The sequence below is a fragment of the Mercenaria mercenaria genome, chromosome 14 (genome assembly GCF_021730395.1).
Source record: "Mercenaria mercenaria strain notata chromosome 14, MADL_Memer_1, whole genome shotgun sequence".
Taxonomy (NCBI): domain Eukaryota; kingdom Metazoa; phylum Mollusca; class Bivalvia; order Venerida; family Veneridae; genus Mercenaria; species Mercenaria mercenaria.
In genome coordinates this window covers 9,080,188-9,224,366 of record NC_069374.1, presented here as the reverse complement: position 1 = coordinate 9,224,366, position 144,179 = coordinate 9,080,188, and the positions used below count along the sequence as shown (strand labels likewise).

The 144,179-nt window shown below is 34.0% G+C and overlaps 5 protein-coding genes across 5 annotated transcripts; 3 read left to right on the top strand and 2 right to left on the bottom strand.

Moving 5' to 3' along the window:
- The first annotated feature begins 11,127 nt into the window (after window positions 1-11,127).
- LOC128548358 (uncharacterized) lies at window positions 11,128-29,266 on the top strand. The gene is made up of 13 exons (XM_053522912.1): window positions 11,128-11,471; window positions 15,512-16,761; window positions 17,521-17,691; window positions 20,047-20,131; window positions 20,631-20,791; window positions 21,432-21,526; window positions 22,307-22,386; window positions 23,013-23,111; window positions 23,891-24,004; window positions 24,590-24,685; window positions 25,272-25,412; window positions 27,188-27,289; window positions 27,785-29,266. Exons 1-13 carry the CDS (start codon window positions 11,375-11,377, stop codon window positions 28,027-28,029), a joined length of 2,736 nt encoding a protein of 911 aa, XP_053378887.1. The 5' UTR covers window positions 11,128-11,374; the 3' UTR covers window positions 28,030-29,266.
- Window positions 29,267-42,194: 12,928 nt separating this feature from the next.
- Window positions 42,195-74,526, top strand: LOC123526325 (uncharacterized). The gene is made up of 13 exons (XM_045305421.2): window positions 42,195-42,532; window positions 46,198-47,237; window positions 47,976-48,146; window positions 50,519-50,603; window positions 51,102-51,262; window positions 51,902-51,996; window positions 68,858-68,937; window positions 69,518-69,616; window positions 70,152-70,265; window positions 70,936-71,031; window positions 71,601-71,741; window positions 72,514-72,615; window positions 73,819-74,526. Exons 1-13 carry the CDS (start codon window positions 42,436-42,438, stop codon window positions 74,061-74,063), a joined length of 2,526 nt encoding a protein of 841 aa, XP_045161356.2. The 5' UTR covers window positions 42,195-42,435; the 3' UTR covers window positions 74,064-74,526.
- A 145-nt stretch (window positions 74,527-74,671) lies between these two features.
- LOC123528190 (uncharacterized) lies at window positions 74,672-83,969 on the bottom strand. The gene is made up of 2 exons (XM_045307922.2): window positions 83,584-83,969; window positions 74,672-79,904 (listed from the first exon to the last, which is right to left on the bottom strand). Exons 1-2 carry the CDS (start codon window positions 83,907-83,909, stop codon window positions 78,545-78,547), a joined length of 1,686 nt encoding a protein of 561 aa, XP_045163857.2. The 5' UTR covers window positions 83,910-83,969; the 3' UTR covers window positions 74,672-78,544.
- Window positions 83,970-91,176: 7,207 nt separating this feature from the next.
- On the bottom strand, window positions 91,177-105,644 carry LOC128548357 (glutathione S-transferase kappa 1-like). The gene is made up of 8 exons (XM_053522911.1): window positions 105,545-105,644; window positions 101,338-101,419; window positions 100,488-100,588; window positions 99,591-99,719; window positions 98,680-98,715; window positions 95,265-95,381; window positions 92,050-92,140; window positions 91,177-91,738 (listed from the first exon to the last, which is right to left on the bottom strand). Exons 1-8 carry the CDS (start codon window positions 105,617-105,619, stop codon window positions 91,698-91,700), a joined length of 672 nt encoding a protein of 223 aa, XP_053378886.1. The 5' UTR covers window positions 105,620-105,644; the 3' UTR covers window positions 91,177-91,697.
- An 8,858-nt stretch (window positions 105,645-114,502) lies between these two features.
- Window positions 114,503-140,298, top strand: LOC128548356 (heat shock 70 kDa protein 12B-like). The gene is made up of 6 exons (XM_053522910.1): window positions 114,503-115,154; window positions 117,873-118,024; window positions 119,509-119,730; window positions 120,052-120,202; window positions 120,805-120,939; window positions 136,714-140,298. Exons 2-6 carry the CDS (start codon window positions 118,004-118,006, stop codon window positions 137,643-137,645), a joined length of 1,461 nt encoding a protein of 486 aa, XP_053378885.1. The 5' UTR covers window positions 114,503-115,154; window positions 117,873-118,003; the 3' UTR covers window positions 137,646-140,298.
- The last annotated feature ends 3,881 nt before the right edge of the window (window positions 140,299-144,179 follow it).

Genomic DNA, 144,179 nt, shown 5'->3' with positions numbered 1-144,179 from the left:
CGTCATTATTATACATACAGTCAAACCGGTGAGAATGACCTCTATCGGAGAAAGGCCAGCACTATAACACCGGCTTACGAAGGACACTCTTTTGTCTTTCCGTTTAATTATAAATAATGTAAATCAACCCCTAGTAGGGAGGCCATCTGTCAATAAAGACCATCGTGTTTTCATTGCCAAAGGGTTGTCTTTACAGACAGGTTTGACTGTATCGTTAAATGTATGTATAAAACACGAATACGTGCAGTTTTAATTTATTTACAGTCAAAATAGTTAATCATCTGGGAAAATAAAAGGATCTTAACTGCGTTGTTATTGTATCTATAAATCTATAAATTTTGTTTCGGGTCTCTTTACCAATGCGTTTTTTTTTTAAAAGGAAGAAGATTATATTTTCTGGTTTGTAGAAAACGTAGCGGTGCAGCGGAAAACTTTATGAAAAGTAAATAGATTTACTACTTGACATTATAGCAAATATTTGCACACGGTGCAGTGAATATTTTAAGCAAATCGCATTCTCGATAAAGGAAGTAAAAATATAAAAAGTGATACTTTAAAAGATGAAAAACATTTTCAGAAATTGTGTAATGTCTGTCTTTCTCAGCTTGATAGTGTGTTCTTGGAGCATGCGCGTGAAGCGAAGGGCGGGAGACCAGGCGCCCCCAGGACTGTGTTCCACGTATAAATGGGGCGGTTCAACTGGTCTACATTGGTATATTTGTTGCAACAATTGTAACCAGACTATTACAAGTTGTGATGGAAGAACCTATCAAAGTGCATCGAGTGGTGCCTATTGTGGCAAATGTGGTATAGATACAAAGGCGGGCGATGGGAAGAAACAAAAGACATACGCATGTGGCGGGTGTCCGGGCCAAGACAGAGTGCGTGAAAAATGTTTGGCAGACATCCGTTCTATATATGAAGTTCCCGGATTTTGTTGGGCTTTTGCGTGTTGTTTCAAAAGTAAGTGCCAGGCAGTCAGAACGAGACGCAGCACGACAGAAACCTGCTTCAATTTAATGTGTGAGCCAGGGGAAACAGTGGAAAATTGTCCGACAGACTGTTGTGGAACAACAAACAAAAAATGTGACTGGAATAATACTGCAGCAAACTTCTGTCCACCGGCCTGTTGCGGGGATTCTACATGTTGCAGCGATATTAGCGGAGTTGATGGACTTGTTGCAGGAAAGACAGAGTCACTTTTGAAATACTTTTTTACAAGTGTGATAGTCTTGATTGTGATGAAACCTTTTCCTTTTCATAGTTTGCAGTAAGGATTGTTATCTTTTTTTAAGACTTATCTCTGACATCCACACTCGGTTCTGAATACTCACCTTAAACGTTAGAAAAGTGTCATAGTAACAATATTAACCATCGAAAAAATACATGTACTAGAGAACTGAAGAACTTATCATTGACATTTGCATCTTTATGAAATAAAGCAAAGACCTGCAATAAAGAACACGGAGGTATGAATCACAAACATTTATGACTGGTATGCAATTGTTAAGAAATTCAGCAATGCCCGTGCAATTACTTCGGCATTCCTCGGCTGTTAGTTTATTTCTTAAAAGTACCTGCAAATCGCATACGGAAAATACGTAACTGAACGGAAATCACGTGTCCATTGTCTTAAAGTTGTTTGTATAATTTCAAGATTTATATCATCATGAACTTTGCTTATTAACATTTTTATCATGTATTTGTCTTTATAAAGTTGCTTAATGTAATAAATTCATTAATGTTTTCTGTTTCTTATTTGGTGAATCATACTAAATTGTCCATTGGTCCTTGCGTGAAAAAAAAATGAAATGTAGAGATACCTACCAGACCCTTAATGTCGATTTTATCATACGTATTTACCTTGTTCGCTCCGTGTTTGTTATGTATTTCTTTTATATATTCATTTGAACGGAATACTTACTTGGCCTTTTGAATATATGAACAAGAGCACAGTCGTGCTGAGCAACATATGCCATAAGCAATATCTACTAAGTTTGAGGACCATGATTAACGTGCTGTATGCACAAAAGGTCAATATGACTACGGACCTCAAAATCAGTTGGATTCATTCACTGATCACAAGCAATATGCTTGCCAAGCTTAAAAAGATAGTAGGTCAAGACGTTCTAAAAATATACCAGGCGAAAATGGTTTTAGTACTAACAGACTCAGTCACTGTGACATTGTTCTTAAAGACCTCATAATCAATAGAGGTTATTCATTGTACATCAGCTATGTGAAGGCAATGGTTGGAGATTGTACGTAAATACGAGAGTCTCGATTGGATTGTGTAAGGGTATTCTAGCTTTTGTTGTTTTCCTTTTTGAAATCAGCGTAATGTTTAATTTTCATGCATGACTTCTGCATCCGCATTTGGACAGGTTTTTTTATATAAATGCGTCTACCCATACATTGCGAATGTATCCGGTTTTATCAAATAACCATTGATATATATCTTTTTCACACGAAAGTAAACTTTTCCTAGAAAATTTAAACCACATCTAATTTTTGCAAAACGAAAATTTAAACTGCGTAAAGTAGTTTAGTATTTCGGTTTCCTGATCTAGATTGAATTGCACATCGATATTGACGTTATTATAGCTTTTTTCTTCTCCCTTTGCATGCTTGAATACCAATGTTTTACTTGGAGCCTGTATGACCGAGTGGTTAAGGTCGCTAACTTTGAATCACTTGCACCTCACCGATGTGGGTTCGGCCTCACTCGGGGCGTTGAATTCTTCATATAAAGAAACCATTCAGCTGGCTTACGGAAGGTCGTTGGTTCTACCCGGATGTCCGTCCTTGATGAAATAATGCAAGGAGGAGCACCTGGGGAAAAAACTAGGAACATATTTCATCAATAAAATTGTTTCTTTATATAATTTAGAATGAAGAAAAATATCGAAGTTGTTACCACTGCCAGTTCCTGGCGGTGCCAAAAGTGTTCTTTTTGTCATCACTGTCTGTTTCTGTGTGTGCGTGCATGTGTGCGTCTGTGTTTCTATTTAAGGCGGGCCTATTTGGCGATGTGTGGCTCTGGTTGTATTTGCCGTGCCTTGTGCTTGCAAAGCATATACAGATAATTACAGGAACAAATAAATCTATTTCAAAACACGAATTTGATAAATCTCATGCAGATGATATTGTTAAACGAAGAATTTGAAATAGCCGCCTAACTCCCTTAAGGCTTTACATTTTATTGCATTTTTTTCACACGTTTTCATTTCCCCGGTGTTAAATTTAATTGTACGCACAGGCGTATCGGCGTATGCCCAGGTACGCCCCTGGCGACTGTAGTGAAGACAGATGGACGGACGTACAGGGAGTGATGGACAGACAGACAGACAGACAGACAAACGACCAGCGCATATCACATAATACGTCCCTCTTGGTGTATTAAATTTACATTTTCCAAGAGACCCATGTACTTCCTGTTTTGATGTTGAATACGTAGAGTAAAATGCTTTTGTACTTTACATAATGTGTATTACAACATGTACAAGGATATCAGAAATACAATAGTGTAAAACAGCAAACAAGTATTGAGGTATTGATTAAACAGTGTATAATTTTGAAAACAGATTCCAGGTGGGATAGGCAAATAGACGGGCATTTTGTTAAAACGTGACTAATGTTATAAATGCAGGGGAATAAAAATCATAAAAGCAAACAGGTTCTGTTCACAAACTTTAAAACATTAGAGGGTTTATCCTTCCCAGTTGTCATACACAGATTAACAAAATGGGCAATATATATTGTTACAATATTTTCTTTATTTTTTTTTTTTGTGTCGTACTTTTTTCATCCGTCTACATTAGGCAGTTGAAGAAATATTCAGTGTTTTTCCCTCTGTTTTTTTTATATTTTATTTTAAGTTTACTTTTCTGCATTGTTTTGATCAATTCAACAGTGCATATCTTGTTGCAACCTGTCATAACAATAAATATCTAATTGTATGTACACAAAATGCTTAGGAAAAGGATTCAGATTAGTTACCTTGTAATTTTTTTCCTAATCCTAACTGTATTGTTACAATGCTGTTTATGTTATGTTTACTTTGAAATAAATACTAAAATGGGCATTATCTTCTTTGCATTTTCGTAACATTCAGATAAACGAAAATAAAGTATATCTGATAAAATGAAAATATGTTTTAGGTAATAAAAGAATAAAAATAAATAAAACTATACAGAAATATTTGATTAAAAAACAACAGAAGAAAAAAGGCCATGTGTGTTGATATTTTTCTGCCAAATAACCCTATTAAACACACCGAACACATAATGTACACTGCAATATTGGTAAATATGTATTTCAATTTAAACTTTCTTGACGATTTGACAAAACAATGAACATGTTAAAATAACATTTTACTGTCTTCATCACTGAAATGGTTTATTAAGAATTAAAAACTTAAAGAAAAAGGATAACCAAACCATGAATAGCAATTTACAAAGTTTAATGTTGGCTGTAGTCGTCACTAGGATTATATTTTTCTCGTGTGTGTTGAACGAAAGGTGGGACACCAATCACCTACTGTACAGACTGGTCGATACTTAAGTTTGTTGCAAAAGTTGTAACCAGACTAATGCTTCATGCGACAGGAAATGTATCAAACTGCTTCCTTTAGTGAATATTGTGGCAGATGTGGCATCGATACGAAAAAGAGCGACGGAAGAGAGCACTAGCGGTTGTGCGGGGCAAGCCTGTATACAGAAAGACTGTTCCGTATTTTGCTGTGTTTTAGCGTTGTGGTTTAAACGTAACGCGAAAAAGTTGCACCAAAAACCTGTTTCAACCTGAAATGCGAACAGGGGGAGACGGCGAAAAATTGACCAACAGCCTCTGACAACAGCCATTACTGGGAAGTTAATATGATTTTGACTGTAGCAAGTTTTTGCGTATATAAATCATTCTTTTTAAGCAATCGACGTTCAAAAGAATTGAACATTACCAACGTCTTTTTGTACGAAATGAACATGAATGATGATGAGTGGTACATTTATTCATAGGGAATCTTTAATACATCTTCCTTGACAGCTTCATAAGAATACCTAGATATTTTGGAATACCAGGTAATTTATATTGTAGAAACAATTTAAGGTCGTGAAATGCATAGTGAACTTGTATTTACCAGAAACTGTTGAATTGTACACATGTTTTTATGTAAATGGTAATAATAATTTTGAATAAAAGAGAAAGAGGGCGATGGGAGAGAGCATTGGTGGTTGTGCGGGGCAAGACCGTATACAGAACGAATGTTCCACAAGTCTCAGGCCTACCTACCAGATTCTTGGATTTTGCTGGGCTTTAACGTTGTGTTTCAAGCATTACGTACCTCTTCGTTTGTTAGACAGATGTCTATATTTTTCTAGAAGACCTATTTGAACAAAAGAATTTTAAAGGGATATTAACGGGTTTTGCAATTGATATCTTGATTTAGGAATTCATTCATTGTTTGTCAAAAGTCGAAATACAAACAACAACTGTTTCCATTTTGGAGAATTATACATTTGCGTATGTTGAAATGAGGTCCTCTAAATTGATGATGTATTTAGGGTTAAACATATTTCACAGCTTGTGTAATTTTTGCTCTTGTTTCTGGGTATATAATGCAAATACCTATTACAGTTTTCTGAATTTAAGACATGAGATCAAATATTTATACGATACATGCAGAAATGATTTGTGACACTCCATATTGACAAATGATGCAAGAGTTCTTCCTAGCAAAACTTGATACAACATTTCATCATTTAGCATCTGCATTTCGTATATCAAACCATGAATGTTGAGTCTGGTAATGCTATTATAAAACATTTGTCTTTCGAAGTAAAGTTTACTACACTGAGTCGTCTTATGAACATATATATCTTGAACATGCAGATTACATAAGTCACACTCACAAATATTTCTGTTTATCACTTTTGTCCATAGTCTAGCAATTTCACATGCTTCATGTGGCCGGAATAAATCGTCAATACAGTCATAAATAACTGCTGTTCTTGTTTCTACATGTATTTCTTTGAAGCGGTCAAAATCAGAGCATTTATTCATTCTGTCATGTAACGATGCTGAATGTTTCTGTCTCACAGATTTATTGACAATTGATTTCCATTCGTATTTTGTAGGAAACATTCCAGTTTGAGCATATTCTAGTAGATGTACATGCAAGTCGTATTTTACCATGCATTTGTAAATATCTGTTATTACACCGGTCTGATGCGGAGATATTCGTGTAAGAAAGTGGCACAGTCGGAAGTCAAATATCTTTTTTGTTAGTAATTAGTAATTAAAATTAGAAGCCGTAAAAGAAGAGAGGAAAAAATATGTATGTGAAATCAAAATACTAAGTGAAAATAAAGAATAACCGCTCTACCACTGGGGCAGACAAAAAAGAAGTTTAACAATTCACCATTTTCCAGCATATTCCAATCAAAACATTATTTTCAGTTGAATAAATTTTAAAACATTGAATATTAAGCAACACAGATTTTAATAATATAGGCAAGGGATGGTTGCGATTTGTGCCTTTCCACTTGTCCTCAATGTGTTTTATAATTATGAGCATCTCTTATACTGCACAAGTAATGCTCCATACAATTTTTAAACATCTAGGAAAACCGGTATATCTTTAAATACGTTGTCACTGCAAACACTCTCACTTACTTCTTTAAATGTTTGAAGCATCAAGTCAACCATTTTTACATAGCCTTCTAGTTATACTCAGTACGGTCTTTTATACTAAGGGGGTATATTTCAAAACTTGAGTCAGGTTCTTTAAAACTTCACTTCTTTCAAAGTAGGGGACAGTCTCTTACATAATTTTCAAATCGGTACCGGAAAACTTTCTACAACCTCCTTGCCCGAACATGTGGACAAGCTTTTACGAAAAGAATAAAAACGCGGTTCTTTCAATTAGACAGTTACACCTTCAACATACTATGCGCATACATTTTCAGGACATCATGACCTTTGACCTACACGTGTGATATTGATCTTTAAACTACGGGCCTGGGTCTTACGCCCGACACGTCAGATCAATGTGATGAACACTGAGAAAAGTTATTTTAAAATCCAGCCATAAATGACAAACATCTAGCAAGGAAACTGTGTCCCGTTTGTTCAATAATAAGCTGCTCAGGAATGCTTTTCTGGAACAGACATGTGCGCGTAGTAGATACGATTATATGGTGCTAATTGTACACCATACTTTCATTTCATTTATAAATAAACTTCAAAATCGACGAGGACGAGATTTGTGTGACCTTTGTCAAATTATATCAAGTTTTTTATGGACGCTTACAGTAAAAGGTTTTAAACAGTTTTGGCAATGTCTTTTGGTGTTTTGTCACAAAAATGTCCATAATTTGCTGTAATTTTTACTTTTCTGAGGTTTCATATTGTCTACCGATATGGAAGTACTGTTTTGGTCGGCAGGCGATAATTATCCAGCATAAACCTTCCAGGTAATATTTGATGGGGTAACATACCTTCCCGGCCTTACATGTACACTATTACCACTTCCTACACATGTATAAACTGAAGTACGAGAACAATTATCACGCCATAACTTCTACGAATAAACGTAAATTTCTAAAAGTAACATAAATTCCTTACATGTATGTATTCTGTGTCAGGAAAACCTTTTTGTCTTTAAGTTCATTATATCATCTGAGATCTAATGCCTGTGAAAGAATTTCGTCAGAATCGTAACCGCTGGGCATTTTGAGTTATGACGGTATGTAAGTCGGATATCGGCCTCGTACATCGGCCTTTCTCTGTAGGAAAGACCTCGTACTCGGTCGATATCCTATACTATTTGCGAAAACCTGTTTCAACCTGAAATGCGACCCGGGGGAGACTGGTAAATTGTCTAACAGACTGTCGTTGAACTTTTACAGAGAGATACCTGTGGAAAAATGATGCCAAATCTTGCCGCCCTGGGTGTTGTAAATACTGCTTCCGTTGCAATGGGACAGACGGACAATGCAAAACAGACAAAATTTCTCAACATTTGTGTCGCCCTATTCCTTGTTACACTTAAACTCTAGATAATTGTGTTTTCTGTTACTCGCAAGACATAGTGATATACCCTTAACGAATCTTCTAAAGGAAAACCTGATATTTGGCAGATTCTATAAATTTACGAACACTGCAGTTTTAATGTTTTGGCATATTTCAAGAACGATTGTTACCAAATATAAAATATCTAATCGGAATTTCATCAACATTGAACGATTCATTTCTACAATTTTATTTATTACTACCTTATCCCCGTTTTTATAATATATTACTCTAAACATGTACACGATTTTCAACAATCTGTGTTCAGCAATTTTCAAGATATTGTCAAAATATCAAGTTAGAATATTTTGTTAAATGTACATTGATATCTACATGTATTCCAGAAAGAATCTTTATATTACATGCAAACATTCACCGTCTGTTTTGCAACTCTGGCTTTAACATTCTTCAGAAAAATAACTCGAGGATATCACATTTTAAATACAATTGATAAATGCATTCGATTACGAAATCAAGCTTGACAGAATGTTTCATTATATTATCGTATGAAAATATGCAAGCAGACATCTTACCAAAGATAGATAAATTGTGACGTCCTCAGCATACAAAAATGGAGTTACATCCCTTAGTCAGAGAAGGGTGAAAAATAAATTAAAAAAAAATGAAGAAGTGACCTGTATGGGTGGGTGTCCCCGACCTTCGTCCATCTATTTCCAGGAAAAAAATGTCACGCACATCTGCAGTCTTTGGCTTTGTGGTGATGATGTGGTATACAACCGTTTTAAGTTTGACACAGATCCACTCAGAATCATTAGAGAGAACACAACATTAGTAAAAAGGGGGAGATAATGTATAAAATATTGAAGCTACAGTTATGCATCTTGTGTTATTTGACATGGGTGATGACATCGAATTAAATTAAATCCATTCAGTTATAATAGAGATAGTGTAAAAGTACATATAAAACTTGTACCTGAGTGTAAATGTACATAAAACTTTTACCTGAAACTGTAAGTAAAATGTTAAACACAATTTATGAAATATTGTCGCGGTACTTATGACCGCTGTGTCATATGATGTAGGTGATGATATAGGGCGGCTGTTTTAAATTTAAGTTAAATCTATCAAGTAATAAGACAGCATCGCCCTTTAGAAGTTAACAAATCTACCAAGTTTGTTTTTTTTTTTATAAAAAAATACTCAAAACGCGAAACCATGTCTTGAACGGAATTAAAAACACCATATAAGTACTAAGGGTCCTAACTCATGCATCCTTCAAACAATCAGTATGAAAAGTTCAGGTCAGCATTTTACTTAAGTAGCATAACATAATTTGTTGAAGTGATCTAAATCACATCGCATAATGTCTGGACGGAAGGAAAAATGTACTACGGGTCATAAGTCGTGTGCACGAGCTCGGCGATAAATTTTGATAAATGTTAAGTTTATGCCTTGGTAAATATAACGTAGTTGTGGTCGCTTGATTCGGCTATTAATGGTAATGGTAGCATTTATGACTAAATACTTTTACAAGCAATGTGAGAAGAGTGTCGATCAGAGCCATTAACAAACGAATTCCTGTCTTACACCTACTTATACACGGGCTTTCGGCAGGATAAAATAACACAATTTGGACATTACCTAACTAAAAGCAAAACACTGCTGTTTTAGGCCGACAAGTTAAATGTAGGTAATACTTTTCTATGTTTCTGATTGATAAAATTAGTAATGTTTCCTTTGAAAATAAATGAAAGCTACTCCATTTTGTAACTGATCCTTTCGCTCCTGTATTACCGATCGGTCGCCTTCTACCGCTAGTCCATCAAGCCGACCATAAACATGCCAAATGTCGTGAAATAGTAATGTTGTATTTTACCGGAAATGATACTAGAAACTCTTTTTCGAGCATATGGCATTGTTTACCTTCTACTTTCGTATGGTTTTCCAAATGAGTTTAATAACTGCCAAGTTACATTCTAACTTTACTCGTGGGCCTTTAAGGTATATATGTGATGCTTTCATCTAATTTTGCGGTATATTTAACTTCTTGTGCGATCATCTTAACTGATTTAACAGGCATAAAATGCCACATCAAAATCAGAAGACAGCAATAGCTTTCCGTGCGTATCACTCTAAACATTTATCGCCAAAATGTAAATAGATGTATTATCTGTTAGAATCAAATGTTTAAAACGAAAATGACAAACAAATTTGAAATATTTCTAGCCAAAAAAAAAACTGAACGATCTTTTAACTGACTTGGTTTCTTTAAAAAAAAAGTTGTTGAGACAAAAATGAGGCAGCAATACGGCGTTACCGTAACTAAAACCCGGATGTGAAAAACAAATCGAACTCCATGTTGTACTTTCAGAAAAAAAATGATAGTTTCGAATCCATTTAAGTCAGAAACAGGTCCCTTTTTTATACCTGCGTCAAATTATGACAGGATTTTACTTTGAAAACTAGGTAAGTCTCCGAACAATTCAAACACAGGAAGTGTATGGCTTGCTGATTCTCCTTTCATTACAAATGTGAAGCATGCAGAATGTAATAGACGACTGACAAAAACAAATGGGGTTTTCAAACTGCTCAATTTTTAGGGGGAAAAAAACATTTCAAAGGTGCCAAAAAAGGTTGTCTCTTTCTGCATAATACTGATATTACTCCTCATTTCAAACAAATAATGACAACTGACGGAATTTACAGACAAAGTGTTGAATCGAGTCCTGTCCGGTGTGATTGTGCGTTTTCCTTATTAAGCAAGCCCCACTCCCCTCCCCTCTCTCTCTCTCTCATTAAAAAATAACATTGTATGCGTGAAAACTCCGTACACTTTCATGCTGTCAAAATTGCACCTAAGTTGATAAATCGCAAACCAAACTAATAGTTGACAATAAATGTCCAAAACACAATAATGATTTTACGTTCTGATTACTATTAATAAGCCTGTCAACTCCGCATTAGAAATAAATGTATTAGGTGAGGCATACACTATATGCCGGACTATTTTCTTGTATAATTGATAATGATTGGATAATCATTAAAACGTCACATTTTATGAGCATGCGCTGTCAACTCATCCGATATTTTGTACAAGCGATGCAGTTATGAAATATAATAACAAAACTAAAGCGAATTGCACATTTGATGATGTTCAATCCAATGAGCTAATATTTGAACGTTTAATATTTAAATACTCATAAAAAACACAAGGACATTATTGAGGAATTCAGAAAGTACTGACGATGATATGTATACGATAAAACTGCATGTGTAAAATAGAAGCTACTGTTTGATCTGTTAATAGATTTCTGACATTTGGTTTGAAAGAAGCGGTTTTGAAATGTATTCATCAAAGATGAAATTCCTGATTTTTCTGTATAGTTTTGGAATAGTTTGTTCACAAAGGTCCCCATTTCGTCAGCTGCAAATGGCTAATAGTAAGTATATTATTACATTTTTAATGTAATGCTTATATCTCATTCTTAAAAGAAATAATATCTTATAAAACTGATTTTAAGAAAATACTTAAAACATGTACCATGTATGTTGAGGCTTTACTGAAAAGCGTTATGCTTTAAATACTGTTAAACACTTTAAATTCGCAAGGAACAATAGTTGCTCCGTATTTTCCTTATTCTAGTTATTCGCAACATGTTTAATTCACGACGTTATAAAACTGGAAACCCGAATGCCTTTGGATATTCAATGTATTATACGGATAAAAACTTTTCACGAGTGAGAGTTGAAACTCCGGATTTCTAGCGAAAATAATTTGCTCGCGAATGCTAAGTGTTTAACAGTAATTTTCGTTGGAACCCAGGCCCCGTGTTCACAAAACATTTTCAGTCTCAGCTGAGTTTGATAATGAAACTTAATTTCTCATTATATCTAAATAGCATGTTTAACCCAAACTTTTCAGTTAATAATTATTTTAAAGTGATTATTCGGTATTGATGGTCAGTCCCATTTGGAATTTAAGCTTGAAAGTTTCGTAAAACTGATATTAAAATTTCAAACTCAAACTCAGCTGAGATCGAAAAATGTTTTGTGAACACGGGGCCAGATCACAATTGGTTAATTCGGAAAAATACAACGGTTCAGTGTTTTGTTCTGTTCTATTCTGTTCTGTTCTACTATGTATGTTTGCTGTGCAGACTGATAACACAACTGATAAATCTTTAATTTTGTTTCCGTGGCTACGGGGTGGGGAATCAAACCGGGGCCTTTACGACGTATGTAACGATTGCGTCACCGCCACAACCCGTAAAACGTAGATCGCAAATGACGCTTGCATAAATATTAATTCAGACAGTCATTTCATTTTTTTTATTCTATGTCTCCCAACACGAAGTCATATCTTTATCTAGACCACTATGCTCACTGTATTTATAAAGAATATGTGTAATGATATTTTATCGTGAACGTATATAGTAGATGCTGTTGCATGATTTCAATTTTACCTAAATAACAAATATTCATACGTCACAAATATTTGTAACAGAATGCAATATTTTCCAAAAATAGCAAGGTCTACGAGGGTCGTACATAAGAACAAATAAGTAAAAATATATAAATAAAAAAGTACCAAGAACAGCATCAAAATCTACAAAGAACATCGCAATACTTCAAGACCTACATGACATTATACGAGAGAGTTTATTGTATAAAAAATACTTTGACAAAACTGGTACATCAACGACATCTACGCAGCTCATAACGGAGTGAAAATAGTTCACTGGCGGTGCAAAACATGATATGTTAGACATGCAAACCTTGTCGCCTCTTTGTGATAGCAAGTTCTAAATATTTCTTACCTGACTTAATACTGACCTTTACACGCGTTTTACGGCCCCTTTGACCATAAAAGCCATAAAACCGCAGTTTCCCCATGAAAACATGAGTTGACAGGTTTTCACATTACCTTATGTGTTTTCTGTAATGTTTATTTCTTTGATAATATTTTTTCTTACACGACTGTAAGTTTAAGCGGTGTTAAAATGTACAAAAATGTATTTGATACGGGACAGTAAAGTGACACAAAACGTACCACTAATAATTTATTGTTTAACTATTTTTGACCTTGATTCTGAAAGGTTTATTGCAAAACTTCGCGTTGAAATGCATTTTTCATTTGTTTGTGCAAATGTGAAAACCAGCTTGTCACGCAGTTGTCAAAACATGTCTTTTCTTAAAGTAAAGGTAAAATTAGACAATCAACCTGAGATGCTGTGACATTAAATGTTTTACAAAATACAGACGTTAGACGGTTTAAACGTGTACTCTAAGGAATAAATTTGTGGACCCTAAGTCATAGGCCTTGTATTTAACATGCTATGCGGTCTAGTGTTGAACTCTGCGCTGCTGTATAAGCATTTTTTTACGAGAAACACAGGGTTCGTCTTACATCTCAAACAACAATGATACTGGAGTTTCATAGCTTTGTATTAAATATAAGATGTAAAGAAACTGAGGAACCCTACAGTCCTATTCAGTAGGCATTGTCCATATGGTAAAACAAAATGATTGATATTCCAATATACAGAACCTTTTGATAAAATCTGTTCTGACGACAAAAGAGTTTCCGGAAAATAAATGGCTTTTAATCTTACGTAAAAAGGTATATATATGTGCAAACCGTTTTTTTTTCTTGGGCTTTGACTCACGTCGGCACAAAACTACGCCGTATGCTGACATTCATGCTTTTGTATTTGGAGAAAATCTCTAGGATGCCCCACTGGACGTTATGTCAGGGACGGGCGTGAAACCGAGTTGATTCAACAATCCTCCATCAGCCAGCTGGGTGGTGGATATTACACAAAAAGCGGTGTTTCGCGGGATTAACAGGAGCGTCCCATGCACACTTAATACAACAAGCTATGTATACAACGTGGGACAAAAGCGGTCCAGCTATTACGTATTGGTACAGATTATAGACAGTCTAAAATTAATGGAACCTTGGACTATTATACGTTCTGTTATAAACAATGCACTACTTAGATCAACTGAAGCTCTCGCCCAGTCCCAAGTGAGGAAATGTTATTCTCGTTATCTCTAAAATATGGGAAGGGTTGCATTATGATGAACTTGTTGTTATACGAGAACCGCCACTTAACATTGATCGAGACTTTAGAGAAAATATTAGCCAAAGTTATACGTCATCGACAACATCATTTATGAGCAGCTGAACATGTTCGATTAATCTGTTGTTATTTAGCAGATGACAGGTCTCAAGGTCGTGCTCAGTAACTGCTTTATCCAACTAACCATCCAATTAGCGATGCAATCCTCTATATACGTTGCAATTAGGTACTGGTGCCGATTTTAGTTCGTTCTGTCAAGAGTGTAACCTATAACGTTACAGAGACGAACGTGAACACAATTGTTAACCATGGCCTATTTACAATAATAACCCTTAACTTGTCCCAAGTGGGGGAAATGCTATCCTTGAAAACTCTTAAATAAATGGATATTAGCATTAAGATGAACTTGCTATTGTACGCGGAAGGCCAATTAGTATTGATTCGGATTCCGAGAACAATCAACCAGAACTTTAATCTGTAATAATTGATATGGCAACAGATTACAAGGTCGTGCATGTTTACTCAAAATTATATTTGTAGGATCTTATTACTATTCATGAATCAAAGTCTTTATCTAACGTTAGATAACAAGGTCGTGTCTTAATGAATCTCATTGTATATTAAACACTGTTTACCATGATTTTCAAATGAATGTTCGTGAAACCAGCGAAACCACTATATCAAATATCAACAGAATTTGAAAAGTCAAAGTGTGTTTCTTATAAGTAGATTGATTTGTTTATTATGTTTTATGAGGCGAAAATTTGGCCGCTGCTCTATTACCTTCCGACGCCTTTAAACGTTTAGTAAACAATTTTACTTCTGCAGTCTTTTTGTTACGTTATAACCTCACGCTGCTACAGACAGCACTTGATAATGTCGTAATATACCTATAAGTTAGAAGTTCGAATATTCGGCCAAAGTCACACTGATATACCCAGAGACAACCTTCAATACATTGCAATATTGTACACTTCTTGAATGCCTTGTCGGTCAATAGTCAAAACTATCGCCCGAGGTCCGGCTAGCCATTCAATAAGTGTTTTATAACATGACCTCAGAAATAAATTTTTAGCATCTTTTCCTTCAGATTTGTACTATTGACCGGTCAGTAATACCGACTATTCACCGTCGGATAATTTATACAAGGAGTCGTTCAATGAAATCTTCTGACACATATTTGTAATAAGTCTTGTAAACAGTGACATTAAGTTTAAATAGTCTGTCACAACATTTCGCCATGCGCCGATTACTTTTTTTTATACGTTACGTTACATCATTAGAGGGTTCGGCCAATGAAAAGCCCTTGATCACCTTGATTCAACTGTCAATAAGGTAAGGATTTTTTTAAGTACTTGGCTTAAAATCACCTTTTATACAAACAATTTCTATTCCAGTGCTTCAAACAAGAAACAGCCTCTTACAACAAGCTATGCTTCAAAATCTACGTAATCCAGCCGCTTCACAGGGTGCCACTCCGAGTGTTAGTCAGAGTGTCCGACTGGTCAACCAGTTAAACCGAATGACCCAGAATATGATGAATAATTTAAATGGTGGCACGCGCGCAGCAGCGCCGTCTTTAGGTGCAAATAATCTAATTCCAGTGGACGTGTTGCTACGGCAACAAAGAAACTTGCAAGCCCAGATGTTACAAAATCTGCAAAACACTCAAAATGTTAATTCGAATATACCAACCACTCAAAATACTGGATTAAATCAAAATCCGAATGTTAATACTCAAAGTACACAACAAACTACGGGTACTAATGACGTCACAGTAGTCGTAGTACCGCGAAATAACACCACTTTTCAAAACGTACCAACAGGCAACTCAAATATTCCTCAAACATCGGACGTAAATCCTTTTACTGCAAGCACTGGTAATACAACATTTGAAGACATATTTACCAATTTTGGAGGTTTCAGTTTTCCAAGTACATCAGCTGACTTCTGGACCGGAAGAACCGATGCAATAGGCAGTTCAACCGGAAGTAACAGACCGCCGACTGACGTTCCTTCCAGTATAGTCCCATCAACCGGCGGTTTTACAAACGTTCCTTCCAGTATAGTCCCATCTACTGGTGGTTTTACAAACGTTCCTTCCAGTATAGTCCCATCTACTGGTGGTTTTACAAACGTTCCTTCCAGTATAGTCCCATCTACTGGTGGTTTTACAAACGTTCCTTCCAGTATAGTCCCATCTACTGGTGGTTTTACAAACGTTCCTTCCAGTATAGTCCCATCTACTGGTGGATTTACAAACCTTAACAATAGACAGACTACAGGTCAACGAACTACTTTCGATCCAGCAACTGGAATTACATTTGGAAGCGGATTTACCGTTGACCAACAGACGAATTCAGGCACCGATTCAAACACAGGAGTAAATACTAGAAATGGTGGAACTACTTTTGGCAGAGGAACGATAAGTGAAATAGGATCGACTTTCGACACGAGTCAGTCGAGCAGCGGATCTACTATTGGTGGAGGAATTTCAACTGCACCGCAGACATTTGGAATAAATTTGCCAGGTGGATTTAGAAGCAACCAACCGACGACGGTCGGTGCTGGGACTTCGAGTGGTGCAACCACTATGAATACTGGCGGAACGACAGGAACCAGGCAACCTGCTATTGCTCCGGACGCAGTAAGTTTGTTTATGCTAATTTATTTTAGCACAGTTATAATGAAAGCTTCAATCTTATTTGAATCACTCTTCCTGGAAAACCAGTAGTGGTGTCTTATGAGGAAGCGTGGTCGTGCCCAAAGGTGGGCTCGAACACATGACCCTCGGACACCTTATAACTACTGGACCAGTGCTCCCCTGCCCAGTAAGTAAGCAGTAAGTAAAAGTTTTTTTTTCAGTGCATGAAAATAAATGCAATGAATATGTACATTTGTGCGTTTTATTACGATCTGTCAGAACGTTTATCGTGTAAAGTGATCGCACCAGCTTTAAACAATGGTTACAGGTAAAATAAATCTTTAGGAAGAAGTAAACTAAATTCTCGAAAAAAAATATTTACATTGATTGTGTACCACATTTTTAAATCAGGTATACAAATGCTGGGACTTAGAAATATTTGTACGTAGCCTGCACGTTAAATATGGATCAAGTTTATTTTCTTAAAAGCGTTTTAGTTAACGTTCTGTACGCAGATGTTTGATTGTAATATAGATTTGAAAATGTATAAAGCGGTCGAATATAAGCTTTTACAAAGTTTTCAATTTTTCTCCTTTTTTGTAACAACAACAACAATAATTAAAGTCAAAATGATAATGATAATAATAATTAAGATTGGAATTTCATACTTGATGTATTTCTACTTGCGATGAACGTCAGTATTTTTTATTATATTGACTGGAATACCTTATCAAAATAAACAACGTTTCAAATATTTACCAGCTGTCTTGTACAGAAGAGTACCAGAAGATTCCTGGACACACATTGTGTATGACCGATTCTTCACTGCTGACCAAAGCCGGTGTTAATATAGACGATAGATTGAGAATCACACAAATACACAACAGTCTCCGGGCCAGCGTCCAACCCCCAGCTGCCGACCTCGTTTCCTTGGTAAGTTGTTTTGTCAACATATTCCTACTTTATGGACAGATATAAAGCTATCGATTAAAAAGTACACTTCGCCTCGCTCATATTTCATGTTGGTATTGTACTTGCCATGTTTATATCATGAAATCTATATTGTAGGTATATTAAAGATATCCAATGCATGCCTTTCACTTAAATTTGTATCGTTAGATATTTTTACCACGTATGTGAAATAAGAATTTATCTTTGCTAGATATATCAATTAATCGTGTATGTACAGCTAGATTAATAATGAAATAACAATTTATTGTTAAAAAGACTTCCAGTTGTTCAAGCGGTTGTAATGGTATATACATGTACTATGTTTAACTATTATACATGTATACTATTATCTAAACCTAATGCGTAATATTGTTAATACACAACCTGTTAATTTTTACGGTTACATACAATTTTTGGAGTATTTGTTCATATATTCAAGTACGAAATTTTGCTTGGTACACCTTTAATTAGTTACTATTCAAATTACTTTCAAGACATGCACTACTATAAAGTTATCGTCCATTTTGATATTAACAGTTACTTGATTGTTTAACATGTACGAATACATGTACATGTGTCATAGTTTTAAGAGATTGAAAATAAAAATTATGAATAGTCTATAAAAAAAACTTGATTTCTCGAACAAAGTGTGTTTTTTTTTCTTCAAACACTATCAAAGTCAAATTTAATTTTTAAGTTGGTCCGTTTCAGCGAAACAATTAAAATTTGATTAACATCTAATTTACATGACTTTCTATTATTTTGACTGTACACAAATAACCGTGACTCATGATTTAATGAATATTTCAAGGATGTGACGCTTAAAGAAAAGTGTATATATCAATCAAATCGACAGACAGAGAAAGGCAATAACAGGTTTATTACACACGTTGACCACATATGTCATGTTACAGTTCGTCACAAGGTGCCCTGATTGATAATAACTGTGCCCATTCATACCGTAGTATAACCACATACTGATATGTCAGGGTAATGTGTCAAATGAGCACAATACAAGTACAAGTAAAGAAAAGTAAAGTGTGTTTATTATAGTGTCTCTCCTACATTTTCAAAACATTTCTTATTATGCCCAGTAGTGCTGCAGTTTTTCTCTTTTCAGTATTTTAATCGTCATTATTTTATGGCAGATCCTAAAGTATAGATTAGCAATGGTAATTTAATTTTTAAACATGTATAAATTAGTATATGTTACTGTTTCATACATCATATCACACTTTATCAGGGTTGCTATGTCAGGGTTTGTTATATATCTTAATCCTTAAATGTCTAAGATATTGATTATTCGTTCATGTATTATTTATTTATCAATTATTTAAATATTATTTATTTATTCATGTATTTATTAAAAACAACAGTAGATTTAAGTGCAGTATGCTTTGTTAATAAGCAATATCCATATTAATATAATACTAGTATTGCATACATGATTATCTGTAAATGTGGATGGAATATATTATTGGACTTTTGTAGATATGAATCAGATAGTAATATACTCAGTAACATTGAATAACAATTTTAATTAGTATTTTTAAGTCACATATAGCCTTCTATAAATCTATGATAGATTGGCCATGCTTTTTATTGAAGTATTTATTAAATGTTTTGTACTATGTATATATGCATGGATGAGACATAAATAAATTATTAAACAAAAGGATGAAAGCGACGTCTATATAATAATTAATTGATAATTGTATAGAACAAGTGTCAATAGTGTGAAACTATTACAATGACTGTACATTTAATGATATTTCTTTCGTAGAAAAACAGGATCAAAATACTAAGAAATTCAAGGGATCATTTTCATAACTTAAAATTTAAAAGCGTTCATTAAAAAAAGTTCATAAAGTTTAAATTTTTATAGCGGATGAGATACACAGTGTCACTTCAGTTATAACGCCTCTTAGTTTCAGTTGTGTCTTACCTATTATTGCGTAGTTAATTTATCTCAATTTAATAACAAATAATTGTTTCAAATAACCGAATCTGCAAAATTCCAGTTTCCATGGGTACTGATATGTTCTTAAAGTCATGAAAGAGATATCATCTGTGTTATGGAAATGCATGTTTACAACATTAGATATTTACAAAAACACATCAACACAATATATACAAACTTTCAAAGCTATAGATCTAACAATATTCAAGAATATTGGACTGGAGCAAAACTTAAATGTATGCACAAAAATGTCCATATTCCTGAAAAAATGGAAGTGAGAGTTATGATGTTAGGCATAATTACTAACCATATGATAATAAACAACTTTTTGGACAACTACAGAATTTACAACGAAAAATGTTATTCACTCTCTGTAGCAATGGGATGATCGCGTAGCCGCAGTAGCACAGAAATGGGCAAAACAGTGCAAACTGGCACATGATACAGAGAGAACTGTCTCAGGTAAGTTCAGCAAGTAACTTGGAGGTATATCACTACATGACATTATTAAGATTACATTTTTGTTCAAGGAGTTTTGTCAGTGGAAAGCATACAATGTGTCCACTTTTGCAGCTATTAAGACTTTAAGAGTATAGATTATCGGATTGTTCTATTAATAACAGTTTATGTTGTGCCATAGGAGTGTTTATTGTTTAAAACCTAAAATCCTCACAAAAGCAATGATCTTTCTACTAAATATGGTAATGTAGGAAAAAAGGTTGATGCTGATACAGAATTCAGGTATACTAGTTAGGTTAACTACCCGTCGTTACGTAACTGAAATACTGTTTATGAAACAGTGTTAATCCACAAACCAACGAACACGAAACAAAAGAAAGAAATGATTTAAGCGATTTGAATGTATAGTTTGACTAAGTCAAGAAAGCATTTAATCACTATATACACAACTTAAACGGCTTTGTTCTCTATAAAACAACAGTGTTTACCTGCTTTTTTGTAGAAATGGGAATGTCTTTTGGCCAGAATGTAGCTGTAGGGTTTGAAACGTGGCCAGAAGCTATACAAATGTGGTATGATGAAATTAGCGTGTACAGATATGGGCTCGAACCAGATTCATACCTGGGTAAAGATGGATGGAGACAAATAGCACACTTCACACAGGTACTATTTTTACTTTAACTTTTTAAAGAGACATACCGTGAGATATATACCTGCAACCCTGAAAACGACTTTAAATGTTTTCCATAGAAAATTGTAAAAATGACGAAGAGGTATCAGAAAATAATCAATGGTACGCATTTTCCAGTACATCAGACATTTAGTTTACTTCCAAGGACGTTTCCTACATCACCGTGCATTTGAAAGATGCTTCTGTTCCGGAAACTGTAACCAAAAAGCAATTGAGAATGAGGGAAAAAGTAATATTTTGCAGAAAGGCATAATTGTGTCAATTCCTTTGCTTTTTAAAAGCATAAAAAAAATTTACTTTGATGTTTTATTGAAAAAAAAAATCAATATCAACGAAAATATCTGCTAAACACACGCGTGCTGTGCTCCCAACCACATGTTTGTACATGACCTAGGCCCCTGCTATTCTAAGACTTCGTATACACATAATTATTTAAAAGAAATTTCCAAATGCATAACGTACACGTGTTTCGCGTGCTCGTCCACACAGTTGGTGCACAAATTCAAATATTTTCTCTACTTTCTGAAAGAAAACGTATGGTCATTAACAAGAACTCGATAAGTTTGTATGAATCTGTGTGCATAATTAAAATATATATTCTATTATCTATAGATAGTACAGAATGGTACGTATCTGATTGGGTGTGGTTACGCCGAGTGCCCGGAGACCCAGTACGTGCGATATTACGTATGTAACTACGCTGCAGGGTCAGTATGATTTTATCCTTTTAAGTAGGAGAATTAATCTCTGTAACTATGTTATACACACAGATAATCTATTTTGAATATCATATGTATGGTTTGCAACGCCTTTTCGACCAAAATGAGATTTGTGGGATGGGGGTTCAAGGTTTATGATTTCTAGTAAATGAATAACCCGCAAATGAATGATAATATAAAATTTTAGATATCAGGATTCTGTTTCTAAGGTAAGAAAACTGAAAGAAGGTACTATATATGTCCCGTTTAATAACATTATCCATGGGCATATGTTCTTGTCAGTAAAACAAGTTTTAAGAGGAACAAAGAGAAAAACAGGTAAATTATTTCAGTTATCATGTTTTAGTATATTATTTACAAACATATCCTTTCATAATTTTTTTGTTTGTTATGGGGTTAGCGTCATTTTCAACGATATTTCAGTTATTTAATGGCCGGGAGTTAACCTGACAAGTGTTTCTGGATTCTGTACCAGTACACACCTGTTCTCTGAAAGTAACTGCTAACTTTCCCACATGAATCAGAAGTGGAGGACGCATGATGTCAGATACAATGACTTTAATCCATTTTCATGGAGAACATACGTCTTACCCAGGGATCGAACTCACGAACCCGCGAGCCATAGATCTGCGCTCTCCTTGTTTTCATAATAGCCGTGTCACGGTGCAAAAAATTCCGAAAGGCACATGATAGTATACAGAGCCAGATATATTCACATGTATTAGAACACAGTGTGCATTTCAAAAACTCAAGTGCTCTTTTATTCAGGCAAACCGACCTAGCTTACCCATATACAGCCGGGTTAAGATGCGAGAGCTGCCCAAATAATTGCATCAACGGATTATGTGGTAAGCCATTTATAACTTTGATAACTATGTAAGCTCAATGACTGTATTCTTGAGTTCCGTACTAGGACGAACGTTTTAGGGACTTTTACTCGAACAAACTCCATAATCCGCGTGATTCTAACACTTGATTTGATCTGCCAATGTTCCCCTGCTCTATGTAACATTTGCTGCATGGTAATATTTGGCACAATGAATTCTTTATAAACTAACACTCAACACTCCGGCAGTTTCCAAACCCCCAAATCCAGATGTATATAATTTAATGAAAACTTCCCATGCCTTGTTACCAGTGTTGTATGCTGCCATTTGTATATGAGTTATCTAAATATGATTATCTTAATTTCTTTAGTCATATCACATTGTAAAGCAAATACAAAAAGCTGTCCTTAATACTGTGTGTATGAAAATAAGCATTTTTTCCCTAAAATAAATCGAATAAGATTAAGCTTCTAAAACTGTGTAAATAGACCGACCGTAAAACATTATATGGAGATAAATATACTAAAAAAAAGGGTTCAGTACATTCTATTTTCTTTCACTTCATTAAAATGCTAAAATATATTTATAGCATAAAATCATTGCTGTAACAATTTTACTAATATGTAACATAATGGTTGTGTACACAGATTGCGGAGGACTAGTGTGCTATAATGGCGGTACTTTAGATGAAAGCACGTGCAAATGTGAATGTCCTAAACCTTACACCGGCGAGAGGTGTGAAATAAGTAAGTACTGTTCATGTTTACTTTTAAAACTATTTCACATCTACATTCCTTCAAAATGTTGTAAAAAAAGAATCACTATATGAAAATTATATCTATTGTTATATATTATTATTATTATTATTATATCAGATTTCTATAGCTCCCTTTTCATGATAAAACCGTTCGAAGGGGCTTGACATATACTGCAGCCACACAGGGTGCGAAATTCATCCTCTGCTAGTACAGATACAGACACAGAGCGATCTGACCAGAGTGAGATAAAGCCCCTAGAACAGACAGAGAGAACTTTTCAGATACAGACGTGTCCGACTAACTTATATAGCCTAGCTCTTTTCGAATAGACAGTCTGGTTCTTTAACGTGCCCGGTGTATAGCACCGATACACGCGAAGCCGTCTTTCCTGGGGAGAACCAGTACATGCCTCTAGTTAGGTGGGAGACACTCAAGAGCATTGTATTGTATTGTATGATAAAAGTACGCTTTGCTTTCCACGGAAAAACGTAAAAGGTACTTAGATGCTATAAAGCATAAAGTAAAACAAGTTTAAGAAGAAATGTACGTCTGTCGCTAGCATATTCATATTTCTCACAGAGATACGTTGGTGTCCGACAGTGTCACGGGTCGAAAGCCAACTAATCGTCCGGAATTCTGCATTATATATAACCCGAAAAGACATGCATTACAATATAGTACATACATATAAAAAGAAGACTATTAAGAGAATAGGAATTTAAAAGATGTCCATGTTTCCATACAAAAAGACACTAACTCGATTTCAGTTGACTGCCCCGTTAGCGACAACTGGATCTGCGGCCGTGACTGGCCACCAAGCTATTGTGAAAGATTCTACAACGTACCCGAGGAATGTCCTTACATGTGTGGGATTTGTGGTGGTAAGTTTATATGCATGTCAATAATCAATTAAACATGTACTACAACGTGTCCGATGAATGTCCGTACATGTATGGGATGTGTCTGCAACGTAGCGGAGGAATGTCCCGGTTTCTGTAGTATATGTCACTGTAATGATCTAAAACTGCAATGTACCAAAGGTGTGAGGTATGAGATGGTACGTTTACAGGTATGTCAGAAACGTTTCACTACAACGTTAACGAGGATTGGATTTCTATGTGTAGAATATCTTGCATGTGGCATTAACCTTAATCTTCAACGCACATGAGGAATGACTCGTCGCCCCGTAAGATATGCAACGGTATGTGTACAAATGTGTCAAACATGCATAACGTACAAGTGGACTATCCTTACTTGTAGTGTATATGTACTCGTGAAACTATTGCACTGGTGTCCTACTGGTGGAGAATAATTTCTTGGTTTCAAATAGCAAATTAGAATTAATAACTGCCATGAAATATAGATAGACGCAGTATTCATGAAGACATCATAACTATTGATTTCAATCATCCAGTTATAACATACATGCAGATATACAGTATATAAAATCGTTCATTATTCTGCAGATGGAACAGGTACCACGAAAGTAGTCACCACGCCGAATATCACAACATTTACATCATCGTTCGGTTGCCGTTACACTGGGGTCCGTGACGACGAAGGTATGACACAATAATATCACAAGTTCGTGTGCCACAAAGAAACAGGCGTTTGTCAATCATTAAAAGTAATGTGATTTCAAAAAAGGTTTACGGAGAGTTTGTCTCTTGTGTTTAACAGTATCAGAACTAAGTAAAATGTTGTTTTATAATAATACCAACCGTTTATGAAAGAACCTTTGCTTTGTACTGTCTGAAACCTACATTCCGAATCCAATACTTAAATTATAAATGTCATTAGGCAATAAGTAACCATTCTTCAACAATATGTGAGCTAACTAACCGGATTACAACCTTTATCATTTAGTTCCAGAAGAGGAACCCTAACCGACAAGGCAACGTCGAACATTAAGCTATTGTTTCCCGTCATCGTGCGAGTTTTAGTGTAGATTTTCCCATTATATTAGGTATATGGAATTACGTGAAATAAGGATCTTTTATTTTTTTTTACCTTAAATGGCTTATAGTTTGGACTAAAACATTTATCAAGTTATTTGCATTCTAGAAAATTGTATGCATTTTATAAAAACGCAGACCATCTGAAAAAGAAGAACATGTAGCAAGTATAAGAACTATGTTTGCATTTTAGCATCTTGTAGAAACTACGGCGACAATGGAAACGATATGAGAATGTGTTCAAGTCAGGGAGGAACGGTGGGCTGCGGAGAATGTGACCGATACTTTAACATAAAGAGAGACTACTGCCCAGTCATGTGCGGCCTCTGTGATCGTATGTATGATTGTGTTAGTGGGGATGACGGGAGGTTGTAGAACGTATGAGTATGTTCGTATGGGGAGGAGAGGCGGATCGTTAGAGCATGTGTTTGTAGGGGAGGAGAAGGATGGCGGTCATATACACACCAAGAAATCTTTCGTTGTTCTTACTCTCTCATCTCCATTCTTGGGGGACAAGATATATATTTGAGTTTGTCATCTTTTCGCCCGTCCGTTCTCTTCCGTTACAGCATGGCGCGGTTCTATCTTTTCACGAATTTTCAGATAATTTGACACAAATGTTTATTTATACCATAACAATGACATTAACAAGAGCTGCCCGTAAGACAGCAAAGCTCGACTATTCGAAATATTGTCACAGAAGCAGGAAATTATTACCCAAAATGTTAAATATCAAAAGAGTTTTAAGTTCGAAAGGGGACATAATTTGACCAAAATACATATCAGAGTTATGGGACTTGATGTTATCGACTAGTTTTATAACCCCGAAGAAACATGTTAAGTTTCAATTCAATATCTGCATCAGTTTTGGGGATAGTAACTTTCATGTAAAACTTTAACCAGAATTTTCTAAGTCCAAAAGGGGGCATAATTTGCTCAAAATACATGTTATGAGTTATGGAACTTGACCCAGTGAGGTTGGTAATTGACCTAGAAAAAGAATAAATAAGTTTCAAAGCTATATGCCTTTTGGTAATAGCTGTATGTACTTGCACGCAAAACTTTAACCAGGATTTTCTAAGTCCAAAAGGGGGCATAATTTGCCCAAAATACATGTCAGAGTTATGGGACTTGGTGCTATCAACTAGTTTTATAACCCCGAAGACACATGTGAAGTTTCAATTTAATATCTATAGTAGTTTTGGAGATAGTTACTTGCATGTAAAACTTTAACCAGGATTTTCTAAGTCCAAAAGGGGGCATAATTTGCCCAAAATATATGTCAGAGTTATGGGACTTGACCCAGTGAGGTAGGTAATTGATCTAGAAATAGAAAAAATAAGTTTCAAATCTATATGCCTTTTAGTAATAGCTGTATGTACTTGCACGCAAAACTTTAACCAGAATTTTCTAAGTCCAAAAGGATGCATAATTTGGCCAAAATACATGTCAGAGTTGTGGGACTTGACCCTGTGAGGTAGGTAATTGATCTAGAAAAAGAAAAAATAAGTTTCAAATCTATATGCCTTTTAGTAATAGCTGTATGTACTTGCACGCAAAACTTTATCCAGAATTTTCTAAGTCCAAAAGGGGGCATAATTTGGCCAAAATGAAGGTCAGAGTTATGGGACTTGGTGCTATCAACTAGTTTTATAACCCCGAAGACACATGTGAAGTTTCAATTCAATACCTGCATTAGTTTTGGAGATAGTAACTTGCATGTAAAACTTTAACCAGAATTTTCTAAGTCCAAAAGGGGGCATAATTTGCTCAAAATACATGTTAGAGTTATGGGACTTGACCCAGTGAGGTTGGTAATTGACCTAGAAAAAGAATAAATAAGTTTCAAAGCTATATGCCTTTAAATGATAGCTGTATGTACTTGCATGCAAAAACTTAACCAAGGTGTGACGCCGACGCCGACGCCGACGCCAGGATGAGTAGAATAGCTAGACTATTCTTCGAATAGTCGAGCTAAAAATTGCTTCTTTAGCAAAGAATGGCGATTAATCGTGCCATGGCATGCACTTGATTATAACCATATTAATTCAGATTTTTGACATCTTGGAAATGTTTCAGTTGACAAGATGTTTTGTTCACTTTTTTCAGCTCCGTGCGCGGGCAAGAGATGTAGTAATGGAGGAACACTGGACACAAACACGTGCGCATGTAGCTGCAGAAAACCTTTCACTGGTGACACGTGTGAATTTGGTATGATCTTGTGTTAATTTGGGGCTTTTGGTTATAATATTATCAAAGTGATTCCATAGAAATATGTTTATCAACGAGTGAACGAAGAGTGCAATATTTTCACAAATGGAGTATCCACCAGTGAAAATGTAATTATGTGAAAATCGAAAAACGTTTGTAATCCTTTACTCGAGGTAAACTGCCTTAATACTAGTATTTTACGCATTATACACATATTACTCATTTTTAAGATAGCTTAGAAACATAAACTCATATTCTAATGTTCATGATATGGCCAAACTTCAGTTTTAAACAAAGATCATTTTAACCAAAATCTCGAGGTTAGTGTCTTTAACGCTGGTCAACCATTTGCTTGAAATTCCTGACAGTATATATGTTATGCAATACACCAATATTTTACGAAGACTTTCGGAGGTTTTAACGTTACTAGCTATTGGTACTCTTTGTCCCTAAAACTATTTGAAACGACCTAAGCATGACTCATTTGTTTTGCAGCTCAGTGCCCAATCAATGGCGACCCTGGGTTTTGTCGATTCTGGCCGCCCAGGTACTGTCAGATGTACTACAATGTACCCGAGGAATGTCCCTACATGTGTGGCATCTGTAAAATGGAAAATGCCCAAGTAAGCGTAATGGGAACGCCCGAACGTCGAGGACAGCCCCTGGACAACCCAGTTATTAATACCCGGGCAAGACCTAAACGTTTAACAGATGCTGCAGAAACACGTCGAAAGCGATGAAACAGTGATAAAAAACAACTCAAATCTGATTTGTGAACTGTTTTTGAACATACAGAGTGTAATTTATAAAACTTACAAAATATTTGATCATGTAAAATATATTTGTATTTAAGTTAATGTGGTCAAAACTTGTACGTAGTGTTAAAAAGTATTTGTTTACAGTTTAGGTGAAGAATTCCAATACATGTATCTGCTTTTGTTCTGGGTCCGTAACAGCTTTGGTTATTTCCGTATAAGTACGTATTACAACGTACAATGTATTATTCGTACGCTGTTTCGATTTGTGCGGCCGACATGGAGAGTCATATGAGCACTTGGCTCTCCGAGTCGACGAAACAGGTGAAAAACTCTAACGTAGATCTACGTAATCAAACGAAAATTACGGGTCCAGTACTATAAATGAATTACTGAGAAGTGCATGTAATCAGAATTGATAATCGGTAATAAAATGTACTAAATTATATACATAATGTTGTTTTGGTTCAACATTTCAAAAGTATTATAGCTTGAATATTTAAATATCACCAGTAAATATGAAAAAAAAAAAAAACAAATACAATGATTTGTATATATTATATACATGTGTGCAATTTGATAATAAACATGCGAAAAGTATTGAAACTGTATACAATTGTTAACAATTATAAATAATGTACACTGGACCTTATACAGAACACGGTGCTTGCTGTTGATGATGTAAAATTTAACAAGGATGCTGATAGAGTCAACTGAACTCCTTTTAATCGGAGAGACTTTGTAATTAATCTGCAGTTTAATCAGGATAAATTTAGTTTTCAGCCAAATGTCGTATGTTAAGATGTCAATTTTAATGGAATTCTTTGCAATACTTTCAAAGTTTTTCCACAGTAAGTGAAATCAATACATAAAGGAACATAAACTGGTATAACATATATTATTTTTTTTATCGCATTGCCTTTGAGTTATATCAAAGTCGCAGTTTCGGCAAAAGTGAAATATTTATGTACCAAAGAGAATATAAATAAACAACTAATTCCAGACTGAGGTACATTTCTTGGGCCATTAATACTTTTTCTCTTTTTCTATATGGCTGTGGTGATCAGTATACAACAGAAACTATTAAAGTGAGTACAAAACAACATATCATTATATCTGGATTCACATATGTTTCATTTGCAGTTTAAACAAATTTTCATTATTTCTCCTATATAACATTTAAAGATGTTTAATAGTCATCCTTCAATAGAATAAACTGAACAAAACACTCAGTTAACCTACCATTCGTTATTTTATCGATATATTAAAAAGTATACAGACGTACATTCTTAAAATTTTTTGCGTTAAAATTTTAAAAAAGGGATTTTTAAAAAGGGAACAAAAAATTTCAAAAAAAAACATCAATACCATAAAAAAAATTTTACTCTTTTTGGGCGATTTAAAAAAAAACCAAAAATTTTTTGAAAATTTTCAAAAGAAACAAAAATTTTTCAAAAATTTTAAACAAACCAGAGATTAAGCTTTTGAAATTTTAAGTGTTAAAGGCAATATTTTGGAAAAAAATAAAATTTTACGCCCGTTGGGGGATTTTAAATTGAAAAAGAAAAATTAAAATTTTTTGGTATGAAAATTTGACAATTTTCTAATAAATCAATAAAACCTATGCAGTAATTGTTCATATTTTGCGTATAATTTATATCTAACAACCTGCTTTAAATTTTTTAACTAAAACAGAAAATTGAACACACATTTGATTAATGATAAAAAGGCGATGAACCAAGTGCGGGGCAAAACAAATTTTTCCCCATAAACACCAAGCCGCCATTCGAAAAAAAGTCACAAACCCGGGAAAATTTTTAAACCCACAATTTAAAAAACAAAAGATTTTTTAAAGTTAAAAAGGGGGACATATCAGAGTTATGGGATTTGATCTATCAACTGGTTTTTTAAAAACCCCCCGAAAAAACCCTGTTTTAAGTTTTAAATTCAAAAATCTCCCATTATTTTTTGGGGATAGAAATTTGGGCATGTAAAACTTTAAACCAAAATTTTTATCAAGCCCAAAAAGGGGGGCAAAATTTTTTGCTAAAAAATAAATGTTAAGATTATGGAACTTGACCCAGTGAGGAAAGGTAATTGATCAAAGAAAAAGAATAAATTTTTCCAAATCTATACCTTTTAGAAATAGCGATGTACTGCACGAAAAATTTTTTAAACCAAAATTTTCTAAGCTAAACCGAGGGGCCCGGGGCCAGGGTGATTAAAATTAGCAAAAAACTTTTTCCTTTCGAAAAACGACAAAAAACCGTCACCCCTTCTTTGAATAATTTCCAAAAAACCTTTTTTTTTAAAAAATAAGGGGGGGGGGGGGGGGGGGGCAACTATTTGGTAAAAATTTTAAAAAGAAACCCCAACTATAAATAAAGGGTTAAGGAAATTTGAAATTCAGTAAACAAGAACACAGCTGTTTTTTAATATTTTTAAAGGGCTTGCCCCAAAAATTTTCTCCATTTTAAAATGGCAATAGCTCCATAAACGGGTAACAACAAACACAACTATTTAAAATTTTACGGGCACTTTGTGGGAATTTAAAAATATGCATTCCCAAAATTTTCATTTTTTTGAAAAAGCAAATACAAAAAAAAAAAATATTTTGTTTAAGTTTCGGCACGTAATTACACCGGCAATTCCATCCCGGGTTTTTAAAAAGGGTTTTTTTCCCCGAAAAGAATTGGTCTGTTGAGCAAAAACCCTTAATGTCAAAATACCCGCCCAAAATTTATAAAACGTTTATGCACGAAAAAGCTGAAATTCTTTTCGTCGAAGACATCAAAAACCGAAAGGAAAATTATTCATGGTTTTGGGGTGCCTGTCCCCAAAGCGTCCGTAACAGAAAAGCGAAAGCCCAACTAAAATCCCCGAGTATCCCCCCAAATGATTTTTGCCCCCAAAATTTGGGAAACGAAAAAATACCTTTTCCCCCAAAAATGAATCCTAAGGGTTTTCAGCTGGGTTCTCTAACAATTACCCCGATAACCCCATTTTTGGCTTTTTCACAAAAACTGAAAAAATTTAATGATTTTACTTCAAAAAAAAACCCCAGGTTACCTCTCTTGCAGCACATACACATCGGTTTGAATCAAGTTACCCTCAGTAAAAGTTGTTTCCCAAAATTTCCAAACGAATCAAACGTTATAAACCCTTTTATCCCCTGTCTACCAAAAAAAAATTTTGTCCCCAAATTTCGTACTGGGAACACCATTCGACATTCACTGAAAAAAGGATTCCCTGCGTTTCAGTATCTTTTTTAAATTTTAAGGGAAGAATGCCCGCTCATGCCCATAGTGTAGACGGAGATTTCCGATCCGTAAACAGTTTTCCGTCTTTAAAAGCAAGACTGAACCCAAAAGTCCCCTAGACGTAGCTTTTTGAAATTTTAAACCATTTTTTTTTCCCCAATTTGCCACAAACTAATGACTATTTTGTAAAGGGAAAACAGCAACTTTTGGTTCGGAAAATGTTTTCACATATACCCAAAGGGACTGTCTTTTATTTTCTACAAAATCCTGCCCAGAAAAAAGAAGAAAGACCACACTTTTTCAAAGTAATTTTGCCAAAATCGGGCAAGTAGCAATGACCCCATCATCAATAAAGCATGCCCCAAATATGTTACACTTGTTTAAATCATTTGGAGTCCGAACATACACTTCTTTTAACCCTTTTTTCCTCCGCAAAACGTTCTTTTGAAAAAAAAAAACTTTCCAAACTTGAAATATAAACGAAAATTTAAACTGGTATCAAATGAATGCCCCGACACGACCCTGTAAAAAAAATGTATCATTTAAAATTAAAATTTTAAAAAATCCGGGCAGTGCGTTTTGGGTATTTTTTTTGTAAAAAGCACTTTTAGTATACAATAAAAGTTTTCCATAGAAATTTTTCCTCGGGGAGTTTAGTTTTGGTAAAAGTACACACGTATCCCGAAAGGGAAGCAAAAGGAAATTCACCCCGGGAGTCCACATTTTGGGAAGCAGCAATAAACCCAAATCATCAATAAAGGGAAAGAAACAAAAACAACCCCGTTTTTTTGTTTTTTTACCCCATTTTTAACTTAAAAAAATCTACTTTAAAAAGGGGGAAAAAACTAAAAACCAAACCTATTAAATTTATACACACAAAAAAAATTTGCCCTGTTTTAAAAACCGAATAAACCTTATGTCTGAAAGTCTGTACATATCATTCATATGAGGAAAAAAAACAAAGGGTTTAGATGCAAAAAGAACAATCTGCTTTTCACACAAAAAACTTTTCACAACAAAGATTTGGGAAAAACATGCATCCCCTCCAATCCAGACCCCACCTCCACCCCCAGCCCCGAAAATTAAAGAAGGGCACTAAAATCCCTGGTCTAAAGGGTGGGAAGGAGCGCGAGGGTTTGGGTATTTGGATGCGGGATTTCAAATACAACAAGAGCTTCCGTTTACAGCGGCCCCGATTATTTGAAAAAGTGATTAAAAACTGCTTTTTTTTCAAATGGTCTATTAAAAAAAGTTTGGTAGAAAAGTTCGTACTCTTTTCCCCCACATGAGAAAATGATGGAAAACCCAAATGTTTTAAAGGTTTTAAAAACCATAATTAAAAAATTTAAGACAAAGTATTGAACCCGGGACGCAAAACTTAAAATAATTCAATGGGCAAAAAGGGCCATAAAAAAGCCAAAACTCCTTTTCCCCTTGTCCTATTATGAAATCCCTGCCTAACATATAGAAAATGTTTAAAGTAAATAAGTGATTAAAGTTTTTAAAACCTTAAGTCAAAAAAATTTTTAAAAAAAGTAAAGGACTGGGAAAAAATACTCCAATTTCCCCCAAAACCCGGAAAAAATTTAGCCAAATATCTTTTCTATATTTTCATACCCTTTACCTACCCATGGAGAAAAAAAGAAAAATGAAAACTATTCAAAGCTTCAAAGGCCATATGTCAAATAGTTTTGACAAAACGTGGAAAAAGTAAAAAAAACGAGCAGTTTCCCGTCCCCCCGGGCCATAAATTAGCTAAAATGTTTACCGAGAAAGTACCCCGGCGAAAAAGCCCCCCTTTTTGGGTTTTGTTCGGCCCCCTCCCCCCCCCCCCCCTCACGCACTTTACCCCCCTTTCCCACCCGATGAAACGAAAAAAATAACAGGAGTTCAAAGTTTCCCCAAAATACCAATAAATAATTAAAAAGAAACAGACTTTTAAAGAAAAAAACCCCCAACCCCGATTTTTCCCAAAAAAAAACTAATTGTAAAAAAAATTGGGACAAACTACTTGAAAAAATTTAAAAGAAAACCCTTCCCAAAAGATGGAGACATGTAGAAAAAAAAAAAGTGATAAAAAATTTCAAAAAACCCGTGTCAAAAAGTTTTAAACAAAATAGGAACGGTAAAGGAAACCTAACCAAAAATTTTTAATTTTTTAAAAAGATCATAATTCCCGGGCAAAAATCGACACAGAGTTTTTGTACCTTTTGCCCAAAACTGGACATATGATGAAAGTTTCAAAGCCCATATGTCCTGTTGGACACGAAGCCGGGAAGACCGCTTCTCCTTTGTTTTTAACTAGTCAGCTAAAATAACGTTTTAAAAATTTTTTGTTTTTTTGACCCAAAAATTAAAAAAACACAAAGGGGGGGTCTCACGATTAGAAAAATTGAGTAAAAGTGCCCCCAAACCCCAAACCAAAAAAAACTACATAAAAACTATCATCAAATTTCCCAAAAAAAGACATTTTGTAACAAACAAAAAATTGGACAAAGAAAAATCAAATTGCGAACAAATACATCCAATTGAACAAAGGGGGCCCAAAAAAGGGTTTTTTATAAATTAATTTTTTAAAATGGCCCGGGGACCCAAAAACTGCATGCAAAACTAAACCTTCCCCAATTTTTTTAAAACTAGAAGGGGAATATTTGAAAAAATTTCAGGTAGAGTTCTCTAACTTGAGAATGTAAGTATTTTTATCAGAAAAATGTCTTTTGGGGGAGTTTCATATGTCGCTGGAAAAGGGGTACAGGAAAACCCCTTTAAACTCTTTATGAGATGAACCTTTTACCCAATTTTTGTGAAATTCCTTCAGGGTTTTTGAAAATAAAGAGCCTAACCAAAAAGGAAGGCCAAAAAATTTTACCCAAAGTTGTTTAAACCCTTTAACTTGAGGGCCAAAATGGCGCACTCATGAGTTTTTCACATTTTTTTGAGAGAATGATCATTTTTACCCAAGTTTTTAAAAAAATCCTTCAAGGGGGTTTTAGAGATAAGGAAACGGACAATGAAAGGAAAGGGTCAAACCTTTTTAACCCCGGGGTTGTGAGCTTGAACCTGGCCCAAAAAGGCGACCCATAATTTTAACACCCCACCACTCGTTTCAAATTTGGGTTTTTATTGGCCTTGGAGGTGATCATTGTTAATGTGTGTGTGGTTTTGGTGTGGTGTGAAGGAGGGGGGCGATTGGAAATTCCCTTTTATGATGCCTAAAAATTTGAACTGATCGCAGATTTTAAATAGGGGATTGTGAACCTGTAGGGGAAAGGACAGGTTTTCCCTTTCCCAAGAATCCAAAGGGGGTCTCTCCCCAAACCCGGATTAAACCCAAGGCCCAATCCCTTACCTTAATAACCTAAAAATGCCCAAATTTTGGGTGTAAGCTAAACTACTGAAGACGGGTCAAAAAAATGGGTTTGGAAAAAACCGTTTAAAAGGGTTTAAACCCAATCGAAAAACTAGTCCCTTTTAATGACCCTTTGTTTTGGGGTCCCCCGTTTGTCGCACAAGAGCTTTGTACTCGTGTTGCATGGGTTTGAATTTTATAAATAAATTTTAAAAAACAAAAGCTTCCGAAAGGGCAGCGCGCCCCCCTTTTCTCAAAGCTTGACTCCGAATTAAAAGGGTTTGCCATAAATAATCCAATTAAAAAGGGGCCAAAAACCCTCAAAATTAAAAACATAGTTATGGGGAATTTTTGTCTCCTTGGGGGGAAAACTTTGATAGTAAATAACTGTTTTGAGTTTAAAAATCAAAAAACTTTTAAATAACAGAGAAATTTTTACTTTTTCAAAAATTTTTTCAAAAAAATTTTAATTAAAAAAAGGGAAAAATAAAACAATCAAAATTCAAACCCGAGTTATGGGATTGTTTTTTCCCCCCGTGGGAGACTTTTTTAAGGGAAAAAAAAGTATTTTAAGTTTCCAAAAATCCCAAAAACTTTGGATAGAAACAGGGTATTTTTGATTTTTCAAAAACTTGTTTACCAAAAAATTTGTCAAAAACCAAAAAAGAGGAAAAGGGGAAATTTTGTCTTCTGGTGTAGATTTTGATAGTAAAAAACTACTTTGGGGTTTCAAGTCCCAAAAACCCTTTTAAAAGTAACCCGATAAAACTGACTTTATAAAAAACTTTTAAAACCCAAAGGCGAAAAACCGACATCGGGGCGAGTACAACAATACAATACTCACTTTTTCTTCCCAAAAGTCGAACTAAAAAAAGTTAATAAAGCTCACCTTTACTTTTAAAAACCTTTTAAAAAATTTTAGATTTCCACCATCACCGCCATTTGGGGGGGGGGTTGGGGGGTTTAAAAAAGGGAAAAAAAAAGCAACCCAATTACCATTTTTTTTGAAGAAAAACAATTTATTATAGTTTTAAAGCTCAATTTTTGTAAAAATTTTTATGGCCACATAAAAACGTTAAAAGTTTTACAACCAAAAGAAAAAAGAAAAAGTTTTACCTATGGTTTAGAGCTGCACATGTTTTTACACAGTATCTCTTTGTGGTTGCTTTCAGTACATCTCTAACAAACCCCGCCCCTATGGAAGGGGCAAAAATTCTGTCGGAATGTTTTGCAAAGAAAACGGCAAGCCACTGTAGACTTGTCCAACAACCCGTGTCCCCCCTCAATTTAAAAAAAAACCCGGAAGTACAATGCCGAGTTCACTTGTCTTCACTCGCCTGGATGTGATATTCCCAGCGCAGAGCTTACGTCCCATGGTTGTGCCGTAAACCGCAAAGACGATGATTTTTGTTATCCTCTGAAGTCAGCTCAGGGATGCAATCACCTACCACCATAGGGAGCCAACACGGAATCAACGTATTCACGGTTTAAAGGGACTGAATTTAGAAGCTATGTTTTGTTTGTGCTACTTAAAGTTCGCAATTGAATTAAAGAACTGTGTCACGTCAGATTAGAATGGAATTTAAGAACTTTTGTATCTAGAGATACTGGACTTTCTTTTTTTTCTTTCTTATATTCAGTTTTTTTTTCTTTTCATATCTATTCATTGTTAATAATCATCTTTTGTAAATAAATTTGTAAATATTGTAAAGGGTGTTGATTTGTTCTGATGGTTACTGTCGCCGGTACGGCCTTTCCTGTCACATATATGGTGCTAATTGTACACCATACTTTAATTTTATTTATAAATAAACGTCAAAATCGACGAGGACGAGATTTGTGTGACCTTTGTCAAATTATACCAAGTTTTTCATGGACGCTTACAGTAAAATGTTTTAAACAATTTTTGCAATGTCTTTTGGTGTTTTGTCACAAAAATGTCCATAATTTGCTGTAATGTTTACTTTTCTGAGGTTTCATATTGTCCACCGATATGGAAGTACTGTTTTGTTCGGCAGGCAATAATTATCCAGCATAAACCTTTCAGGTAATATTTGATGGGGTAACATACCTTCCCGGCCTTACATGTACACTATTACCAGTTCCTACTCCTGTATAAACTAAAGTACGAGAACAATTATCACGCCATAACTTCTACGAATAAACGTAAATTTCTAAAAGTAACATACATTCCTTACATGTATTCTGTGTCAAGAAAACCTTTCTGTCTTTAAGTTCATTATATCATTTGAGATCTAATGCCTGTGAAAGAATTTCGTCAGAATCGAAACCGTTGGACATTTTGAGAAGGAATGACGGTACGTAAGTCGGATATCGACCTCGTACATCGGCCTTTCTCTGTAGGAAAGACTTGGTTCTCGGTCGATATCCTATACTGTTTGCGAAAACCTGTTTCAACCTGAAATGCGACCCGGGGGAGACTGGTAAATTGTCTAACAGACTGTCGTTGAACTTTTACAGAGAGATACCTGTGGAAAAATGATGCCAAACCTTGCGCCCTGTGTGTTGTAAATACTGCTTCCGTTGCAATGGGACAGACGGACACTGCAAAACAGACAATTTTTCTCAACATTTGTACCGCCCTATAATAACATTATTATTATTATATTATCGTATGAAAATATGCAAGCAGTCATCTTACCAAGGAAAGATAAATTGTGACGTCCTCAGCATACAAAAATGGAGTTACATCCCTTAGTCAGAGAAGGGCGAAAAATAAATTTTAAAAAATGAAGAATTGACCTGCATGGGTGGGTGTTCCCGACCTTCGACCATCCATTCCCAGGAAAAAAAATGTCACACACATCTGCAGTCTTTGGTTTGTGGTGATGATGTAGTATACAACCGTTAAGTTTGACTCAGATCCACTTAAAATCATTAGAGAGAACAAAACATTAGTAAAAAGGGGGCGATAATGTATAAAATATTGAAGCTACAGTTATGCATCTTGTGTTATTTGACATGGGTGATGACACCAGATTAAATTAAATCCATTCAGTTATAACAGAGATAGTGTAAAAGTACATATAAAACTTGTACCTGAGTGTAAATGTACATAAAACTTTTACAATGTACCCGAAACTGTAAGTTAAGTGTTAAACACAATTTATGAAATATTGTCGCAGTACTTATGACCGCTGTGTCATATGACGTAGGTGATGATATAGGGCGACTGTTTTAAATTTAAGTTATGACTAAACACTTTTACAAGCAATGTGATAAGAGTGTCGATCAGAGCCATTAACAAAGGAAATCCTGTCTTAGAAAAAGAGGAAAATAGCATGAAATTCATATTTAACATCAATATGAGGTTCAATGTTCTTTTCTTTTTAATAAAGTGCTGACAGATATTTGTATAAGGAGTATATTAATGCCTCCCTGTTTCATTTCTGATTTCAATTTTGTAATTAATGATGCTTATGTATAGAAGTATAGACATGTAGTTTGTGTACCTGGCCCCAATTTCACGAAAAAACAACAAAAAAAAAAAAAAAAAAAAACAAGCAATACCCATCCAAGTCTGTTATCTCAAATGTCTATGTTAGCTCTTTACGTGCCTTCAATGTCGACCCCTTCAGCTATAACAGAACCATATATGACCATTCCATAAATTAGAAGACAACAATTCTGAATTTTAAAGAAAACGAAGTATAAAAATAAGAAATATACCCAAGAAAACATTTAAGTTTGTTATATCGTGCTTAAGTAGAAACGTGATAATTGCTTGACTGAAATAAGTACTACAGACAAAAACTATTAACCATAGTATAATTTAGCTACAAATACATTGTTGTAGAAAAAATCAACATGAAATAACAATAAGTTAAACAGCAGCATAATTTTAACAGACCCAAACAAGCAACTACACAAGTTTCCTCGCGAAATTGGGGCCTGGTCTACCAAAGAAAGACAACCCTTGGAAAAATACATGAAATTCACATTCAACAACATCTATATGAAAGTTTTCTACACAGTACTGACAGACTCTTGCATCCCGAGGGATATTCGTATGTCTACCTGTTTCAGTTCTAAACTTATGGTTTGAACATCTAAATTTCGCATAAGCAATTTTTATTTTAAAGGTATATCAAGATGCAGGTATCGTTCAGTATTCAGTAGTGTTTTTTAAAGTGTTTATAATGTTCACAGCGCTTGAACTGTTTATATCATTATGCCAATTTTGTCTAAAACAATCTAATAAGCGTTGTTTGAACACTTGAATAAACATATTGACATCACTATATCTTGTACTATCCAGACATATCCAAAACCGTATGTATACAGCATGTTTTTTATTTTAGTAGCCCAACATATCCGCCCTGCTTCATCTAGTGATTTTAACATTTTGTAACAATTTTTTGGGTATCTGTTTTCTGCCATATGTAATAATAATTTACACCAATACCTGATACAATTGTAAAGTAGTTATACATAAGGGAGGCGACCGCATTCCCCTAGAGCAATACAATTATTAGTAGTAATATTTACACGAAGATGCTTCTTACAAAAGCTGTTATGCACAGCTTCAATAATATGAGAATACTGATACCCCAAATTTGAGACCCGTAGCATAAAATTGGTTTCACTACCGCATCAAAAATCTTAAACAATTCATGTGTAGGGAAATATCCAAATGGTTTTTGATAACGAATAATTGAAAATATGGATTTCTGAGCTTGAGCAGCCAACTTATCCTGTGCAGAACTCCAAGATAATTTGGGTGTGAACAATAATCCCATATACTTATAAACAGAGGTAATATTAATTACTTTCCCTCTGAAAAAACCATTTTTCATAATTCCTAAGTATGCCACCATTACGGAAGACAATAATTTCTGTCTTATCAAGATTTACCTCCATACCAGTACTCTGACAAAACATATCTACATAGTTTAACTGTTGCTGCAGTTTAACTGCCGTTTCAGCACAGTTTGCTACATCATCAGCAAATAATAGACATATAATATCAGGAATATCATTAGTAATAAAGATACCTGACCCACAATTTTCCCGCAAAAGGGTTGTTAACTCATCAATGAATAATGTAAAGATTGTTGAACTTGACTTATCCCCTTGTCTTGTTCCGATGTTACATGGAAAAAAGTCTGTAGTCCCACCATTAACTGTTTTAACACAAGATTGCAGATTACTATACATAACCTTTAGTAAATGAAGGAAATTACCATGTAGACCTTTCTTTTCTAGTGATTCAAATAACTTGCAGTGATTTATTTTGTCAAAGGCCTTACGGAAATCTACATATAAACAATAAGAACGACCACCCTTTTTGGAGAGGTATTTCTGTACCATTGCTTGTAATGAAAATATATTGTCTACCGCAGAATACCCATGCCGAAAACCAGCCTGAGATTCATCAATTTTACTGTTCATTTCAGCCCAGTCATAAAGTCGCTTATTCACAACACCTGAAAATATCTTATACATGACATTTGTTATAGAAATACCCCGATAATTTCCTGGATTACCAGTCGATCCAGATTTGTGTACAGGACAAATAATACTTCTACCCCAAGAATCTGGGAAACTACCTGTTTCTATAATTCTATTAAACAGAGAATGTAAATATGGTGCTATGAGAACCTTAGTATATTTAAAAAATTCTGACGGAATACCATCAATACCGCAGCTTTTACCATTTATCAACTTTGTAATGGAATACCTTATTTCATCAATTGAAAATGGCTCATTTAAACAATTAGCACTTTCATCCATATTAATATATGTTGGATCAAATTGAACTGGTTCACTCTGCTCATCATAAAGCAATGAACTAAAATAGTTATGCCATTCGCTTGTTGTTATACTAGGATCAGCAGCCTTATTTGTGCGTGACTGTTTGAGCAATTTCCACATTTTTGTAGGATTATCTCTAGTTTCTATAAGCGACTGTCTTTAACTACGTTGGAATTCGGCCATTTTCCTACTACATGCATTTTTAAAGTCATTTCGCCTATCCTTGTATATTCTCAAATCATCACTTGAACTAGACATACGAAACTTATGCAATGCGGAGTACTTAGCTGCTTTAAGGTTATCACATTCCACGTCCCACCATGGAGGCTGGGAACTGCGATAAGGTATACGACTAGAACGCATCTTACTTCCAGATTCATAATAAATAGAAGTGATAGTGTGTATAGCAGTATCAATATCTTGACTTATATCATGTAAAAGTTTATCATTATGAATTTGTATCATTTCAGCAAATCTTGTTTGGAAATCTAGACTCTGTTCTTCCCTCCACCTATATTTAGGTACTGGTATGACATTAGTATCAATATTCAATGGGTTATTCCCTTTTTGAAGGAAACATAAAGTTAATATACATGAAATAGGAAAATGATCAGAGTCATCATGATCTAAAACATTAAACCCTGATACCAATGGAAATAACTCAATAGAAGCTATCATATAATCTACAACACTAGCTCCATTATTTGCAAAGCAGGTAAAATTACCTTCTTTATCACCGTGCATTTAACAGGCATAAAATGCCACATCAAAATCAGAAGACAGCAAAAGCCTTCCGTACGTATCACTCTAAAACATTTATAACCAAAATGTAAATAGATGTATTATCTGTTAGAATCAAATGTTTAAAACGAAAATGACAAACAAATTTGAAATATTTCTAGCCAAAAAAAAAAACCTGAACGATCTTTTAACTGACTTGGTTTCTTTAAAAAAAAGTTGTTGAGACAAAAATGAGGCAGCAATACGGCGTTACCGTAACTAAAACCCGGATGTGAAAAACAAATCGAACTCCATGTTGTACTTTCAGAAAAAAAAGATAGTTTCGAATCCATATAAGTCAGAAACAGGTCCCTTTTTTATACCTGCGTCAAATTATGACAAGATTTTACTTTGAAAACTAGGTAAGTCTCCGAACAATTCAAAACAGGAAGTGTATGGCTGCTGATTCTCCTTTCATTACAAATGTGAAGCATGCAGAATGTATAAACGACACTGACAAAAACAAACGGGGTTTTCAAACTGCTCAATTTTTAGGGAAAAAACATTCAAAGGTGCCAAAAAAGGTTGTCTTTTTCTGCATAATACTGATATTACTCCTCATTTCAAACAAATAATGACAACTGACGGAATTTACAGACAAAGTGTTGAATCGAGTCCTGTTCGTGTGATTGTGCGTTTCCTTATAAGTGAGCCCTCTCCCCTCCCCTCTCTCTCTCTCATTAAAAAATAACATGTATGCGTGAAAACTCCGCACACTTCATGCTGTCAAAATTGCACCTAAGTTGATAAATCGCAAACCAAACTAATAGTTGACAATAAATGTCCAAAACACAATAATGATTTTACGTTCTGATTACTATTAATAAGCCTGTCAACTCCGCATTAGAAATAAATGTATTAGGTGAGGCATACACTATATGCCGGACTATTTTCTTGTATAATTGATAATGATTGGATAATCATTAAAACGTCACATTTTATGAGCATGCGCTGTCAACTCATCCGATATTTTGTACAAGCGATGCAGTTATGAAATATAATAACAAAACTAAAGCGAATTGCACATTTGATGATGTTCAATCCAATGAGCTAATATTTGAACGTTTAATATTTAAATACTCATAAAAAACACAAGGACATTATTGAGGAATTCAGAATGTACTGACGATGATAATGTATACGATAAAACTGCATCTGTAAAATAGAAGCTACTGTTTGATCTGTTAATAGATTTCTGACATTTGGTTTGAAAGAAGCGGTTTTGAAATGTATTCATCAAAGATGAAATTCCTGATTTTTCTGTATAGTTTTGGAATAGTTTGTTCACAAAGGTCCCCATTGCGTCAGCTGCAAATGGCTAATAGTAAGTATATTATTACATTTATTTAATGTAATGCTTATATCTCATTCTTAAAAGAAATAATATCTTATAAAACTGATTTTAAGAAAATACTTAAAACATGTACTATGTATGTTGAGGCTTTACTGAAAAGCGCTATGCTTTAAATACTGTTAAACACTTCAAATTCGCAAAGAACAATAGTTGCTCTGTATTTTCCCTATTCTAGTTATTCGCAACATGTTGAATTCACGACGTTATAAAACTGGAAACCTGAATGCCTTTGGATATTCAATGTATTATACGGATAAAAACTTTTCACTAGTGAGAGCTGAAACTCCCGATTTCTAGCGAAAATAATTTGCTCGCAAATGCTAAGTGTTTAACAGTTATTTTCGGTGAAACCCAGTTCACAATTGGTTAATTCGGAAAAATACAATGTTCAGTGTTTTGTTCTGTTCTATTCTGTTCTGTTCTACAATGTATGTTTGCTGTGCAGACTGATAACACAACTGATAAATCTTTAATTTTGTTTCCGTGGCTACGGGGTGGGGAATCAAACCGGGGCCTTTACGACGTATGTAACGATTGCGTCACCGCCACAACCCGTAAAACGTAGATCGCAAATGACGCTTGCATAAATATCTTAATTCAGACAGTCATTTCATTTTTTTCTTTTATTCTATGTCTCCCAACACGAATTGTCATATCTTTATCTAGACCAATATGCTCACTGTATTTATAAAGAATATGTGTAATGATATTTTATCGTGAACGTATATAATAGATGCATTTATATGATTTCAATTTTACGTAGATGACAAACATTCATACGTCACACATATCTGTAACAAAATGCAGTATTTTCCAGAAATAGCAAGTTCTATGAGGGTCGTACATAAGAACAAATAAGTGAAAATATATAAATAAAAAAGTACTTAGAACAGCATCAAAAACTACAAAGAACATCGAATTATCGCAACACTTCAAGACCCACATGACATTATACGAGAGTGTTTATTGTATAAAAATACTTTGACAAAACTTGTACATCAATGACATCTACGCAGCTCATAAGAGAGTGAAAATAGTTCACTGGCGGTGCAAAACATGATATGTTAGACATGCAAACCTTGTCGCCTCTTTGTGATAGCAAGTTCTAAATATTTCCTACCTGACTTAATACTGACCTTTACACGCGTTTTACGGCCCCTTTGACCATAAAAGCCATAAAACCGCAGTTTCCCCCTGAAAACATGAGTTGACAGGTTTTCACATTACCTTATGTGTTTTCTGTAATGTTTGTTTCTTTGATAATATTTTTTCGTACACGATTGTAAGTTTAAGCGGTGTTAAAATGTATTTGATACGGGACAGTAAACTGACACAAAACGTACTACTAATAATTTATTGTTTAACAATTTTTGACCTTAATTCTGAAAGGTTTATTGCAAAACTTTGCGTTGAAATGCATTTTTCATTTGTTTGTGCAAATTTGAAAACCAGCTTGTCACGCAGTTGTCAAAACATGTCTTTTGTTAAAGTAAAGGTAAAATTAGACAATCAACCTGAGAGGCTGTGACATTAAATGCTTTACAAAATACAGACGTTAGACGGTTTAACCGTGTACTCTAAGGAATAAATTTGTGGACCCTAAGCCATAGGCCTTGTATTTAACATGCTATGTGGTCTAGTGTTGAACTCTGTGCTGCTGTAAAAGCATTTTTTTACGAGAGACACAGGGTTCGTCTGACATCTCACACAGCTATGGTACTGGAGTTTCGTAGCTTTGTATTAAATATAGGATGTAACGAAACTGAGGAACCCCACAGCCCTGCAGTAGGCATTGTCCATGTGGTAAAACAAAATGGTTGATATTCCAATATACAGAACCTTTTGATAAAAACTGTGCTGACGACAAAAGAGTTTCCGGAAAATAAATGGCTTTTAATTTTATGTGAAAAGGTATATATACGTGCAATCTGTTTGTATTTGGAGAAAATCTCTAGGATGCCCCACTGGACGTTATGTCAGGGACGGGCGTGAAACCGAGTTGATTCAACAACCCTCCATCAGCCAGTTGGGTGGTGGATATTACACAAAAAGCGATGTTTCGCGGGATTAACAGAAGCGTCCCATGCACACTTAATACAACAAGCTACTTGTGTGTATACAAAGTGGGACAAAAGCGGTCCAGCTATTACGTATTGGTACAGATTATAGACAGTCTAAAATTAATGGAACCTTGGACTATTATACGTTCTATTATAAACAATGCACTACTTAGATCAATTGAAGCTCTCGCCCAGTCCCAAGTGAGGAAATGTTCTTCTCGTTATCTCTAAAATATGGGAAGGGTTGCATTATGATGAACTTGTTGTTATACGAGAACCGCCACTTAACATTGATCGGGACTTTAGAGAAAATATTAGCCAAAGTTATACGTCATTGACAACATCATTTATGAGCAGCTGAACATGTTCGATTAATCTGTTGTTATTGAGCAGACGACAGGTCTCAAGGTCGTGCTCAGTAACTGCTTTATCCAACTAACCATCCAATAAGCGATGCAATCCTCTATATACGTTGCAATTAGGTAATGGTGCCGATTTTAGTTCGTTCTGTCAAGAGTGTAACCTATAACGTTACAGAGACGAACGTGAACACAATTGTTAACCATGGCCTATTTACAATAATAACCCTTAACTTGTCCCAAGTGGGGGAAATGCTATCCTTTGAAAACTCTTAAATAAATGGATATTAGCATTAAGATGAACTTGCTATTGTACGCGGAAGGCCAATTAGTATTGATTCGGATTCCGAGAACAATCAGCCAGAACTTTAATCTGTAATAACTGATATGGCAACAGATAACAAGGTCGTGCGTGTTTACTCAAAATTATATTTGTAGGATCTTATTACTATTCATGAATCAAAGTCTTTATCTAACGTTAGATAACAAGGTCGTGTCTTAATGAATCCCATTGTATATTAAACACTGTTTACCATGATTTTTTCAAATGAATGTTCGTGAAACCAGCGAAACCACTATGTCAAATATCAACAGAATTTGAAAAGTCAAAGTGTGTTTCTTATAAGTAGATTGATTTGTTTTTTTTATGTTTAATGAGGCGAAAATTTAGCCGCCGCTGTATTACCTTCCGACACCTTTAAACTTTTAGTAAACAATTTTACTTCTGCAGTCTTTTTGTAACGTTATAACCTCACGCTGCTACAGAAAGCACTTGATAATGTCGTAATATATCTATAAGTTAGAAGTTCGAATATTCAGCCAAAGTCACACTGATATACCCAGAGACAACCTTCAATACATTGCAATAGTGTACACTTCTTGAATGCCTTGTCGGTCAATAGTCAAAACTATCGCCCGAGGTCCGGCTAGCCATTCAATAAGTGTTTTATAACATGACCTCAGAAATAAATTTTTAGCATCTTTTTCCTCAGATTTGTACTATTGACCGGTCAGTAACACCGACTATTCACCGTCGGATAATTTATACAAGGAGTCATTCAATGAAATCTACCCTTTTTTTATACGTTAAGTTACATCATTAGAGGGTTCGGCCAATGAAAAGCCCTTGATCGCCTTGATTCAACTGTCAATAAGGTAAGGATTTTTTAAGTACTTGGCTTAAAATCACCTTTTATACAAACAATTTCTATTCCAGTGCTTCAAACAAGAAACAACCTCTTACAACAAGCTATGCTTCAAAATCTACGTAATCCAGCCGTTTCACAGGGTGCCACTCCGAGTGTTAGTCAGAGTGTCCGACTGGTCAACCAGTTAAACCGAATGACCCAGAATATGATGAATAATTTAAATGGTGGCACGCGCGCAGCAGCGCCGTCTTTAGGTGCAAATAATCTAATTCCAGTGGACGTGTTGCTACGGCAACAAAGAAACTTGCAAGCCCAGATGTTACAAAATATGCAAAACACTCAAAATGTTAATTCGAATATACCAATCACTCAAAATACTGGATTTAATCAAAATCCGAATGTTAATACTCAAAGTACACAACAAACTACGGGTACTAATGACGTCACAGTAGTCGTAGTACCGCGAAATAACACCACTTTTCAAAACGTACAAACAGGCAACTCAAATATTCCTCAAACATCGGACGTAAATCCTTTTACTGCAAGCACTGGTAATACAACATTTGAAGACATATTTACCAATTTTGGAGGTTTCAGTTTTCCAAGTACATCAGCTGACTTCTGGACCGGAAGAACCGATGCAATAGGCAGTTCAACCGGAAGTAACAGACAGCCGACTGACGTTCCTTCCAGTATAGTCCCATCTACTGGTGGTTTTACAAACCTTAACAATAGACAGACTACAGGTCAACGAACTACTTTCGATCCAGCAACTGGAATTACATTTGGAAGCGGATTTACCGTTGACCAACAGACGAATTCAGGCACCGATTCAAACACAGGAGTAAATACTAGAACTGGCGGAACTACTTTTGGCAGAGGAACGATAAGTGAAGTAGGATCGACTTTCGACACGAGTCAGTCAAGCAGCGGATCTACTATTGGTGGAGGAATTTCAACTGCACCGCAGACATTTGGAATAAATTTGCCAGGTGGATTTAGAAGCAACCAACCGACGACGGTCGGGGCTGGGACTTCGAGTGGTGCAACCAGTATGAATACTGGCGGAACGACAGGAACCAGGCAACCTGCTATTGCTCCGGACGCAGTAAGTTTGCTTATGATAATTCATGTTAGCACAGTTATGATGAAAGCTTCAATCTTATTTGAATCACTCTTCCTGGAAAACCAGTAACCAAAATTGGGCTCGAACACACGACCCACGGACATCTTAACTACTGGACCAGTGCTCCCCTGCCCAGTAAGTAAGCAGTAAGAAACAGATTTTTTTTCAGTGCATGAAAATAAATGCAACGAATATGTACATTTGTGCGTTTTATAACGATCTATCAGAACGTTTATCGTGAAAACTGATTGCACCAGCTATAAACAATAATTACAGGTAAAATAAATCTTTAGGAAGAAGTAAACTAAATTCTTGAAAAAAATATTTACATTGATTGTGTACCACGTTTTTATATCAGGTATACAAATGTTGGGACTTAGAAATATTTGTACGTAGCCTGTACGTAAAATATGGATCATGTTTGTTTTCTTAAAAAGCGTTTGATAAATAGTGAAAATTCTATATACCGATGTTTGATTGTAATATACATTTAAAAATATATAAAGCGGTAGAGTATAAGTTTTTTCAAAGTTTTCAATTTTTCTCCTTTTTGTAACAACAACAACAACAACAACAATAAAAGTCAAAATGATAACGAAAATAATTAAGATTGGAATTTCATACTTGATGTATTTCTACTTGCGATGAACGTTAATAATTTTTTATCAATATTGACTGGAATACCTTATCAAAATATACAACGTTTCAAATATTTACCAGCTGTCTTGTACAGAAGAGTACCAGAAGATTCCTGGACACACCTTGTGTATGACCGATTCTTCACTGCTGACCAAAGCCGGCGTTAATATAGACGATAGATTGAGAATCACACAAATACACAACAGTCTCCGGGCCAGCGTTCAACCCCCTGCTGCCGACCTCGTTTCCCTGGTAAGTTGTTTTGTCAACATATTCCTACTTCATGGACAGATATAAAGCTATCGATTAAAATGTGCACTTTACCTCGCTCATATTTCATGTTGGTATTGTCCTTGCCTTGAATTAACAAGTTTATCATGAAATCTAAGATATATTAAAGATATCCAATGCATGCCTTTCACTTAAATTTGTATCGTTAGATATTTTTACCACGTATGAGAAAATGAGAATTTATCTTTGCTAGATATATAAATTAATCGTGTATGTACAGCTAGATTAATAATGAAATAACAATCTATTGTTAAAAAGACTTCCAGTTGTTCAAGCGGTTGTAATGGAATATACATGTACTATGTTTAACTATTATACATGTATACTATTATCTAAACCTAATGCGTAATATTGTTAATACACAACCTGTTAATTTTTACGGTTACATACAATTTTTGTAGTATTTGTTCATATATTCAAGTACGAAATTTTGCTTGGTACACCTTTAATTAGTTACTATTCAAATTACTTTCAAGACATGCACTACTATAAAGTTATCGTCCATTTTGATATTAACAGTTACTTGATTGTCTCAAGTTAACATGTACGAATACATGTACATGTGTCATAGTTTTAAGAGATTGAAAATAAAAATTATGAATAGTCTATAAAAAAGACTTGATTTCTCGAAACAAGTGTGTTTTTTTTTCTTCAAACACTATCAAAGTCAAATTTAATTTTTAAGTTGGTCCGTTTCAGCGAAACAATTAAAATTTGATTAACATCTAATTTACATGACTTTCTATTATTTTGACTGTACACAAATAACCGTGACTCATGATTTAATGAATATTTCAAGGATGTGACACTTAAAGAAAAGTGTATATATCAATCAAATCGACAGACAGAGAAAGGCAATAACAGGTTTATTACACAAGTTGACCACATATGTCATGTTACAGTTCGTCACAAGGTGCCCTGATTGATAATAACTGTGCCCATTCATACCGTAGTATAACCACATACTGATTTGTCAGGGTAATGTGTCAAATGAGCACAATACAAGTACAAGTAAAGAAAAGTAAAGTGTGTTTATTATAGTGTCTCTCCTACATTTTCAAAACATTTCTTATTATGCCCAGTAGTGCTGCAGTTTTTCTCTTTTCAGTATTTTAATCGTCATTATTTAATGGCAGATCCTAGAGTATAGATTAGCAATGGTAATTTAATTTTTAAACATGTATAAATTAGTATAATTATGTTACTGTTTCATACATCATATCACACTTTATCGGGGTTGTTATGTCAGGGTTTGTTATATATCTTAATCCTTAAATGTCTAAGATATTGATTATTCGTTCATGTATTATTTATTTATCAATTATTTAAATATTTTTTATTTATTCATGTATTTATCAAAAACAACAGTAGATTTAAGTGCAGTGTGCTTGTTAATAAGCAATATCCATATAAATATAATACTAGTATTGTATACATGATTATCTGTAAATGTCGATGGAATATATTATTGGACTTTTGTAGATATGAATCAGATAGTAATATACTCAGTAACATTGAATAACAATTTTAATTAGTATTTTTAAGTCACATATGTACAATATAGCCTTCTATAAATCTATGATAGATTGGCCATGCTTTTTATTGAAGTATTTATTAAATGTTTTGTACTATGTATATATGCATGGATGAGACATAAATAAATTATTAAACAAAAGGATGAAAGCGACGTCTATATAATAATTAATTGATAATTGTATAGAACAAGTGTCAATAGTGTGAAACTAATACAATGACTGTACATTTAATGATTTCTTCCGTAGAAAAACAGGATCAAAATACTAAGAAATTCAAGGGATCATTTTCATAACTTAAAATTTAAAAGCGTTCATTAAAAAAAGTTCATAAAGTTTAAATTTTTATAGCGGATGAGATACACAGTGTCACTTCAGTTATAACGCCTCTTAGTTTCAGTTGTGTCTTGCCTATTATTGCGTAGTTAATTTATCTCAATTTAAGAACAAATAATTGTTTCAAATAACCGAATCTGCAAAATTCCAGTTTCCATGGGTACTGATATGTTCTTAAAGTCATGAAAGAGATATCATCTGTGTTATGGAAATGCATATTTACAACATTAGATATTTACAAAAACACATCAACACAATATATACAAACTTTCAAAGCTATAGATCTAACAATATTCAAGAATATTGGACTGGAGCAAAACTTAAATGTATGCACAAAAATGTCCATATTCCTGAAAAAATGAGAGAGAGTTATGATGTTAGGCATAATTACTAACCATATGATAATAAACAACTATTTGGACAACTACAGAATTAACAAAGAAAAATGTTATTCACTCTCTGTAGCAATGGGATGATCGCGTAGCCGCAGTAGCACAGAAATGGGCAAAACAGTGCAAACTGGCACATGATACAGAGAGAACAGTCCCAGGTAAGTTCAGGAAGTAACTTGGAGGTATATCACTACATGACATTATTAAGATTACATTTTTGTTCAAGGAGTTTTGTCAGTGGAAAGCATACAATGTGTCCACTCTTGCAGCTATTAAGACTTTAAGAGTATAGATTATCGGATTTTTCTATTAATAACAGTATATGTTGTGCCACAGAAGTGTCTATTGTTTATAACCTAAAATCCTCACAAAAGCAATGATCTTTCTACTAAATATGATAATGTAGGAAAAAAGGTTGATGCTGATACAGAATTCAGGTATACTAGTTAGGTTAACTACCCTCGTTACGTAACTGAAATACTGTTTATGAAACAGTGTTAATCCCACAAACCAACGAACACGAAACAAAGAAAGAAAAGAATTTTAAGCGATTTGAATGTATAGTTGACTAAGTCAAGAAAGCATTTAATCACTAATACACAACTTAAACGGCTTTGTTCTCTATAAAACATCAGTGTTTACCTGCTTTTTTGTAGAAATGGGAATGTCTTTTGGCCAGAATGTAGCTGTAGGGTTTGAAACGTGGCCAGAAGCTATACAAATGTGGTATGATGAAATTAGCGTGTACAGATATGGGCTCGAGCCAGATTCATACCTGGGTAAAGATGGATGGAGACAAATAGCACACTTCACACAGGTACTATTTTTACTTTAACTTTTTAAAGAGACATACCGTTTAGATATATACCTGCAACCTGAAAAAACTTTAAATGTTTTTCCATAGAAAATTGTAAAAATGACGAAGAGGTATCAGAAAATAATCAATGGCACGCATTTTCCAGTACATCAGACATTTAGTTTACTTCCAAGGACGTTTCCTACATCACCGTGCATTTGAAAGATGCTTCTGTTCCGGAAACTGTAACCAAAAAGCAATTGAGAATGAGGGAAAAAGTCATATTTTGCAGAAAGGCATAATTGTGTCAATTCCTTTGCTTTTTAAAAGCATAAAAAATTTTTACTTTAATGTTTTATTGAAAAAAAAATCAATATCAACGAAAATATCTGCTAAAAACACGCGTGCTGTGCTCCCAACCACATGTTTGTACATGACCTAGGCCCCTGCTATTCTAAGACTTCGTATACACATAATTATTTAAAAGAAATTTCCAAATGCATAACGTACACGTGTTTCGCGTGCTCGTCCACACAGTTGGTGCACAAATTCAAATATTTTCTCTACTTTCTGAAAGAAAACGTATGGTCATTAACAAGAACTCGATAAGTTTGTATGAATCTGTGTGCATAATTAAAATATATATTCTATTATCTATAGATAGTACAGAATGGTACGTATCTGATTGGGTGTGGTTACGCCGAGTGCCCGGAGACCCAGTACGTGCGATATTACGTGTGTAACTACGCTGCAGGGTCAGTATGATTTTTATCCTTTTTACTAGGATAACAAATTTCTGTAAACCTCTGTGTCTATGTTATACACATAATCCATTTTGAATATCATATGAAAACTTAAAATCTGGTTTGCAACACCTTTCCGACCAAAAATAAGATTTGTTGGATGGTAGTTCAAGGTTTATGATTTCTAGTAAATGAATAACCCGCAAATGAATGATAATATAAAATTTTAGATATCAGGATTCTGTTTCTAAGGTATGAAAACTGAAAGAAGATACTGTCCCGTTTGAATAACATTATCCAGTGGCCTATTTACTTGTCAGTAAAACAATTTTAAGAGGAACAAAGAGAAAAACAGTTAAATTATTTCAGTTATCATTTTTTAGTATATTATTTACAAACATGTCCTTTCATAATTTTTTGTTTGTTATGGGGTTAGCATCATTTTCAACGATATTTCATTTATTTAATGGCCGGGAGTTAACCTGACAAGTGTTTCTGGATTCTGTACCAGTACACACCTGTTCTCTGCAAGTAACTGCCAGCTTTCCCACATGAATCAGAAGTGGAGGACGCAAGATGTCAGATACAATGACTTTAATCCATTTTCATGGAGAACATAAGTTTTACCCGGGGATCGAACTCGCGAACCCGCGAGCCCGCGAGCCATATATCTGCGCTCGCCTTGTTAGTAGTATTAGAACTACCGATTTTAAAACAATATAACCCCCCCTGACCCCTTGTCCCTATTCTATAAGTGCACTTTAACCTTGCCCTAAACTTAGAATACTACTTAATACCCTAAAAATCTTTTAAATCTTTAGTTAAACCGAATGAAAACCTTTGGTTTAACCAAAAAAAAGATTTAGTCTTTGGTCCGAACTGACCAATGCAAATCTAAAAATATTAAAAATAATTAACTATAAATACTTTCGAATTTCTTATTTATGTACTAACTATTATACCGCAGTTAAACAGACGATTTATTATCACATTCCTTTTATCAGCTGTTATTGTTGATATTGACAAACTTGAAAATGACACCGGTGTCGATAAATAGTTTTTGTTGAAACAGTTTATTGAGAATTACGCTGTAATTCATGAACCATTAAACGTATAGATTATATCTTTGTAATTTGATGACGCACGGCGTTTACAATTGGTATTATAAGTTAAACAGACGATTTATTGCATTCCTTTTAAGATAAATATTTATGTCGGTTTTTTTTTAAACATCTGATTGAGAATTACGCTGTAATCCGTTTGCACGTATTGACTTCGAACGTTGCCAGATCGTTTACCACCCGAGTTCTGTGCATATTTCCTTCACTGCTTTCATATTTTGCATGATAAGTCTAAGTTCAACACCACACTTCTGAAGATTAGGATGTTCTTGAACAAGTTTATATAGCCGAACAAGCAAGTTACAGTAAGATGAAGAATAAGGAATTCCTTGTTGTATATTATTAGGGTACACATAGTAATTAAAACTTTAATTAAACTTTTAATCCAAAAGTCTGTTTCCATCATAAGATACAGGTTCATCCGATATGTAGAATTTGATGTAACTATCCGCCAAAAGCGAAAATGTTACTTCTGTAGATTTTGAATCGTCATAAGGATGAATATCAATCACTGTTTCTTGTTTTAGATAAATTTTAATTTTTTTCTTATACATAGATATTAACTGATCAGTGTCAAAGTCCTCAGCTGTGATATTTACATTATCAGATATATCAAGTATAAACGGGGTTGGAATGACACTCCACCACCTAAATATAAAATGTGATATTGGGCTTTTAATCGGTTTATCCGGTTCACCTATGGGCCTAGCCCCCGTTAATAAAATATTAATATCTATTATATAAATTCCAGTTTTTTCAACTTTAAACACACCACTCAAAATCACATCTTGTGCAATTAATTTATATTGTTGGTTTGTTTTTATAAAATCTTTATAATCTACAATAATTCCAGGTCTAAATTGAAATGTATTTAAATAGTTCAGACCGGTCATATTTTCATATGTTGAATATATCCAGGCACCACCACGGTTAAAATACTTTTTCATTTTTACATAATCATAAAAACTTTTATTATAGTATTCAAAGAGAAACACTTCATGTCTCACTTTTTCTATTTCTTTTTCCAATTCTTCTTTTATTTTTTTGTCTTTCTTTTTAAGTTTAAGAATTATTTCAGCTAAATCATCAAGTCGTTTTGTTGTAGCAACTTCAGAAGCAGATAAATTGTCAACAACACCTTTTGTTCTAGCTAATTGTGTTTCTTGTTTTAAGAAAGCATCTTTTACTTCTATAATTTTTTCCCAATTATTAGAAATTTTTTCATCATTAGTAGCAATTTCTTCGACATTAGTGGTTATTGCTTTAGTATTAGCAGTGATTGATTCTCCTTGTTTAGCTGATATTTCAACTACAGAGTCCAGATCATTTATTACTTTTTTAATTTGATCATTAAATTTATTAATATCTTTTTGTAATAAACCTTTAAGTTTACTTAACTCTTCATACTTTATATTGTGACGTGCATCAACATTATTAATCAGGTCTACAAGTTGTTTCTTCAAATTTTCTAGCTGATTATTAATTATGTTAATTGCTTCAGTATTAGCAGTAATTAACTCTCCTTGTTTAACTGATTTTTCAACTACAAAGTCAAGTTCATTTTTATGTTCTTCAACTTTAACATTAAGCTGCGTCATATCTTCTTGTAATTTTTTTGTAATATTACATAAGTCTGCATACTTTAAATTATGACGGTTGTCAACAATACTAATCCAATTTCGAATTTTTTTTTTAAAGTCATCTATTTTAGAATTGAACTTTTTTTTAAAGTCCTCTAATGCTGTGTCATGGTCATCACCTCTTTGTGAAGCTGCCTTTTCCAGTTCAGATTTATATTCTGCAAGTTTATTTGAAATTAATTCTAATAAATCTTTATGCTTTTTTCAGTTTCAGTATTTAGTTTATTTATTTCTGTTCTAATTTCTAACTGATACATATTTTGTAATTTTTTTTTCAGCTTCAATAATCTTGTCTTTTAGTTCTTCATGTTTAATCATACTATCTTTTAATTCTTGAACTTGAGTGTATAACTTTTCAAAATTGGTCTAAAATACTTTTTTTATATGTCATCTGTCAAATCTGATTTCTTCAAGTTCTTTAATAGAATCAACCATAGCTTTCATTTCTTCTTCAATTTTACCTTGTAATTCAACTATTAATAATGAATTCTTTTTAAAATCTTTTGTTAATTCTTCAATATTCTTTACTTCTGCTTCTAGTGTTTGTTTTATACTTTTGACATCTTCAAGTTTATAGTTATCTATTACACTTTGAACTTTTTTAAACATAAATCGTCTTGAAACTACATCGGTGGATTTATTCTGGATCTCCTAGGTTGATTATTTTATTACCTCCCATATCTAATGCTCTGTTCATTGTGTTATCAAGTTCCTTATTTCTGTGAAGATATGATTCCATGTCCTTTCTAAGCTTTTTGTATTGTTTTTTAGTAGCATAATCACTTAAATCAATATCAAATTTAACTTTACTTATACTGTCAGATTCACTTATTCTTTTAATCTTAAAACTCCCATTATATATTACCAGTAAAGTTTTTTCTTAAAAACTTCCTTGGTTTATCAATATATAAGAAATCTATTTTGATTTGTTGCATTAGCAAATGAATCACGATCTATATTTTGTTCATTACAAATCATATTATTTTCTCGTTTACCTGACTTTCAAATAAAATATAATGTGAACAGTTAATTCGAATATCTTTTGGTGTTTATAGTAAGACTGACTTAAAATAAATAACACAACAGTTTTTGTGACGATCCTTGAATAAAGTATTTTGTTATTTCATTTTGAACTTTTTTATCTTCACATACAAAATCATCAAATATTACTACTTTTTGTTTTTCTGATTCAAGATCATTAACATCAATTATTTCATTATTAGAACATTCAAGTATTTCATTTGGATCTACTTTAATTTTTTTTGCAATTTGGCTTAAGTGGTTAATTAAATCTTGATATTTAGATTGTTCTAGGTTTTTAGCATACAAGTATAATTTATCATAATATTATAAGAGGTTTTCGAAGTATAATGCATTAATGTATTTGTTTTTCCAGATCCAGAAGATCCACATATTAACATTCTAAAACATGAATCTGGCATAAAAGGATAATGTTGTGTAAAGTTATTGGATTTATCACTTTTTGTATTCATAAATTTGAATTTCCATTTATATAATTTACATTATTTTACATTATTTTACAATATCTTACATTATCTTACATTATCTTACATTATTATATAAATGCAATCAAAACTTAATGAAATGATATAAGGAAAAAAATTAGTCGGGCAAAAGATGAGAGATCTTAGAGAAGAAATAATTGAGAGAAAAAATTAAAAAGCTACAAATCGGGACAATGTATACTGAAAATTTATAAACAAATTACTGAAAAAATAGAAAGTCAAAAAGAAACAATTATCAAGTCAGTTAAAAGCATTACCTGGAATTAAAGAACAACTGGCATTAATTCCAGAACAGTTTGTTGATAAGATACAAGAAGTAGAAAATCTAAAAAGTTTGGAAGAGCTATTCCGAGAACGAGAACCAATGCGATTAATACCGCCGAAAGATCATATGGGTTTGGATGATGAAGATGATGAGTTTGAAGACACTAAAGAATTTCCTGAAGAATCAGAAGAAGAATTGGGAGCAAGACCAAAAGAATTTACAGTTAATTTTAATAAAGATATTGATTTAAAACTTTTAGATACAGAAAAATATAACACACCACAAGAAGTGTTTGATTTTTTTCACAGCAAATCTAAAAATCCAGATGAAAAAATGACTAGGGAAGAAGTAGAGGATATCATAAAAAAGACAACAAAAGATATAAAAAAAATGGGTAATGAATCTGGTGCAATAACTAGAAAGAAAAACCCCACAGATCTTGATTTAAAGCAACAGGAAGCAATTATAGCTGAGTCGGATAATTTAAGAAAATATAGAGACGTAATTAATGATATTTTAAATCAAGGAACAAAGTATATGGGAAAAGGAATAAGATATCATAACCCATATAAAGTTTCACCAAATGGACAATATGGTAATTTAATTATAACTTAAATAAACTTTATGGTCAAAACAAATTGGTTGCTAAGGATAAAATAACTGGAAAGGAAGTAATTAATACTGAAGTAGATAATGATTTGATTGATTTGATTAATAAAAAATATAACAATAATAAAAAACATTCAATTCATTCAATAAAAATATTTAAAGAATTAACAGAAAAATCAGGATTACCTATTAATAAAAGATCTATGAAATTTAAAAAAGTAATTAGGGGACAAGGTTATGACGTATGTCCATGTAATCAAGAAGAATTGGTTAATGAGTTGGAGTTAATTTGTGGTTCAATTGATGCTGGAAATAATAATGAAGAACTAAAAAATGAAGGTATTAGAATAATTGATGAACTATTAAAAATGAATTCACTCTTACCAAAACAACATGAAATGTTATATAAAAATTATTTTCTTGAATTTACACTTTTATTAAAGTTTTAAAACTTTAGTTTTTAATTAAAAAGATATGTTTAATAATTATATAAATGGAACAAAAAATAGTATTAAGTTCTGAAACAGTTAAAGATGATAAAATAAACCGAGTGATTTTACAATCAGATTTAGTCGTTCTTTAATTTTAGATAAAAATAAAACTTATGTTGTTGGTTTGAATAGTATTAACACTATGACCTATTCTTGCATAATATTAGTGATGAATATGACAATAAAAGAATCGTTACAATAATGGTAAAGAATGGAAAGATATCATATTACAAACGGTTCTTACAGTTACACAGATATTAATAATTATATCAGGGAAACATTAATAAGTAATGATGATTTTGAATTTAATAAATCAGAAATTGCTCCAATAAGTTTGGAATTTGATTTAAGTAGTTTTAAGAATTTTGATTTCAATTACAGATAATTTTATGTTGGATTTAAGATGTCAAATTTTCATACATTGCTTGGGTTTGAGAAAAAAGCATTAAGAAATACTGAATGGGGAACTACAACACCAAATATAACTAACTCTGTGGATACAATTTACATTCATTGTGATCTTATTGATAATTCACTTGTTGATGTAATTTCAGTGATATTATCTATGCTTAAGTACTGAAGATTTAACAAGAGCTTATCCATTTACAAAAGAACCACAAAGAGTTGGATATTCTGAAATTAATAAATATATTATAAATTCAATTAGAATATATATTACAGATGTTTTGGTAGAATAATTAATTTTAATGAGGTTGAAACAAGTTTTACACTAATTTTAAAGAAATATGAAATTAAAATTTTAGTTTTATATAATGTATAAAAAAGTTTATGACAAAAATAAAGGAATATTTATTTATGTTGATGCTCACACAGGAAAAGAAATCATACACGGAACAGGTATCTTTGACACTTTAACGAAATTGTTTTCAAGTGGAGTTGCATCTTCAATTAGCACAGCTGGAAAAAAAGCTTTGGAAACAGCAGGAAAAGCAGCACTTGAAAGTGGAACAAAAAAGGTTGGAACAGAAGTTGGAAATTTAGCTGCTGATAAAATTATTGAAAAATTTAAAAAGAAACCTGCTCCGGCAGTTGGTAATTTAATTGCCAAGGAATTACAAGAAAAGAATAACTGTAAAAATAATAATAAAAATAATAATGATAAAGAGGAGGATATTCATATGAGAATAAATAGAATATTGTCAGGATCTGGAACTTCAGCTCGACAAAAACGTATTAACAGATTAATTTATAAAAACTAAAGTTTTAACTTTAATAAAAAATAGAATAAAAAATAAAATAATATATAATATATACATGTATTAGAACAAAACAATATTGTGAAAGATATGAATTAACTCCTATTCAATTAGATACAGCTTTAATATCTTTCTGGGAATAATGTTAAGCAACAAAAAAAACGGATATCACTTACAATTAATGATAGAAGCTCATATTTTGATTGGTTTAATGCTTATTTTGAAGTAAATTTTAAAGTAAATAAGCTTGCTAATGGTGGTAATTATGCTGGTGATGATCAAATTGCTCTAATTAATAATGCAGCTTTCATTAATTGATCAGTTAGTGGTTAAACAAAATGGAAAAAATTGTATATGATTGTAATAATTTATATAAGGTAGTAAATGTAAAAAATTTAGTTGAACTATCTGAAGATTATGCAAAATCAACTGGAACAAATGAGTTTATTTATTTAGACGTTAACGATAGTGCTGAAGCAGAAAAGACCAAGCTAAATATAATTCGGGTTTGCCTCAAAAAAACATTAATCCAGGTAATAAAGAGGTAATGCTAAGATTCCGTTAAATACTTATTCATTTTTTCAGGGTTTAGAAACTAATATTATACCTCCAAGTCAAATTCAAATAACACTGCAGCTGACAGATGATGATGAATTAATTTTTAGAGCTAATGCTGCTGATGCTGGTAGAGTAATTGTAACAAAATTAATTCTATGGGTTCCACGTTTAATTTTCAATGAATTTGGACTTAATTTAATTGCTGAAAGATTTACAAAAGCAAGATGGTCATACCTCGGGAAATGATGACGCAATCAACTGATACACAACAGATTAATACAACTTTAGAATAACGGCTGGTGTAACAAAACCACAACATGTATTTGTTTATTTACAACGACCTGACAAAAGTAATTCACAACAACATAACCTACACCTGTTGATACATTAAAGTTAATGCAGCAGATGATGATTATAATTGTATTTGAGTTCTTGTCGTCTTGAAGTTGGTAATGGTGTTTTTATCCAGAAACAGAATACACAAGTATATCAAGAATATATGACGATGTAATTAATTATTATTATAAACAAAATAATAAGACTACTGGAAGTCTTTTAAATAGATCAAACTTTAATAGTTTATTTGGATTTGTTCATTTTAACTTGGAATATAAAAAGGAAGTAATAACAGAAGATCCTAAACAAATTACATTTACAATTAAGTTAACTGCACTTCCCACTGCAAGATATCGTATTTACGCAATTGTATTATATGAGGAAACAGTTGAAATAAATACTATTGGAAATGAACTTGTTATTGTTTAAAAATAAATTAAATATAAATTATATATAATGACATCAAATTATATTGAATATAAAGTTAACCTAACAGATGGACAAAAGAAAAATTTAGCACAAGCTTATAATAATAAAATTCCACATACTTTTAGATAAAACATGAACAATTACATGGAACTTCCCTTTACTTTTAACAAAAACACAAAATTAATCAAATTAAAAAGCTGTTGTAAATAATAAGGGATTAGAAATTACAATTTCAAAAAGCCAAATGTCCAGTCAAGGTCAAAATGGTGGATTTTAGGAGCTTTGGCTGGTTTGTTAGGAAAAACAATTCTTCCAATGGCAGCAAAAATAGCTCCAAAAAATATTAGCCCCTCTAGGCATTGGAGCTCTTTCTGGACTGGCCAGTACTGGTGTTAGTAAAATACTTGGAAATGGTATGATTTCAGTAGCTAATGATAAGAGAAATATGATATCACCATATCTTACACCTAATCAAAGAAAGCAATTAGTAGGATCTGGAGTGATTAAATTAACACAAAAACAAAAACAAGACGGTGGGTTTTTAGGTATGTTGGCTGCTAGTCTAGGAATACCTTTGATTACATCTTTGTTAAGTGGAAAAGGACTACAGATTGATTCACAACGGAGACCTTACAGACGAATTCCTATAGTAAAAAAAAAATAAAATTTAGTAAAAAGAAAATAAAATTTATAAACAAACCTATTTCTAACTTTGAAATTGAACAATGGTAAAACAATTAAAAATTAAAAACTTTAGGGTGTGTTTAGTAGAAATAATTATTAAAATTAAAAGAAAAGGACGAGTGTGGAATAATCAATTTAGATGACTCTATTGTCCTGGAACACATTGGGTTTGTTACTTTAATACTTGTATTTCGATCCGTTTGGACTTCCTCCACCAAAAAGAAGTAATTAAGTACATACCAAATGTAAAATACAACAATGTTCAATATCAAGACAAAACAAGTAACACTTTGTGATATATTGTTAATTTTTCATTAAAATGTTACAAGATAAAGTACCGTTGTATGATTTATTGTATAAAATACTAAAAATTAATAATCAAAGAGTAAATGAACAAACTATTATAAATATTTTAACCAATAAGGACATGTAAATTAACTGGAATAATTAATATAATGGAATATTAATAATATAAATGAAAAAGTAAATAAATAGAAAGACAATTAATAAGAAAACCTCCATTGTTTTTAACATGTTTATACCCAAGATACCGATGGTGGATTATTTCAATGGAAAACTGTAAATGCTAGTCCTGGTTTAGTTCAAAATGGTAATAATGTAAGAATTAATTTTAATTGCATTTTAATTATTCTTGTTGATGCAATTAAATTAGATAAAGGAGAAGCTAAATTACAAATAAAAAATAAAGAAAGTGTAATTCTTCAAAGTTATCATGTAAAAAATAATAGAAAAAATGAATCTATTACTATTAATTATGCAAATGAATTTAAAATAAATGATGTTATTTATATTAATTCTTTAAATGTTATGAATATTCAGTTAACAATTTATGGTTCTATAATTTAAGTTTTAATTTAAGAGTTAATTTAAGAGTTAATTTAAGAATAAGCTAATGTATCAATACCATTATCAAGAATATATCTTTTATCGTCATAACATGATAAAGATGTTTTATTATAACATAACTGAAAGATTGTGTTTATTAGAACGAATAACTTTAAAGGTGTGATTAGTTTGGGTTGAATTAAACAAAGTATCTTTGTAAATTTTGAACTATTGTTTTCTTAACAACAAGTTTTTAATTCCTTTACATTTTTTAACATTAACTTCATTTTCTAATAAATAAGAATACATTTTACTTCTTATCCGACAAATTCAACAATGGGAATGCCGGCAGCTTCATCTTAAATTTTCCAATTACTTTTTTATTATTATCAAATAAAATTTGAATTACTATCATAATCTATTATCAAATAAATCTTTGTCCTTATGAAAATCCTCATATGCATCTTTGGTTTTTATTTCATAACATAATGAATCAGTGTCAGTGAATAACAATTTACAATTACCTCGTACTTTTCTTAATGTAATTATAATGAAAATCATACATTAAATATTTTGATAAATCTAGAATGCACATTCCAACATAACAAGTCTGTTAATAACAAACTTTCTTTATTCTATGAATACCAAACAAATTCTGTTAAACATCGTTGAACTAACAAATGAAAGTTTGGCTATGTATTTATAATAAAATATTTTCATCATGAGTTAATTTAATATTAACCCTCTTGCGTAAATTCTCCATCGTCTTACCAAATACAGAATTGTTCATTAACTTAAAAAAGTCCTTTTCAAATGAATTTTTTGCTTTAGATCTTTTTTGAGTATTAAAATCAATATACTTTTTTAACCAAGGACTTTCATTAAAAGTTAATATTTTGTGTATTTTTGTTACTTTTAACCCTAATTGTGTATATAGTTCAAGATTTTTATAATGAACTACATAATTTTTTTTTTTCATTAAAGTTGGAACTAATTTTTTTACATTACCTTTTCCTATTTCAAATTCTGTTTTAATATTTTTACTATAATCAGAAAGCCATTCGTCTGGTATTTTAATTTTTTCAGGAGCTAAAGGATAATCGTTGTGGGTATTTATGTAATTCTTTCGGATATTCAAGATCACATTCAACATAAAGTTAGTTTTACCTTTGCAATTAATTTCTTAAATTGTTTTTTCGGATATAAATTTAAAGTTTCCAGAGGGTAAAGGTTGACACATAGCCCAACGTAAAGGTTATTGGCGTCGAGGTATTATAATGTATTTGTTTTCTTCTTTGAATTATAATCCTTCATATATTTATTGTTTGCTTTACTGTATCTGTTTGAAATATAACTTATTCCTCCTCTCAGTCCTTTTTCAATAAAAAGATACATATCAATATCAGTTATAAAATCTTACTTAATTCCAGTCATTTTTAACATTGCATCCCAAGCTAAACCAGGACTACTAAAATAATGACAAGGATCTAATTTGTAGTACTCTAAACATAGTTTTCTAAAATTTTCGAATACATCAGCTAAAAGTAATACGTCAGTTTTTAAATATAGATCATGATATTCTCCCATTGTTTTAATTTTAAATTTATTCCAAACATTTTTAGCATGTTCGTATTCATTATCAGATATGTGTGTTTCATTTAAAATTGAATAAAAATCTTCTTTAGAAGGTAATTTTGTTTCTTTGAATTTTTTAAATGAATCCATGTAATCATATGGATAAACACCTTTTGTTTTTAATAAATTAATGCTTTCACAATCAAATTATTGAGATAAATATTTAAATTCTGGAATATTTTTTACTAAGTTATCCAATGATTGAGACATAAATTGGAATGAATCAATAAAAACCAAGTCGGAAATCATAAATGCCATATATCTTTCCATATTGTTAGGAATAACATTAATTTCTTTTTTAAATTTTCCTATTTGTTGCATAACAAAATGAGCGTCATAACCTCTTAAATTATGAAAAATAACAGGAATTTTATGTGTTAGTTTAAAATTAATATTACATTCTGAGTGAGCACTTCCTCTGAATTTTCCTGACAATGGTCACGGACAGGATTTTCATTTTCCTTATATTCTTTTTCACAAATATGACAAAACTTTTGTTTTTTAAATTCACTTTCATCTTTTTTAGACATTCTTAGTTCTTTGTTAAAATGTTCTTTAAATATTTCTTTACAATATTCCTCTTCCTCAAGCATTTTTTCAATAAACTTAAAACTGCATTAGGACCTCTATAAATTCGGGTTGGTTTAGTATATTTATCGTCATAACAACAAACAACTTTATAGCGTAACCACAATCTATATGATTTTGATATGGTTCAGTAAATGAAGATTTAGTGATGTAAAGCAGTTTAAACTTTTTTAGTTATTGATTCAAAATCAGCATAAATTACAAAAGTACTGCTAAACCTTATGGTAATTTTTAAATTGTACTTTACTTCCCTCTTTTGGCATTTTTACACCTTGGGTACATTAATAGCTAAACAATTTGGAATATGTTCATTTAATATTCTTTCTGAGTTAAAATGTTGTAAGCAACTTTTACAAAAATATTTTCTATGTTGGTCTTTGGTTTTGTTAGTCATTAATCTATTAAAGTCTTTTATCCAAACATAATGTTGGACTACAGTTCTTGGGGGCTTACAGTCATCATCAGTTATTTTATCAGTTATTTTATCATTTATTTTATCATTAGTAATTAGCAACATGTCACAGTGTTCTTCGTATTGATATTTTGATATGTACAATGGATAAATACTATTTTCTTCATATCCAAATATATTAAATGATATTTCATTTAAAACTTCTATTTTAGGTATTTGATTTAATGTAACAGGAAATTTAATTCCAGTATAATCAAGATCGTTTATATGTTTTTTATATTTTGAAACTCTATGAGTGTTTTCTTTAATAGGAAATTTGTAAGCTAAATGACACCATCTAAAACATTCGTTATCATCATTCTTTATATTTATTAATCCTTTCATTGGATGTTTTAATGGTTTTGGTAATTCTAAATAACTTGAAGCAGCCAATGGACTATACTTATATCTATTTATATAATGGCATCAACTGACTCTATTCTCCAGCCACTTCCTTCAGAAATCCAATTACCAATTCTATTTATTATTTCATCAAAAGCTTGATGTAAAGTTTTTTTTTATTTCGTTTATGTTAATTATTTCTAAAGCCTTTGACTGAAAATAAGCTGATTTATATATTGTATCAATTTTATCCATTTTTGCAAAAGTTATTTTTAAAACAACGTTTATTTTTATACCTTTTAAAGTTTTAAGTTCAGATTTAAGTATTTCATAAGAGTTGTTTATAATTAAATATAATTGATTCTTTGGATCTTGTCTATATGTAATTTTAATTTCAAATTTCTTATAATATTGTTTTGTAGATCTCTCGATTTCCATCTATATATTATATTTAGAAAATAAAATTCGTTAAGCAAAAAAAGGATTAAAAAAATAATTAAAAAAATAATTAAAAAAAGTAATAAAATAAATAAAGTTTTAAATTGTCTTTAAGAATAATTAAAATATTTAAATTTATATCTTTTTCCATTAGTTTTTGATATTCCACATTTTACTCGGTTTTCTCCTTTGCAGCACATTGTTATTAACCCAGAATTAATACCAAGGTCTTTAGACGCTGCATAATTGCTTTTATATGTTTTTTCTTCATTAGTATCACAGTCGGTTGCAATAACTTTTTTAGGATTGTTTCGAATATTATTTGGTCTGGGACAATCACATAATCTTTCAGCATTTTCTTCTTCAGTTAATAGACAACCACAGTTCCATTCAAATAAATTATTTTTTAAAAGATAAGGATCTATAACATTTTGTAATTTTCAATGACATGATTTTTATATTCATCGCTAACTATTGATCAAGTTTTGATTTAATAACATTTCTTCTTTTAAGAACTTTCTATATGAATTTTTGTCATGGATTCATTATTTCTCCTAAAGTGCTAGATAATTTTTGGCATAATCATTCTATCTACCTTTCTATTAACCATCTATATATAATATACTTATAGAAAAAAAATCTCTAAAAAAACGCACCTAAAGAACATTTAAAAAATAGGTAATATTATCTATATCTTTTGAATAAGATTTAAAGTCATTTTTTCTAAATTGTTATCAACTGTTAAAATTTTAATACCTTCTTGAGACATTCTGTTTAACCATTCTTCGTGTAATTTGTGTAGTTTTTCTAAATAATCTAAACCAACTTTGTTTTCTTCCGTTCTGTTTCTTTTTTGAAGCCTTTTAAAACATATTTCTGGTCGGTTTTAACATAAACAAATCCATCAATTGGGTTTTTTCCGTATGGTTTTATAATATGATCAGTTAAGAAAAGATTGTATACTGCCCACTCGGGGTCATTTATAACACCATTGTTGTGATGTTGTTTTGTAAAAACGTTACTGTTAGTTAAATAACAACGTTCAAGGACAGAAACACCATTAAACTGTTTAGCAGAAGATAACATTTTTATATGACTGTTTAAAGTTGTTAGCTGAAAAGGAAATAAATATTTGGAAGGCTCTTGAGCAGCAAGTTCAAAAAGGTTATATGAATTATAACTTGGATCCATAACATTTTGCCATTCGTGAATTGGTTCTGGAATTATATTAAAATTAGGATTATATTCTTTAATAATATCTAAAAACGTACTTTTTCCTGATGCAATATTACCTTCAACTGATATGATTTTTCTCATTTATATAAAATACTTATAGAAAATATCTTTAATTAAAGTTAATATAACTCTTCTTCTTTTTTACTTTTATATCCGTTAAGTTTAAATTCCTTCATATACGTTTCAAAAGGCATTGAATATTTTTTCTTTCTGCATTTCTAATAGATTGTAAAATATCCTGAATAACTTGTTTCTCTTCTTCTTTATTTACTTTTCCAATCCGTGCTTTTGTTATTAGTTGTTTATTTGTGATGATGTGCTTTAAAATAAATTTCTTGTCGTCAAGTTTTAGTCTGTTAGTAAATATGGTAATTACTGATGGAACAGCGCCAGCAACTGCTACAAATATAGGAATAGCTGGAACAAGTGCTAATGCAGCTGAACAACCAAAGACACCTGCTGTAATATATAAATCCGGTACTTACTCTCCCACAAAATTTATAACTTTTTCTGTAAGCAGCAGCTAGTTTAGTTAAGTGAATAATTAATTGATCTATTGTTTCTATTCATTATTATTAGAAATAAGATTTTATTACTCATTTATATAATTAAACTTTTTATTTTCTAAATTAAATTTGTTCAAGATCGCTAAACGGAACCCAACTATTAAATTCTTCACTATAACCTTTCCATTTTACTAAAGCTTGTTTTTTCTTATAGTCTCGTCTAATAACTTTTTCTATTCTAAAAACTTCTTGTGTAGTAGGTAAAAGTTCTTGTTCATAAAATGAACCTTGAATTATTTCATCATTTAAATCTTTAATAGTGTATGTTCTGGGATTTGTATTATTAATTCCATAAATTATAAATATTTCCTCTGTCCAGTTTGGTGTATATCCTTTTTCAAAATGTCTTTTAAGTTTGCTTAAGCGAACTCGATCACCAATTTTAAATTTTGTTTTACTCTTTGGTATCTTTAAATCACCATATAAATTAAAGTAAACAGTACCTTTATTTAAGTTTTTACTAGCTCGGTTGGTGTCATTTTATACTAGAATGTTTTGTTTTGTTATATTTATCGACCATATCCTGCAAATTATCTAAATAAGTATAAGTATATTTGCTGTAAAATATTTCCACATTATTCTTTTTAAACTTCTATTAAATCTTTCTATTACTACAGCCTTTCTTCATTAAAATGTATGGTACATATTAATCTTATTTTTATTCAAAAATAATTCAAACTTTTTATTATAAATTCTTTTCCTCATCTACCCATAAATTTACTGGTAATCGTCCTTCTAAAATTATTTTTTCAAATGCTTCTGTAACAGATTCTCCAGTTTTATTCTTTAATGGAATAACCCAAGCATATTTACTAAATATATCATAACGGTTAACAAGTACTTTACTCCTTTATTATATTTTGAAAAAGCTTGCATGTCAACTAAATCAGCTGACCAAGTATCATCAATATCATTAACTATCACTCTTCGTTTCCTAAATTTTCTTTTAATTGGTTTGTGTAATTCTTCTGCTAATTCATCGCTCCATGTGATTCCGGGGGTATACTCTACCCCCTTTTCCCGTTTTTTGATTTTTGTGCGAGACCAAGTGTGTATTTCGTTTTGATAGCTGGTTTTACAACTAAATGTTTTGCAATCTTTTCTCCAAATGTTTTTGATTTAGTTTTATTTAAATTGGAAAGCATTTGTTTATCACTTTATCACATGTACCCTTTTTTACACCACTGTCATAACAAAAATCATGGTCCATACATATTGCATCCAGTTCATTGACAGGGGGTCCATTATCTAGGGGATTTCCTGGCCCACAATAATTATATCCTGGAAGTGTTAAACCTTTCTTAGGTAATAAAGGTAACATTGCTTTGTGAATATCTAAATTACCCCCTGTACTTTTAACAAACTTTGATTTCATTTTTCCACAAGATGAACAAGTAGCCTTTATCATTTTTTTCCCGTTTTTTGTTGTAACATAATGAGGATTTATATTATCAGTAAATCTTCTTTCTTTCAAACAATATATTTTATTCTGTAAACTCATCTATATCATATGTATTTAAAACTTTTTAGTTGGTTTTAACTGGGTTTAAACCTGTGGGTTTTTAATTGTCCAGCATTGGTCAGTTCGGACCAAAGACTAAATCTTTTTTTGGTTAAACCAAAGGTTTTCATTCGGTTTAACTAAAGATTTAAAAGATTTTTAGGGTATTAAGTAGTATTCTAAGTTTAGGGCAAGGTTAAAGTGCACTTATAGAATAGGGACAAGGGGTCAGGGGGGGGTTATATTGTTTTAAAATCGGTAGTTCTAATACTACTCTTGTTTTTCATACCAGCCGTGTCACGGTGCATAAAATTCCGAAAGGCACATGATAGTATACAGAGCCAGATATATTCACATGTATAAGAATCAAAAACTTAAATGCATTTTTATTCAGGCAAACCGACCTAGCTTACCCATATACTGCTGGGTTAAGATGCGAGAGTTGTCCGAATAATTGTATCAACGGGTTATGTGGTAAGCTGTTTATATCTTTTGATAATTACGCTCAATGACTTTATTCTTGAGTTCCGTACCAGGACCAAGGTTTAACGGACGTTTTTTTAAACAAATTTCTCCATCTACGTGATTCTAACACTTGAATTATCTATCAATGCCCCCCTGCTCTATTTAACATTTGCTGCACGGTAATATTTGGCACAGTGAATTTTTTTATAAACTTACACTCAAGCAATTTCCAGACTCCCAGATCCTGATGTATATAATTTAATGAAAACGCTACTAGTGTTGTTTGCTGCCATTTGTATATAAGTTATCATCTAAATTTAGATTACATTGTAAAGCAAACACAAAAGCTGCCCTTTATACTGTGTGTATGAAAATAATCATTCGAACTTTTTTTAAAAATAAATTGAATAAATTTTATTCTTAAACTGTATTAAAGAGATAGACCGGCCGTGAAACATTGTATGGAGATTATATTAAAAATGAGTGCAAAACATTATATTTTCTTTCACATCATTAAGATACTTTATAGCATAAGATTATTGCTGTGACAATCTAACTATAATATGTAACATGTTGGTTGTGTACACAGATTGCGGAGGACTAGTGTGTTATAATGGAGGCACTTTAGATGAAAGCTCGTGCAAATGCGAATGTTCTAAACCTTATACCGGCGAGAGATGTGAAATAAGTAAGTATTGCTCACTTTTTTTCATAAACGTTCTTCAAAAAAAGACGTAAAAATAGAATAACTATACTCTTTCTATATGAATGCAAAAAAAGTATTTATTGTCACTTTGCTTTCCACGCGGAAGCATAAAGGTATTTCTGTCCTATAAAACATATAAAGTAAAGCAAGTTTCAGAAAAAATGTACGCCTGTCGCCATCATACTCATTTACGTGTTTGTTTCTTGTTATATCGCATTTGCAAAATGGAAACATTGCGGTGTTCGACAATGTCACGGCTGGGACACCAACTAATCGTAACTTGTAGCCCAACCCATTTGCTTTTGTTACTTATTATGTATATGTGCTATGTATTATGTGTTCAGAAGCAATAAAATATGATTAAATCAACTAATCGTCCGGAATTCTGCATAATATATAACTCGAAAAGACATGCGTTACAATATAGTGCATAAATATTAATAGAAGAAAATTAAGAGAGTAGGAACTGTAAAGAAAATCCATGTTTCCATAAATATATACACTTACTCAATTTTAGTTGACTGCCCCGTTAGCGACAACTGGATCTGCGGCCGTGACTGGCCACCAAGCTATTGTGAAAGATTCTACAACGTACCCGAGGAATGTCCTTACATGTGTGGGATTTGTGGTGGTAAGTTAACATGCATGGCAATAACAAGTTAAACATGTACGACAATGTGGCCGAGGAATGTCCGTACATGTACGACAATGTGGCCGAGGAATGTCCGTACATGTACGGGATGTGTGTCGAGTCAATAACCTATTACTGCAACGTAGCGGAGGAATGCCACCGTTTATGTCGCAGTTAGGCAGTATGTTTGTTAATAATCTATAATTGCAAGGTAAGAAGTGAGGTATGACATGGTAAGTTTACATGTCTGTCAAAAACGTATTACTACAACGTTAACGAGGATTGGATTTCTGTGTGTAGAATATCTTGCATGTGCCAGTGACCGTAATCTTCAACGCACTTGAGGGAGGAATGTCTCGTCGCCCCTTAGGACGTGTGGGATATGCGACGGTATGTGTACATTTATGTCAAACACGTGTAAGTGGACTATCCTTATGTTAGAATATATAGGTTCAGGTGCCTCTCGAGTCCCTCCAATCGTGGGACTATTGCACTGGGGTCGTACTAGTAAAGAATAGTTCTATGGTTTCACATAGCAAATTAGAATTAATAACTGCCATAAAATACTGATAGACGCAGCATCAGGAGGACTTCATAACTTTTAATTGAAACATTCAATGATAACAAACACGTAGATATACATTATATAAAATAATTCGTTATCTTGCAGATGGAACAGCTATCACGAATGTAGTTACCACGCCGAACATTACAACATTTACGTCATCGTTCGGATGCCGCTACACTGGGGTCCGGGACGACGAAGGTATAATGCTTCGTGTGCCTAAAAGATACATGAGCTTGTTAATCATTAATATTAATGTGATTTCAAAAAAAGGTGTACGGAAAATTTGTCTCTAGAGTTGAACAATATGAGAACTAAGTAAAGTGTTGTTTTACCACGATACCAACCTTTCTGGAATGAACCAGACATTTTTACGTTTGAAGCACATTTGCCTGTACTTTCTGAATCCTACATTCCGAATCCAATACTTTAACAAATGTCAGCAGGTAGTAAGGCAATCAGTAACCCTTCCTTAACAAGCAACAGCTTACGAACCGGCAACATCAGAACGATTCTTCGTGGGATTCTAACCTTTTACATTTTGTTTCCGAAGAGAATGCCTGACCCACAAGGCAACGACGAACATCAAGCTACTATCGTGAAATACAAGGAATCTTTCAACTGTTTGTACTTTTAATGGCCTATAGTCTGGAAATAAAACATTTATCAGGTTATTTGCATTCTAGAAAATTGTTTGCATTTTATTAAATCGCACACAATCAGAATAAGAACATGTGACAAGAATAAGAATCGTAATGTTTGTATTTTAGCATCTTGTAGAAACTACGGAGAAAATGGTAACGATATGAGAATGTGTTCAAGTCAGGGAGGAACGGTGGGCTGCGGAGAATGTGACCGATACTTTAACATAAAGAGAGACTACTGCCCAGTCATGTGCGGCCTCTGCGACCGTAAGTACGGGTGTGTTAGTGGGGGTGATGGGAGGTTGTATAAGTATGGGTATATTTGTGTGGGAAGGAGGAGCGGACCGTAAAAGTGTGTTTGTAGAGGGGGGAGGGCGGTCATATACACAACAAGACAACTTTCGTAGTTCTATCTCTCTCATTTCTCCATACTCTCTTCATTCTTTGGAGACAAAATGTATTTGTGTGGATGTGTGCTCGGGTTTCACGTCTGTTTCAACAGATTTTCAATCATATAATCGACGGTGTCTACGTGTAGCAGTGAGTACAATGTCCAACTTTATAGTGCTGCCTCACTCGAGTATCATGCCGTAGACACGTGACATGATACCTAACCCAGTAACATTATACTGATACCGGGCTGACAAGTCCTAGCACTATCGTCTTAATGCTGAGCGCCAAACGAGGAAGCTACTAGTACCATTTTTACGTCTTTGGTTTGACGCGGTCAGGGATCGAACCCACGACCTCCCGCACTCGAAGCGGGAGCTTTACAACTAGACTATTGAGGCGGTGTAAAATATATTTGAATTTGCCATCTTTCCAGTCGTCCATCCTTTTGTTACAGCACGGAGTGCCTCTGTATCTTTCCATGAATTTTCAGATAATTACTTTTTACAATAACAATGAACATAATGTTTGCCAAGAAATGGTGATGAAGCATACCATGGCGCGTACTTGATTATAACCATATCAATTGACATTTTTGTCCTCTTGGAAATGTTTCAGTAGGCAAAATGTCTTGTTCCCTATCTTTCAGCTCCATGCGCGGGCAAGAGATGTAGTAATGGAGGAACATTGGACACGAACACGTGCGCTTGTAGCTGCAGAAAACCTTTCACTGGTGACACGTGTGAATTTGGTAAGCTCTTAATTTACTTTGGTGCTTTTAGTTAAAGTATTGTCAAAATGGGTATAAGGTAAATAACAATGCCAAAATTAATCATATAACTTATGTATATTAACAACTGAACGAAAAGTCCAATATTGTCGCAAGTGGAGTATCCACCAGTGAAAATGCAGTTACAAATGTATCGCGTATTCGTGAGTGAAACATAATTTGACCGTATATGTAAAACTAAAAACATTTTTAACCTTTTCCAAAGTTTTTTTTAGCAAATTTCATCGGGCACCCCAGTGAAAGATAGATTTGTTCTTTGTCTAATTACTGCTACATTTCAAGTACTCACTGGTATAGACTTAGCCTTCGTTCTTGATGTGAACTTTCTGGACAAATATCAGGATTCTAGTACAAACATTTCAACCAGTCCATATTTTGTGATATTGTGGCACGATCTCTGAATTTTGAAAAAAGAAAATTAATAATAATGAAAACAAAATGTGTGGTTTTATTACTCTGGTTTAAATGTTCACCCATTAGTAATATCTGTAAACTTCTGATATTTCATTTCCCGTCTTTTCAATTTCCCTATGACTGTAATGTGCCTCGACAATTCTCTAAATTAAGGAAAGTTAAATATGGTGTATCATGTTATAGCCTACAGATCGTATGACAATAAAATAGTAAAAAAATAGGTATCAGGGAATTAATGCTATATTCAAAGCTTTGAAACATAATTGCTGACAGAATATATGTTATGGAAACACAAGAATAAGCTATTCATACGTCTGAAAATTTAAAAAAAAACGTTTTAACTCTGTACTCGAGGTAAACTTCTTTAATATCTTACGTATTATACACAATGTCATATTTCTCCATGGCGGTTTTGGTAAAGACTACGGAAATGTTTTAAAGCCGTGTCGGCTCTAGTACGATTCCCGACCCGGTCATCTTTTTATCCCTGATTTTGCATTTTTAAGATAGCTTAGAAACATAAACTCAAATTCTAATGTTCATGATATTGCCAAACTTTTAAGAAAGATCTCGAGGTTAGTGTCTTTAACGCTGGTCAATCATTTGCTTGAAATTCCTGACAATATTATGTCATGCAAAACTCCAGTATTTTAAGAAGACTTTCAGAAGATTTAACTTTACCAGCTATTGGTACTTTTTGTCCCTAAAATCTGTTTGAAACGACCTAAGTATGACTCATTTGTTTTGCAGCTCAGTGCCCAATCAATGGCGACCCTGGGTTTTGTCGATTCTGGCCGCCAAGATATTGTCAGATGTATTACAATGTACCCGAGGAGTGTCCCTACATGTGTGGCATCTGTAAAACGGAAAATGCCCAAGTAAGCGTAATGGGAACGCCCGAACGCCGAGGACAGCCACTGAACAACCCCGTTATTAATACCCGGGCAAGACCTAAACGTTTAACAGATGCTGCAGAAACTCGTCGAAAACGATGAAGAAGTAAATAAAAACAACTCAGATCTGATTTGTGAACTGTTCTTTGAACATAGAGAGTGTAATTTATAAAAGTTACAAAATATTTGATCATGTTATATTTATTTGTATTTGAGTTAATGTGGTCAAAACTTGTACGTACTGTTAAAAAGTACTTGTCCACAGTTTAGGTGAAGAATTCCAATATCTGCTTTTGTTGTGGGTCCGTAACAGCTTCGGTTATTTTCGTATAAGTACGTATTACAACGTACAATGTTTTATTCGTACGCTGTTTCGACTTGTGCGTCGGAGATGGAGAGTCACTTGGCTCTCCGAGTCGACGAAACAGGTGAAAAACTCTAACGTAGATCTACGTAATCACACGAAAATTGCCAACATCCGTTACGGGTCCAGTACTATAAATGAATTACTGAGAGGTGCATGTAATCAGAATTGATAATCGGTAATAAAATGTACTAAATTATATACAGAATGTTGTTTTGGTTCAACATTTCAAAAGTATTTAGATATTACCAGCAAATGTGAAAAAATAAATACAATGATTTGTATATATTATATACATGTGTGCAATTTGATAATAAACATGCAATAAGTATTGAAACTGTATACAATTGTCAACAATTATAAACTAGAAAATGCTTTTGTAAAAAAGCGCATGTCTCCCCCAATGCAAAGTCCTATAGGCACGAAGTCAATAGGGGTCAGGAGCGAAAGTCAAAGAGACACTGATGGTTGGCTGCAATAGGGATCATCTACTTGGCATGTCCAGTCATCCCGCTAAATTTCAACACTAGTGGCCTAGTGGTTCTCAAGTCACTGTTCAGGCTCCTGTGACCTTGACCTTTGATCAAGTGACCTCAAAATAAATAGGGGTCATCTACTCTGCATGTCCAATCATCCTATTAAGTTTCAACATTGTAAGTCAAGTGGTTCTCAAGTTATTTCCAAAAAAATGATTTTACATGAACAGGCCACTGTGACCTTGACCTTTATTAGACTGACCCCAAAATCAGTAGGGGTCATCTACTCTGCATGTTCAATCATCCTATGAAGTTTCAACATTCTGGGTCAAGTGGTTCTCAAGTTATTGATCGGAACTGGTTATCAATGTTCAGGTCCCTATGACCTTGACCTTTAACGGAGTGACCCCAAAAACAATAAGGGTCATTTACTCTGCATGAACAATCATCCTTTGAAGTTTCAACATTCTAGGTCGAGAGGTTCTCAAGTAATTGATTGGAAATGGTTTTCCATGTTCAGGCCCCTGTGGCCTTGACCTTTATCAGAGTGACCCTAAAATCGTTAGGGTTCATCTACTCTTCATGACCAATCATCCTACGAAGTTTCATCATTCTGGGTCAAGTGGTTCTCAAGTTACTGACCGGAAATGGTTTTCAATGTTCAGGCCCCTGTGACCCTGACCTTTCACAGAGTGACCACAAAATCGTTAGGGGTCATCTGCTCTTCATGACCAATCATCCTATTAAGTTTCAACATTCTGGGTCAAGTGGTTCTCAAGTTACTGACCGGAAATGGTTTTCAATGTTCAGGTCCCTGTGACCTTGACCTTTAACGGAGTGACCCCAAAAACTATAAGGGTCATTTACTCTGCATGAACAATCATCCTATGAAGTTTCAACATTCTGGGTCGAGAGGTTCTCAAGTAATTGATTGGAAATGGTTTTCCATGTTCAGGCCCCTGTGGCCTTGACCTTTATCAGAGTGACCCTAAAATCGTTAGGGTTCATCTACTCTGCATGGCCAATCATCCTACGAAGTTTCATCATTCTGGGTCAAGTGGTTCTCAAGTTACTGACCGGAAATGGTTTTCAATGTTCAGGCCCCTGTGACCTTGACCTTTCACAGAGTGACCCCAAAATCGTTAGGAGTCATCTACTCTTCATGACCAATCATCCTATTAAGTTTCAACATTCTGGGTCAAGTGGTTCTCAAGTTACTGACCGGAAATGGTTTTCAATGTTCAGGTCCCTGTGACCTTGACCTTTAATGGAGTGACCCCAAAATCAATAGAGGTTATCTACTTTGCATGTATAATCATCCTATGAAGTTTCAACATTCTGGGTCAAGTGGTTCTCTAGTTATTGATCAGAAATGGTTTTCAATGTTCAGGCCCCTGTGACCTTGACCTTTGACGGAGTGACTCCAAAAACAATAGGAGTCATCTATTCTTCATGACCAATCATCCTTTGAAGTTTCAACATTCTGGGTCAGGTGGTTCTCTAGTTATTGATTGGAAATGGTTTTCAATGTTCAGGCCCCTGTGACCTTGACCTTTGACGGAGTGACCCCAAAATCAATAGGGGTCATCTACTCTTCATGACCAATCATCCTATGAAGTTTCAACATTCTGGGTCAAGTGGTTCTATAGTTATTGATCGGAAATGGTTTTCAATGTTCAGGCCCCTGTGACTTTGACCTTTGACGGAGTGACCCCAAAAACAATAGGGGTCGTCTACTCCAGCAGCCCTACAATCTTATGAAGTTTGAAGGTTCTAGGTCAAATGGTTCTCCAGTTATTGCTCGGAAATGAAGTGTGACGTACGAACGGACGGACGGACGAACGGACGGAAGTTCTAACGAAACGGTCTTTATGTGACACCCCCATTCTTCTCTCTATTGTTCTAACAGTCACATAAAAAGAAAATAGTCACATAAACAGAACGGAATGAATGACATCAAAGAGAAAGTACCGTTATGCAGTCACTTAACCATCATTTCGCGGGCACGGACGGACGGACGGAAGGACGGACGGACGGACAGGGCAAAAACAATATGTCTCCTGGGGGAGACATAATAATGTACACTGGACCTTATACAGAACAAGTTGCTTGCTGCTGATGATGTAAAATTTAACAAGGATGCTGATAGAGTCACAATACCATGTCTATATGTTCCAGATGTTGTTCAAAGTTTTTGCTGAAGATTATTTGCTCAGTAATTTGATAATTTATTGATCTTAAAATTGCAACAAAATCCATTAATAACATAATGCAAATTTACTCATTTTACCTATTTTTGAAAAGTTTCAAAAGTATATTAAAAATTACAGAATTTACAAACCAGAGATTAAGCGTTGTAAGTTAATTAAGCCAATATTTTGGCAAAAATATAAAAACGTCGTTGTCGGATCTTATTGAAAAGGAATATTGATATTTGTAAGATATTTTACTATTTTCTAATAAATCAATGAAATTTACACCTCTGTTTTCTTATCAAGTTTTAGTATTCACCCGGTTTCTAAATAAAAACAGCATTTACGTATAATTATGTATCATTGCGATTTTTATAAATAGGATGCGAAAGTAAAATGAGTAAGATTGTGCCTTTGTGCGATTCGGTATTTTTGAAATATTGAGATCTTATTAACAGAATATTGGCAAAAAGATATCTCTAATTTAAAAAAAAAAACAGTATTTTTTAAGGTTCTGGCAAAGAAGTTTATGTTGGGTAACCCGCTTTTGTTCAGTACATTTTATCATTTAAATGCTGATTTATTAAAAATCCTCATCAAATATATTTAACTTGGCTAGAGTGAAATCTCAGTTGATGTCACATTTGGAAATGTAATTTGTTTATTTATAGATTTATTCTGCGTTTTATAAACATTTATAATACAGCCTAATACAAAGTACTGTTATAGACGCACAAACGTATCTTTGTTTTTGTTTTGTTGGATTTAACGTCGCATCGTCACCCTTATAAGGTGATATGGAGACTTTCAAGGACAAGTGAGTCGTGGCGACCTTAACGACTCGGCCACGGAGGCGCCACAAGCATATCTGTTTTATTTACCCAGATACTATGCAATAATTGTTCATATTTTGCGTATAATTTATATCTAACAATTTGCATTAAGTTTGTAACTATAACAGATAATTGAACACACATTTGAGGTAATGATAGATGGCGATGAGACCAAGTGCAGAGCATAAAAAACTATCACTATGTTTTGAATAATTTCCACATAGCCTTTTTTCTCGGAACATAATTTTGCAACTATTGGTGAAAATTTAAAGAAACTCCCAACTATGATGATGTTAAAGAATGAAATTGCAGTAAACAAGAACACAGTCTGTTTTTAATAGTTTGGAAATTGCTCCAAATTTTCTCCATTTTTAAATGTGCAATAGCTGCCATATAACTGTAACAACATACACAACTAGTCAATTTTACGGGCACTTTGTAGCAGTTAAATGTGAATTGCTGCAAAGTTTCATTGTTTGAGAAAGCAAAATTAATACAAGAAAAAAATACATGTACAATGTAGTTGTTTATGTAATTACAACCTGTCAATTCCATCTTCTGTGTTTCTAATGTTCATTACGAAAAATATTGTGTCTGTTGAGCTATAACATTAATGTCAAAATAGCAGACGATAAGTTTATAACACGTTATAGCACGTAAATTGCTGTAATCATTTCGTCGAAGACATCAATACTATTCGGGGTACTGGTGCCTGTCTCTATACATGCGTAACAGCAAGCTGAAAGACATCTATGTAATCTCCCGAGTATACTACAATGAGTTTGTTCCCATTTGGATCAAAGCAAATACTGGATACTCGTACATATGAATCTCTGGGGTTTTCAGCTACTTCTCTAACAATTACACCGATAACTCTTTTCGGCTTTTCACTAATTTGAACAATATTTAATGATTCTACTTCACAAACAAATAGGTTTCCTCTCTTGTCAGCACATACAGCCGTTGTTTGAATCAAGTTAGGATCTGTGAATGTTGATTCATAGTTTCCAAACGAATCAAACGTTATCAGACCATTATCTCTGTCTACCACAAAAACTTTGTCTCCAATCGTACTAGGAACTACCATTCGACATTCACTGAAGATTGGATTACCTGCGTTTTCAGTATCTGTTTTACTAAGAAGAATGCCGCTCATATCATAGATGTAGACGGAGATATTCCGATCGCTGATAAACAGTTTTCCGTCTTTAAAAGCAAGACTGAAGCAAAAGTGCCCTAGACGTAGCTTTTTGTACTTTACCATTTCTTTTCCAATTGCCACAAACTGAATGACGTAGTTGTGATGGGATACAGCAACGTTGTTCGGATATGTCTCACATATAGCAAAGGGACTGTCATTTAGTTCTACATAATCTCTGACAGAATATGAAGAAAGATCCACACGTTTCAAAGTAATGTTGCCATAATCGGCAAGTAGCAATGACCCATCATCAATAAAGCATGCCCCAAATATGTTACACTTGTTTATATCATTTGGAGTCCGAACATACACTTCTGTTAGCTTTTCCTCCGCATACGTTCTTTTTGAAATAAAAACTTGTCCAAACGTGTACATTTCTTCTAGAAATTCTTGAATGATTGAATCAACGGAGAAAGACGTTCCAACTTCATTTGTTCTCTGTAGAAGACATTCAGCCTCGTTTGCTTTACGGATCACTTTCTCGGAGGTTTTCACACAGACAAATTCCTGAACCCTGTTTCCAACGGACTTCATTAGTTGACTAGCAGTTTGTTTCAGTTCATCGATACATTTTCTTACTTCAATGATCTCCGTCTGTAACACTGCTTCTGTTTTGTCACACTCGGTTTCAACTTTCTTTACTAGATCAGTTTCAAGTTTTTCCAAAGCGGCTTCCATTTCCTTTCGGAACTTTTTAACAGAATCAATTACTTCTTTTCGACATTTTATATACTCTTCCATGCGTGTCTCCTTAGATTTCTTGATATCTTCCATACCTTTCTGTATATTGTGTAGTTGCTTGGTTGCTTCGTCAAATTCTGACCGCCTATATAAACTGTCAATTTCATCTGGTATCAAATGTATGCTCTGACACGATCTGTAAAAGAAATGTATCATTTATAATTACAATTTATAATCCAGGCAGTGCATATTTGTGTATTTATTTTGTAAAAAGCATGTTTAGTATGACAATCAAGTTTTCCATAGAAATTGTCCTCGATGAGCTTTGTTTTGGTAAAAGTACACCCGTATCCCGATATCGGAGCGAATGGAAATTCACTCCGGAGTCCACAGTTGGGAAGCAGCAATGAACCATCATCAATGAAGCATGAAACGTAAAACAACCCAATGTTTTTTGTTTTTTTACACAGTTTACTTATAAATCTACATTTAAAAGTGGGCATAACTATGAACCATCTAGTTAATTATACACACAACCTAATTTGACTGATCTTAAATACCGTATAAACCTTATGTCTGTATGTCTGTACATATCATTCATATGAGGAAAGAAACGAAGGTATTAGATGCTAGAAAAGAACAATCTGCTTTCTACACAGAAAAACTTTGCACAACAAAGATGGTACACATGCATCCCCTCCAATCCAGACCCCACCTCCACCCCCAGCCCCGAGATATTAAATGAAGGACACTAAAATACATGGTCTAATGGCTGGGAAGGGAAGCGAGATTTGGATATGTTGGATGCGGGATACTAAGATACAACAAGAGCTGTCTGTTGACAGCGAACTCGATTATTTGAAGAAGTGATTAAGTCTGCTTATTTTTCAAATGGTCTAGTTAAAACGTTGTGAGTAGAAAGGTTCTGTACTCTTGTCTCCACATAGAGAAAATGATGGAAAGCAAGTGTTTAAAGGTTCAAAGCCATAAATTAAACTGTTAAGACAAAGTATTGAACGGTACGCAAAACTTAACTAATTTCTATGTCAAAAAGGGCCATAACTAAGCCAAACTCCTTGTCCCTTGTCCTAGTTATGTAGTCGTGCCTAACATATGGAAAATGTGAAAGTAAATAAGTGGTTAAAGTTTCAAAGCCTTATGTCAAACAGTTTAGAAACAAGTATGGACTGGTAAGAAAATACTCCAAGTCCAAAACCGTGAAAAATTCAGCCAAATATCTTTGCTATAGTTACATACCCTTTACTACTGATGGAGATCATGACAATGAACACGTATTCAAAGCTTCAAAGCCATATGTCGAATAGTTTTGACAAAACGTGGACATGTACAAAAACTGAAGTCAGTTTTCAAGTCCATAAAGGGCCATAATTTAGCTACAATAGTTGACAGAGTTATGTACTCTGGCGATATATGACCGTTTTGTGTCGATTCGCCGTAAAACCCGACTCACTCACTCACTCACTCACTTGCCTACAGATAGAAACTGATACAATGAACAGGAGTTCAAAGTTTCAAAGTCACAAGTCAAATAGTTTTGACAAGATACGGACTTTTACGAAAAATTAACCAATTTCCACGATTGTCCAAAAAGGGCCATATTGTTATTAATTGAGCCAAACTACTTGACAGATTTATGTACTCTTGCCTACAGATGGAGACTGTTGAAGCAAACAAGTGATAAAAGTTTCAAACCATGTGTCAAGTAGTTTATACAAAATAGGAAGTGGTAGGAATACCTAACCAAAATTTGTAAGTTAAAAGAGGTCATAATTCAGTCAAAATCGACGACAGAGTTATGTACTCTTGCCTAAAACTGGACATAGTGATGAAAGTTTCAAAGCTATATGACCAGTTGTGACGACGAAGCCGTGGTATGACAGCTCTCCTTAGTTTTCAACTAGTCGAGCTAAAATAACGTTTAAAGATTTCTGTTATTTTGACGAAAACTTAAACAACACGAAGGGTGTCTCTACGATTAGAAACATTGAGTAAAAGTGCCCCACCACACCTAAAATTGCTACATAAAATGCTATCATCAATTCCAAAAAGAGACATTACGTAACAAACAAACATTGGACACGAAACTCAAATTGCGAACAACTACATACTTGCATGCAAAACTTCAACCGAATTTTTAAGACTAGAAGGGCAATAATTTGAATTAATTTCAGGTATGAGTTCTCTAACTTGAGAATGTAAGTAGTTTGATCAGAAATATGTCTTGTGCGGAGTTTCATATGTCGCTGGAACTGAGATACAGGAAAACCTTAATCTCTTGATGATACAGGAAAACCTTAATCTCTTGATGAGATGATCCTTTGACCCAAGTTTCGTGAAATTCCTTCGAGGGGTTTAGGAGATAAAGAGCCTAACCAAAATGGAAGGCTCAAACATTTGACCCAAAGTTGTGACCTTGAACTTGAGCCAACATGGCGCACTCATGAGTTTTGCACATTGTTTTGATGAGATGATCATTTGACCCAAGTTTCATGAAAATCCTTCAAGGGGTTTCAGAGATAAGAGCGGACATGAAATGGAAGGCTCAAACCTTTGACCCCGAGTTGTGAGCTTGAACCTGAGCCAATATGGCTGACTCATAAGTTCAACACCCACCACTCGTTTCATTGGCTTTCATTGGCCTTGGAGGTGATCATTGTTAATGTGTGTGTGTGTGTGTGTGTGTGTGTGAAGGAGGTGGGGGCGATTTGGAATTTGAAATGATCTGCAGATTTAAGTAGGGTATTGTGTAACCTGTAGGGGTAAAGGACAGGTTTTCTCTTCCTATGTATCCTAAGGGGATCTCTCCCTTACCTGGATTAAACTCCATGGCCCAATCCGTTACCTTAATAACTCTAATAAATGCAAGTTTTGCTGTAAGCTTTCTACTGAAGACTAGGATCAATTGGATTTGAATAACAGTTAACAGGTTAAAACGAATCGTTCTACTAGTCCTTTGAATGACCCTTTGTTAGTGGATACCTAGTTTGTCGCACAAGAGCTTTGTAGCTCGTGTTGCATGTTAGATTATATAAATAAATTATATAACAAGAGCTGTCCGTAGGACAGCGCGCTCGACTTTTCTCAGTGCTTGACTCTGAATTAGAGCTTTGCCAGTAAATAAATCCAAGTTAAAAAGGGACATAACTCTGTCAAAATTAAAATCATAGTTATGGGAATTGTGTCTCCTGGTGTAGACTTTGATAGTAAATAACTGTTTTGAGTTTCAAGTCAAAAGCTTTAATAGTAACAGAGATATTTGACTTTATCAAAAATTTTAACAAAAAATTCTAAGTTAAAATGGGACATAATTCTATCAAAATTCAAACAGAGTTATGGGGATTGTTTTTCCTCGTGTAGACTTTGACGGTAAATAAGTATTTTAAGTTTCAAGTCAAAAGCTTTGATAGTAACAGAGATATTTGACTTTATCAAAAACTTGTGACCAAAACTTCTGTCAAAATTCAAACAGAGGAATGGGAATTGTGTCTTCTGGTGTAGATTTTGATAGTAAATAACTACTTTGAGTTTCAAGTCAAAAGCTTTAATAGTAACAGATATATCTGACTTTATAAAAAAACTTTAACCAACGGCGACACCAACATCGGGGCGAGTACAACAGTCGAACTAAAAAACGTTAAATAAAGCTCACCTTTACTTTTACCTTTTAAAAAGATAGTTTGGAGTTTCCACCATCTCCGCCATTTGATTGATTTATAAAGGAAAACTGCACCAATCACCATTTTTGAGAAGAAAAGCAATTTATTATAGTTTTATACGCTCAATATTTTTGTAAATTATTATGGCTACATAAATACGTTACGTTCACAACCTACAGTACAAAGAAAAAGTTATACCTATGGTTGAGAGCTGCACATGTTGGACACAGTATCTCTTCGTGGTTGCTGCAGTACATCTCTAACAGCCTGCCTCTATGGATGGAGCAATATTCTGTCGGAATGTTTTGCAAAGTAGACGGCAAGCCAGCTGTAGACTTGTCCAACAATCTGTGTCCACTCATTGAAGAAAACATTTTATGCATGTCGGTACAAGAAGCACAATAATATTCCTGACATTCTGTACAATACGCCTTTGCTTCTCTTCTCACATTTTTCCTTGAACAAACACTACACGAAATGTTTTTAATTTCATCGGATGCATTTTCAAATTCTTCAGTCGACATTTTTTGTTAGCTGATCTTGTGGTGAACATACGGTGAGATTTATATACATGTACAATGTATTCAATCCGATTCGAAGTGACCTTGTCGACAAGGCCCATTTACTGTAAGTTAATCCAGTAATTATCAGGTCTATTGTGACATCTATACTGCTATTTTTGAGATTCTATTGCAGATTAATATTTTTGCAAGAAAACATATCGAGAGCTCTACGCGAAAGTAGTCTATCTGCTACTATTTCTGTGTACACTTGTTTCGCGTTGAGTCCTCGATATATTATAATTATATACTAAAATAAGTCTCTAGCGCTAATATTTCATTTAGTAATAGTACATTTCATTAATCCAATGTTAATTTTAAAAAACATGTTTCAAACTTCCTTTATTCTTTTAACCTTTTAGCTGGAACTTTATTTAGTCAGTTGTAAACAGATGGTACTGTAGATCTGCATCCCGGCAGTGCGTCTATCCGTAAAAATGACAACTAAAACAGTAATGGGATATCTTCACGATAGAACATAAATAGTGATAAAGCCACATAAAATATCTTTTCACAATTTATATCATAGAGAATATTCAGAAGAAAAATTATTGTATATCACAAATGGTGTGATCTTATAACTTACAAATATAGACTCTTGGCAGTATAAATATGTCTCATAAGCCATATTTGGCTGGGTATGTAACAAATGGTGTTGTTTTCTAATTATATGTGCTCGGATATGTATATATAGATACTGATGCATAGTCTAGAGCGAAGACGTCACCACCGAGGCGCATAGCGTCGGAGCGCTGAGAGCGGGTATGTATTGGAGCGGTGCCTTTGCCTTTGCCCATGTTAGAGGGGACTGGGGGGAATCCCAGGATCTCCCCCCCACCCCCTGGATTTTTTTCTGAAATAAGGTATGAAATTGTGGCCTCTGGTGCATTTACTGGTGGGGGGGGGGGGGGGGGGAGGAGGGCAAAAGCCCCCCCCTGGACCCGGGTATGATACATGTAACCTTTAAATAAACAATACAGCTGTTTAATTGTTATTATATCAGAGTATTCATTAGTCTATGCATTGGCATTTAGAGAGAGGGCAATACGGATATCATGCACGGTAATTTTGTTTTGTTGATAACATCTCACACCACAGGAGTCAGTTCTGGATTTTTATGTTAGTATTTTCTAGTCTGTAACCAATCCATGATTTACATATTTCATATGTTTCAGCAACACCTACAATATTATAGTTTACATAAAGAAATATTAACCGATCAAAATGCAATTATCTGAAAGAAAATAGTACCTTAACCCTTAACGTTCCGAAACACGCAAAATAGTTCCTAACGTACTTGATTCCCCGCACTCCCACCCCAGCAGGGGGATCGCTATATAGCCTCTATAGCTTTAACCCTTAACTGTTAAAAGGGGTGCTTAACAAAGAGATACTGACAGAATGGCGAACAGTGCAGATCATGATCATACTGCACGGATGTGCAGGCTGTTCATAATCTACACTGCTCGCAAAGTCAGAATCAGTCGTGTCCAGCATGATAAGGGTTAAGAGCCAGTCTATCTACTTTGCCGTCTGTCGTCCGAAAAGTATCATTTCTAATGTCTGATTAACAAAACTATTGAGTCATGTAACTCAAGACTGTCAATACTGCCAATGTTTTTTTTTTTTCAATTACTCGTCTGAATTCTCTCCTCCATTGACTGATCATTGCGACTGATTCAAAACCTTTTCCAGAACTGTTGTTGTTGTTGTATTTTGCAAATTTTATTTTCAAGTAAACAATGTACAGTGAAATATCGCTCGCTGGGACATTGCTGACTAGAGTACCCGGGTGCACCCGACGAATTCATGGTCCCCCGACATGTTAGCTTGCTTATCCACTTGCGACTTCGAACGATTAGTGTTAAAATTATTATTTTGAGACTTTCCCCTAAATTATCATGTTGTACAAGTACAGATCCGTGACTGGAAATGTTTTAAAATTCGAAGTTACTTTGAGTCTGCATCTTGTCTAGTCCATTCAATTTTATCATAAACAGTAAGAGGGGTTGCACATTTCATTACCTCTTATGGGCAGTGTCGGATGTCGCGTTCTGTACATCAAATAATCTTCTTATAGATTTTATTAATTTAAACATTGGCACAGGAAAAGTAGTTTTGACCAGCGCGAAATAATACTTGAAATGTTTGCGTTTATTTACGCAAAAACGCATTTCTTTTTTTTTTAAGTAATGTTTTTAAAATTAGTATCAGTTTAATTATGATACAGTGTATACGCATAGAAGCTGAATAAGGCTGTTCTTGGGAGTTCCAAGACTATGACTAAAACAAGGTATGCTCCATAGGTTCAAGTTATAACACTCTGGGAAAGCTTAATATGTTTAAGTAATTTGATTAGTTTAATGAACATTTCTGTTTTCAATTTACAGTATTACTTCATCGTATGACAAAATTACAATGTTGAATGGTTGCCATTTGAATCAAAAAGTATCCCGGACATTTCCAGCCAGCAGAGTTTAGGTTAATATTTTAAAACATAATGTTCTAAACCAAGGACAAATTTTTCCTTTAACAACCAAATTAAATCAAATGATCTTAACTATTTTGCTAAATACAGCTTGTTAATTGTATATAATTCTTTCAAACTATAAAGACTATAACAAGTCATTTTAAGGATAGATACAGATAATGAAGACAAAATACTTGAATAAGTCTATTCAGAAAACCTCTGATCATGCACATTTCAGTGCAAGTAAATAATCAGTAAATACAAACATATCTCTTAATTATTTCCAACAAAAAACCTCTTTTTATTTAAGAAAATGTACATGTAGATTGATTAGGCTGTTAAATGCCTTGCATATATCCTTAAATGAAACCAGAGTCACTGATCATCAATTTTACTGAATTTCGGAAGCTAAACAGAATGTTGATGCTAGTTCATAAAAGAGATCAGCTAGGAATTCAGGTGTTCTCTTAAATCATTGGCAAGTTAGTATACGAGCTTTTACAAACGTGGGGTGTGGGGAAGGACTGAGGGGCGAAACGTCACAGCAAAATATTCATAATACAAATTGTGCAAATTCCATTCTTACAAACATAACAATACAGTACGAGTTGAGTACACAACAATCAGGTGTAGTTTTAACATTTCTAAACCTGAAAAGGGGACAAAAAAATTAGTGTATACACATTTCCGTCGGTGATATTTTGTCTACAGTTGATTGTGCCAAAGATGAATTTCGGACCAAGCCGAGACAGTAATTTGTACATTTACGTGTTTAACAGTTGACTTGTGAAAAGAATCTGTTTAACACTGCACTAAGTTCAAGAATAATCTGCATGCATAATCAATACATGCATTCGACTAGGTGATGCATTTTATGTCACAAAAGTACACTTTCTAATTATTTGAAGCAGAATAACAGTTTGATTTAAAGCAAGCAAACGAAATAGGACACTTTAATTCACTTTAGTGTTGATCTCCACACCACTATCACGGCATATCCGACCCTGAACATAGCTGTCCAAAATAGAGGCGGTTCGCTGTACTAGAAATCAGGCATTTGATCTCAAGACTCTGTGCAACATGTGGTTATTCGGAACGTTTGTATCAAGTAAGTTATTGAAAAAAAGACATACAACAAAATCAACACATGTTACCAGCCCTTTATCTACATGTATGACCTTAACATAACTTGAACAGACTTAACATGGTAGAAATGACGTGTTCTATGCATAAACTTTGTGCCAAATCGTCCTAAGATCCATAAAGTTTGTAAAACACATAGAACATTATTACACTGTTACTGACTTTGTTTGGTGAAATACTGTCAACCAGCTCTTTATGTACAGTCAAGCTAAACCATTTTAACCTTTAGCATGCTAGATAAATTGTCGTCTGCTGGAAATGTCGTCTGCTAAAATTGTAAAGTTCATTCAATTTGCTCCAAAATTGGAAGAAATATTGTCAGAGTAGCAAACAGCTTGGAACCTGATCAGACGCCGATTTAATCGGCGTCTGATCTGGTTCCAAGCTGTTTGCAAAGGCTGTTAAATTCGCCTGCAGCAGGCTAAGAGTTAACGAAGTTTGACGAACATCCACAAAGCAGTCGATGGAAGAGGGTGGAAGTTGGTATCTTCTATCGAAGCTGTAAAATCTGACACAGAACCCAAGCTTCAGATAAGCTCAAATCACAACATCCAACATATATTTTAGAATTTTATTGGTGGAGCTGCGTTCAATAAAAGCTTGATGCCCCCGGTGGCACCCTTCTCGATACAAAGCACCCCAAGTCCAAAACGAGGTCAAGGTCAAACTGTGGACAGGTGATGTTTGAAGATGAGGAATGGTCACAGATTACATTTGTATTAGTATCAATTCATTCTTGTAAGTGGTATTAATGCTAGACGAAACGGTCCCATTTGGTTAACCAAGAGATGGCCCATATAAAGCAACTCTGGTCCAAAATGCGGTCATGGTCAAAGTCAAACTGAGGTCAGGTGATGTCTAAAGATGAGGAATGGTCACAGGTTACATCTGTATTAGTGTCAATTCATTCTTGTAAGCGGCATTGATGCTAGACGAAACGGTCCCATTTGGTTAAATAAAATGCATATATAGCAACTCAAGTCCAAAATGAGGTCATGGTCAAAGTCAAACTGAGTTCAGGTTATGTCTGAAGATGAGGAATGATCACAGGTTACATCTGCATTAGCATCAAGTCATTCAAGTAAGGGGTACTGATACTAGACTGAAACCGTCCCATTTGGTTAACCTCGTACGGACGGACGAACGGACAGGACGATCACTGTATGCCTCCCGCATCAGTAGATGCCGGGGGCAACAAGAGCACCACTGGAGAGTGCCATCGCTCATCTGTTAGTGCTGGATAATAAACAAGGAAAGAGTTATGGTTCTTGGTCTTCTTACTCATCTTGCTCAAGAACACTGAACTTCAACAAAATACAGCCCATAAGTCTAACAAAATGAAAGGGAGAGTTATGGATCCAGCATAAGACTCCAGCAAGGTTTCATGAATCTACATCAAATACTTTTTGAGCTAGGCACATAATCAGGTGAAAATGTGCTTATATTTTACTATTTCAGGGGCCATAACTTTAAAAATAGGCAATGGAGCAAGCCCAAAAAATAAGAGGTAAGCAAGTTTATATGTTGATAAAGACTTAAGGAGGTTGTCAACCATTTATATTAAATACTTCTTGAGCTAGGTGTGTCACAAGATGAAAATGCACTTTTTTACTTTTTCAGAGGCCATAACTCTGAAAATAGGGGGCGGACCCAAACGAAAAATAGGAAGCACACAAGTTCATATCATGATTAAAACTCATGCAAGGTGTCATGAATCTATATCAAATACTTTTTGAAATAGGCATGTCACAAGGTGAAAAATGTGCATTTTTGACTATTTCAGGGGCCGTAACTCTGAAAATAGGGGACAGACTCAAATGAAAAATAGGTGTGCAAGTTCTTATCATGAAAAAAAACTCATGCAAGGTTTAATCAATTTACATTATATACTTTTTGAGCTAGGCGAGTCACAAGATGAAAATGTGCATTTTTTGACTATTTATGTGGCCATAACTCCGAAAATAGGGGGCGTACCCAAATGAAAATTAGGACGTGTGCAAGTTCATATCTAGATCAAGACTCATGTAAGGTTTCATGAATCTATATCAAATACTTTTTGAGCTAGGCATGTCACAAGGTGAAAATGTGCATTTTTGACTATTTCAGGAGCCATACCTCTAAAAATAGGGGGTAGAGCCAGACGAAAAATAGGAGGTTTTGCGCGTTCATATCATGATAAAGTCTCATGCAAGGTTTCATCAATTTATATCTATAACTTTTTGAGCTAGGTGCATTACAATCTTCAGACGGATGGACGGATGCACGTACGGAAGGACACTCGCATGGATAAAAGCAAATCTAATGCCCCTACCACTATAGGGGGGCACAAAAATTTCTAAATAAACATGGCAGTCTGAAAGACAGCTAAATCCCCCGCCACTGCTATGGATAGACGGTAAACCTTAGACCTTTAGCTGTGACCTTGACCTTGAACTGACATGGCTTACTCATGAACTCTGCACAATGTCTTGATGAGGTGATCATTTGACCCAAATTTCATGAAAATCCTTCAAGTGATTTAGGAGATACAGAACTCAAACCTTTGACCTTGAGTTGTGACCTTGACCTTGATTTGACATGGCTGACTCATGAGTTCTTGATGAGGTGATCATTTGACCCAAGTTTGATGAAAATCTTACAAGGGGTTTACGAGATACAGAGTGGACACTAAATGGAAGGCTCAAACCTTAGACTCTAAGTTGTGCACATCGTTTTTGATGAAGTGATCATTTGACCCAAGTTTTATAAAATTCTTTCAAGGGGTTTAGAAGATACAGAGCGGACATAAAATAGAAGGCTAAAATCTTTGACCTTGAGTTGTGACCTTGACTTTGAGTCAACATGTCTGACTTATGGGTTCTGCACATCGTCTTGATGAGGTGATCATTTGACCAAAGTTTCATGATTATCCTACAAGGGGTTTAGGAGATAGAGTGGACACAAAATGGAAGGCTCAAACCTTTGACCTTCAGTTGTGACCTTGACCTTGAAACGACATGGCCGACTCATGGGTTCTGCACATTGTCTTGATGTCAGATGAGGTGATCATTTGACCCAAGTTTCATGATCATTCTTCAAAGAGTTTACGAGATACAGAGCGGACACAAAATGGGAGACTCAAACCTTTCACCGTAAGTTGTGACCTTGACCTTGAGCTGGCATGGCTGACTTATAGGTTCTGCACATCGTCTTGATGAGGTGATTATTTGACCCAAGTTTTATGAAATTCCTTCAAGGGGTTTAGGAGATACGGAGCGGACACGAGTGTTACGGACAGACGGAAAGATGGACATAGACCATTCCTAAAACCCCCCACCATTTGTGGCGGGGGATTAAAAATGGGGCATGATTTTGTAAAAGAGCAAAGTAGAGTTATGTAGCCTGTGCAATGCAAGTCAGTTTATAACAGTTAATAAGTTAATAAGTGTGTGAAGTTTAAATCCATTCCCATAAGTGGTTACTTAAATACCATCTTAGATACAACAACTTAACCAAATCGGGAAGCTGACGCCAATGCAGATGCAGACGCATGGGTGAGTCCAATAGCTCTACCTATTCTTTGAATACTCGAGCTAAACATCTTATTTTCAAATTATATGTTTCAGAAAGGTAAGACTATTCTTATATAATCACTTTATTAATATTAATACTAGGCATTTATAATATTATCACAATATTGTAACTTTTGGCAAATCACAGAACTGTTTTCAAATACCTATCCTTTTCAACTTCGGAGCACTTCTATAAAGAACATATAGTGACTTTTAAAATAAATATCACAGTAATTCAGAAATCCAAATCAACCAGAAATGTCCTAAAGGATAGTACAAAAAATTTCAAATACACATTTATAAGAATTTAACTGTTTAGTTTCAAGTTAAAGTTTTATATTCTAAACAAATAGTCCGAGTGCCTTGCTAAGGATGTAAGAGGCAGCCGTGGTCTAAATGAAATAACCAGAGTGAAATTAGTACCACTTGACAGTTTCACTCTATTTCGGACATATTAAAAGAATGAAGCCACCATGGCCACTGTCACAAGTATACCTGCAAGATCCATGCGCTACTTGAATTAATTCACGTCATAAGACTAGCTTACATGAACAATTTAATACTAAAACATTTCAATGAATGTAAATATCACAGTTTGCTCCCTGGAATTGGTCCATCCCATTTTTCATCTGAAAAACGTAAGTTATTATACACTATGTATTTCTTGAAATGAATTTTTTTACATTTATGTATAAAACAGGTACAGTAGTTGGCAACTTAAGAATTTATTTCAAAAACTACATGTACAAATTTTAATATGAAAGACTGCAATTTCAGACTCCTGTTTCTTATCAAAGACAGTCTATTAACATCATGTTTAATATTTATTTTAAGTTGCAGATCATTTCAGACTTTAAATATTCAAATAACTGTAAACCTAGATTCCATGAGGACAAAGTTCAGTAAAAATTTCATATTTTTTAACAAACAAAATACCTACTTAATAACTGTGCAAGTATAGGAAATCTGTCAGAACCAAACAACATGACTGGCTTTCCAACATGAGCAATGATTGTGGGGGAACCAAATGCCTGTAAAACAAGTTTAGTTATTAACAGGAAGTAAACAGGTAGGAAAACTGGAAAAATTATGTTTAGAGTAAAACTTATATCAGTCTTACATAAATGGGGTATCTGGTAACTGAAAGGTAACTGCCAAAAACTTTATATTACTGGTATCCCTTCCAAATAAACCACAAATCCCTTGCATGTTTGATCTTTGTGTTCTAGCATCTACTGTTTTGTCACTTTTCTAGTGTATTTTAACACGGGATTAAATATGTGTTAACAGAGAATTCTCACAATGAGGTGGCAAAAGTGCTGTTATAACAGATTTTTATATATGCATATGTGCCGTGGCAAAGTGTAAATATACAAGAGGACAATGATGGTCCTGAATCGCTCACCTGTCCCAACATGACCCAGTTTTGAACTGAGTATGACGTCGTTTTTTTTCTATTATTTGACATAGTGTCCTAGTTTTTGAGCTCATGTGACCCAGTTTTGAATCTGACCTAGATATCATCAAGATGAACATTCAGACCAACTCTCATACAGATCCCATGAAAAATATGGCCTCTAGAGAGGTCACAAGGTTTTTTCATTATTTGACCTACTGACCTAGTTATTGATAGCACGTGACCCAGTTTCAAACTTGACCTAGATATCATCAAGATGAACATTCTGACCAATTTTCATGAAGATCCACTCAAAAGTATGGCCTCTAGAGAGGTCACAAGCTTTTTCTATTTTTAGACCTAATGACCTAGTTTTTGACCGCAGCTGACCCAGTTTCGAAATTGATCTAGATATCATCAAGATGAACATTCAGACCAACTTTCATACAGTTCCCATGAAAAATATGGCCTCTAGAGAGGTCACAATGTTTTTTCATTATTTGACCTACTGACCTAGTTATTGATGGCACGTGACCCAGTTTCGAACCTGACCTAGACATCATCAAGATGAACATTCTGACCAATTTTCATGAGATCCATTCAAAAGTATGGCCTCTAGAGAGGTCACAAGGTTTTTCTATTATTTGACCTACTGACCTAGTTTTTGAAGGCACGTGACCCAGTTTCGAACTTGACCTAGATATCATCAAGATGAACATTTTGACCAATTTTCATGAAGATCATGTGAAAAATATGGCCTCTAGAGAGGTCAAAAGGTTTTTCTATTTTTAGACCTACTGACCTAGTTTTTGACTGCACGTGACCCAGTTTCGAATCTGACCTAGATATCATCAAGATGAACATTCTGACCAACTTTCATAAAGATCCCATGAAAAATATGGCTTCTAGAGAGGTCACAAGGTTTTTTTATTATTTGACCTACTGACCTAGTTATTGATGGCACGTGACCCAGTTTCAAACTTGACCTAGATATCATCAAGGTGAACATTCTGACCAATTTTCATGAAGATCCATTCAAAAGTATGACCTCTACAGAGGTCACAAGGTTTTTCTATTTTTAGACCTAATGACCTAGTTTTTGCCCGCAGCTGACCCAGTTTCGAACTTGACCTAGATATCATCAAGATGAATATTTAGACCAACTTTCATACAGATCCCATGAAAATTATGGCCTCTAGAGAGGTCACAAGGTTTTTCTATTATTTGACCTACTGACCTAGTTTTTGAAGGCACGTAACCCAGTTTCGAACTTGACCTAGATATCATAAAGATGAACATTCTGACCAATTTTCATGAAGATCATGTGAAAAATATGGCCTCTAGAGAGGTCACAAGGTTTTTCTATTTTTAGACCTACTGACCTAGTTTTTGACCGCACGTGACCCAGTTTCGAACTTGACCTAGATATCATCAAGATGAACATTCTGACCAACTTTCATAAAGATCCCATGAAAAATGTGACCTCTAGAGAGGTCACAAGCAAAAGTTTACGCATGGACGCACGGACGGACGCACGGATGCACGGACGGATGACGGACGCTGCACGATCACAAAAGCTCACACTGTCACTTTGAGACATGTGAGCTAATAACAGTTCCAAAACTGATCATTCAAAAGGAAATGTCGTCAACATGATAAAACAATCAAACTTGGAATTCTACAGATGTGCCGCGCCATGAGAAAACCAACATACTGTATTTGCAAGCAGCATGGATCAAGACCAGCCTGCGCATCCGCACATTATGGTCATGATCAATGCCTTTAGCTTTCCAACCCTAATGCAGTAAGAGAAACTGTTAGCGATAAATATATATCCTGACCGGCTCCATTGATGCACAGGCTGGTCTTGATCCATGCTGGTCACAAATGCACTAAGTTGGTTTTCTCATGCTGTGGATCAGATGTTATAACATGAAAAATAAATTGTTATCCATACAAAGGATAATGATGTAATTTGTTTTCATGCATCATATTTTCTGGTAGATGATATTTGATTGAACAAGCATGCATTGCGATGCAATATTGGAACTTTGGTAGTCGAGCAACACTCCTATCAACTACTCTTTGACCTTCCAGGTAATTTAACCTAGATCTACACGAAGATTCGTTGTAAGGATAGAAGTAGCCAGACAAAAACAATCAAGTTCCATGAATTAGTATCCCTGCCGAGAGAGTTTGTAGTGAAGAATGGCAAAAAAATATATCTGGCAAAAAGTTAAGGATGTTACTAAGAAGCAAATAATTTCATTAGTCAAAATCAATGTAACAGAAAACGAATGTTTTAAATGTACATAATAAATGTATATTACGTAAATCCGATAGATGGTGGAGTTATGGACAGTACAGGAAAATAACTCTGATGACATCAAAATGTGACCTTGAGCTAGAGCTCTAGGTGTGGCGTAACATGTTACTGCATTATATGGAACATTTGGGAAAGCAGAATTAGATCCCTTGATGGATGGCGGAGTTATGTATCGGATACCTAACAAACCCTATTAATACCATGTTAACATTTTACCTTGAAGAGTGACCTAGACTTTTGAGCTAAAGGCCTGGAGTAGGACATATTGTTTCAGTATATGGAACATTAATTTTATGCCAAGTAATGTTAAAATTCCATGATGAATGGTTGAGTTATGGAGCAGAGGACAATTTCACTGGTGCAATCCTGTAGTTCCAAAAACTGATCTCAGGCATGATAGGGGACTAATAATCTACACATACTAAAACCATACCCCGTATTCTAGTGCTTCATTTGTGTATTGTTTCAGTCTATCCTTTATAGGCTGTTCCTTCATTCTTTGTAGGCAAGTTTTTATTTGTTCATCTGTTAAACCAGCTTTAAGTCCAGCCTGAAATATCAATGAGAACCATGAAGACAGCTGAAATATCATTATATAAACTTAAGTCCGAAAGAACTATATCTGATTCAACAGTCATATCATAATCATTATGAATATACAACAATTGTATGCTAAGAATGAATACATTACAGCGGTAGACTCATAATGTCAATGAGCAATTTCTGTACCATTAAATATGCTCCATATTTGATTTCGGCATTCCTCAACCATAACTTGTTCATAATAAGCGCAAAATGTTGAATTGCATTTATTGAAAACATAAACCAAAGGAGATTCCCATTTGTCACATTACGAATGCATTAACTTAATGCACAAGCTGTGAAAATATTTCAGCAATACATGTAATTTCACAGTCTGTGACATTTTCTTCATATAACATGGTTCAAGAAACTGTTTAAAACATTCAAAATATAATGATATAAACAACCTTTAAATAAGATCAAACTAAAGCTACTACCAGTCATGCTATGGATGCCTGGTTCTGCTTTTACTAAATTAAATGTTAAATGAGGTGATAAGAAAACCATGTGTATCAGTATTTTTCAGATACTAAGTTGTAATAACATGTATCAAGCAGTTTTAAAAATGGTATTTCAAATGTTATTTTAAACACAGTCAAATTTTCATTTTCTGTCTATCAAATTGCCATAGCCTTCCTGTGGTTTATTGTCTGAGCTACTACGGTTTACAGTTCACAAGTGCATTTACAATGCACCTAAATGGTTACTAGTAAATATCCAAGCAAATTAAAGTAAGATAAAGATCTGATGACTTAATCTGCAGTATAGATCTTAACTAGAGCTATCACTTATTATTGGGGTGATTAATACCCCACTTTGATACAGGGAAAGTAATATGTTATTATCATGACATTTGACCTTCAAGTGTGACCTTGAATCTCATCTAGACCTAGGTTATAAATTCTGCATGCCATCTTGATGAGGTTTACAGCTGATGTTACTTTTATGAGAAAACCATTCCTGTGGTTAAAAAGGTATGGAGCACATATAAATTTAGGCTATTTCAACTTTGACCAATAAGTACTGCCTTGACTTTGAACCTCTGAATGAGGTCAACAATTGATGCTTATTTTATGCAAATCTTTCAAGTGGTTATGAAGATATAGAGCTGACACAAGTTTAAGCTATCTGACTTTTTACCTATAAGTGTGACCTTGACACCAGTAACTGCATGTCATCTTGATGATCTTGACAACTGACGCTAGTTTTTAAAAAAATCTTTTAAGTGGTTTAAAAGATACTGAGCAAACATGAAGTTAAGGTATTCGACTTTTATCCTCCAGCATTGCACACTGACCCTAAAGTGCTCACCAGTGAAACAGGCTTCAAGTTTGTTTGTATAATATAATAGTAAAAGTACAAAGCCAGTTAAAGAAAGAGTCCAAGATCCTATGATGATACAAGCTGTCGGCAAGATTGGTTAAAATCCAATCAAAATTGAAACTGCTATTGTGCAGACAAGACCAAAATAGCTATTTTTTACCCTTTCAGGGACTGTAACTCAAGAACCCATAAAAGAATATGGCTGGTCCAAGAGAGGAACCAAGATCATATGGTGATCCAAGTTGTGTGCAAGTCTGGTTAAAAACAAATCATAAATGAAACTACTATTGTGAAGACAAGATCAAAATAGCCAATTTTTGCCCTTTCTGGAGCATCACTCAAGGAATATGGCTGGTCCAAGAAAGAAACTGAGATCTTATGGTGGCAAAGGTTATGTGCAATTCTGGCTTAAACCAAATAATAAATGAAACCACTGTGGTGCAGACAAGACCAAAATAGCCAATTCTTGTCTTTTCAGGGGCCATAACTCTTAAACACATGGTGGGATATGGCTGGTTCAAGAAAAGAACTGAGATCTTATGGTGATACAAGTTATAAGCAAGTTTGATTAAAATCAAATCATAAATGAAACCACTATCATGCAGACAAGAAATTGCTGACAGAATGGATAATTAACATCAAGTGGTCATAAAAGCTCTTCAGCCTTTGGCACAGGTGGACTATAAAAGTTCAGAAGACATGGGGTGGACACAAATTCAAGATATTTGACCATTGCCCTTGAAGTGTGACCTTGACCTTGGTTCTAGTGATCTTGGCTGTGTGCTCTGCACTTTGTCTTAATGAAGTTAACAACTGCGACTAGTTTATGATATTTATGGGGTTTTTGCTCATCAAATTGTCTTTATATAAATTTCATCCGAATCTTCCAGAAGAAGCAACTAAAAATTTTAATTTTGAGACCATCTGCTTCCAAGTGAGACCTTGACCTTGGTCCTAGTGACCTTGGTTGTGTGCTCTGCACTTTGTCTTGATAAAGTTAACAACTGCGGCTAGTTTATGAAAATTTTCCAAATTAATTAGAAAAATAGGGAGTTGACACAATTTAATGGACAGATGACGTAAAGACAAGATGTCCCAACAATTAAACTTTGACAAAATGAATACATACACTCTTTAGCCTATGCCAATTCCCTGTTGAAATGAAAATGGTTTCATCCTTGAAAACTTTAAGTTATGAAATTCTATTTTACAACAATGCAAGGCCAGTAACTCTAGAGATATATACAATATCATGACAAAAGTTGCATGTGCCCAACTACTCTACTGTGATCTAAATTTGTACTAAATTCAACTGAATCAAGATCCATCAAAGACCGACTTGGATATGTGGGAATTTATTAATTTCAAAACACTTAAAGGGCAATAACCCTACAGTTACTGGAGAGATGCTGATAAGATTATGCCTGCACCACTGCCTTATAGTGACCTATAATTGTAAGAAGTTTTATGATGCTCCATCCTTATGTTATTTTGATACATTTATTTTTTTAACAAAATCAGAATGGGAAAAAAGTCTTTTTCTGGGTCAAGGGGGTAATACTAAATGAGAGCAAAGGTCATGTACTGATTAATGATTATTGGAGGTTTGCTGATTCTAGCTAAAATACTTCTTGAATTAAAATCATTTTCAAGTTTGGACAGATGGACACATGTGCATAGGAACAGCCAGACAGACAAAGCCAAATCTATATCCCTTCATTTTCGGCAGGGGGTAATAATGCAATACCCTATACCAAGCACAAAGTCATGCTTTTTCAAGGTCATGTTTTGACCTTATGATCACATTTACAATCTCCAAATATTACCATATAACAAAACATTGAGAGTGAGTCAAGGTTTTATTATGATGAAAATGGATTTGACTGTACATACATCTACAACATAAACCAGCCAGTTACATACATTACTGTCTGTACCCTCACCTGTTTCAGACTGTCAGGGTCTATAATATCTTCATCCTAGAAAACATGAAAGTATTCAATTTAACAAAGGATATCTTTACACTTGCTCTCCTCAGGTCATAAATGTTCATATTTCAAGAATAATAACAGAAGGTCACAACTTTAAAAGTCCCGGTTTTTCATGAATCTAAACATCCTTGGCTGTTAAATGATTCTGAGTAAAACTGACAAAGTTCTTTGGTGATTTCAAGCTTTAATTGTGGATGAAGTGCCCCTCCCAGTATTATGCCGGTGCAAGAAGACATCTGAGTAGAACCATAGGTACCCCTTCAAGTACTTTTGTTGGCATGAGCAGATGTTAGGTATGACAAACAGATGCCACTCTCTGAAAAATCTTAACCAGTGTTCCTATAACAAACAGGTTTATGTCGTGTACAAGCATGTACAATGTACATACACACATGTATTTTGTGAGTGTTTAAGTTTAACATCTTTTCAACATTTTTTCATTCATACAAACAATGATGTCTACTTGTCACACAATGTCAAACTTTATAGTGCTGCCACACTTGGATTTCATGCCAGAGACACGTGACATGGTATATTGTACCCATAAAAGTCGCACAATACTGACAACAGGTTGGTAAGTTCTAGCACTATCCTCTTAATGCTAAGCATCAAGGGAGGAAGATGTAATACTATTTTTTAATATTTTTGGTATGACCCGACTTGTGATCAATCCAATGACCTCCTGCACTCAAAGTGGGCTTCTACAACTAGGCTACCTAGGTGGTGTCACATATGTATCACTTCAAGAAGAATCTATCATTTTTAGAAGAAACAAAAAGGCATGAAAATATCAGCAAAATGGTGTAGTTATTTGCTCATTGTCTGTAATTCAGTTAGAAAATAAAAGCTACGATATATCATACCCTATTCCAGATTCTCATCCAGAGCTCCCTGGACACAGGCTCAACCTTAGAACTATCAAGGAGGTCAACAGCAGTGATAAACCTCTGGGTAGGCAGTGACCCCTTCACAAACATAACCTCTGCTGGATCCTAAAATACAAGAACTGTCACATGCAAATTTTTAGTTATGGGTAAAGTGCTGACTTAAAAAGGTTATAGTAATTGTTAATAAATTAGTGATTTATACAAATTCAGTGTCTAACAGAAGCACTGCTGCGCATAGCAAAATACGCACAAAGCAATGTATGTGTTTTGTAGTTACTGAGTTAAAACAAAACTGCTAACACACTGATGGACGACCAGTGCCATCACTTGTTCATCTGACCACTTTGTTGAAGAATGAGAGGGAACAGCTTTTGTACAAATAGTCACATTGACTGCAACCTTTGACACCATTGATAAAAAAGTCAATAGGGGTCATTCAGTGCCCATGTGTAATGTGCCTACCAAATTTTGGAATCATACAGCATAATATTCTCAATATACTGAGTGGAGACTAAATTAGATGGATGGACAAACAGACAACAGGCCATTGTATAACTCATCTAAATGGGCATGTCATCAGTTCTGTGGCTAACAGCAAAAGTTCATAATAACTGACATATTTTGCTACTTGTAACTGTACAGGTATTAATGTCAAATATGCTACTGGATAAAGTACTTGTCAGAGTCTTTGATGGAAGGTAACAATGCAGCTCATTGTTTTTATCAATCTGCTTTCCCATGCAAGAATGAATACCTGCCAGACAATATTTTCAATATTCCCAAACCACTGAAGCTGGAGTTGTATGAGTCTGTCTTAAATATTCATTGTAATTAAATACACAACAATGAATCAAACAAATGATTACAACATACCTTAGGAGGCACCACAGGAACATTAAAATACTTTGCCAATAGTTGTATTTCTTGGAACAAGTATTTTCCTTTGTTGGGTACCATTGCAGGAGGTCTGTTACCTGGAAAAAGTATTTTGAATAAACATGCTTCACTTCTAATGCATATGATAAGACATGGGGTTTCAATACTATAAAACTGAATTTGGAGACCAGTCACAGAATGCAGCCTTGCCATTGGTCAATTTCAAATTCATTCTAAGAAACAGCCAATCAGATGCTGAAGTTTTCAGACTGGTTTACAAACTCAATACTGTACTTAGAGTTCAAATACGCCCGCTTAGCTCAGTGCAGAGAGCATTGGTCTACAGACGGCAGGGTTGCGAGTTCAGTACCCGGGCAGGGCGTATACTCTCCGCGATGATTTGATATAAGAAACTCTGTCTGAAATCATTTGTCCTCCACTTCTGATTCATGTGGGGAAGTTGGCAGTTACTTGCGGAGCACAGGTTAGTACTGGTACAGAATCCAGGAACACTGGTTAGGTTAACTGCCGGCCGTTACATGACTGAAATACTGTTGAAAAAGGGTGTTAAACCCGAAACAAACAAACAAACAATCAAACTTAGAGTGCAATCATGCTTACAATGTAATGTACATATAGTACAAGTAGTAACACTGGGAGATTGGAAAATCAATCTTAATTTCTGAGCTGTGTTTTCAATATAACCAGCACTATTTTCTCCCATTATTTCCTTTTCTCATCAAATTATTACTGTTAAATTCTGTACCGATATATCTTCAACTTCTCCTTATCACCATCATGGTTTACAATGACATGATCTCCTTATGACAAACAACTCTATACTTACTTGCTTCATTCATAATCCCTCCAAGGAAAAATGGTTTCAACTTCAAGTCTATGTTCCACACATTCTTGTATCTGCAAAGCACCTAGTAGGAAAATAAAACTCAAAACTGACATATCTCTTCATTCAAAGTAGTGAAAGTACACTACATCAAAAATCGAATCTATTTAGTAATAACCTGAGATACAGTGTAAATGCATCAAAATTAACCTTTAACTTAAGTAAATGGGGCATAATTCAAGAAAAATTGGTACCAGAGTTATGGATCTTGTGTAATATGATGCGGGTGACAAGGTGGAACAACTTTTTAAGTCTGAATCAAATCGGATCATCCATTTAGTAATAACTGTCGGAGTTAGAGTGAAAGTGCATTAAAACTCTGACCTGAAGTTATAAGTAAAAAGGGGGGGGGATAATTCATGAAATAATGGTGCAAGAGTTATGGTCCTTGTGTCATATGATGTCAGTGACGGTGTTGAACAACTATTTTAAGTCTGAATCAAATATATTTAGTAATAACTGAGATAGAGTGAAAGTGCACCAAAACTTTTACCTGAAATTCTAAGTAAACAAGAGCACCGCCTTGCGGGTGCTGACGCTCATCTGATTTTTTTTGTATTATAGAAATATTGTCCTACCCATGATTTTCTAAGTCTAAAAAGGGCCATCATTCTTGCAAAAAGCAGGATAGAGTTATGTTTCTTGATGTACAGTGTCCACTTATGATGGTGAAAAACTGTTGCAAGTTTTAAAGCAATAGCTTTGATAGTTTATGAGAAAAGTTGACTTAAACATAATATTCAACCAAGAAAATGATTTTTCTAAGTCCAAAAGGGGCAATAATTATTGCAAAAAGCAGGATGGAGTTATGTTGCTTGCTGTACAGGGTCAGCTTATGATGGTGAACAAGTGTTGCAACTTTCAAAGCAATAGCTTTGATAGTTTAAGAGAAAAAGTTTACCTAAACATAAAACTTAACCAAGAAATCTGACATTTTCTAAGTCCAAAAGGGGCCATAAATCTTGCAAAAAGCAGGATGGAGTTATGTTTCTTGCTGTACAGGGTCAGCCTATGATGGTGAACAAGTGTTGCAAGTTTTAAAGCAATAGCTTTGATAGTTTAGGATAAAAGCTGACCTAAACATAAAACTTAACCAAGAAAACTGATTTTCTAAGTCCAAAAGGGGCAATAATTCTTGCAGAAAGCAAGATGGAGTTATGTTTCTTGATGTACAGGGTCTGCTTATGATGGTGAACAAGTATTCCAAGTTTCAAAGCAATAGCTTTGATAGTTTAGGAGAAAAGTTGACCTAAACATAAAACTTAACCAAGAAATCTGATATTTTCTAAGTACAAAAGGGGCCATAAATCTTGCAAAAAGCAAGATGGAGTTATGTTTCTTGCTATACAGGGTCAGCTTATGATGGTGAACAAGTATTCCAAGTTTCAAAGCAATAGCTTTGATAGTTTAGGAGAAAAGCTGACCTAAACATAAAACTTAACCAGGCAACGCCGACGCCGACGCCGACAACCGCTCAAGTGATGACAATAACTCATCATTTTTTTTCAAAAAATCAGATGAGCTAAAAAGGGGGGATAATTCATGAAATACTGAAGCAAGAGTAATGGCCCTTGTGTCATATGATGTAAGTGATGATGTTGAAAAACTATTTTAAATCTGAATCAAATCCATTTAGTAATAAGTGGGATTAAGTAAAGTGCACCGAAAGTTTAACCTGAAATTCTACGTAAAAAGGCAGGCACGTGCCCAGGTTGGGGGGCCAGGTGACCCCCCCCCCCCCACCAGCTGACTGGCTAGTTACGATTTTTATTACTACGGGCCCCTCAATTAACAAATTTATACACCAGTGCAACTGGCTTGATTTGACAGCAATACACAGGCTAAAGAGCCATAAAACCGTGTCCGGTAGTGGAAATTAGCCCAAGGCATGTTACTGGTAAAAGTTTCATTGATCGTTTGCTTTTTAAATTGATAGGTATTTATCCTTTCTTTTAATTTTACAATTATGAATTTGAAACTACTGTATCAATTTTACTCTTATGGGTCAAATTAATAACCTTACTTAAAAACTCTCATGGTTTTAAAAGTAGTTTCTCAGTAAATCTTATAAAACGCATCTACAACTCGTTTAATACTTATGAGGGGTTTTATATGTGCTGTGATATTATAATTTGTACAGTTAAGAGTTCATTCTCATTTGAAATCTATGATGTGAACAGTAATTGTCATAATACTTTGTTTTGTTGGAAATCTAAAAACATTTGACCATTTTGCAAATAAATCAATCATCTTAAAACTTCAACAGTTTTTTTTCATTATATTTGCTTAGAACACAAGAAATGCAGAAAAAGTTCAAAAAATATTTTTGTGATTTTATTTATTTTATTATTAATATTTATTTGTGAACTTAGTAAATCATTTTTCTACGAATCATGACATTTTGTATATCAATTTTGAGCAGTTTTTGATAACTTTTTTTTAGTGAAATTACACATATTATTATTTTTTTTAATTCAAAAAAAGTTTTTTAAAATTATGACTGAATGAAAAGGGTAGAATGAATGAAATTTTATTCATTTGATTAAAATGTAGTATAATTATTGCTGACAATCATACAGTTTGTTTTATTATGATAAATAAAGTTGATTTTCAAACCACTAGCTTCTTTATTACTGGTAGCTGGTTATACATTGGATTGGTAGATATCAGAGCCAGTACACTGAAACCTGGGTGTGATCCAGTTTTTGGGGCCGAATATGGGCCCCATTCCCCTCATAAAGTAATATGTTTTTTTCCCCTTTCACAGAAGAAAATTCCCCTGATAACAGGTTGTTTGACACAACTAAATATAAACTCTCTTTCTAGTTATATTTAGTTACTCTAAGGAAGGTGACTGCTGCAATATAGTTACATTAATTTAGTTAGAAATGATTGAAAACAGTGTGAAAAGTAGTAACACATATATAGCTAAAATTTTCCTCTTTTTGTCTTAAAACGTCGAAAAATTCCCCTTCCTGAGGGTATGGGTACCTGTCCCCAAAAGTTGTCTAGTGCCCTGGTATCATACAGAAAAATGAAGTCCATACACTGTGACTGTACAATCATACATACCGGTACATTGAAAAGGCTTGAAAAATAGACTTTTCCTTAAATATATAATACATTCATGCATCCTTAAAGGTGTTTCAGGTAGCAGGAAAATGCATCTTTACATGTGCCATATTAAAAATTTTTCGACATCGGGAGGGGACACCCCTCCACAACCCACCCCTGGTAGGGCCCCCCAGCAAACAAATCCTGGACACGAGCCTGAAAGGGGGTATAATTCATGAAATATTGGTGCTATGGCACCCTTGTGCCATACGACGTGGGTGATGATGAGGAACAACTATTTTAAGTTTGAAGAAATTCCATCAAGTAACAACAAAGATACAGAGAAAGTTTATCAAAACTTTAACCAAAGTGTGGACACGGAAGGACGCTGATGCCGACGCTGGGTCGAGTAGGATAGCTCTCCATACTTGGTATAGTCGAGCTAAAACAGCTGATGTTTGTTATTTTGTATGGTTTCAAGATGATCCCCACTCTTAAAATCCTTTCTATTTTGATTTATTAAGGGAATAATAATGCATATTTGAAGACCAGTTGATCAACAGTTTTTTTTAGATGAAATGAATTACAACAAAAAACACTTGTAATTGATCCATTATTGGAAACCAAACTGTACAGGTTTGTGACCGTTTGTCCAGGAAACGGACTTGAGAGTGGTTCCAATTAGGTTGAAGCTTTCATCAGGAGTACAAAATCTAAAACAATCTGACTATTAAATTATTTTGACTAGCAGCAGATAAAATGCAATTTTAAACAAAAATCCTAAAAAATGCTGTCAAAGGTCAAAATCTAGGATACGAGTTTAACACCCCAAAGAAAATCATCCATACATCTTATGTTCAAATACATAAATGCTTTGTCACTCATAAACATGTAGAGTCAAATTCCATGACTTTTGTCCTATAATAATAACTAACTAAAAAATGGTGGATGTTGATATTTGTCTGGTACGATATTTTTGACCACGAAACGTCCAAATTACCAAATCAGTGAACTGACTATTATTACAGCTTAACAACAGTTCAAGTTCACATGCTTAAGACAATAACTTAAAACTGATTATTTAAATGCTATATACCTCGAATGCAAACCACGTGTAAGGAGAAACAACATCGTAGAAAAATTCTACTGTTTTTCTTGTGGGCGCAGCCATTTTGCATTTAGTTCGGTTTAAACGCCGTGCTGAAATACACGGTACTAGTAGCAGCCGTTAAGTAAACTAATTCAGAAATTAAAAATTCAGTTCCTCGTTTATTTCAGAAAGAGAAGTTAATTTTGAGACCAAATTTTTATTAATTAAGACAATTTCCATGATACGGAAACAATACATAGCTAGTAGGCCTAAGAACAATTGTCTTTCTAAAAGGTGAGAGAGAAAAATAAAATGACACTGTTTTGTTTTATTTTTAATGACCCTGATATATGTTACATATAAGAAAATAATGAAGCTGTTTAAAACAACAACACTCTCTGAACATTCTCCTATGAAATTTGCTATTGGGCAATTACGTGTATGTAGACATTTTCTAAATGCTTAAAAGTAAAAAAAAAAAGACCTGAAGAATATCCAACAGGGAAAGCCACGTTCTAAAAACGCTGCCTCCCCAAACGTGCACACACACACACACACACACACACACACACACACACACACACACCAAACAAATAAAGGAAAAAAGCCCGGAAACCCGGACTTTCACAATGAAAGAGACCTAGATCCCTTTTTTTTCAATATTTATATAATAACCACGTCTAAACATTACTGTTATATCTATCCTTATATGATCGTGACCTTGACTGGTTACGGTGGAATATATAAACATCTACTCAGCCCCCACCCCCACCTCACATACACACACACCCGACTTCTGATAAATGTGGAGCCTGACTGGATTTGTTGCTGTCAAGTATTTACTGATTAAATCCTGAAATAGAGTGTCCCAGTCACTGACTGTACTTGGAATGAAGCTGAATTTTAAAGTATTAGTTCTTGCATAAATTCTGTTGAAATGATCACTATGCATATTCTTTGTAAAACGAAACGGTCATTTCATTTTGAGTCAACAAGACAAGTAACAATACAACATAAGCACTCCAGGTGCCTTTGAACCGACTATGCATCAGGTGGAAGGTTCGCCACAGAATGGTGTCTTTAGCAGAAAAGTAATAGTCAGTTTTGCTTTCTCCTTTCTATTAGAGGAGTAAGTTGCAATTCACTTAAAATGTTCGACATAGAACCAGGTTCGTAACTTATAACTATATGACTCATTATACCATATTTCATCAACAACCTTAACCTACATTTTGGATTAATTCAGTACTTGGTGTTCACAGTCCTATAATTACTTACGAAAAACATTCTTTTCTCTGCCAGTTTCAGTTTAATACAATTTTTTTTCAAGGTTTTAGGGCTTTTTAGTAACGTATTTCAACGCCCTAAATTTCTTCCAAAATAGTTGTGGAGACATAATTTATGACCACTTTCCCTGACTGGACTTATCACAGCGTTATTAATCTTAATATGAGCCGCGCCATGAGAAAACCAATATAGTGGCTTTACGACCAGCATGGGTCCAGACCAGCCTGCGCATCCGTGCTGTCTGGTCGGGATCCATACTGTTCGCTTTTAAAGCCTGTTGAAATTAGAGAAACCGTTAGCGAACAGCATGTATCCTGACCAGACTGCGCGGATGCGCAGGCAGCAGGCTGGTCTGGATTTATGCTGGTCGTAAAGCCACTATGTTGGTTTTCTCATGTCACGGCTAATATCATGTTTTACTTTAAACAGTTCACAAATCACACACATTTACTGTAAAATATACCAAATCTCACCCATGACACATAGAAACTAGTGATATTTAGGTGGTTAAAATTTTTATATGCATTAACTGAATGTCTGAAAAAAAAATCAAGTTATTGAGTGTACACTTTGATCAATGCATGTTCAAAGATCCTTTGGTATTAATGAGTGCAACCAAATAGCATAGTAGTAGACGACCCGGTTTAATCAAGCCTGTCCAAGAGAGGAAATGAAATGAGCAACATACCTCATTCAACATGCCATTGACTTTAGCAGAACACTATTTTGAGTATTTTGAATAACATTAAATTTTATTGGAATCCTTGATCAAATTGATCCGAGATAACAATGAGTCTAAGTATAAGAATAGCCTCTTTAAATTAGAGTCAAGCATTCCTTTCTGGGACAATCTATGAGGTATTCCCTACTTCACAAACTTGAAAAATGTTACTTAATATAGTAACTTGTTTCCATTTCGGGAAGCAAAATCATTATTTCTTTTAAGTTTTTCTTTTTAATGTCTTTACAAAGATTTTTATTTAACTTATATTTTTCCCAAATAGAAAACATAACTTGAAGTTCACAGTCGGAAAACACAGAATATTAATATATTAATACTGAAATGCCACGATTTTTATTTAAGAAACTAATGAAAATACATCTGATGCAATGCAGGACGTTTTACAATTATTTTGGAGTGTCATACTTGTTTCCCTAATCAGTTTCTATTCTTAAATCTGAACAAGATTTATATATAAACATTGTAATTAGATATACAATGCGGGTGTTTATAAGGATCTTACATGACTGCCTGATTAAGATAAAAAAAAAATAAGGGTAGATTTTTTCCTAAACCCGAATGCCAGCGCAGCGTGGAATGGAGAACCAAGTGCTATAAGATCCATGGAAGGCAAGAAAGTACTATCATGATCTCAGTAGACGATGGCGGTGTTCACGTATTCATTATGACTAACTTCCTTTATATCAACAAAAACTTAGAATTCTTTTTTATCTAAAATGTCTACATGCCACTTGTTCTGCATCTATATCTCCCCATTAAATATAGCCCATGTACATCACGAAAAGAAAGAAATCTTCTAGCGTAACAATTAGGTGTTTTGCAGTATCCCAAACGTTACGTTACGCGAAGCAAATATCTGAAATTTGTCACACGTTTAGGCAATTATATTGTAAATGCTATAATCAAGAAATTTCAATAAAAAATCAATGTCATTTTTTACTCATTTTAAGAACGCAGCCCATTTTTATAAAGTTACGTTTTGAATTTTCTAAACAAGTAAGTTTGATTTTAACGCATAAACAAATAGTAAAATGTATAATAATACCATTCCATTGTCTTGTTAAAGCTAAGGTGAGAAAATCTTTTTTGGGGCATATTTTTGAGAAAATTAAGTGTCTACACTTTTGTGTCCATTTGATAAAATTCCGCTTATTTATGCTACTGACACACACGTAAAAATCGTCCTGTACCCATAGTGTATTTTTGTAATGGAAAATAACAAAAAGTGCTAACACGGTATATATTCTTGTCACAAGAAATCAATTTACATTTATAACTCTTCAGTCTTAAAGATTACTCTTGAGAAATATTTAAAAAAAAAAACAAAAACAAAAAAAAAAAAAAAAAAAACGAGAAATTGAGACTTATTTTGAAATTATTTATATTAAAACTAGATTTAGAACATTAATATATTGAACAATAATATCACTGTAGGGACCTTCCTGGTGGAGTGGTTAAGGTCACTTGAGTTCGAAAGATCATTTGCGGTGTAAAATTCTTTTCATATGAAAAACCATCCAACTGACTAACAAATATTGCCCGGTTTGACATCTAGGGCCTCCATAAACCATTAAAAGCTAGAAAGACGCCATTTGATCTAAAATTGTGTCGGTGTGTGGTTAAACCCTACAAAAACCAACCCAAAATATAATATCATTTAAATATTTTGATTAAGGAAAATATCACTGAAATATATAGTACAGTGTATGCTTGTAGATGTGCTGTGTACCTTGTTTTGTTTTGTTTTTCTTTTTTTTATTTAACGTCGCACCGACACATGATAGGTCATATGGCGACTTTTAAGCTTTACTGGTGGAGGAAGACCCCAGGAACCCCTCCGTGTATTATCTAATCACGATCGGGCACCTGGGTAAAAACACCCACATTCCATAAGCCAGCTGGATGGCTTCCTCACATGAAGAATTCAACGCCCCGTGTGAGGTTCGAACCCGCATCGATGAGGGGCAAGTGATTTGAAGTCAGCGACCTTAACCACTCGGCCATGGAGGCCTCTTATATACTTTCTTTGACTGGTCAGATTTGTCATTCATAAAGATTTTCTCTGTTGAACGTTTGTACTGTTTCAGATGTTTCAGGTATCCTGAGTACCAAGGAACTGTCCAAGGTCTACAGAGAATAGTTCATTCCTTTAGAGGGACATGTTTCTGAACAATGTCTGACGTGGTTCTAGTGAACTCAGACACAAGATCATTGATGTTTGACGATAACACTACAATGTTGTATAATTGTCCGAAGTCTGCTTGTAATTTGTCACTGCGTACAGATTTCCAATTGCGAGACTTGATTTCTTTCCTGATCAAGGGAGGACGACACTGTTCTATGTTACAACTAACAAAGCAGTGTTCAGAGATGTAATAGTCTGACAAAGGTTCTGAGACATTCACACGTTTGTCTTCGAGCTTTGTGATCATCAGGTCAAGAATATGACCACCAAATGAGTTGGAGCATTGACATGTTGAATCAGTCCAAAAGATCTCAAAAACTGCTGGAATTGTTTGGTGTAACAGTCTATCTTATTATCCATGTGGATGTTAAAGTCACCTAACAGCACCAGAGACTCGGATGTGGTCGTTATTTGTTCAAGAAACTCAGTGAATTCTGTCATAAACATAGCCTGAGTCACTGGGTGTCTCTCCGAATACGACGGTCTATATATTCCAAAGATGTAGAGGATGAATGATTGACTACATACTTTCCATTCAGTACATTCAAACGACTAAAGTTTTTTGCTGGGCATGTTGATACTTTAAGATTGTTTCGATATAAAAGTGCAAGTCCTCCACCTTTACGGTCGGGTCTCGGGACATCATCAAAGCAGCAGCCATCCTGAGACAATTCCCCCCTGATCACGTCATCACTATCCGGCTGTAGCCAAGTTTCAGCGATCTCACAGAGGTCTATACCCTCCTCTAATATGTGTTGGAGAAGGTGAACAGACTTTCCACGCACAGATCTTATGTTCACAGTTGAAAGTTTCAAGAATTGTTGAACAGTTTAGACAACCTTTACGTGTCTTACTTGCTGAACATCACTTTCATTCTATTACAAGATTTTATTGAACTGCAGCATATTCAGTGCATGATATCTTTGTTAAATTACCTATTTACGAAGCGGGATAATGCACTGATAGCGTGATCGCAACAGTAGCCATTTTGGATCTGCAGCGCGCAGTCAAAGCGCAGAATTAAAACAAAAATGATATAGTTTTAAACTGGTGCACCTCCGCCTCCCCTCCTCCACCTTTACGTATTTGTTACTTTCACCTATACAAAAGGCATGGCGATTGTTATTATCAGTGACCCACCTTTTTTGAAATGTTGAATAACAGTTTCTCTTGTTGTCTCATATTAACGGATGTCATTCTAAGAAATTAAAATTGATAGTTTTCACTCACATGATTCCGATCGGTTATTGCATCCAAAAAGTCAAATGAACTTACTCCTTGTAGCAGTGTTTATATTGCATATTGTTATTACATTTTGGTTTATGCTAAACAATGTGCAATGCCCATTTCAAATTACCGTTGAAAGTTACCGCTGTAAAATGGTCATGTCTCAAAATTACAGCAGGAAACGTGAGCATTGCCAACCATTTTAATCCATTTTGGCGGGAAATAACTGAAATTCACAGAGACAACACATCTAAAATGCTGAAATATTAACTTTTATGGAGTAAGTGCAAATGTTTTATAAACTTTAAAGGAGTAAGTGCAAATGTTTTGTAACCTAATATAGTTGTAAAAAGCATGCATAAGCACATACATTTACTGTTTACACTATATTTGAAGGTGATGAGATTTAAAAGAAAATAATGATTGTCATATGTTTTCATGACAAAAAAATGTTTTATAAACGTCAAGATATGATGAACCATTTCTACTTTGAATCCTACTCTTGAATTTTACAAATGCTATTCTATTGTAAACAGATTTCAAATTGTTCTTTACTTACAAGATCATTTATTTTATTTTTGTAGTAATTGCTCTAGGGATTTACAACGATTTGTACATCTGGTTTCGTCTCTTTAAACCAGTAACATTTCTATAGCTGTAACGTTTAGGCATATTTACAGCTGTAATCTACAGGTTCAAATGTGAAGTAATTATGACTGTTATTTTTATCAAGAATACAGTTCTTTTACAGCTGTAAAATTTCATACAGGACTATTTATTTTTTAATGACAAAACTCAAGATACCTAGTTATCGTATGGCAGCAGTGGGCCCTGACAGGCAGTTTTGTCCTCATGAGATACCTATTGTGGATAAAACGCAGTTTTGTCACTTGCCAGATGATAACAATAAGTAACATTTTAACGAAAGATTTCGTATAAATAAGTGGATATGTGGTTGGCAGAAATATGCCACCACACCATACAGAATAAATTTAGAATTCAGTTTGAAATAATGCACTGCACTAAATAAAAATGGAATACGGTCTCTAATTGTCCCCAATTAACTTATATTAATTAACAGAGTTCAACATATTTGGTAATTTTGTTGTTTCAACAGTCATATAAAAATAACGAACAGGCATTGACCAATCAGTTATTAAAAGGTTTGCCTGTAAATATATGCAATATCAGACTTTATGTAGAGTAACTGCACACTGTCGCTGTTATTATATTAGATCTTATTACACCAAACAATGGTGAAAGCATAAAATATACTGTGAATTCAAAACATCTTCACGCATGTCATAACTTATGTATCTCATATACACCGTTTGAAACTTAATGGTTATAGTATATTTGTTTTTATTATGATAAGGTTCTTCCATGACTTAACGAAATGAATATTTGCTTTCTGTTCCATGCACTTGTGTCTTTCTTGCACTGACCACTGTATGCGACCCTTCTATAAATCTTATTATATTCTCGAAAATAGGAACGTCTACAGAATCCCGGTAGTGTCTCCGAAGCACGCAGTGCTTGATGTATGACGCGACGCTTCTCTGTTCGATATGAATGGTTTGTTTTATCGTACCGTCGTGCATCGTTGTACTGCCGCTCATCTTATCTCGTCTCGTTTTTTATCCATACCAATTTAACATTAACCTACGCTTGCAAACTACCTTACACCTAAGCTTAAAAGAAAGTAAACTGGCTAGTACACAAACATTTACTGGAAGGTTTTTGACCTAGTTCGAGTGCCCATACTATACACTGACGTGTATATAGATACGAAAAAGAAGAAGAAGAAAAAGAAGAGAGGAAGAAGACAATGATTGTGATGATTTTTATCATTCTTTTTATGCTTTGTTCTTATATAAGCTGGATCCAAATCTGTTCTAAAGCGGATTGTTATTGGATAAGAGTGTTATGCGGTGCTAAAACCGATGTGGGCCTTTTTGTTCCGACGGAGCGTCAAACGGTCCCAAACGGGCTTTTTCAATATCATACGTAAAAGCCGTTCAACTCTAATCAGGTAGCTAGCAGGGGAAGGAAGTGAATTGTCTTCTGCGAAAAATATTTGTGACAATATAGTCTCACGTAATTTTTGAATATTGCTTTTATTTTTTTTCTTATCGACAGAGTTGGTGTTTATGTTTTTTTATAGTGAGGTACTTTTCTATATTATGTTTATTAGCTTATCTAGATGGATTTTATTTTAACTGCTGATTCGGAAAGCGTGTATTTGCAATACCGAAAAAGGAAGTAAATCGCATACTAAAACGATTTGATTAAATGTGAAGTTTTATAAAAAAAAAAGGTGAGAAAACTCAATTTAATTAAATGAAAAGAGACTAAACAACAGCTTTGATGTTGATAAAAAGTACGTCCAACGTTTAATTCTAACAGGCCTAGTGTAATTATACTGTCCCACAAGTCCAAGCATGTTCCATTTAATTCTTATGATTGACATTTCAAAATAAGTATTCCACCTACTTTTTCTACATTTAAAAAATACTGATTGGTTCATCACATCGAGCGCCCTAATTTCAGTCAATTTTATAAGTAAATTGTTGTTGTTGGTTTTTGTTTGCTTTTTTGCGAGCAATATGATATGGCCTTATCTCCTATTTTCTCAACATATAATCAAAACAGTCGGTAGGTCTAAGCTTCGAAACAGCCATTTTTGAAAAAAAAAGAACAAGGAAGAAAATTCTATTCATGGAACGGTCGATTGAACAGGTATAAGTACAGATAAAATGTTAATGTCATACATTTAGACGAACGATAAAGATTGTTATCGTATGTGCACTAGTTAAATTATAAAAACGTAGAACAAAGGTTTCATGTAGGCCAGAATGTTAATGCTTGGAAATGAAGGCCCTATTTAAGTATCATCTGGTTGTTGTCTAAACATATATATCATTTATATGCAAATTAAAGAGGTCAAAAGGTCATGTGTAAAAGTGATATTTAAATATGATGCAATAATTCATGAATAATTTTACAGTAAGCTTGATTTGATTTACAAGTATAGGTTTAAATAGAACAAACATTTGTATCAAATTAATAAAGCATAGACCCTACGAGCGGTGGCTCTATGAAGGTTAACATATATATTAATATTCCTTATGACTTCCTGTCGTTTGTTCAAGTTCAAAGGAATCAGCTTATATTATCAATAATGTCATATATACACTCACACTATCAAAACTGTATCAACGGTAGCTTGGCTTATTTATCTTTGGCTTTCAGCATATATTGAAACCCCTGTAGCCATAAAGTAATATCAGATGTACTTACCTTCAGCTGCAAACCGATACTTTCCTATTGTTCAATAACTATCCCACTAGTTATAACGTAAAGCGTCATTGAAATTGTGATATATGGCAAAGTTCCAACAACCTCGTCAAAATAGGCCTACAAAGGAACAATAGAATTTAAGGACTAGTGTTTCAAAATTAAACTTACTTTTAACATATTAAGTTACAATAACAACATTACTGCAGTGCTAAAGATATTATCATTTATTACTTTATCCCATCTTTTTTTATCATGAAGATAAAAATCTCCTGATAAACCTTAACGTTATTAGCGTTTTTGGCTTTAAGCTTAATACATTCATCGCAAATGACATGTAGTTAGCATGCAACGTCACTGGAAAATAAAAAATGCCATCTAGCTTCTTTTATACATAACAATTTGAACTTATTTTACTATCTTTAAAAGTATCTTCATTGAAAATGAAAAAAAAGAATTATAATTAACAGAAAGCAATATAGACAAAGACTTATTGCATAATGTGTACATATCCTGATGAATATTGTCTTTCCGCGCCTTATGTAGCAATTCAAGTTTTTTTGCAGGGTGCATTTATACTGAAAACAGGTTCATTTTGTCAGGTCAGTTTCATGTCTTTTCGTAACGTACCACAGGTGGATTCGGAATTCCAACAGTTTTTACGTGAACAAATATTGTATGCTAAGAAAAACATCAGTTACCTTATTTGTCATGATTGCAGTAAACTTAACAGAATGAGTTCCTCTCTACTGGTGGCAGCAATTGATTTCGGGACGACATATTCAGGCTGGGCGTTCTCCTTAAAAATGATTTTGACAAGGATCCGACGAAAGTGTCTGCAAAGAACTGGATTGGTGAACATCTGGCATCGTCGAAAGGTATCTTAAGTTTTTTTTTCTGTTTGCTTTTATTCTACAAATTTCTCGAGAGACAACGGAATGACTGGATTTTTGTGTCTCCCTATATGCTTTAAGGGTTTTCAAATAATTTTGCAAATTGTTAACCATAACAAGACAACTTGTAGAAAGCAACTTTCATGTCGATTCACGCTGAGATCAATAATGCTGTGTTCGTATCCGATTTATATCTTTATAGTTTGAATTATTTAGCAAACATTTTTACCAGAATGAGACAATGTACAGAATGTTATTTTCATACATGCTAGTTCAAGGTAAAAATTATACCTAGAGTAATAAAAGACTAAAGGTAAAGTTTCTTGTTTAACGTGGGTAGTCGACGAAAGTCCCCACCTGGAATGGATGGGACAATTTATTTCCAGCCAAGCCCACGGCAGGTGTCATATTTACCTCCCCAGCATCCAGTTTAGGACGATACTGCTGGATTATCACCCAACACTGAACACTAGTCGGGATATCAGCCGCGACCGGGAATCGAACGCGGACCGCTGGCGTTGACCTGCTAACCACTGCGCCACTGGCTGTGTTTCCTGTCTAATCTGTATAGTTTTACTCCTAAGAAGCAGTTCCTTGAATTGCAGAATTTTTAATAAGGCAATGCACTACTGAATGTGAATGTTCAAGGTCAATGTCGTGCAATGTGATCAAATGTCAAATAGGCAGCTTTCGTGTCCGCGCTGTACCTTTCGAAAAATATTTCAAATTACTGGCACAATGATTGACGTAATAAGATGTACAGAATGCAACTATTGGTCATGTTTTTGTTCAACGTCAGTGTCGTACGTTGAGATCAAATGTCAGACGTATGCATGATTGGTTTGTTTTGTTTGTTTGTTTTTGGTTTAACGCCGTCTTTTCAACAGTGTTTCAATTATGTAACGGCTGGCAGTTAACCTAACCAATGTTCCTTGTACAAGTACAAACCTGTAACTGCCAACTTCCCCACATCAATTAGAGGTGGAGGACGAATGCTTTTAGACACAATGTATTTTATCAAATCGTCACGGAGAACATACGCCTCGCCTAGGGCCCGAACCCATGACCCCATGATCCGTAGATCTGTGCTATCCCTATTAAGCTAAGCGGGCGGGTTAGAGACGCATGGAGGATTTAAATTCATTTGGTACAAATTCATACAATAATGAGACGTTCAGATCGAAACTATCATTTCGGTTTCAGGTCTAGGCTGTACGGTGAGATCAAATGTAAAATAGGCTGTATTGTTTGTTCGAATCTCATTTTCCTGTGAAGAATCTTTAGAAATCCTTGAAAGGACTGTTTGCGAGAAGAGAGAAAGAGATAAGTGCAGAACGCAATTTACTGTCGTGTCTTTTGAAATTAAAAGAAAACAACCCCCCAAAAAAAAAACAACATATCTTTGTGTTGGCAACCTTCCATTTATGTGGAGACATGTCCTGTCTTCGAATTAGATGTCGATTGTCGTAAACCACGGTTAAAAAACAAGATTTGCACATTTGATTCCAGTAATAAGTAATATGTCAGTTTGAAAAACATTTTGATATGCAATGATTTGTATATCTCCAAAGTATGTTAACGCTGCTCAAAGTAATGAGTGGACATTCGAAAATGACATATTGCATAGGCTAAAATACTACAAATACATTTAGATTTTAACATATTTTGAAAACAAGCCTTAGTATTTTTATGAAATGAGACAGAAGTTACGAAATAAGGACAATTAAGGAAAATTAATATCAGCCCTCGTAATATAACTCCGTCGCATTTGACCTTAAAACAATGATTTTATTCTACGAAAAATTACTGTTAGAGGGTCATTATGTATTTTTGATGAGGACCACCTAAATTTGCCTGTTTTAAATGGTTTTGACAGCGCGCTGTTAATTGCCTTTGACGCTTTGGCGTATTACTTGTGACGTACAAACTATGACAGCATAATAAAATGATTTCTGCCTTCCTTGTCTATAACAAAGAGAACAGGTCGAGATAGAATATAAAATTCAATTCGTTATGGCTTTGCAACTAGATTAATAATTAAACAAAGTTAATCGTGTAGTCTTCATTAATTCTACTCTGACGTTTGACATACTAAAATCTTTATTCACATAGTGGAGTTTTATATAAACATATAAACAGTATTATATTATTATTATTATTATACCAGATTTATATAGCGCCCTTTTCATGATAAACACGCGTAAAGGCGCTTTACATATTATATCTGACGCAGCCTCACAGGACGTGAAATTTATCCTCTACTAATACAGCTGACGAGAGGGACAAAGTGAGATAAAGCCCCAGAACAAATAGAGAGAAATCCTTGCATTCTGTTATGAAGACATAACTGTTATATTATTAAAACAAATTATTCACGTATCATACTGTATACACAAACATAAATTAGTTTTATACAGAAACAACGGACAGTATGAAAGCAAATTCAATTATTTTGTATTATGTAACAGTTGAATATAATAATAATATTTCTTGTGAAAATCTTCACAATGCTCAAAGAAAAATATTGTTTCTCGGAGAAACATTGACTGTTTCGGAAAATTGTATATATGTAATTAATTAAGAAACAGTTAACAATAACAAAATTTGCACCCTAGTGTGCCAGAGACAAACACAAAAACATTTTCCTTTGCAATGTAAATCCCTTTAAAACTACCATTTTAGCATTTTATTGAATTCCTTCAGCTCCAACATGTATCCTCATAGATCCTGATGGAAAAACATTTGATTCATTCGGATAATAGGCAGAGACCAAATATGCTGAACTGGCTGCTGAGAAGTTACACAAACCATGGTTCTATTTTCAGAGGTTTAAGATGATGCTGTTTGACAAAATGGTAAACCATTGTTTGTACTAGTAGCCCTTATCATGTGCATCTCAGATTGGTTTTATTTGACAAAGTGATACTTTATGTAGAACCTCCTATGTGCAATATCTATTTGTTTTAATTAAAGAAACATATTAGAAATCATGGTACATAAGTGTTGTTACCACGTTGCAACATTTTTATGCAACAAATACTAGATGTTTCTTATAACTATTTGATATGTAGCGGTCAATTATAGAAGGAGACATACTGTTCTCCAATATTTCAAAAGCTCAGTACATGTTAGTTCACATGATCGAGACTTCAAGGGTATTAAATGGAATAGACTCCAGACTTTAGCTATATCGATCTCTTAAAATGTTACGTAAAGGAGGAATAAACATATGAGCCGTGCTATGAGAAAACCAACATAGTAGGTTTGCGACCAGCATGGATCCGGATCAGCCTGCGCATCCGCGCAGTCTGGTCAGGATCCATGCTGGTCGCTTTCAAAGCCTATTGTAATTAGAGAAACTGTTAGCGAACAGCATGGATCCTGACCAGATTGCGCGGATGCGCAGGCTGGTCTGGATCCATGCTGGTCGCAAACCCACTATGTTGGTTTTCCCATGGCACAGCTCAATTATATGGGTTGGGTTGTCTTGACAATAAAAACTTTTCTAAAATTTTGACCAATATACCACAGAGGAATTCGTATTTAATAACCGTTTATATAAACCTTTATAATAAAGGCAGTTTACATTCAGTACAGCGTGACAAATCTTTTTAAATTTTAATGGAATAAAATAGTGAAACCAGCTTATTCTCACGTATTTTTATAAAATAGAATCTGAGAGTAACTAAGTTTTAAAGCTTTCTTAAGAAATATAGCAATACTTTCCTGATTTCATTTTTTTTCATATGATCAGGATACGAATTAGGAATAATTTCTGATAGCGTTTTCAAGTTCTATTTTCAAATTGAATACCGTTCATCTCATACTTAACCATTACATTAAACCTTAGGAATACATTATTATATAATCAGTTAAATCATATGTTATCTGGTCGAAATCCATAGTGTTATGATAATATATTGAAAAGCTGAAGACGTTTTACAAAAGCATTACGACTTTATGATACCAATATTTGTAGTAGTATTTTGCTAATGATCACTGTGATTTAGGATGACAACTGATATAGCGTACCTGAAATACAAAGTATTGTTTTAAATACCATGGTATTTTTATCATAGAATAAGTTCGCTCTGTAAAATTAATTAAAAACAATTAGAACATTTGCCGTAATAATATCATGTAATATTTAGCAATTAAAATTTATATTGCATTAGGATTAATAATTGAATGTATTTATGGTAAACTTAACTTGTACATTCTAAGTAACTTTTATGGGTGCACATCGAAAGAGTGTTTATACTGTTTGAGAGTTTAAATAGACAACCAGCGAACACTTATGCCACTACGTCTTCTTACATTTTCTAAAATATTTTTTTAGAAAATCAAAAGTCAAACAACTCTAGAAGATGAGACAGGGAAAACGTTGCCAGCAAAACTTGTATTTTCACTAGCAATTAATTTTCTAAAAAATGATCTGCTTGATGAGTGCCATAAACAACTAGCTGATGTTCTCGAAGAAGATGATATTCTGTGGGTACTGACTGTTCCCGCAATCTGGAACGATGCCGCTAAGCAATTTATGAGAGAAACGGCAGAAGATGTAAGTTGTGTCAAGATTTTTGCTTCATTTATTGAGCTATGTAACTTGCACTGAAATTTTCAAACCGCAACTTGCAACTAATAGGTAGTCATTCAAATGTTCTAGACTTTCAACCGCCAACAAACTTTGCCTTATGCTGCAATTCGTGTGTGTTTGTATTTAACTGGAATTGATTAAAGTAATCAGTTTTGTTCAGATCATCTTTTCATGTATAACCTTTTATTTTGAATTGAGAGTAATTCCTTTTCCATTTTTTTTTCAACATTTTTGTCTGGTGTAACCAATGTATGACAGGACATGCGAAAATCATTGTATTAACAGGCTGGAATAAAGAGATCTAAACTAATGATTGCACTTGAACCAGAAGCTGCCTCACTTTATTGTCGATATCTACCTGTTCAGAAAGGCGATGCAGACTGCTCTTTGGCATCTTTCAAACCAGGAACGAAGTACATTGTTTTAGATGCAGGAGGTAATTGTGCTTAATATAGAGTATTTTATTGATGTCTAAGCGCAATTTCTACAAAGTCAATAAAATATACTTATTAAGTCTCATTGTCCCAAATAAGCCATCGACGATATAACTCTAGATTTATTGAAACACAGTAATGTACTAGTCTTAGAACAACTTCCACGGTAAAGATACTAAAAGTACTAATAAATTAAATTGTATACATTGAAAAGTATCATCGTCACATAACATTACGTCCAGGCGGATTTGAAGCATTTAACTAAAAGTTAAAGTGATTTATTTCTGATAACAGCCCTTCAATATTCATGGCTTGATTAGACGAGTTAATAAAACCAGTAACCTTCCGGAATAAAAATAATCTTTACATGGAGATGCATAAACTTAGAAGGTCTTCCAAATGACCTTTCAAAATTCTGCTATGGTTGCAAACAAACCTCTTTACTCGTTTGATTCAAAATCAATATGCATTATTTACTATTAGTACTACAGACATAACCGTATTTCATTATCATTATTCCCACAAACTTTTTTTACTTAGTGTTGAGATAAATTGCTTTATTATTCCTTTCGTTTACATTAATTATACGAGAGTTATTTTTAAGGCGGTACCATTGACATTACGGTGCATCAGGTGATTGTAGATGGAAACGTACGAGAGTTACACAAGGCAAGTGGCGGAGCATGGGGAGGAACAATGGTTGATAAAGCATACGAACAGTTTCTTGTATCAGTTGCAGGTAACATAACCTGTAGATTTATTTTGATTTCTTCTTAAATTTATAAGAATTTTGCAGAACCTGAGATCGTAATCAGATATATGTCATTTTTGGGAGCATCTCAAAACATTCTATTAAGACAAAATAAGTTACCAAACCAAACACCGTTTCTGATGTTTTTATTTATACTACTACATGTGAGACATTCTACAATATTGAAGCTGGTTTTGGTCAATGATTCACTCCTCCTCAGTTATAGGCTTTAGTCGTGTGAAGTTCCCGAAGTCGTAAACCTGGGAGGTATATAGTATTTGAACTGTCTGTCCGTCATAAGTGTATCCTACTGATTGAAAACCAATTTCGGGGTCTATCGGAATGCTCCTTTCCGTCCATCCGACCGCAGTTCCGTATCCGGTCTATAACTACTATTCATGTTTAAAACGTATTACTATATACATGTATATGATGCACTGATTAATCAATTGATTGACTGAGTTTGGATTTTCATTTTACTTGGCACAAACGTTTCCCATGATGAAACTAGGGTGACAATTGGAGGTCAAACGTCAACAGGGATTTCTTTCTGTCATGTCCATGTGTGAAGGGGTTTTAATATCACTTAGTACAAATGTACTCCATAGTATGAAAATGTGACATGTGCAACTTTCCGATTTTTACCTCAAAGGTCAAGGTCACGACTGTCAGTCAAATGTTAACATAGCATGAACAGGGTCTGTTTTGTGTCCGGTCCACAACTCTGTCATTGATCAAGGGATTTTTATATTACTTGATACAAATGTGTCCCATGAAAAGATGACGTGTTGTGTCTGTGCAGCACATAGAACCTCAGCTTAAAGGTTAAGGTCACGCTTGGAGGTCAGAGGTTTTTTTCCTATCAAGTCTATAATTTTGCAAAACAGGATTTAATATAAGTTGGCACAAATATTCCACATAAAGTGGCAGCGTGTCATGTGCAAATTCCAGATCCTTAGCTAAAAGGTCAAGGTCACCTTTGGAAGTCGAAGGCCAAAAGGGCTTTTTTCCCTGTCCAGTCTGTAACTCGACAATCCTTATACAGCTTTTGATATTACTTGGTATAAATGCACCCCATGATAAGACAATATGTCAAGCAAAATATCCATACTCTTAACTTAAAGGTCAAAGACACACTTGAAGGTCAAAGGTCGATATATTTTTTCCTGTATGATCAATAATTCTGTCGTCCAGGAAGGGATTTTGATAATACTTAGCACAAATGTTTTCAGTAATGAGACAACTTGTCTTACGCAACCCATTATCCAAGGTCACTATCAGAGGTCAATGGTCAATAATATTGTTTCTTTTCTGGTTCATAACTCTTTCATCAATTAAGGGATTTTGATATTACTTGACACATATGTTTATAAGAAAATATTGTCACGTGAAATACCCAGACAAGTGCAAAGGTCAAGGTCACATCTCAAGGTCAAAGGTCAACATTGACCATTTTCTGTCCAGTCCGTAAAATATTTCAATATAAGCTCATGTGTCATATGGACCCAATTAAAAAGATTGTCGGTGCATTTTTTTCTGAATTACTTCCCTTTCATATGATGATTTATTTTTTTTTTACATTTTTTTCTCAATAGTCTAGTCCGATTTTGCAGATATATGCTTATTTAAGAAATTACGAGCATTTTGTTAGTATTTGGTCTAACATACATTTTTAACATATTTTGGGTATGCTAAATCCAAAAATATATGTTGGCCATCTGGCAAATGCCTCTGAAAGGGTTAAAAATAGGGGCAAAAATGACCACAGTTTTTACAATTTTCATTTCCATTGATATTATTTTATGATACAAATGTTTATCTTTAGATATGTTTGAAAATATTGTTTCATATTTTAGTATAATTGAGTTAATATTTATCAGTAAACTATTTTACAAGTTAAAAATTTGTACTTCAGTGGCTAAAAAGGGGAATTTGAAGACATTTTAATTTTTTTAGAAATATTCAACGTCATTCATAGAATAGAAAAAAAATGAGCATAAGTATAAGATTAAAAGATTAAAAGCTTCTGCTGGAATTTTGTCAAAAAGAAAATAATACTTTTGATGAAATGCATTTTTTAGAAAAATCATTTAAGACAAAAATAATGGAGAAATTAAAACTTAATTAACATAACATTGTCTTTAATAGAGAAAAGAACAACATGTATAACATTATGTAATCCTTGTAAGATTTTATTGAACAATAAACTTTTTAATACCTAAGCATCATAATAATTGGTGAAAATTAAGTGTGGCAGGGATTAAAATTATGGCTAATGTGAACTTAATTAATATAAACAATCCAGGTCTCTGTACATTAATAATCCGAGTCTGATCATGTTATTGTAAAGTCCTTATCTAAACACTCTAGAATGCTTTACCTGTTAATTAATCTACATTAATTCTGCCAAGGACACACACTTTTGTGGTCAGTACGGTTTTAGAGGTGTCAAGAATAGTTCATGGAATCACTGCGTTTTGCAGGATATTTTGCAGGTAGGAAAGTAGGAAAAATTTATACGTATTTTTTCTATAAACTTTTAGAAATGCTTTGTTTCATATACATCGTTAAATTTTAATATTTGGTGAAATTGCATTTAATTTAACTTTTAATATTTGTGATACGTTTAGTAAAAAGTATCTGTTAAAGCTAGCTTTATATACAAGCAAGAGCCCTTGATATGGCATTCCATCTATTTCGGAATAATGCAGATATTCGTCCAACCTGATCATCTTTCAACCAGTCTATCAGTAGAACTGACTCAAATATGACAAAAGTTGGATACATGCCGATTATACAAGTACCAGCCCATGATATCGACACATTAAACACTGTTGTTCAGAAGTGTATGCATATATCAGAAAGACTGGGGCAGTCACATACAGTTATAACTGTAGATCAGGCTCTTTACTTTAAGCTTATGGATTTGAAATGGGCAGTGCCTGCATACAGGGACAAGCTTATACCTAGAATGGGTGGTTTGCAAATATCAATGAACTATCTGAAAGTAATAGGTGACCATATGACAGGGTCAGGTTTAGATGAAATATGGGTTGAATCCAATCTTCTGGGTCCTATAGCCGCATATCAGGTCTTGGCAGGAAAGCACTACAACAGAGGAATGAGGGCTCACAAGATAAAAACACAGGCTCACTGGACATTGTTTCGTCCACAATTACTGAATTACATTGAAGAAAGAGACATTAACTTGCATGGGAAATTAATGGAAGTGAAGTATTCTGGGAGCGTAGAAAATCTTGTAGCTGAATTGCAAAATGACAACTTCAGAAGCCACCTTGACGATTTTGTTAAGAATGATCAAAATCCTAACTTCCAGTTTTGGTGGGCATACCTGGAAATGGTTTCAGTGCTTCTGATGTCCACGCGAGCTATCAGGGATGGTCTTTGGGATCTATACCTATATGCGTTTCGGTGCATGCTCCCTTTATTTCATAGGTATGATCATACGAATTATGCACGTTGGGGAACTGTCTATCTGGCAGATGCACATCAGCTTCCTCAAGAAGTGTTGCAAGAGTTCAGAAATGGCAATTTTGTTGTTAAGAGGTCAAACTCAAAATTCAATCAGGTGGATCCTGATCAAAGTCAAGAATGGCTGAATTCAACTGGGAAGAAAGGTAGAGGAATAATTGGTATAACAAGAACCCCTACAGCTTTGACTAGATGGTCTTTATCGTAAAACCTGAGGTCTCATATAAGCCTTCTTACCAAGTGTATGTACAAAGTCAATGACGAAGACATACTTGTGCATAAGGAAAAATCAAAGAGCAGGCAAGCTGTGGACCAGCAAGCTGAAGAAGCAGTTCTAAATGTATTACAAAGATATAATGTGGCTGATCCACATCTGCAAGGTGAAGGTTTGCTGAATGTAGCAACTAAAGACATAGTAACTGATACCATAGAAAAGTCTCTACTGTCTGCCCTGCAATTAGGCCAGGAAAAACTTGATTGTTTTGTAAGAGAGAGACTACAGTTTGAAAACAGTGATAATATATCAAAAGTTCAGCTACGTGATACAATCAAAAAAGAATAATCCATCTACATTTGCTTCTCTGTACATCAGTGATAAAGCATCGAAGTCAACAGTTGAAAAGGGCAAAATATTAAGAGCAGATCGAAATACACTACATCGTTTAGTGACAGCATATAAGGCAGGCAGAGATGTTAATATGGAGGAAATACTAAAACATGAACTGTTGCCAGTGTCACATAGCACAACACAAACACGAAACGAACACGAGTCTGAACGTTTTTGATATTTATTTGCACAGTGGAATATTTCGTACATAACTTTCATAATTCATTTTGTAACTTCTTAAGTCTTAACAAGTGTCATATTTAAAACCTAACTTAATATCTACGAGACCCATTCCTAGGTCTAAGTCCAGCCGGACTTCTAAGCCCTTCTCACTACTTCTGCTATCTCAATATCTGTAGCTCTATTATATAGCTATATCATAACATCAGTTATATTTATTGTCTGACAATTTGACGTACAAAACGTGAGGATGTGATATAATAAACAATTACGTAAATGCACCAATAATATATCAACTTGACAAGTGTGTAGCTGGTTTACAAACAATAAGATAATCTTTCATTATTTTACACTCGTTACCCACCGAAAGAAAAAATTTGAATTGCAAATTTAAATTTTTCAGACTTGAAGTACTATCTATCGCCTTACAATATGACATGTAGAATGATATTTAATATGATCAAAAACCTTAGAATACAATCTGAATATTAAAAAAAAACAGTGTTAAAGAAAAAATCTTGTGTCATTTATGCAATTAATGTAAACAAGAACAAAAAGGAGAATAGAATTTTAAACTAAACAATTTTCACAATTCATAGAAAGTCTTTTTTTTTATATTTTATATCGGCCTTTGTAGTGGCACTTCTCCTTTCTTCCTCCAAGACTTTTTCTTTAACCCGTGGTTCATTCATATTTCACAAAACCAATATCTGTAAAATAAAGCAAAACACAGGTGAGTATCTTTTAGAATATATGCTATATAAGAGTTAGGAAAAAGATAACAATTTCGTTTAATAACATTGATAAATTGTCTGTAATTATTGTCGCGTGTATAGAAATTTATCATGATATTTAAATTTCACTTATTTATACAAAGATTTTATTCAGCATATTTATCTTACTTTCGAAATATTTTGATATTTGACTACAGATCTTAAATAAATAGTAAAATCGATATGTAATGACCAAAGTGTATGAATTATATATTGATAAGTAGAAAGAGAGAGAAGATAATTAGTTTTTTTAGTGTTCTGTAATTTCCCAACTGGACCATTTTCTTCGCCAAACTTCACAGGCTTCCCAGCATTTTCAATCCACTTCGCCATTGTCGCTTGGTTTCGCCATCGATCCTTCTACACATTTGTCTTTTGGTTTCGGCATCCTTCTACAGCGTAACGCATCACCAACAATCTCTGTAGCTAAGAATCTCCCGTCATAGGCCATAACGTTGTACTGCGCTCTCCAAGTTTATCATGTTCATTTTCTAACTTCTGAAATGTTCTAGAGTTCTCCAAGTTATAATATTATTGTTTCATTAACGTAATGTCCAGAATTTCAGATGACCACCGAAAATACGTCATGTTATATTGTTCCCATTTGTCATAAATGACAGATAAAATCAAGACTGCATGTTTACAAATTGTCATAATACACAATGCTAATGTCATCATTTTGCTTTGACAGGTACTTCCCAATATGTAACCGTTACATGTAATGAGTCTCCCTTTGGCTATTATATAATGACAGTCCGCAATAGGTCAGTCATGAAATACACTTTTTCCCATGTTAATTTGACAGTTTGTTGGTATTTTATTTCGGACAGTTCGTATTTTATTCAAGGCAGTTCGTTCGTACTTTCTTTTCATAAGTGGTATCTGTACTTCGAATAAACCGTTATGTTACCGAAAACCTTACTTCTTTGTACTTTTTTACAAGCTATGCCCTACGTTTTACATTATTCGAAAGATAAAGATATCAGCCAAAATATGTTCCTAACAAAACGCAAAACATGTTCTCAACATAAAAAATGTAATTATGTAATATTTAAGAATGCATACGAAAGCTACAAAATAAACTACAAAATAAAGCGCCTAGTAATACCTAAATACAAACAGAAATACATACAAAACCAACACCAATATATAAACAGAATAACTGATAATGATTTCTTCCATGCTTATATTTACACAATGTAACCTTTCTAGATGATTCAACAGAAATATTATGTCGTCCGCGAGAAAAATATAAATTTTCCGGCAAAATACCCTGCTTAAAAACCATGAAAGGTAACCTAAAAGTAACAGCAGATTCGACTGTTTTTGCAACTCTTTGACAAAAATACTACATCAGGTCTCATAAAACAAAAAAGCTGTTGAACTTGATTTAACCGGTACACACCCGTACCTCATAATGCAATATATGCATCTATTTCACGCTATGATAGTAAGACTCCGACTAAAAATTTCGGAAGACAGTATCTGTGTCTGTATAATAGTATACATCTTACAAAACAACTGGGATAACAACTTCCAGTCTCACAACACAATATCAAGTAACTCTAAGTATTTCACAATATATTCAACCTTACTGGAATCCATATGTTCCTGCGACAATATCAAATCATTTTTACGTAAAAATATATTCTTGTTCCATATCAGGCTTCAAAATAATTCCAGCACAACAGACCAGACCAACCTTTTAATTTACTGATACCTGAAGTAACCATATGGTTAGAAAGATAACCATGTACACATTTATTCAGCAATGACAATTTAACCCAACAATGCATTATCATGCATAAAACATCTTAAACACGAATTCCACGTATTTAACTAGTTTTCAGCCGTTCCTTGTATTTTCACATATATTCGTGATGAAATATAACCCATAACCTCAACAGAAACTATTTACAACTCATTTTGCGCATATTTATGACTAAAAACAAGTTTCATAGGACAATCCATCTTCCTTCATTTAAACAATTTGTCAATGCGGGAATGTTCAAAACTGTTTAAATGTGGCCATAAGGGAAACAAATATCATATGGAACAAGTAAAATAAACATAATATGACAAGTAAAATTTTCGAAAAACAAATATTTTCACATTTGCATTTCTTAATTCAGTCTCTTGAGTATTTTCCTCCATGCATTGTTTCTTACTTTTACGTTTTTTTCTATTTATTTTACTCTTTTTTTTTAAGAATTTTGTATATTATGAGTTAGGTTTTATCATTTTATAAATTTGAATTTCTTTTCATGTCTAACAATTGATCAAAATAAATTTACCTTGAAATTTTGTTCAAAAATAGAAACAAAAATTTAATAAAAGAAAAGACTAGCTTGCAAAATTATACAAGAAGATAGGTAAGATGGTAACTTACAGTTTCTCTTCATTCGTCTTGGCAGCGTGTCGTCGTTGGCAGTAGTACTTCGCTTGGTAATGTCGCAACAACCCATCCTGAAATTCGACATCCTGTCTGCGGCTCCAAAAATTGATAGCGGTTGTGTCACATAGCACAACACAAACACGAAACGAACACGAGTCTGAACGTTTTTGATATTTATTTGCACAGTGGAATATTTCGTACATAACTTTCATAATTCATTTTGTAACTTCTTAAGTCTTAACAAGTGTCATATTTAAAACCTAACTTAATATCTACGAGACCCATTCCTAGGTCTAAGTCCAGCCGGACTTCTAAGCCCTTCTCACTACTTCTGCTATCTCAATATCTGTAGCTCTATTATATAGCTATATCATAACATCAGTTATATTTATTGTCTGACAATTTGACGTACAAAACGTGAGGATGTGATATAATAAACAATTACGTAAATGCACCAATAATATATCAACTTGACAGGTGTGTAGCTGGTTTACAAACAATAAAATAATCTTTCATTATTTTACACCAGTTCCAGTTTCCATTTCCGAAACAAATGGAACTCTCAAAACGGGCAAAAAATCCATATTGCTGGATGAGCTTGTCAAGGATATTGAGTTGAGTGACCGAATAAACATACAAGGAAAGTCTGCATATATTGTCGATGGCCAAGCATTAGTACAAAGTCTGAAAATAGAAGGAGAAACAACATTTGGTCAGTATGCTGATTTATTTGTTGCTGTAGTTTTAAACAAAGGAAAAAAGTATGAAAGAATAGATGTAGTGTTTGACCGATATAGGCATTACTCAATAAAATCAAACACCAGGAAACAACGCACAAGGACATATCAACCAGTGAGGAGAGTAATTGAAAGTAGGGATGTACCGTTACCAAAAGTCTGGAGTAACTTTTTAGCACTTCCTGCAAATAAAATTGACCTGGCTAGATTTTTATCAGAGGAGCTGATCATGCAAGCCCCTACTGAAAAGACATTGGTTGTTGGTGGTGGCTTTCAGGAAGAAGACATTGTTGAAAGCAATGTCAGTGACCTAAATTTGGATGAATTAAAGGCTAAACATGAGGAAGCTGACACAAGAATCATTCTTCATGCTGTTCACTGCAGTAAACGACCAAGTTGCAACACTGTTGTTGTTTCTGCCAGAGACACTGATGTGTTTTTGCTCTTACTGTGCCATCTGCAGAACATAAATGCAACAGTATGGATGATGGGAGGAACAGCAAAAAAACGAAAATACATTCAAGTCAACTTAGTGTTAGATAAATTATCAATAACTGAAGAGTTGCGTAGAAATTTACTTGCCTTCCATGCACTCACTGGCTGTGACACAACATCGTATTTCTGTGGAATCTCTTAAAGATCTGCATTTAAGGTCTATATAGGCAATGCAAAACTGATAGAAGGTCTCGGATATGGACAACTGGCTGATGAAGTAATGAAAAACTGTGAATACTTTATTTGCAAGATGTATGGCCAAGATACTGTTAGTACTGACAGTGCTCGAAATGTTATGTTTGGCAGGTCAACAAGTCCTGAACACATGCCCCCAACCAGTGATGCTTGCTCATTTCACATTAAAAGAGCTCATTATCAAGCTCTGGTATGGAACCAAGCAACTGTTCCTAATCCAGATCTGCCTGCACCTACTGACATGGGATGGAAGGTGGCAGATGACACACTTAAGCCAGTTCTTCTTACCTGTGATCCGATTCCTCAAGCTTGTATGGAGTTTATTGCTTGCAAGTGTACATCTGGATGTAGGACTCTCAGATATAGATGTAAAAAGACTGGGCTTTTATGCACAGATATATGTTAATACGATAAAAGCATTACCAGCTGTATGAACTCGAGGCAGTAAATTAACATATGAAATGGGACTGTGAACGCATACCTTAAGGTTCAAATATTTCAATCTATATGATTTTGAAATAATTATATGATAAACAGTTAAACTGTAAACTGATTCAAAACATTAAAAAATTAGTGTACTGTATCAAAAATAGCTTTGCAAATATAATCAATTTGAGTTGAATAATATAAAAATAATCAAGTTAAAAGTTTTTTTAAGCTTTTTTTTCTCTGAACAGAGCATACAATTGGATTAAAAAGTATTTATTTTTTAACAAAAGTGTTGTTTCTTTCATTTGTTACTATGTTACACATCACTTTGATAAAGAAGCCAATATATTTCTGGATAATTGTAATAATATTATCCATTTCTATTAGAAATATCATAATTTGGCAGCCATTTTGTTTTCCGCCATTTTGACCTATAAACAATCATTTGTCAGATGGCCAACATATATTTTTGAATTCAGCATACCCAAATTATACTAAAAAGTATATGGGACCAAATACTAACAAAATGCCTGTACCTCTCACATTTATTGAAATTTGGACTAGACTACAAATTTTACGATCAATTTCAGAATTAAATGTTATCAAAATTGAAATTAAATGCTTTTTATATATTTATAGATATAATGAAACAATTAACAAAGTAAGATTTTTGCATATCCGAATTTTAATTTAAGTTTTGTTTTACATCATTGATAGATATTAGATCATTATGTTACACAGCAGTAGAGTAAATTAGGTGCCTTCCAGAAGGGGACTTTGTTTTTCATGTCAATGCTTTATTCACTAGTTTTGTCAACAGCTATCCAGTTTAAATAATTCCACATGATTCTGTACCAAAAATGTTTTAAGTGTCAACATTACCCTCTTTAGTAAAGCGTCAAACACGACATTCAGGAGTAGATATTTAAAAAATCAGTACGTAAGTTAGAAATACTGATAACGGTTAAGCTATGATTTGATATAGAATTAAACAAACGCAGTTATAAACTAGAATGGTAAAATATGCCATTTTTATAAGTTGAAAATTTAAACAAGGTTGAAAAAAAAAAGAAAAACACGAAAAGCTCGTGTGTCAAATTTATGATTTTTTTTTCTGCTTTCTTTTTTGTTTAGTCAAACGTCACACTGACACAGTTATAGGGAATCGATCTTCTACGGTAACATGCGATATATCGAATGAGATATATATACTATCGAATAAAATGACCTCGAATGTTTTGGAAGAATACAGTTTTTCCTTGTGCCTATTAAGCGCCTGTATATTTTGTCCGAACTGCAACGTCTTGCACGCTTTTGTCCAAAATATAGCTGAATCGATCTCTCTACGATAATATGCGATACACTGAATAAGATATTTACTATTGAATAAAAAAATGTGTTCTTCCGTGTTTTTATATCTCAATGGATTTCCGTTTGAGGCAGTGCCTTATTTCATATTAGATCATATTGCGAAATTCAAGCAGGTCAGCTGGATTCTTCCTTACATGAAAATTCAACGCACACATGTGAGGTTAAAATTCATCATTGAGGGGCATGTGATTTGAAATCAGCAATCTTAAACACTCTGCTATGGAGGCTCCTCATAGTCGGACGAAGTGACTCACATGCACTAAGATTATTTTGACTAGTTTCTTACTTTACGTGTTTCAACTGTTTGGATATATAGAGGATATTTGTTTGTTTAAGTGTAAAATCTAAATATATTTCACCGAGTTAGCACTATAATGCAAGATGTAAATTATAGTGTTCACTCGGTGAAATATATTTCGATCTTACACTGAAACAAACAAATTTTCTATTAGTCCATGAGCCAGACCCAGTAATTTTGGCCAGCGGTACCATCCGAGGGGATTAAAGCTCAATGCTATTTTTGGATAGGTAAGCCTCTGACAATTCAGAAACTATGTGATAGCATTGCAGTGGTGGTAGCTTTTTGTGAGTTATTAGCCGTGAAGTAACCCCATCCCAAAATAGACTTTCATCAAACTTCTGTTATACATAAGAAGACTTTCTATTTCAAACTAACGGTTCTCTCTTTATTTTTGACCTAAAATTGTGTCGGTGCGGCGTTAAACCCAACAAAATAAATAAAAATAATATGTTTTGAGATTCTTCAGTTTGAAAAATCGAGCAAAAATCCAAAGTTTTGCGCAAATTGATTTGTTTATGAACAACCTTTGAAAACTTTTTATCATCTGGTTTTACAGATGTGTCCTTTCGAAATACCTGTGTGAATTTTCCGGGTTCTACGTTATTCTTGAAAAAGTATATTAGCCGTTAAACAGGTATGGTCGAGAAAAAAGACCGTCGAAAACGGCCGCTGTATTTGAAATAGGCAGTCGTTGAAGTCAGCTGTCGGCTATCGAGGATACAGCTGTATAAAGTACAAAAACTTGTAGATATGTTATATGCCCCGTAGTGTCTCTTCTTTATGCATATTTTGTATCTGAATAGTCTGTCTATGTTTTTGCGATTTCTTTCGTCTTTCATTTGTGTCAAATGTGTATACCTGCTTTTATTTTCATGCGGTTTTATTTGATAGCTAACTGTGTAAGATCGTAAACAAGCAAAGATTTGAAGCAATCGTTTTCAATCGTTTGCCTGTATACATCAACAACTTGCAGTTTAAGACCATAAATAAACTGGTATTTGTTAAAAAGGTATTTATGAATAAAACAAAATGGCAGATTTTCATTAGGAGCAATTAAATAAATATGTATGAGCAAATAAGTTTATACACCTATCAAGCACCGCACTAAGAACACTTAAAAACAAGACGGGCATTTGAGATTCATTAAAGATGTTGAACTATTTAAACGAACTTCAAAGGACTAACGACCAAAAGCAATCATTTGCACTTTCAAAACCCGAGGTGAAAATAAATTCTGTACTAGCACCTGTAGAGGTTTTCCTCCACAATCAAAAGCTGGCAAAATGGCAATATGTACTATATTGCTTCGGTGTAACTGCAAAAAAAAAAATATATAGTTGGCTTTCGCATGGCGGAAAAATGGCAAGAACGCGTGAACTAGGTTAGAATTCAGCCCGGGTGTGAAGGAATATAGTCCTAAAGTCTCTTGAAATGAAAGTACCATTTTTAAAAATGATTACGTTTCCGTCAAATCATTGTTAGTAATACTTTTTTACATACAAAAGTGTTCAAAATCATCGGAGTTAATGGATAGTCTATAAATGTTATCATCCGAGTTCAACGACAGAACTAGCGGCAGTTTTCGACAGTCTTTTTTTCTCGACTATGCCTATTTAACGGCTAATATACTTTTTCAGGAATAACGTAGAACCCGGAACCTTTACACAGGTGTTCCGAAAGGACACATCTGTTAAACCAGATGATAAAAGTTTTCACAGGTTGTTCATAAACAAAACTATTTGCGCAAAACTTTGGATTTTTGTTCGATTTTTCAAACTGAAGAAATTGTTAGCGAATATCTCAAAACGTAAATATCGTATTTGGCCCAGAAATTGTAAATGTAATCCATGGTCAAGAATCGGCTTCATTTTAATAGAAATAAATGAAAAACTTTACCTATCGATTTACAGCTGGGTTACATTTCCAGCTGGGTTACATTTCCAGCGGGCGTCGGGATAGCCGGTTATCCAGTGTGAGTTCAGGGGGAGGTTTTTCGAAGTTAGCGACCTATCAGTTTATCAGAAAACCTAACTCCGGGTTTCTAGACAACTATCATTACTCCCACGGAAGATCAATATTAATGCAATACAGTAGGCATTGTAACTGAAAATACAAATTTCAAGTAGGAGCTATCTATATTAAATATATGTGTAGTTAACTGCATCAAAATACAAGGACTGAAACAAATATTAAAATAGCATTTCCTGACATAGAGTTATTTGAGCTGAAAAAAATGATCCCGGATGAAATATTTGAAAAAAAAATGGAGACAACTCCGCAAAGACTTTATGATAGGCTTAGGTGACTATTGACCTAGAACCTCATGCAAAGTATGCACTTTTTACCTCTAATCATGAAAAAAGCATGCATACTTGCCACAGGGATTAGCAACCTGAATACAAAACTATGTAAGAATTTACGTTGGCGCTCTTATGCGCGTGACGTCTACTGATATTTGTACGTTGCGTCTGAGACGTCACTACCTTCTTACGTTTGTATATATATACAAAAAGGTACGAACCTGGAAAGACGTGTTATTATACTTCGCCTTATTACTTCCCGATAATAAACATGTTTGTATTAAATGTAATGTATTAATGTTTAACAATGTACAGTTATTACTACTAAAACTGTTACTTTTTAGCTCACCTGTCATGTAGTGACAAGGCGAGCTTCTGTGATCGCCTTTCGTCCCTTCGTTCGCTCACAATTTCTTGTGAACACGATAGAGATTGCATTTTGCAATTGATTTTAATACAATTTGCACACAACCTGTATTGGCATAATCTCTAGTTTCCTTTCGAGAACTAGCCTTTCCCGTCATGGGTTCCAGGCTTATGGTCCCTAAAGGTGCAAACATTTGCTATTTGGCTTTTGTAGCCACATAATACTTCATTTATGGTTTGATTTAATACAAACTTGCAAAATAGCTTTAAAAACAATAATAGATCTTGGATTTTATGATAAATCTGTCAGATCAAATAGTAGGTTTCGGAGATAAAGCCCCTAACTGACTCCCGAAAGAGCCAAAATTTGTTATTTTTTACCTTATGTGACGTTTTACATTCGATTTTACCCACACTTACACACAACTTAAGTCAAAATAAGATCTCGGTGCCTTTCAAAACCGGCTAGATTCCATCATGGCTCCTAAAGTTACTGCCCCTGCATTGGGTCAAACTTTTTGATTTTGGCCTTTTCAGGCATATAAAGGTTTCATTTTTGCTTAAATTGGTACAATCTTGCACAAATGTTTATCTTGACGATCTCTAGGCCAACTTAGTATCTGGGTCATATGGGTTCAAAAACTAGGTAAACCGGTCAAAATCAAAGAAAAAGTTATTCAACAATCTCGAGGCAACATTTATGACCCTATCTTTATGGAACTTGGCCAGAATGTTTATCTATATGATTCCAAGCCCAAGTTTGAAACTGGGTCATAAAGAGTAAAAAATTCGGTCACCCGTTCAAAGCTTGTTAACACTCTAAAGGCATATAAAGGTTTCATTTTTGTTTTAATTGGTACAATCTTGCACAAATGTTTATCTTGATGATCTCTAGGCCAACTTAGTATCTGTGTCATATGGGTTCAAAAACTAGGTAAACTTGTCAAATAAAAAGTGCTTTTTAGTATTATGACCCTATCTTTATGAAACTTGGTCAGGATGTTTATCTTGATGATTCCAAAATCAAACTTACCAGTTGGGCGATATGAGGTCATTACGACCCTCTTGTTTAACAGTTGACCGTTATTGCATGACATTTAAATGTGACTGCAGCTATACATAGTATTACACAGTTTTAATATTCAGCATATTCAGCCAAGTTATTATCGTATTAGATTATACCATTCTGCTTGAAAATAAAGATTAAGTGTCTATTTTAGGCCAAAACTTTCTCTCTCTCCCCCCCCCACCCCCGCACACACATCCACCCAGCACTGCACTGCTATTTTTTATAATGTAGTATGCTCTTTCTGATCTTGTGTTTTTTTTTCACTTTTTTCTATTTTCGAACTGAGTTATAAGTGGTAGTAGTTCTGTAATTGTGGAGAAGTTATAGGATTTCTCTCCCTTATTTTAAACGTCTCAGAAACTACTAACAAGGTATTAAGAATTGTCTCCCTTATAAAGCACTGTTTTTCACTTCTTTGTAGTCTTGTGTTTAGCTGTTTCGACCTTTTGGCGTCGAGAAAGGCTATGAAATCATTTTAAGATCCAATTATAAGCTTATTTTCAATAGTGTTGGGGAACGAGTGCCATATCCGTTAATAAAATGGCGATGTTTCGTCAGTTGGGCATTTATAGCACTTCTGAATTACCAGAAAAGAATCATAAGTTACCTTGTACAGTGTATGTGTTTAATAAATATCCTTGCTATAGCTATTTATATAAATACCTCAACAGTATTTGATATATGTGTGTGTGTGTGTTAATATTTGCGTGTATGTATGTGTGTTTATACATATGATTAAAACACGTCAATATTTACTTTTGCTACAAAAGGCATGTCACATGTATAATTTATGTGCCATTGTTTAATTATTAATTGTGAACGGATCTACCCTTAGCTGGCATCAAACTAAAAAAAGTCAGCCAAGTTAAATATATTTGATAAGAAATTTCTACATATTTAGTGTTCTAAAAAAGAGATATTTCAGTGAAATATGCGCATAGTTTATCTATTACTATCAAGTATCTCTCTTTGTAACATTCCTAAGTCTGAAATGTATTCATAATGCGTAAATATCAGCTTTAATGTCGTTTTCTTTTTTGTTTCTATTTCAGGGTCTGCAGTTGTACAAAAATTCAAGGAAGATCACATGGATGACTTCATTGACCTTTTCCGGACATTTGAGGTGACGAAAAGAGAAATATCACCTGAGAAATCAGCTAAGGTAACTTTCCGCCTTCCTCCCTCTTTCACGGACACTTTTCTTGAAATAACAGGAGGGTCGATCGCAAAGAAGATATCATCGACAGAGTTTCGAGATCGTATATCGTATCTCAGCGGAAAATTAAGAGTTGATGCCAATATAACCCTGGATTTCTTTCAGAAGTCTGTTGATAGCATTGTTCGACATATTTCGTCATTACTTCAAGATAGTTCAGTACAACCATGTGAAGCTATATTGATGGTTGGGGGATTTTCTGAGTCGAAGGTACTACACAATGCCATTAAAGACGAGTTTGGTCGTATGATGAAAATAATCATTTCAGAGAGTCCTGGTCTCGCTGTTTTAAAAGGTGCTGTAATTTTTGGACATCGCCCGAGTACAATTTCAGAGAGAATTTGCAAGTATACGTATGGAGTAAACACTACTCATGAAACTACAAAATGGTGCATCCATCCTAGTACAGAGACGAGCGAAAGTGATGGAAGAAAGCGTTGCAGGAACGTATTTGACAAACATGTAACGATTGGACAGAGCGTGAAACTAGAAGAAGAACAAGAGGAAAGCATATCAAATCCTGTTTCAGATACCCAAACGGGAATTTGGAAGATGATTTATGCGTCAACATCACCAAATCCTTACCTTGTTACAGAACCGGGATGCATAAAGATCGGCGAATTTGAGATACCAATACCTGATACTACACTTGGAAGAGACAGAAAATTCGGGACGAGGTTTATATTTGGTGGTACAGAAATAGCTGTAAAAGTTGAAGATAAAGCAATAGGAGAGATTCACATTTATTCTATAGACTTCTTGGAATGAAGCTTATGTCTGATTTATTTGATTGGTGATGCATTATAAGACATATTTATAGACAAAATGCAGATCATTACGCTTCTGTGTTGACAAGTAAATAGAGTTAATATTCTTAAACGGTAGAGAATGAGAATTTCTTTGTTTAAATTTTTGCTTGTGGTCAGGCGCTAATATACAGTAACTGTACAGATACAAGTTTTATATATTCATAAAAAGTGTTATTATAATAAACCCATGTATATACTTACTCATCGGTCACTAAAGATACACAGATTTGCTAGACATATGTTTATTGCTACTTTCGTTAACAAAATGAATGCAAGACATTTGGAAAAAGTCTCCGTTTAGCATGACGTTTTAAAAAAAGAAAGTTGTAATAACTATTTAAATTTTAAAACAAAACAAAAATTCATCATGTTTAAAAGCTTTATATAAGGTACCTCATTAAACCAAAATTGGTTATATTTTGACCATTTAAGGTAATATCCAACCAGTTTGTTTGACATACTCGTATATGATAAAATGATACGAATTATTTTTAGTTTTACACAAATAATGCCTTTCCAATATAATCTTTCTTTTGTCTTACAGGGAAACAACAACATGTCATGAAGAAGTTTTCATAGATTCAGATCAACGTTTCATGTATAATTTAAATACATCTTAAATATTCCATATATGAAGCATGTCTCAGGCATTGATGATAATATTCAAAACATTATTTTTATATATCATTATAAAGTTTTGAGAGAAAATCAGTATATCGAGGGCTGAGCGCGAAACTATTGTATCTTGTTCTTTCTCTTATATGAGTTACAATAGTTTCGCGCTCAGCCCACGATATGATTATACTCAGTTACGCATTTTTAAATGATAATAGTCTGATTTTCAGCAGTTTCAGGTATTGAGAAGGTAGCTTGTTATAGTAATGAATTTCCGTATCAACGCAGTAACACAAATAATTTAAAGTGTTCGGAGAAAAATTGGAGCTCGTGTGCATACAAAGTGCAGTAAATATCGTGTAAACAAAATGGTTTTTACGGGACAATTTACATGTTAATGCTGTTCATATACAGAAAACATTTTTCAAGGAAAAATGTAGTTTGTGCTTGATACCTGACATGAATATCAATATCCTAAGATTATAAGAGGGACATGCATCTTTGATTTATATGTTCTGTTTTCGAAATGTAAAACCAAATAAAACCGATTTTACAGGGAGTTCTAGACAGCATATATTTGACGAAACACTCGTATAGTCTTTTAAATATGAATAGGTTTCTACTTGTGTAAAGGCATTTTGATTTAACGACATTTTATAGACGGAAATATCTGTTTTAAGAAATGTACTATGCTTGCCACTGAGTAGGATTTTCATTTCTGATCACATTTTAAAAAATGATCGTTTGTACTGATGCCTTTAAACTCAATCACGTAAATGCAAATTCACAGTCATAGAATAATAAAAATAGAGAGTCACTTAGAGATAACTCAGCTGTTATAAATCTATAGAAAAATTTGTTTCCTTAAATCAGAATTAGATGTTACGTATTAATTGTTGGTTAATTGTTCACACAGTACTTTTGCTTCGGGTAAAATATATGATGCTCTGATATCATAAACATTCTCACTGGTATACATTATTATTAATCAATATTATTGTAAACTTAACTTCTGGATTACGGTTAAATATTGCAGTGTCTGATGAAAACCCCATAGCAGAAGTATAAAATTATTGGGATTCTATTTGGGATGTTTATTGACATGGCATTGGAACAACAATTATTTTCCTGGTCGGAAGTCAAGGTCACAGTTATAGATTCATATCAGATATTAGTAAGAATATAATAGTCAACTGAGGTTTCCTTAAACTGTATGATTACAATTATATCATAAGTTGTATAACCTTTTCTTCATCGTATTGATGCGAGCCTTTCATCTGGTATACAAATTATTGGCCGAATATCGTATAAATCTATCTTATATATATTGATCATTCATTGATTTTGTCAGTTTTCTAATCATAAAATCTTAATAATTGTCTGAACACATATTAAGAAGAATAACATCATAGCTGACGTGCAAAAATGTCGCAGAAAGAACGTTGTACTAAAGATATTTTATCTTTTATAATTAGTTTTATAGAAACTCGCATAAATAAAAGTTATCAATTAAATATTCTTATGACCTTATCTAACTTTAAATTATCCAAAACTTTGAACTGGACAAAGAGTAGGGTTGTGTCCGATAAATTGTTGCAAGCTTTTAAGTCTGTCCATCTCGGAATAATTAAGACTGAATACATAACCAGCAACCAGAAACTAAACGTAGAAACGTGTCAATAATGTCTCTGTAAAAGAGTAAATTCGCGCATAAACCGACTGGTTCGAGGTAAGTTGTTGATTAAGACTAGGGTGTAAATTATAGCAATTACTCTTTTAATGTACATGTATTCATACTTGATTTTTCTACATGTTTGGTATTGGTGTTAAAATTGACGATGGTATTGTATGTGTTTATCATATGATGATGATATTGTGTTATTAGCAGACAATTAGAAAAATCTTCAACTGCTGTGAAATGTACTGAATGAATGAATGATTGAATAAATAAATGAATGTTTAAGGAAATGGTATGATTATCAATATAAGTAAAAGCAACATCGTTCGCTTATTGTATAAAATATACCAAGACCCAATGTTGTATTTATATGTAATAACTATGTTGTAGAATATTCTCATTTCTTTGAACGGCGAGGTGTGCTTTGGACTGATCTTTTAGATTTTTTATGTTACTGCAAAGATAGTGCCTCAGAGCGTTAGCTGGAAATTAAGATTTTCTGGTGAGCGCAGACATTTTGTTTTCTATTCTGTGAAATTCCTGTTCCTCCTTTGTAGCAGAACCGCACTAGTGTGTAATCTTCTATAAATACTGGAATCACTCCACCATCACACGATAATTCAAGTTCACTGATTCGCGGATTTCAATGTGGGAACAAGAATATTATAAATTACACTGTAGGCCGGTTGAGAGGTAAAGCGGAAAGTCTGTAGGCCTATAAAATTCACCAGTAGCATTTAAAGTTTTTCTTTGTAAAAAAACATGCCAAGTCTTGATATACTTAAGCAGTATACTAACCTCCCACACAGATTTTAAGTTCATACATGTCACTGTTCTTTATAAAGTCCTTTAGGACAGGCCAACAATTTATAATTAAATGAGTTTTTAACTTAGAGTTCAGTCGGTTAATGTTGATTTTAAACGAATCCATCAGATCTTTTACAATATCTGCTAGATTAAGTACTTCAACAGAGTCAAGTATAGGACACTCTAAGACAAAATGTTCCGCTCTCTTCGTACAGGACCAACAAAGTTGACCAGTTTCATCAATGTTATACTGGTTACACTTTTACAGTTAGTCTGTAGCAGGTATGCCCCTGTTGTTAGCCGGAGTTGACTGCCTTTTTACCTCCCTTGCAGTGCATTTATTACTGTATGCGGGGTGAACCATTTCGGAGTATAGGGGTCATTTCTGCAGTAAAAGAGCGAGTCGAAAAGAGGGATAACTGCATTTATCTTCTCAGCCCAATGTTTATAAACATTCCTGTGTACTTCCTTTTTCCAGCGGGACCTTTTAACTGGAGTTTCTAACTTTTTTTCTATGATACCAAGGTAGTGTTTCCACAACAGTTTACGAGTCTCTGTTAAACAGCTCTTGCTTTCAATGGATTTGACAGCTTACTGTCTGTTCCGAATTTGCCTTTCCATACTGCACTCACTTTGATTAACAAGATTATTGAGGAATGTCAGTATTTGATGACAATTTGTGCTTGAATAGGCAAAATTCCTGTGATGAAATACACTGCTGAATTTGCGGCATTGTACGGCAGCGAAGGTAGCTCCTTAAGGAATTTTCTTGCATCTTTTCTATCAGAGAAGTAGTTGGCTGGGTCAGTTCTAGACTGTAAACAGTACTGGTGTAACACACGTCTGGTATAGATGTACAACCGTTGTAATTTTAACACCCTTGTGACCTTGTAGTCCACTAACAAAAAGGCTGTATGCAGCACGACGAGCTTTTTAAAAAATATTTTCTTCTACGTTTAGTTTCTGGTTGCTGGCTATGTATTCAGTCCTGGTTATTCCGAGATGGACAGCTTTAGTAACTAGGGGAATTTCTCTGTTGTTAACCACAGAATATATGTTTTCGGTTTAGCTTCAGATAACGGACTTAGTAGGCTGGAGAAAAGAATGTTCCAAGTTAGCAAAATCCGCAGCTACATCTATTCAAAAAATTTGTCAGCTACATGCATACGGCATCGGCACATGCACTCGCCGCACATCTGACTTCGCCTATGACCGCTCCATGATAAGAGTCTTGTATTCTATCAAGTTAAGGATTAATGTAGGCTTTATACAGGTCAGTGCTTAAGATCCCACCTTGTAGTATACATCAATGTAAGCTAAATGTACTTGACAACTGGTTGCCCCATTTCATAGCTGACAAAGAATTACTGTGCAGACTCGGAATTATTGTACAGTGCTTGTCCCTGATACCGATACGGAATAAACACCGGAGTAGATGATTGTGATAAACCGCGTCAGATGCGGAGTTAGCGTGATAGAGCACCATTTTGCACTGTGTTTTCTTATCTTTAACTCCCTCTATTGTTCTTCAACAAAGAAGGCTGAGTTGAGTGGTGAGGTTTTCCTAGTGAGTCCCCTTTGCACGATATTCTGAGACGCATTGATAAATGGGCTAATACGTTTCCGAAGGATACCTTTCACAATTTTCCCAATCACTGGCAAAACAGTTATTCCTCTGTGCTTACCTGATACATTCGGCTGTCATTTATTTTTGAAGACTGGCGTTAACAATCCGACGTACAAGAACTCAGGAAACCGTCCGGTTTCAAACACATAATGGACCATTTTTAATAGGAATTTCACAACTGGCGAGGATGAATTCTCTGAAGAACAATACTTTATATGTTCAATCGTTAAGTTGTAATAGTCAGGTGATCTACCATTGTTTATACAATCTACTGTTTCAATTCAGTATTTGTGACCTTGTCGATCTCATTTGCTGACTTGATTTTGGAGATATGCTCAACCTCTGCTGCTACTAGTTTATGGTAGATTTCGTCGTGCAGCTCATTCGTGCTCTCCGTGGCTAGCTGTTTGAAATGGTTTTTGAAACCTTGAAGAATGTTCTGATCGCCATAATACTGCATATTGCCTACATGAAGATAATTTATGAAGATATGACCTTTTTCCCTCTGGGTATTTACAAGTCTGTGAAAATTTCTGGAATCTGTGGTGCGTAGTTTGAGTATCCTCTGCTTTTCATCAAAGTCTTTTTTGGCTAATACCTCCTTGTACAACTTACGAAATTCTTTCTTGCTAGCATTCCTTTCATGTACAAATTGTTCTTGCCAATAGGTTTGCCGGTGCAACCTGTAACATTAAATATTGGCCCCGTTGAAAATTGATCAACATTGATAACTGACCCCGCCAACATTTCAACATTAAATATGGATAAAAAATCGTTGAAAACTGATCAGTCAATAATTTTAATCAGTCATGGGTCATTTTAAACGGTTAGTAAAATTTAAGTTATACGTCCGAGATCGCCGGATTGTTATTCATTTTTGCGCGTATCGGAAATACGCATCCAACCTAATTGAGTACCAGAATGATACTGAAGTTTTGTCTCAAAAAAAAAAAAAAAAAAAGAAATGATTCGTGACTTGAGTCATGCGGCGTGATCAAAAGACCGGGTGTTTATAATTACCCTGTCATTTATCCAGTTAGTCAGTTGTCAAAACGATTAGTAATTTTGAAACATGCATTGCTGGACAATGTATTAACTGGCCGATATAATGTAACCTGTCATTTAATGCACATGACTAATTTGTAGACCGTAAAGTTAAGTGTGAAAAGGAATGCGAAATATATTCTTAAAGTACATGACTTATAATGACCAAAAAGCTATCTGAAAAGAATGCCTAAGAAGTATTTGGTATAATGGATTCTTGCATAACAGAATTAGCCATTTTTAATAATTTAAAAAAATAGTCAAATTATTAAAAAAAAACTTAAATTCATGTAATGCAGCAGCTTATGACATACTATTGCTATGTGTCTACGTATGTATTGTAAAATCAATATTGTAAAGTATATGATGTAACAATCGATTCGGATCGGACATTAATTAAATATTCAATATTACCTAATGATATTTTGTTTATCCTTTGTAGCATACGTTCATATAAACATACAATATGCAGCAATATTTTACATGCATTTTTATAATTAAGGTTAAATTAATCTTGGTATAGTTTTCAGCAGTGAGAAAAGGAAGTGCAAACGAATTGAAAACTATAACTAAACATCGAGTTTTTACTGCTGTCTCGTGTCAAAATTTTGCAATGGTCAAACTAAAGAGTTTTATACTTCTTTGAATACACGATGACACGAAAACTCGATAAATGATGTATTTGTGGAGTTTTGTGCCGGCGGGGCTAAAACACGACGAAT

Coding starts and splice junctions, on each gene's coding strand:
- LOC123526325 (XM_045305421.2), top strand. CDS start 42,436: ATGTATTCATCAAAGATGAAATTCCTGATTTTTCTGTATAGTTTTGGA. Junction 47,238..47,975: donor CTGCTATTGCTCCGGACGCA/GTAAGTTTGCTT, acceptor AATATTTACCAG/CTGTCTTGTACAGAAGAGTA. Junction 68,938..69,517: donor TTGTATCAACGGGTTATGTG/GTAAGCTGTTTA, acceptor TTGTGTACACAG/ATTGCGGAGGACTAGTGTGT.
- LOC128548357 (XM_053522911.1), bottom strand. CDS start 105,619: ATGGCTGCGCCCACAAGAAAAACAGTAGAATTTTTCTACGATGTTGTT. Junction 92,141..95,264: donor ATGAAGCACTAGAATACGGG/GTATGGTTTTAG, acceptor CTTGTTTTACAG/GCATTTGGTTCCCCCACAAT. Junction 91,739..92,049: donor TATACTTGCACAGTTATTAA/GTAGGTATTTTG, acceptor TACGTTTTTCAG/ATGAAAAATGGGATGGACCA.
- LOC128548356 (XM_053522910.1), top strand. CDS start 118,004: ATGATGCTGTTTGACAAAATG. Junction 118,025..119,508: donor TGATGCTGTTTGACAAAATG/GTAAACCATTGT, acceptor ATATTTTTTTAG/AAAATCAAAAGTCAAACAAC. Junction 120,203..120,804: donor CATTGTTTTAGATGCAGGAG/GTAATTGTGCTT, acceptor GTTATTTTTAAG/GCGGTACCATTGACATTACG.
- LOC123528190 (XM_045307922.2), bottom strand. CDS start 83,909: ATGTCGACTGAAGAATTTGAAAATGCATCCGATGAAATTAAAAACATT. Junction 79,905..83,583: donor TGTGCAGCTCTCAACCATAG/GTATAACTTTTT, acceptor TTTCTTTTACAG/ATCGTGTCAGAGCATACATT.
- LOC128548358 (XM_053522912.1), top strand. CDS start 11,375: ATGTATTCATCAAAGATGAAATTCCTGATTTTTCTGTATAGTTTTGGA. Junction 16,762..17,520: donor CTGCTATTGCTCCGGACGCA/GTAAGTTTGTTT, acceptor AATATTTACCAG/CTGTCTTGTACAGAAGAGTA. Junction 24,686..25,271: donor TGGGGTCCGTGACGACGAAG/GTATGACACAAT, acceptor TTTGCATTTTAG/CATCTTGTAGAAACTACGGC.